General features: G+C 36.1%; 3 protein-coding genes across 3 annotated transcripts; 1 reads left to right on the plus strand and 2 right to left on the minus strand.

The window, feature by feature from the left end:
• Positions 1–13,120: 13,120 nt before the first annotated feature.
• Positions 13,121–69,953, minus strand: LOC139150510 (cap-specific mRNA (nucleoside-2'-O-)-methyltransferase 1-like). Its single transcript, XM_070722928.1, has 22 exons — positions 69,811–69,953; positions 68,226–68,345; positions 67,674–67,796; positions 67,043–67,149; positions 65,274–65,432; positions 62,442–62,534; positions 61,877–61,948; positions 56,300–56,467; positions 55,688–55,880; positions 53,776–53,894; positions 49,890–49,986; positions 48,092–48,224; positions 47,624–47,803; positions 42,485–42,599; positions 40,559–40,627; positions 40,136–40,267; positions 37,564–37,692; positions 37,343–37,434; positions 25,255–25,371; positions 21,982–22,094; positions 21,531–21,639; positions 13,121–14,134 (listed from the first exon to the last, which is right to left on the minus strand). The coding sequence occupies exons 1-22, from the start codon at positions 69,827–69,829 to the stop codon at positions 13,993–13,995; spliced, it is 2,601 nt and encodes an 866-aa protein (XP_070579029.1). The 5' UTR covers positions 69,830–69,953; the 3' UTR covers positions 13,121–13,992.
• A 538-nt stretch (positions 69,954–70,491) lies between these two features.
• LOC139150511 (transcription factor IIIB 90 kDa subunit-like) lies at positions 70,492–114,372 on the plus strand. Its single transcript, XM_070722930.1, is given in 17 exon segments — positions 70,492–70,708; positions 73,063–73,140; positions 73,743–73,916; positions 83,314–83,345; positions 83,635–83,691; positions 83,693–83,708; positions 100,668–100,817; positions 101,829–101,922; positions 103,820–103,946; positions 104,611–104,704; positions 105,174–105,536; positions 108,376–108,437; positions 110,142–110,223; positions 110,518–110,579; positions 111,337–111,627; positions 112,493–112,685; positions 113,940–114,372. Coding segments are annotated over 17 exon segments (1,971 nt in total). The 5' UTR covers positions 70,492–70,659; the 3' UTR covers positions 113,987–114,372.
• On the minus strand, positions 86,766–91,178 carry LOC139150512 (BTB/POZ domain-containing protein 3-like). The gene is made up of 2 exons (XM_070722931.1): positions 90,332–91,178; positions 86,766–88,910 (listed from the first exon to the last, which is right to left on the minus strand). Exons 1-2 carry the CDS (start codon positions 90,691–90,693, stop codon positions 87,878–87,880), a joined length of 1,395 nt encoding a protein of 464 aa, XP_070579032.1. The 5' UTR covers positions 90,694–91,178; the 3' UTR covers positions 86,766–87,877.
• Positions 114,373–115,128: the final 756 nt, after the last annotated feature.

Raw genomic sequence — 115,128 nt, forward strand, 5'->3', positions numbered from 1 at the left:
GAGTTGGGTTTGGAAAGAGTAACACATCTAGGTGTCCTCTTTTATGAAAAATGGTCAAAGAGTAGAATTTTAAGGCTTAAAGACATCTGGAATGATAACAGAAATGACTGGATTCAACAATGAGAAATAATGACAAAAATTAGAGGAGGTACAAATAGCCATGTGCAAGAGGAAATTAAGACGGAGTATGAAACACTCCTCAATGCTATTCCAGATTCCTGGAAACAAATAACCACTTCAAACATTCAAAATGACGAAAACTGTGATATTTTAGACTTACAGAATTATGGTCTGAAAAAAGCGATGTCAAAACCAAGTCACTTATTGGAAATTAGTTGATAAGAAATGGCATGCAGTCAAAGGTAAAATTGGTCAAAAATGGGCTGGGAATCTTAGTCTCACTGAGAGTTACAAAGCTACTTTATTCAGCCGTCTAAATTCAACAGGAATTGTTAACAATTCAATAAATGATTTAAATTGGAATATTTTCCATACAGGCCTAGTCACAGGAAGCTTGGTCAAAACTTTCGATATTCAATTTAAGTGGTGGGATGAATGCCATATTTGAGGCCGAGAAGAAACACTGGAACACATCTTATTTGAGTGTTAATATGTAAAAGAAATCTGGCAGAAATGTATTTCTTTCTTTGTCAGAAAACACAACTTTGATAACAATTCCAATATCAAAAGTTTGTAATTGCAGGAATCGAAAATGATAATAACGCAACATCTGACATTATACTGTATTACTTCCTTTGTAAAATACACAGTTTAGAATATTCGAAATTCGGTTACTCTTGATGGGATTAAAGTTTCCCTTCAATCCTATGTTATCTTTACTCATGGATGAATAAATTATATTTCACTTATAAGATGACGAACAAAGCTTAGGAGTTTATCACAAAGTTTTCAAGCCTTGTAAGACTCGAAGGAGAAGAATGCATCCTGAATGCATTTATATGATGATCTTTGTTGTTAAATGACTGAATTTTTTTCAGACAAGTAGCATTGTAATTTTAACGCATTCACAGATATGTAGATATGTTTTATTTGCCACTTTGTTGAAAATTTATTTATCTTTTTTCAAAAAAAAAAACCCAAAACAAACAGCAACTCGCCAAGGAGTTGTTCGTGTCAGTATCAGATTGTCGTCCAATCAATTACAGTTACCAGCTGTTGGAATATAATATTCCCACGGAGGATCGTCTGGAAGAAGTGTGTGTGTAAAATAGCTTTCCTATTGGATAGACTGTCATCGTCATATCATCAGTACGGTCTTAGAACCAGCCATTGTACGACTATATGACCGTCAGCTAAGTGAATGGACCCCAGACAACAGCCATTTGATTGTCTAGTTACACGAACTTTAGTAATATGGTGGACGAAGTTTAATTTTGCGCCTGGAAATTTGTTTCCAGTAACAATACCATCAGTTCAATCATTGTAAACCAGTGTTTTATTTTTTAGTTTCTTTATTGTTATTATTAGTAGAATTATTAGTTGCAGTGAAATAAATCTCAATACAAACTGCCACGCAAATTGTACGATAATCATTCTTTCCTTTTTCGTTATTTGGATACTGCGAACCAGGGTCCGTGTTTAGTTGGCTGGCTATACCCCCGATAGACCAGCTTTATCGAGTAATCTCATCGGTGAATAGCTTCCTGAGCAATGCAAAAACCTGAGATATTCAAATGTAGTTTCAATTTTTGCTTGTCTTTAATCTCTACACCAAAACATGCCGCTGTGTTCGACTTCAAGGGTGCTCTTGTCTGGAGGACAGTCATTTTGATATCATCCTACGCATGGCAAGATTGGAAAGAAAGCACACAATTAAGGAGGGGTCTATGACCTTCCCGTCGTGATGTGACACAGTGATAAAGATTACAGAATAGAGTAATGCAGTCTTCAAAACAGGATCTACAATTTGCAGCGCTTATGAAGCAAATTGCTCTTCTCACTTCATGAATAAAACACATAGGAAGATTTGACTGACTTTGTACAACACTTTCCTTCTCACATTGTTCATATTTGTGATGCACCAGGGAAGATAGCTGTAACTAAATAGAAGCACGCTTCTGATTCTGTTTATTAGACGCTGCAGTACACCACGGAAAGACGGTTACGGTATGCTTAAGTGTTCGAAGATACGATATGTCATCCAGACGTTTCCAAGACTTCAAATTTACAGATTTAAATTTCCAATCGCTCTGTAATTGAACGTGTTCGCAAGTTCAAAATTTATTTGATCTATGTAAAAGGTGAGACAAACGCGGTTACATGTGTATTTTTTTAAACCTGAGGGGATCCGATTAGTCGCTCTGTAAATATTCCTTATCAGCGATCTAAACGATCTCACGTTTACACGTCAATCAATAAGGTATAAATTTAGTTCGGGCCTAGCGGTATTCAATGGCCCAGAAAACAACCGGTAGTCCGTGGGCTAGAGGGGGTCTACGTGCACCCCCCCCCCCCACAGGATAACAAACCTGTATTTTTCAGGACCCTTGGGATCCCTAGAATACGAAATGGAATTTTAACAGGAAAAATATAGGGACGCAATAGCTGTTATGGTCATGTTTTGAAGGGTACCGCAAAATCACGATTTTCCAAGCCAAATGCATTTTCATCAAATCTGTCTTCTTGTAAGTGATGTGCTGAGCTCATTTTTTAACATAACCTCACTTGTTTGGTATCATTAGAAAGGGAATTTATTCGTCTTTAAGATGACATATTGCACTATGCAATATCTTCTACAGTTTTTGTCAAATATAACCAAAACTTACCCCTTACCCAAAAATTAAACATTGCAAATTACAGTAAAACTCAAATTCTACCAATTTTTTAGCTAGGCATAATAAAATATGCCTTGCTTTGTCTGAAATCTGTTTTATTTGATACAGGGACATGTCAGAAATATGAAATAGACTTTTAACAGAAAAATATTGGGAATCTACAGCTGTAACAGTCATACTTTGAAGGGTACTGCAAAATAACAGTGTTGCAGATTTGCATGCATTTTTGTTAAAACTGTCTTCTTATAAGTTATCTGCTGAGCTTGTTTTTGAATATAACCTGGCTTGTTAGGTATCATTAGAAAGATAATTCACTAGTCTTTGAAATGACATATTGTAACATGCAATATCGTGTATGGTTTTCATGATATATGACCAAAACTTACCCCATACCCCAAAGTTTACATTGAAAATTTCAGTCATAGCTAAAACCAAATTCTACCATTTTTTTACCTAGACATATAACATCTGGCCATTTTTGCTATGAAATCTATTTTATTTGGTATAGAAACATGTCAGAAATATGAAATAGACTTTTTACAGAAAGAATATTGGTATTCTATGGCTGTAACAGGCATATTTTGTGGAGTACTGCAAAATCACAGCAGTGCAGACTCATATGTGTTTTTGTTAACTTTGTCCCATTGTAGGTCATCTGCTGCGCTTATTTTATTACATAACCATGTTTATTTGGTATCATTAAAAAGCTAATTTACTACTGTTCTAAATGACATATTGTTATATGCCATATCTGATATAGTTTTCATGGAATATGACGAAAACTTACCCCATACCACAAAGTTTATATCGAAAATTACTTTCGTAGCTATCGTCAAATTCTACCAATTTTCTAGCTAGACATAACAAATAAGGCAATGCTTTATATGAAATCTTTTTATTTGGTACTGAGGAATGTCAGAAATATGAAATAGACTTTTAACAGAAAATATATTGGGACTCTACAGCTGTAACAGTCATATTTTGAAGGGTCTCGCAAAATCACAGTATTGCCAACTCGCTTGCTTTTTTGTTAAATCTGTCTTCTTATAAGTCATCTGCTGTGCTTGATTTTTGACATAACCTGGCTTGTTAGGTATCAATAGAAAGGTAATTAACTAGTCTTTAAAATGACATATCGTAATATGCAATGTCTTGTTTAGGTTTCATGAAATAGGACCAAAACTTACCCCATACCCAAAGGTTTACACAGTAAATTACTGCAAATCTGAAACTCTACCTTTTTTTACAATTTATTAACTTTATATACCAAAGGCAATGCTTGTATGCAATCTATGAAATCTGTGTTTTTGTTAAAAAGTATGTCACAAATATGAAAATAACTTTTAACAGGAACGTAATATGATTTTGTAGCCTTTTGGATCATATTTGGAAGGGTACCCAGGTATCAGGGCAAATTTGCCGAAACACATACATTTTCAATATATGGGTTCCCCCTCCGAAAATGATCCAAATGGCAACTAAATTGTATCATCTTCCCGTTAAAAGTTAATTTTATACTTGTAACATACTTTTGTAACAAATAAATCAGATTTTAAACAAGAATTGCCTTTTGTATTATGTGCAGCAAAAATGGTAGAATTTAAGAGAAGCCGTAATTTGCGATTTGAACTTTTTAAGTATGGAGTAAAGTTTGACCATATTTCAGGAAAACTATGAATGACATTGTATATTACAATATGTCATCTTAAAGAAGAATAAATTGCCCTACTAATGATACCTCACAAGCTAGGTTGTGTCACAAAATAAGTTCAGCAGATGACTTACAAGAAGAAGAATTTAACAAAAAAGATGCCAGTTTGCGGTACTGCGATTTTGCATTTCCCTTCAAAATATGGCTGTTACAACAATACAGTCCAAATATTTTTTCAGTTAAAAGTCTATTTCACATTTCTGACATGACCCAGTACCATATACAACAGATTTAATACCGAAACAGAGCTATTTTTATCACGTCTAGCTAAAAATTCACGGAATTTGATCACGTTATCTAGGACAGTACTTTCAATATAAACCTTGGGGTATGGGGTACGTTTTGGTCATATTCCATGAAAAATATACAAGATATTGCCTGTTACAATATGTCATTGTAAAGAATATTCAATTACTTTTTCAATGATACTAAACAAACCCAGTTATAATCAATAACAAGCTTAGTAGACGACTTATAAGATGACATATTTAACAAAAACGCATGCGAATCAGGAATACTGAGATTTTGCTGTACCCTTAAAAATACAGATGTTACAGCTATAGAATCCCAATATTTTTTCTGTTAAAAGTTCATTTCATATTTCTGATATGGCAAAGTACAAAATAAAACAGATTTCATACAAAAAATTGTCTAATTTTTTATGTCTGCGTAAAAAATTGCTTGAATTTGACATTAGCTATGGCAGTAGTTTTCGATGTAAATTTTGGGGTATGGGGTAAGTTTTGGTCATATTTCATAAAAATCTGTACAAGATATTGCATGTTACAATATGTCATTTTAAAGACTAGTAACTAATCTTACTAATGATACCTAACAACTTACATTATATTCTATGAGAAGCTCAGCAGATGACTTAAAAGACGATAGATTCAACAAAAATGCACACAAGTCAGGAATACTGAGATTTTCCTGTACCCTTCAAAATCTGACTGTTACAACTACAGAATTCCAATCTTTTTTCTGTTAAAAGTCTATTTTATATTTTTGACATGACCCATTACCGAATGAAATAGATTTCATACAAATAAATGCCTGATTTTATATGTCTAGGTAAAGAAAATGGTAGAATTTGATTTTAGCTATGACTGCAATTTTCAATGAAAATTTTGGGGTATGGGGTAAGTTTTGGTCATATTTCATGAAAACTATAGAAGATATTGCATGTTACAATATGTCATTCTAAAGATTAGTAAATTATCTTTCTAATGATACCTACCAAACCAGGTTATATTCAAAAACAGACTCAACAGATGACATATAAAAAGACAGACTTAACAAAAATACATGCAAATCTGCAACACTGTGATTTTGCGGTACCCTTCAAAATATGACCGCAACAGCTGTAGAGTCCTAATATTTTTTCGGTTAAAAGTCTATTTCATATTTCTGACATGTCCCTATACCAAATAAAATAGATTTCATAACAAAAACGGCCAGATTTTTTGTGTCAAGCTAAAAAAATAGTAGAATTTGGTTTTAGCTATGACTGAAATTTTCAATGTAAACTTTGGGGTATGGGGTAAGTTTTGGTCATATATCATGAAAACTACACACGATATTGCATGTTACAATATGTCATTTCAAATACTAGTAAATTATCTTTATAATGATACCTAACAAGCCAGTTTATATTCAAAAACAAGCTCAGCAGATAACTTATAGGAAAACAGTTTTTACAAAAATGCATGCAAATCTGCAACACTGTTATTTTGCGGTACCCTTCAAAATATGACTGCTACAGCTGTAGATTCCAAATATTTTTTCTGTTAAAGTCTATTTATATTTCTGACATGTCCCTGTACCAAATAAAATAGATTTCATAGCAAAAACGGCCAGATTTTTTGTGTCAAGCTAAAAAAATGGTAGAATTTGGTTTTAGCTATGACTGAAATTTTCAATGTAAACTTTGGGGTATGGGGTAAGTTTTGGTCATATATCATGAAAACTATACACGATATTGCATGTTACAATATGTCATTTCAAAGACTAGTAAATTATCTTTTTAATGATACCTAACAAGCCAGGTTATATTCAAAAACAAGCTCAGCAAATAACTTATAAGAAGACAGTTTTAACAAAAATGCATGCAAATCTGCTACACTGTTATTTTGCGATACCCTTCAAAATATGACTGTTACAGCTGTAGATTCCCAATATTTTTTCTGTTAAAAGTCTATTTCACATTTATAACATGTCCCTGTATCAAATAAAACAGATTTCAGACAAAGAAATGCATACTTTATTATGCCTAGCTAAAAAATTGGTAGAATTTGAGTTTTACTGTAATTTGCAATGTTAAATTTTGGGGTAAGGGGTAAGTTTTGGTTATATTTGACAAAAACTGTAGAAGATATTGCATAGTGCAATATGTCATCTTAAAGACGAATAAATTCCCTTTCTAATGATACCAAACAAGTGAGGTTATGTTAAAAAATGAGCTCAGCACATCACTTACAAGAAGACAGATTTGATGAAAATGCATTTGGCTTGGAGAATCGTGATTTTGCGGTACCCTTCAAAACATGACCATAACAGCTATTGCGTCCCTATATTTTTCCTGTTAAAATTCCATTTCGTATTCTAGGGATCCCAAGGGTCCTGAAAAATACAGGTTTGTTATCCTGTGGGGGGGGGGGTGCACGTAGACCCCCTCTAGCCCACGGACTATGGTAGCTCGCAATGGTGGACACAAACATCGGACCGCTGCTGTCTACGCCCTTTTTGTTTTCAATCAACCGATTGAGATGCCTTCAGCGAAGACATTTACAAGAAGAAGAGAATTTATTTTGATGGATAGAGAATCGTGTCACCCGACAGCGCATACTTTTATGGTTTCGTCAAAGGCAAAATCCTCAGATATGCTCGCACTTGCAACAACACTGACGACTTTACTAAAAAAAGTAGCATTCTTCACAAGTAAACTTCTCGACAGAGAATACAAAAACAAAGAAATCACTAAAATAACAGCAGAAATAGACCACAGAATTCGAAATACACCAACAACCCGCACAGTGACACGAAAAGAAACAAGTTGAACGAACAAATTTAGTTTAAGCACAACATACAGCCCACACCTCAAAACAAAAGGAAGTATTTTGAAACACTGGGCAGAGCTGGAAAAAGACACAACACTAAGGAATCTATATCCAGAATCACCAATCATTGCTTACAAGAGAAACAAAACTTTAAAAGACACACTAGTCAAAACAAAATTTCCAGAAGTAAATAAACAAATAACAAACTAACTTGATCCCCAAATGGATTTACAACATTTAAGCACATTTTGCGTCGTACTTGAAGAACAAGAACACTGAATTCACTTAAAAATTGCACAGACACAAACTGAGGAAAGAATTTACTCTGCCACCGATGAGAAAGCACACTTGGGTTTCGAAACGTAAGCGACAAAGGTGCACTTACGGTCGCGAGGGACCGTGGTGCACTCTATCAACTCTTGTAAGACTGTATCCGTAGGTCTGGCTGCGTCTGTCCATAAGATTTCCCTACACAAACAAAACACTATCGTACATATTATGATAAACTTTAAAAGACACACTAGTCAAAACAAAATTTCCAGAAGTAAATAAACAAATAACAAACTAACTTGATCCCCAAATGGATTTACAACATTTAAGCACATTTTGTGTCGTACTTGAAGAACAAGAACACTGAATTCACTTAAAAATTGCACAGACACAAACTGAGGAAAGAATTTACTCTGCCACTGATGAGAAAGCACACTCGGGTTTCTAGATGTAAGCGACAAAGGTGCACTTACGGTCGCGAGGGACCGTGGTGCACTCTATCAACTCTTGTAAGACTGTATCCGTAGGTCTGGCTGCTTCTGTCCATAAGATTTCCCTACACAAACAAAACACTATCGTACATATTATGATAAACTTCCCGACACATATCCAAAACGAAACAAACAATATGGTAACACAAACTTTTGGATAGTAAGGTGGGGAGCCTCTTTCACATTTTTATGCGAGTTAGAAGACAGGATATACATGTAGTTCGGCGTTTAGTTCGGTGTTCTGGTCACACATGTAAAGAGGCCATTGTTTAGTACGGAGCACCGAACCAGCCCCTTTGACACCGAATTAATTTAGTTCTTTGTTAGTTCGGTGTTGTCTGGTCACACGTCCAACTGACACAGGTTTAAATTTATTCCAGTGTCAGCTCCGGAGTAAACACGCACGTGTTCACACTCTGTGGCTATATATATAGGTGGGTTTACACGTGTAGTTTTTTAAACCGGAGGGAATCTGATTAGTCGCTCTGTAAATATTCCTTATCAGCGATCTAAGCGATCTCACGTTTACACGTCATGCACAAGGTATAAATTTAGTTCGGGTCAAGCGAAAGAAATAACGCCACCAACAATACAGTAGTCTTCATAACAACGTATAGCCCGTACATCGAAACGACAAAAATCAAGCAAGCCCTGACAGAAAACTGGAGTGAACTTGAAAAAGACGAAACACTAAAAAAAACTGTTCCAAAACCAACCAATAATCGCATATAAAAGGAACAGAAATATAGGCGACACACTTATAAGCGCCAGACTTCACAAAAACTACAATAGCTCAAACTCAGGTTCACATGAACCTATACAAACACAACAAGATCAAACAGTAGACATTCTAGCTTCCCTACCAAACGTAAGTGGAACGACATATTACCAAATAAAAGAATCAACCATTCAACACGTCTCACCAATCAAAAATGAATTTTAAGCGACTGATGAACAAAACTCTGTTTTCGAAGCGTAGCGCTTGGAGGACACCGTGACATTACACTTTTATATGATATCCGATATTTACGGCTACTAGACCATACAATGTCGAAGTTAGATTGGCTTAGCCAGATCTATAAAGGGCTGAAATCTCCGATATATATCGGATATTTACTTGCGATTTCACTGAATCTGGTAACGTCTAGTATCAAAGCTATAGTCAGTCCTTGGAAGTCGGGTTTGGCCAGAACTGTAAGGTGGTGAAATCTCCAATATATATCAGATATTTACGCGCGATTTGACTGAATCTAGTATCGTCTAGTATCGATATTAGAGTCCCAAATCGCCGATAAATATCGGGTAAATATCAGAGATTTCACAGATCTCTGTGAAATCTACGAGGCAAGTCATTCTAGTATCGTCTAGTATCGATATTAGAGTCCCAAATCGCCGAAAAATATCGGGTAAATATCGGAGATTTCACAGATCCGGCGTGCCGATCCACGAGGCAAGTCATTCTAGTATTATTATTATTATTATTAAAAATTCTTGAAAAAATGCACTACACATACGTCACAGTGCGCTGTACAGAACACACAAAAGAAAAAAGCGATTTTACAAAAAACAAGTGACAGGGATAAAACGCACCACACGAGCAGTCCTGCGGTGAAGAAATGTACCGCAAAGCATAAACAAATCACTGATAATACAGATTAAAAAGATAGGTTTTCAAACCGCGTTTAAAAGACTCAACATTTCTTGCAGTACGAATCTCTACTGGCAACATATTCCACAACGATGGCGCACACACTGAAAAGGCTCTCTGGCCGTATGCTTTACTGAATTTTCCGCGAGGTGGAATCAGACGTAACTTGTCTGCAGAACGGAGATCTCTGGTAGGAACATATTGCTCTATCAGCTCTGTCAAATACATAGGTGCAAAGCCTCTGATCAATTTAAAAGTAATTAACATAATCTTGAACTTAATTCGTGCTTCAACAGGCAGCCAATGTAAATCAACTAGTACAGGTGTAATATGATCAAATTTGCGAGAACGGCTGACTAAACGTGCTGCGGCATTTTGAAGAGATTGCAAACGGTGAAGCTGATCTTTGTTAATTCCATACAAGAGACTATTACAGTAATCTAACTGAGATGTTACAAATGCGTGGATCAATGTCTCGGTAGTGTCCTGATCGAGAAGGTTACGGATCTTGCCAATTCTATATAATGAGTAGTAGCCATTTCTACAAACGTGGTTTATATGATCAGACATAGCACCATTCCTGTTTAAAATCGTGCCAAGATTACGTACAGAGTTTGAAGGGATGACATCAGTGTCGCCGATCCTAAGGCTAGATAGTCCCGTCGTATCAGATTTCAAGCGTGACGAGAAATGGACGAGAAATGGACAACTTCAGTTTTGTCATCGTTCAGAATGAGTAGATTTGACTTCATCCAGCTAGTATCGTCTAGTATCGATATTAGAGTCTCCAAATCGCCAAAAAATATCGGGTAAATATCGGAGATTTCACAGATCCGGCGTGCCGAGGCACAGGGCAAGTCTTTCTAGTATCGTCTAGTATCGATACTAGTTCTGAGATCGTCGATATGTCAAACTTCGATACTAGATTGTAAATATCCGATATTTAAAAATTGTGCAAAGTCGCGCCTTCATGGGAAAGGATCGCAGTACAGTATCATTAGTCTCTCCGCTCCAGTGCGGATTAACACAAGACACGTAGATTACGGGTACGTCTCGCCATGGCTAAGCAACATTTTACATAGAACAACCAAACATGATATACACTTATATTATACACAATATCATACACAAAACGCAAACAACCCAAATATGAACGATGTGTGGAGTTGCTTTCCCTTTACTACCTACAACTCATCGTAAAATGGCATCGTTTTTCTAGCTCTGCCACTACGACGGTTGTTGTCGGACACGGATTTGAACTGAGCTCGCAACCGTTTGATTTTGTTGTGGCATTGTTCCGCTGTCCTCTCGAGTCCCTTCTCCCTGGCCTTGGCAGCGACGACTTCATACACTTGCCGATCCCTCGACGTGCCGTCCATCATACGGATGACGTTTTCGTCTCTCCAGATTGACATTAGTGGCCTGATCTCTTCCTGTGACCAATTGTTGCCGCGATCGCGAGAGCTTCTCACTTGAACACCGTCCATTGTGGTAATGACCGCAAGCCCGTAGACAGGATATAGTTCAGCGTTTAGTTCGGTGTTCTGGTCACACGTGTAAATAGGCCATTGTTTAGTACGGAGCACCGAACCTGGACCAGCCCTCCGACACCGAATTAATTTAGTTCTTTGTTAGTTCGGTGTTGTCTGTTCACACGTCCAACTGACGCAGGTTTTAGTTTATTCCGGTGTCAACTCCGGACTTAACTCACACGTGTAAACCCCCCTTATGATGTACATCTTGACTTCCAACTTTCTTTGTAATTATTGACCTTAGATTACGTAATTAATGTTAATGACATTACGATTTTCACCTGCTTGCTTTCTGTTCATTTACAGTTACAGTACTTTACATGTTTGGATTGTTTGGTAAGGCTTCAGTGACATGCCATCCGTTTAACACTGTCTGCGTTTAAGTTTTAATGCTGTGTTCCAATCGTTTTCTGAGTATTATTCATTTGCCGTATATAGTGACTTAGCGGTCGGTAACTCATGTGACTTGGCCTGGTCTATGGCTAGAAATTGATTTATTGCATTTGATTTCAAAGCAAATCAATGCTTTCAAAAACCCTGCATTGAAAAGTGGATGATTTAATATTCCAATTATTACTTTAAAAAAAGCCACCCAAGATACACACCCATTCTCTAAAAATTAATGAAACTAGAATTAACACTTGTTAGCTTCCTTTATCAAACGTAACTATAGGAAGCGTTCAAAATTCCAAAGGACCACCATTCCAGTATTCAGGATGAGTATGTATGGCTCATGCTACCACACACGGTGAGTGAGGGGTGTAGCGCAGGCGAATGAGGCATTTAGGCCTATTGTCTCAGAAAAATCTATAAGTTCTATGATTATACAATACAAATATATTGGTGACTTGGCCTAAAACTTCAAACAAAACCAATCTTTGGTATTTCAATCAATTTTCAATCATATTTGTCTTCGTTTGACATGCTTGAATCTATATCTATTCATACTCATGTTCAGATTGGTGAAGTTTTCGACTTGATGAATCAGCTCACTGGACTGACCAAAAAGGGACTGGCAAGTTTAGAAGGCAACAAGCTGACTGTCAAGCCAGGAGCTGAATATCCTAAAGAACTTTCTTCCAGCTATGAAGTTGTTGATGGAAAACTAGTTATTATCATGAATGTGGGCAATGTGACCACAAAACGTATATTTAGCAAAGTGTAATATTTTAATCAACTGAACCACTTAAGCTGGTTTTTAAAATTTCCAAAAATAAATCGTTCAATGTATTTTTTGAGTTTTGTGATATAATTGTACTGTTGCATTACAAACCATTTAACTTTGAAAACTTTATAACAATGAAAAGTAAGCCTGTTCTGTAATTATAGCATACTTCTTTCTTGGCAAAGTTTTTTGTACTCATTAAATTTGAATTGTGCTGTTACTTGATAATCTTTCTGACAAAATCAATCTTGTTTTTTTAAGTGAACTTCAAAGGGAAAACAATGAAAACAAGGCAATGCTTGAACAATATTGACAGCTGCAGAGATTGGGGTAATGCTGAATGTGAAAGCTAACAAAGGCAACACAGGCTGACATGATACAGCATTCATCTTGTGTTTACAATGCTACAAGTGCCGATTCAGCATTCCAGTTAAAATTACCATGGTAACCTCTTAATGATAATGCCATTAATAAGGTTTTAATTTTTCTTAAAAATAGCCAAGATCCTATTGCAGTGAATTTGAAGGTGAAATATTAGAAAATGGCAGCTCATTAAATCTGCATAACACATGTGTTTTTGTCTTAGTACTGACATAGTAAAGACTTATATACTCATTAGTTGCTTTGCATGCACAAACTTATTTTGCCCCTTTCTTTGTGATTTCCACTTGATAAAGACACTGTATTCTCTAACACTACCTTGGCTTGTTGTGCTATACTGGTATTAAGATTTCTTTAATTGGAAATTGGATGTATTTGTCTACGAATACTGGCAGTAAATAGGTCTATCTCCTTACAAATACATGTATTGTTCTGTACACCCTCTTACACTAGCTGTGGTGTTGTTGGTTTGTTTGTATATTGCTATCACACAATGTTACTGTTGTGTACACTATTAACATCAAGTTGTATTAACTGACAAAAGCTATGAAACAGTTGAGTGTAACGTAAGGCTTGCAATTGAAAAGTCTTTATCCACGTGATCAGTGCAATTGGACTACATCTGGCCAATTGTGTTCATCTTAAATATAACTTGACATCAGTTCTCGACTGTTGTTGTAGAAGATTCAATTTTGAATAAAACAATATATGACACATTTTATGACACTGTAAAGCTATTACAAAACCAACTATGAGTGATACATATTCACTATTATAAACTGTCTGCACAGTTATGAAAATATTGGAGGGCAATCTGACTTTCTGGATTTTAGATCACTTGATCAGGAAAAATCTCTTTTTGTGTTTGAAAAATATTGATGAGTAACCTTCAAGAAACATGAGTGTGAATTGTTCATGAAAGTTTGCTTTTTCAAGACAATACTCATTTATGAGTAATTTTGTTGTTGATGAAATTTAAAATGAAATCCTTGGAAATTTTATTAGAATCTGTACTTGTCGACTGCCCTTCATGGACCTTGACACCTTCCTCCCAAATCCAGTGATATCGATTCTGTTGACAAAACCTGAAATCAAAAGACAAACCATGTTAAAATAGGCTATCATTATTAAATAATTTAGGTGGTCATCACATCTACAAGTCATACAACATTTACTGCAGTACTCTCAATGTCATATCAGGAAACACATGGATAGAGACATTGTCACACATTATCAACACATGTTACAATTGTGCGACATCACTTATAATCAGTTTTCCTGGATTTGATGTTGACAGGAAGCTCACAAAATTGTAAAAAAATATTGATTTATCGAAGTGATCTCTATCTGCGACTAGATATGAACTGAAAATGCTCTTTTTTTCTGCATATGTTGCCATTGTCTGAAATTGACATTTCTCTAGATTGTTACAATTGCTACGAGTTTGTATTCTCATTAGAGTTGTCGTAATCAACATCACATGCAATATTCATCATGCATAATTTCAATCAAAAATCTTCTTAATAGGAAATTAGACGAGACGAAAAGATAAATTTCTTTCAATGCTGTCGTATCATTGCATCATCACTTTTTGCAGTAAGTTTGATTGCCTTTGGTCGAGTCATTAAAGATTATATTCAAAATCGTACAGCTCATTATATCTCAAAATTAAAGATAAGCTGAAAATACAGAATGTCTTTCAATATACATAGTAATTTTCCTCAACTTTGGCAAAGTCCTTCCGGATAGATTTGACTGATCAAGGTCATGGAATGTGTAAAATAGTAATAAGCTGATGTGAAAACATAGGGCCAATATCTCTGAAGCTACTATAGACATGGATATAAAATTAACTATTTCCTGACTGTATGAAATAATCTCACTAAGGTTAAAGGGACCTGTATACCAAATATCAAAGCTGCCTGACCAGCTGTTTTAAAGATAAAGAGACCAATAGCTCCACTATTTTATGTAGAGAACTATTTGTAACGCGTATTGATGAAGAAGGTGGGTATCTTTGATAGCTCTTTTCAGGATGGCCTGACCAGAAATGAAAAAAATAGTTGCAAAAATACAAAATTGAAGATTTCATCATAATTTCAATAAATCAAATTAAGATAAACCCTAGGAACCTGTATACAAAGTATCAAAGCTGTCAGATGAGTAACTTTTGAGAAACAAATTATTTGACCAAAAATGGCAAAAATTGCCCAAAAAATAAAGAATTGAAAATTTCATCAAATTTTCACAACATCACATTAAGTTCATCCATAGAAACCCATATACCAAATATCAAAGCTATAAGATAAGTAGTTTTTGAAAAACAAAGTTTTTAACCAAAAATGGCAAAAATTGCACCCAAAAATACAAAATTGTAGATTTCATCATAATTTGAATATACCACATTTTGATATTTCCTATGTAGGTGTATACCAAATATCAAAGCTATGAGATAAGTGGTTTTTGTGAAAAAAATGTTTGACCAAAAGTGACAAAAATTGCCTTAATAATACAAATTTGCATATTTCTACACAATTTGCATAAATTTGAAAAAGGTCATCCCTAGGGACCAATATCCCAAATATAAAAGCTGTCTGACTAGCAGTTGTGAAAAAGGAGATTTTTAAAGATTTTTTGACCAAAAATGACAATAATTGCCACAAAAATACAAATTTGCATAGAATGCTGGTTAGTAATGAGCTTATGTAAAAATTCAAAATGACTCTCATTACCGTTATGTCACAGTATCTTTAACATATGTAGCAAGTTTCATCAACTTTGGTCAAATTGATCCAGATATATATCTCTAATTTGGAAAACTTCTTAAACCCTGGCTCGAAAAGGCCCAGGATCCCTATTAACTAAGGTGTTAAGAAGATTATGAGGTGTTTTTGTCTTTTGTTCTCCTTTGAAACTGCAATTGTTATATAAATATGTTGCTAGATTTTTGGATTAAGTCCTCACCGGGCTTTAAACATGCTAGGTAGAAATAAGCTGATGTAAAAAATGCAAAAATGACTTTCATTACTGTAATATCACTATTAGTTAGGTGGCTTAACAAAAATATCCTTACACGAATGACAAAAGTGCCAAATTTGCTACAGATGTTCGCATATATGTGTAGATCAATATTAGCTATTGCTCCAAAAATTTTGGCCACCGGAAAGGCTCGATGACGTCATAAATTCAAAATGGCCGCCATTATAAAGCTTAAAAATGGTAAAATACGTCTAATTCAGGCAGTTTTCAATATTTTTTGAATAAACCAACACAAACATCCCAAATTACAAATACAACATAAAATTGATGCAAATCAATTATTATGATGACGTCATAAAGGCAAAATGGCTGACCACATTCAAAATATCCCCCATATTATCGTCTGATAATGTTCAAATACTGTTAATTAAGCTTGTTTCCAGCATTTTAAACCCTGTACTGAAATTAACACCCAAAATTATAGACAAAACATATAATTGATACAAATTCATTATTGTGATGACGTCATAAAAGCAAAATGGACCGAAAATTACAAAATGACGTATTATGAAGTTCACCGTGCTTAGTAAAATAGCCAATTTACGTGACAAAATAATACTTTAAAGGTAATCTACAATTTGTCTTGATAATCCATAAACTCAAAATAAATGATAAATGTACTAAAACTTAGCCAATAAGCCGAACACAAATTACAAACTATTACGAAATTATTTATTTTTAACAATGACCTCTGTCTGAAAAACTGAACCAATATCAAGGAAATAAAGGTATCTTTACCCATAGGTTCTACCTTTGAAAGTGTTACGTTATAGTGAGTACATCAATAGTGATGTGATTTTATGATAACGAAAAACATGGCGAGAAACCGGTGAATAAATCATGCCTTGACCCTGGTCATGTGACTTTGGTCCCTGAAAAAAAGGTTTTATGTTTGTGATTTTGGTCTTTTGCTTCCTTTGTTTCAGAAGCCTTTTTCGTTTGAATTTTCTTGGATTTTTATGTCTTGATGTGTGGTGACATAGTTTTGTGCTACAGTTACTGTAGTTCTCCTTTTGGAGGATGTGCCGGCCTGAAAAAGATCATTTGGTCAGGGTTTTATGAACAAAAAGAAGACTAATGTTTGCTTTTTGAATCTAGCTTAGCTTACTTTTTTGCAGCTTTCGTGAATTTTATGAAAAGCGTCTTTGCCTTTCGTTGTTCACTTACCAGACTGGTTAGGAATTCAAAGATGAAGGAAACTGCAAAAAACGTGACCAGACGAGTTTTGCTGTTTGGAAACCCAAAACATAAAAAACACCAGAAAGAACATAAGCAGAAATGGAAGGTTAAACAAAGATAAGAACTCATAAAGATCCTCAGATTCATCAACAATCTCGTAAATCAAACCTTAATCAAAGCATTTTAAGTAAAGGCTTGAAATTTATTCCCACTCCGGAGTGTCTAGAAAAATTGTCGTATGAGATATCAACAAATTTATTCGCATCATAAGATTATGCAATATCATGAGAAACAATCAATCAATCAATCAGACATCTGTTCTTAGATAAGTACATGTTCAACACTAGTAACCGCGGAAAACCCAAAAATTGTAAAACTGTCTCGAAGTAACTTAGATCGATAGAGGAAATTTCATTCACAACCCACTTCAGAAAGAATATGACTCTGGCAGAAAAGAATGCCCTGAACAATCTGTCTAAAAAACAAACAAATCTTAATGAAACCCATCAATAAAGGATGAGGCATAGCAATTGTGAATAAGATAAATGACATTAAAGAAAGTTATAGACAGCTGCGAATTGAAAAATGTTCACTAATACATTTGGCGACATTGACTATACAGTGGATATTGTATACGAAATCATTTATCTGCGACATGAAGATCATTGGCGAGGTGATTTACAATTTCCCAATTTCCATAAGTAGAATAATTTGTACACCACGATGGTATCTCCTGCCAAAAATACACAAAACCAAAGCAGAGGAAACAACCATCACCCAACGTCTCAATAGAAATGGCTGCTCGAGCCCAATAAAACAAATGTCGGAATTTCTCGACCTTGTCATAAAACCAATCGTCCAAAACGACTTATAAATGCCAGGGACACAAAAAAACTTTATTCTCTAGTTAGAACCAATTAAAAAAACAAGCAAACTCTATTCTGGTAACATTAGACGTGGTATCAATGTAGTAAAACATGTCAAAAATGAAGCCAGAAATGCAGCGATCGTAGCATTGGACTCTGAAACAGAACTGCCAACTGGTATGATACAAAAACCAACCATCAATGTACATGAAAGACTTAACTGTCGATTATTCTGAAACGCAACATATTTTAATTCAACAGAAAAATACAAACGAATCTATGGATGCAGTATGGGCTCACCAGAAATAGCTGATATCATATACCATGAAACGGAGAAAGTTATATTAAATCCCAAATCCGCTGAAATATTCGTATGGAAATTTAAAAGGTGACATGTTCATGGTTTACACACGAATCAAACATCAACTTTTAACATTCAGAACATTTGTTGAGGAGTGCAACACCCTGTACTCTACGTTCAACTTGGGAATTAATAATTGAACATTCTATCGACAAAATCTCATACCTTGACGCAATTGAGAGAGATGCCTCGATTTTAAAACCCACACAAAACCATCTGACGATATTTATCTGCCACTGACTTTCAAATGCTTCATTGAAAGTGAATTACTCAGATATGTACATGCAACAACAATATGGACTTCATAAAAAGGTCAATTTCTCAACGCAAAATCTTCAACACAGAGATTACAAAAAGAAAGACATAGCTTGTATAAAAAAGAATGTAACAAAACGTCAGCCATCCTTCATCAACAAAAGTAAGAGTAATGATGTAACAAAATACTAGTCTTTACAACCTCATCAAAACCAGCCTAATCAAACAATGTGATAAGAATCTGGAAAATTATGAAGGGCGATTAAACGCTGGCCATGGTTTTCCAGAAAACCTATAATAACGTATAAAAGGAAGAAAAACATACAATATATCCTCCTTCAAGCAAAATTCAAACACAAGGAGAGTAAAAATGAACGGTCTGAGCAACAATTCACGCAAAATTCTGACCAAAATATAATGATTTTAGCATCTCTCTTTGATGCATTACGGGAAACCTCCATTAACTTAGGAATACCCGACTTCCCTAGAATATCAATTTCACAGACCTGCCTTTCCTACAATGGCACTACAATGGCACCAGCTGGATTAGATAAACATATAACAATGGAACATTCACACCTAGGGGATTAAAAGTCTTCTGTTTGTCACCCGAGTTGGTCAGGCAAGAACTCGGGTTTCAGGTACCATGCAAGTTAATGCAGCCTTCCCCTAATGGAACAATGGCTACCATTAAAGTGAGCATGCGGGAATACAAAACCATTCAAGTGACTGAAGAAGGGACCCCACTTTGGCCCGAAACGCCGCTAGGAGGAATAACCAACATAAAACCTTATTTCTGGGACCAAGGTCACATTTCGAGGGTCAAAGCACTATCGATTCACTGGTTTCTCACCATTTTCCCTTATCACCAAACCACATTGATCTACTCACTATACCGTATCACAAGCAAAGGTAGAACCAGTGTGTGAAGTTGCCTTCATTTCCTTTATATCGATTCGATTTTTCAAACACAAACCAATTTTAGTAATCAATAATCTCATAAGAGTTTTAACTTGTGTTGAACTTATTGGCTGAGTTTTGATACATTTATCTTTTATTTTAAGTTTATGGAATATTAATACAAATTGTACATTACTTTTATACTATCATTTTGTCACGTAAATGGGCTATTGTACCAAGCATAGTAAACATCATAATCGTCCATTTTGTAACTTTCGGTTGCCATTTTGGTTTTATGACATCATCTTAATAATTAATTTGCATCAATTATCTGTTTTGTCTGTAATTTGGGGTGTTCATTTCAGTTCAGGTGATAAAATGCTGAAAACAGGCTTCATTAACAGTGTTTTAACATTTTTAGACAATGTTATGGCGGACATTTTGAATTTGGTCGGCCATTTCGCCTTTATGACGTCATCATAATAATTAATAAATACAATATCTCTCTTCGACAAATGATCGCTGATGGCATCGGTGACATTGGGCCTTAGTTAGTGACCACTACCTATCTGACTTATAGATTGATATATGGCGGGTGCCACATGTGGGGCAGGATGCGCTTACTATTTTAGAAACACCTGACATCACTTCTTGGTCTTCTGGCCAGAGGTCCATATATCTTTCTTTCATGAATATGACTTTGTTTGTGTACCGTCTATTTACTGTCTGTTCTGTGCTGTTTTGTGTCTATGTTTACAACTATTGTCTTGCGAATTCCGACCTACTGTCATTGGATTATGGATTGGTATGATTGCGATTATTTTGCATCAATTCAATGTTTTATTTATAATTGAGAATGTTTGAGTCAGTTTATTTACAAGAATAGTGAAAACTGGCTGAATAAACTATTTTACCATTTTTAAGCGTTATAATGGCAGCCATTTTGAATTTATGACGTCATCGAGCCTTTCCGGTGGTCAACATTTTTGGAGCAATAGCTAATTTAGATCTACACACATATGTGAACCTCTGTAGCAAATTTGGCACTTTTGTCATCCATGTAACGATCTTGCTGTTTTTTGTTGCTAAGCCACCTGACTATATATCTTCAATGTACATAGCAAGTTTCATTAACTTCGTTTTGTTAATCCCAGACATAATCCCTAATTAATATTTATGCAAAACAACAAAACCATCATCATAAAACTTCTACATGACCTTAGCATCTGTCACATAGTTAATTTAGTAATGTCTGTTGGAAGATTCAGATCACACGATATGATACATTCTGAGAAAATTTGATTATTGAACAGATAGTTAGACAAATTAGTGTTAATTATGCAAGCCACACCTATCAAAAACTAATCTGCTGTTCTTGAGATATGTGTACTATATCATTTATCTGGAGACATCGGTATGACATTAGCTGAGATTTCAGACACACACGCTGAAAATGATTAGCCTTTCCTATTGGCAGTACACTGAGCAAAGTAATTGACTGGTTTAAGTCATAATTAAAAAGTAAGAAATAACAAGGACTGTGAACTTCAGAAACAGCTTACCTATAAAGCTACCATCAAAAAAATTTTCTTTCTTTCATAAAATATAGTTTTGTAAATGGAACTCACAGATAATCAGACACCATATCACAGCATTAGACACACATTCTGCTGAAAGCCATAGACTCAAATGTCATAGGTTTGTTTAGATTTCTATAAATACAGGAAATATGATTTCCACTCTCTGATGATAAGGATCTGTAGTATTAATCCAAACTGTGAAATCTTAATCAGAGTCTAAGATGACAAAGATGGCGCCATCACACATTTTTATTCATGGAACAAAAACTTAAATAGAAATTATGAGAAATGAGTTACTCACTTGAAAGTACCGATTGAAGACTTAGGAATTTCAAAAAGAGACTCATGTGTAATGGTGTTGTAGAAATACTTCCTATTCTGTGATCTACTCAGTGCAATAATCCAAGGATCTTACAAAAACACAAAAGATGAGAACAATGGATAATGCAGAGAAAGCTACAGGCTTTAATTCATACTAATCATGAACATCATAGGCATTCCATCTCTGCAAATTTTATGTACCACACATTGGTAAATAGCAACAATCCATAATCTATATAACTTTCAAACTTTAACATCTGCTTTTCAGGATGTTTGTCAACAGCATAAATGAAGTTAGAGCATTATATGTATGAAGTCAGCTGATTGGCTGGTCCAGTTGCTCCACATAATACAAGTCACAAACAATTAACATGTTGTAATTGACCTATTATTAAGATAGTTTTACAAAAACAGAAATTCACCACATTTACCTTGAGTTGTTTTGATGAAATAGACACCACTTGGTATCAAGTGTCTATTCTCTTTGCCTGCATAACACAACCTTGGCATTTTGCCAGATCCTTTCACAATTTTCATCGCAAGGCTACAAAGCAAAAACATTCAACAATCAGTGTGATGATGTCAAAATATCAATATTAAGAGTCAAAAAACTGACTGGCTGAAAATTAATGACTGATTTGCTTGGACCAATGTATTTGAAATTCAAGAAATCTGACAGATCAGTGAATTCTAAATAGAATTGCATGCAGGACTATGTATCTGAAGAGTTATGGAGTCACATTAATACTGGTCACAGGGACTGTCAAATGGATTTGTTTACTTCTGATTAGACTCTGAAGATGATAAATATGAGTGGGCTATTACGGTAACCCTTTCACCACAATGGTTTGGCCCAAACTGTTTGATTTCAATGGTGAGTGTGGCCCTGTGTGCTTGAAAATGGGGATGTAAAGGTTAAGGTAATACAAAAACATTCAGGTTGCCAAGGGAATGAGTAATATCCTGGAAAACACAGAGTTTGTGATTACATTTATCTGCTATACATGATAACGTAACCAAGCATGAAATCATCAAGGTTTATCTTGAAATCCAGACAGACTTTTCACAGTCAAAGTGTTGTCTGGGAATTAACAGGATCTCAGAAAGGATCAAAATTTACTGATATTGTAATTTTAAACTTTTGTGAATAGCATTTGTATAAAAAAATACGAGAAAAATTGCTAAATGTACAAATGTTTCTGTACATGACTGCCATTTTGGAAAATTACCAGATTTGATCATCAAATGCATGCTGACTTCATCAGTATTGTCTGCAGTTAAAAAAAGCATCAATGACACCCTACTCCTATTTGATGATATTACACACTATATGTAGAATGAAGCATATTGTATCAGGTATCTCTTTCTGACACTGATCAATTTGTGACACAAAGAAAGGTCTGCCAAGAAGTCTGCTATTTGATGTGGACATAATTAATAAGGTTATAGCACCTAAAATTCAGATGAACTCATGAAACAGCTGTTCTATAATTTTAGGGTCACAAGTGTCAATAGCACTTTGTACAATTTTGGTTACATTTTATACAAAGGTATGTGACACATACTGTATCATGCATCATCCTCTATTTCTACTGATCAATGTGCAACACCAATACAAGCCCTGCTAACTGGCCCATTACCATAGTAATAACAAATTTTATAAATTCCAATGGAGCACATTCCTAGCAATATGAAAACTAAATCTCTGAGCAAGTAAACACACTTGCCATACTTTATAAGATTTGTGAATGGATTATCAAGGTTTTCTAAACACAAACTGAAGTTTCTAATTTCACAAAACGTTGAACAAATTGGAACAAGACAGGAAGCCTAAACATGACATTTACAAACCATCAGACATTGTTTCACAGAAGACTTCTGACAAAATGGTTACAGTTTAAAGGTTCCAAGACAAGAAATTTGACATTTTTAAACTAACAATTCTCTAGTGGTTAATAACCTCAGAACCCCTGTAAATTACATATTTTCGGAAAACCTAGATATAGGGGAACATTTTGGTTACCATAGTGTCACAATTGTTTACATAACTATCACGTGACAGGTAATTTGCATAACCTTTCAAAGATCGGTTTTCCGTATGTTTGGTTCAATGCTTTGAGATACGTGGCTGAAATTTGTGTGAGTGCAAGCTGTCCTACGGATCTTCCAAACTGTGTCTCAGATTTTTTTAAACCTTCTTAAACAATTTTTATGCCAGACAAACTTCCAGAGTAGTGAATTTAACCGTAGTTGATTTCTTCAAAATTGGGCTCAAAAAAAACTATACAAGATATAAAAAATCTGAGACACACTTTGGAAGAGCGCTGTGACAGCTTGCATTCAATGAAATTTGAATCAGATATTTTGAAGTATTGAGACAAAACAAAGGGGATTTATGAAAGGTTATGCAAATTACCTGTCATGTGATAGTTATGTAAACAATGGTGACACTGGCTACCAAATCTAGTCTTTCCGAAAATATATACTGTACGGGGGTTCTGAGCTTATTAATCATTAGAGAATTGTTAGATTAAACAGGTCAATTTCTTGTCTTGGAACCTTAAACACACAGCTTTGCTTGCATTTTAAATGGAGGAGTCATTTAGGTGTTGAAGTAACCAAAGTTCTTGTGCAAAATCCACAAAGATACTTGTTTTATTGAAGAGAGTGTGATAAAATGTTTGTTTTCTTTTTCAGATTTTATCATGACATCAGCTGGCCATGAGGTACATATATAAATGATATACAGTTGTTGTGATTTATTTTCCTTATTTTGAAGTCCTCACGAAATCTGCATAAATTCATCAAATGCTATATTTCTAGGTTTACAGTATTCAGTAATAACATTCAAGGGACTCTACAACTCTACATTTCAAATTTCAAAGTGAATGGAAGAGCTCTATGACTGCCCTAAAATAAACTGACATTCTTTATTCTTTCCAATTGAAAACCATGTCAAAATATCACAAACATTCAGGAGAAATTACATAAATTTTCACTTTTTTCCAAACATACAGAGATTTGCTAATAGAACATTGTGACAGTAATAGTAGTAGAGCCATTAATTAGTTTATGAGGCTGTGCTGTTAGTCCATCTATTTTACTCATTTGCATATCAGTCATTCTATCAAGGTTGTTCAAACTTGTAGATTACGGACATCTTTAGCATAGCAGAATTTAGCAACATCACTGAGTTTTAAGTAAAATAATTTTGAGGATTCTTATCTTAGCAAATAAACATTTGCACACAGAGTGAAGGAGCACAGGATGGATAATTGGTGACTTATTTAAATACTGAAAGTTAAAAAATACAACTTTCAATAACTTCATGGATGTAAACATGCTGTGTTAATCACATGGATATATGTTTACTCACAAAATTTCATTACGGTTTTTTTTTGTATTGTATACTTCTAATAATACTGAATGTGGAAAGTATTTGATCATTAGGTCACTAAGGGTGATTTTCTAAATACGGCAATAAGGACTTTGCAAGGGCCCTTTTAGGCAGACATTTTGATGTGCAAGTGTTTATGATATGAAAAAAAGAGTATCATAAAATCAATTTAAACATATGCAGATGGATGATCAGAATAGGTTGCTATAAATTCTGTCCACAATAAATTCAGTATTTGTAAAATTAGAGAGAGTTTCAATGATTGTGCTTTTAAATCAATAGATTTGAGTACAAAATACAACATTACCAGTCAAAGATCTGATGAAGTTCTTCCAGTTTGTAGATTTGTTTTGTTCGTAGAGGTGCTAAGTCTGGTCGACTGGGTTTGTGGACGGCTTTCACAAACATCTCTGCTCTCATCATTCTACAAAACAAATTTTTAGAAATTTTAGTGATTGCACATAATGTGTATGTCATATAAGGGCCTACTACCACTATCAATACTACTATTAACATCATGTTACCGAGGTTCCCCAGTCATGTTACCGAGGTACCCCAGTCATGTCACTGAGATTCCCCAGTCATGTTACCGAGGTTCCCCAGTCATGTTACCAAGGTTCCCCAGTCATGTTACCGAGGTTCCCCAGTCATGTTACAGAGATTCCCCAGTCATGTTACAGACGTTCCCCAGTCATGTTACAGAGATTCCCCAGTCATGTTACCAAGGTTCCCCAGTCATGTTACAGAGGTACTCCAGTCATGTTACCGAGGTTCCCCAGTCATGTTACCGAGGTACCCCAGTCATGTTATCGAGGTTCCCAAGTCATGTTATCGAGGTTCCCCGTTACATTAATGCAATCCTATTAAAGGACAGCAGAAATGATGCTAGGGGTTGTCAAACCCTATACCAACAGTATCTTCCGAAACCTTTGCAAAAACCTGGATAATGAATCTGATTAATCTAATCACTATAAAAGATACTCTTATTATGTTTTTTATTCTAGTAATCATAACCTACTTTGGCTTGACGACAAATAAATACTGTACATTGTGGATGAGCTGTGCAGAAACAAATTCAATGTGGACACATCACAAAAATATGACATCCAATTGACCAAACTTTGTGTAATAAGCCCTTTATCGTACATGCATAGTTTGGTTACAATAGATTTCCTAGCCATGTTCTGAAAGTAACAATGACGTAGACAGAAATTGACCTTGCTTGCTCCTTGCTGTACTCATAGAAAGTTGTTTGCTAAAGGGTGATGGAAGCCGTATCACTTGTTGATATTACTTTGTTGTTGGGCCATTCTACTTCACTTTAGGGGTTGTGGTACACTTTCAGAGCAAATAATTTACATATTAAGATGTCAGCACAGAATTTCACAATTTGAAGGATGTTTGAGTGGAGTACAATGTAGATGTAAAACATAGGTTGGAGTGTGTATGAGCATTTTCCTGTTTTGAAAAAATAGCGTCAATGATGACACTGTGCTCCTCAGTGCATTTAGCGGTAGGGATGCAAGGAGAGAGGTTTGGGGAATGTTGCTGAGAAAGATGCAAAGAAAGGGTTGAAATGTGAAACTATAATAAAAACCTATTGTTTTTTTAGCAGTGAGCGTCCAGCTTGGTAAACATGCCATCTTGTACATGAAGGCAAAAAACATAATTTTCACATGTCCACCAAACTTGGAATTTGCATAGATGTACATAGATCATCCAAATTGATTTATCTGTAAGATTTTGTATGTTCCTTGCTACAAAATTCTGACCCAATTGAATTATAACAGGAAAACCTGTACGCATGATTGGACAGTGTGGACTGTGTATTGCATGCACTACATCTGCCGTGATGATGGATTGCCAGACGACCACACTGCATCAAAGAACTGTAGTTTAAAACGAAAATATAATTCTAAACAAGTCATTGACAATGACATAGCAATAGGAGTATTAGTCTTGATGGATTGATATGTTGAGATCTATGGGCACATAGGTCTATGTCGTTGTTCCCATTTTGAAACACATGAGGCATGTCTAAGTTATGGTTCTAAATTGGGAAAAAAGATCAGACCTGTAGCTGTATTGGCCAGCCAAGAAATACATATGCGCATAATAAATGAGGTACAAGATGTGACATCTTAAGGTCTAATATCCTATTAAAATTGAAGGGTATAGAACTTGTGGTTACTGAGATATGCATATATATGTATAATCAAGGTCAAAGGTCATTGAGGTCACGTGACATTTTGAAAAAAAAAAGTATTGCTAATAAACCCCTATATGCCAAAAATCAGACCTCTACCTCTATTCGCTTGCCCAGAATTAGATATGTGCATAATAAATGAGGTAAAGCGTGTGTTGTCATAAGGTCTCCCATCCTACTAAATATAAAGGACATAGCACTTGTGGTACTTATTTATTGACATAAACGTATATTTTAGGTAAAAAATCAAGTTCACATGACATTTTGTCAAAAAATTTCTATCCTATAGTTATCCCTATATACGAAAAATCAGACATCCAGCTCTATTGGCTTGCTCAGAATTAGATATGCACATAATTAATGAGGTGCAGTATGTGGCGTCATAAGGTCTCCCATCATACCAGATATGAAGGGTGTGGCACTTGTGGTTACTGAGTTATGGACAAATATGTATATTTGAGGTCAAAGGTCATTGAGGTCACGTGACATTTTGTCAAAAAAAACTGTATTGCTAAGTTATCCCTATATACCAAAATCAGACCTCTAGCTCTATTGGCTCGCTCAAAATTAGATATGTGCATAAATAATGAGGTATAATATGTGGCGTCATCCCATCATACCATATTCCCTCTTTGAAGAAGTTGCCTCACTGAAAAATGATCTACGGTCTATCTGTGATCATTTTCAGAGCCAGTTGTTACAGACACAGAAGGCCGTTGAATTGCAGTGTCAAGATCGTGTTATTGCCGAGGTACGTGAATTGAAAAAACAATTGTCATCGTTGCGGAATTCTCTTGAGAACAAAGTGGCGGAGATCGAGGGCAAATATGCTTCAACTGTATATTCAGTCGGTGATATCATGGACAAACTTTCTTTTATTGATGATAAAATAACAACGGCTGATACTAAGTTAGGAAAGGTAAACTTGGTGAATTCGTTTGCTGAATCTTTGAACTCCGTGTCACGTTCACGGAGAAACACCTCTGCTTCTGCGACCGCTGTGACGTCATCAATAGAGGTTGGTGTAGGTGCAACTCGTGATTGTGAGCGTGTTGTCTCCAGTGTCGCACCTCCCGCAGATCTTCATCGTCACAATGTAGTTGGTAATATCACTCCCCAGTCGCAAACATCTCATTCAACAACACCAGAACCAATCCTGTCGAATACTCCTCGGTCTGATCCTCTACCGCCGTCTTCCGCGGTAAACCAGAGCCCAGCGAAATTCTCACGATCGACTGAGCGTTCGCCTACCATTCCAACTCCCAGTACTCCAAACGCGTACGCTAACCGGTATCAGAGTCGTCCAGATGAATCGCGTCGTAGCAGCGTTGATGAAGCTGATAGTCGGACGAGTTCTACATATCGCCGGACACAGTCTCGCATATAGGGTCCGCATCGTCCACGATTCATAAGAGATGACGGTCGTAACGTGAACTGTAATGTCCTTGTATTAGGTGATTCAATTACTAAGTACATCAACACGAGTTTGTTATATAAGAATAAGCGTTCTGTTAAGCTTAGAGCTTCAAATATTGATGAAGCTTTTTCAAGTTTGAGAAATGTCAATAATATTGATGCAGAGATTGTAATCTTGCATATAGGGTCGAATGATGTTGGTTATTTACGTGATGATGTAATCATTGATGGAATAATTTCATTATGTAATGAAGTTAAATATGTCTGTCCTAAAGCAATGATTGTTGTGTCGGGTATCTTACCTTTCCATGGTGAATACTCCATTCTAAATAATCAAATCCAGTATATCAATGAGAAGGTTAAGAATGCATGTTCTGACACAAATCACTGCGTCTTTGTAGATCATTATAGATTAGGTAACAATAGCTACCTGTATCACAGTGACGGAATTCATATAAATTCACGAGGCACAAGTTTATTGGTGAGTGATATTAAATGGGGTGTCAGAGCAACAAAGAGAAACGATGTAACCACTCATTCTCGTACATATAGATCCCCGTCAAATTTTAGACGGGTGGATAGTAGAGATTCTTTCCAAGGAAATAGGCCCTACAGTAGAAGGCCATACTATAATTATGGCAATGGTTTATACGCTAGATATGATCAGGGTGATCGCAACCAGTTTTAGATTGTGACCAGCACAGCAGATATGTTAATGCAAGTTACCTGTATCACAGTGACGGAATTCATATAAATTCAGGTGGCACAGGTTTTTTGATGAGTGATATTAAATGGGGTGACAGAGCATCAAAGAGAAGCATTGTTTCCTTTCATGTTGTTTGTTTTTAATGTCCTGGGACTGTCTAGATACAGCCACTAATGGCTACAATGTTACACTGTGCTCCAAAAGAGTTGTTGTGTGTCCATTAACTTTTGTCAACCTGGTGCTAAATTTAGCACACCTGTTATTCTGGCTACTTTTTTCTATTTCTATTTGTAGTCAGCTGTTCATAAAGTTTTCCTTCAATTTATCCAGTTCTGTTATTCAGCTTTTACACTGACATGTGTTTTGCCTCGCAGAGACAGAGTACTGCTGTTTTAAGAAGGAATTTTAAGCGTTCTTTTTTACGTGTTGGAAGTTGGAACATCCAAGGTGGTTTATCAAAAAAATGTGGTGATGAAGATTTTCTATCAATTGTTAATCTATTTGATATAATGTGTATTCAAGAAACGTGGCTTTCAAAGTCAAACACTGTTGCTTTTGATAGTTATAGTTATTTTAGATCTGATAGAAATTTACAACATAAACGCAGTAAACGTGTTGCTGGGGGATCTGTTGTTGTATTTAAGTCATGCTTTAAGTCAGGTATCCATAAGATGAATTCAAAAATTTCTGACTTGCTCTGGGTAAAACTTGATAAGGATTTTTTCTCATTTAATAGTGATGTTTTTATGTGTTGTGTATATTTGCCTCCACAAGGGTCTGTAATGCATGTAAATAATGATTATTTTGAAGCTCTTCATTCTGAGATTCTTGAATTTTCGAGTTTGGGAGACATAATTTTAGTAGGAGACTTTAATGCTAGGACAGGTAATTTGCAAGATTATATTCAACATGATGACATAAATCACTGTCCTACACCTAATGATTATATTCCTGACTCCGTACATCATAGAATTTCAATGGATAATGGTAATTGTAGTATCAATCCCTTTGGGAGACAACTTATCGATCTTTGCATTCAAAACAGCTTACAGATTTTAAATGGTAGAACTGCAGGGGATCTTTATGGAAAACCAACTTGTTACAAGAGAAATGGATTTAGTACAGTAGATTATGGTATTGTTACAAAGAATTTAGTGGACCGGATAGATTATTTCAAAGTATATGCTTTTACACATTTCTCTGATCATTGTCCAATAGGTTTTTCTATGAATATAAATAATATTGTGAAGCGGTCAGTTGATGTACAGTGTAAACCATGTCCAAGTAAATATTTGTGGAATGATAATGCTCAACAAGATTTCTTAAATACTCTACAAAGTTCATCTATTCAAGAAGACTTTAGAATTTTTAACATTGACTGTCATAGTTCCCATTCTTGTGATGATATTGTAAAAGTATTTGAAGGTATTATTCACAAAGTTTAAGATCGCTGTTTACGTAAGGTTACGCCGAAATTGAAAAAGAAGAAATCAAAACGTGTTATCCAGCCTTGGTTTGATAAGTCTTGTTTTTCACTTCGTAAAGATCTGAAAGATTGCTGTAAACTGTTGAATCGCTACCCAAATGATCCACATATTAGAGGGAGATGTTTCACTCTGAAAAGAGAATACAAAAAATTGTTAAAATATAAACGGTCTTCTTTCAGAGAGAGTCAATTGAGGAAGTTAGAAAAGGTTTATTCCGAAGACCGTAATGATTACTGGAAATTGTGGAAGGATATTTCAGGGAGTCATGTCAGTAAGAAAATAGACTCGTCTATTTCTCCTAGTGAATGGTTTTCTCACTTTAAGCAGTTGGGTAATTTTTCTTGTGAAGAAACTGATAATGTTGCTAAACGTATTCTTTCTGAATTAACAAAAATGGAAGCCGCCAATGAATATGATGTGAATTTTATTCTTAATTCCACATTTACAGTATCAGAAATTTTAAAAGCTTTGCGTAAATTAAAATCGGGGAAATCCCCAGGTGTCAATTGTATTTTGAACGAAATGCTAAAATATGGTGGTTCTTCCATACTTACTCCATTGTGTTCATTATTCAATGTCATCCTCAGCTCAGGAACGTTTCCAAATGCTTGGAAAAAAGCATATTTGGTCCCTGTGTTCAAATCAGGTGATACATGTGATCCGTCAAATTACAGAGGGATTTCTATAAATAGTTGCCTTGCAAAACTGTTTACCTCTGTGTTGAATAATAGGCTTATAAACTTTCTTAATAGCAATGGTATTCTTTCGCCATTTCAGTCTGGTTTCAGAGCAAAGAGGAGAACTGCAGATAATCTTTTAGTTTTGCGTTCAGCTATTGATCAGCATGTCTATGCGAAATTTTCTCAGTCAAGCTATAGTCCCAGTCGTAGGTACCTTTATTGTTGTTTTGTAGATTTTCAGAAAGCATTTGACAGGGTTTGGCGTACAGGTTTATTTTGGAAATTACAGAAATATGGCATTAATGGTAATTTTTATAGCTTAATTAAGTCCATGTACAACAAAATTAAGTATTGTGTAAAAAGTAACTGTTACAATTGCTTTACTGAAGAATTTGACTCCAATTTAGGAGTTAAGCAAGGGTGTAACTTAAGTCCAACTTTGTTAATATTTTTATAAATGATCTTCCAAGTACATTTGGTTCCAGTGAGGACTGTCCTATCAAACTTGGTAAACTCCTTTTCAATTGTCTAATGTATGCTGATGATCTTTTATTGATTTCAGGATCTGAAACAGGCTTACAAAGCTGCTTAGATAAACTTCATAGTTTTTGTCGTGAATGGAAATTATCTATTAACATAAAGAAAACGAAAGTTATTGTGTTCAACAAAAGTAATCATCTTGTAAAAGGAGTTACACTCACTTACAATGGAGTGACTCTTGACTTAGTGAAAGAGTACTGTTACCTTGGTTTTGTCATTACCCCAAATGGTAAATTCAAAGGTAATTTTCACAATCTTAAATTGAAGGCAATGAAAGCTCTTTTCAGCCTTCGTAAGGGCCTTCAAAATGGTTCACTTTCTGTAAAAGTTGCATTATCACTCTTTGATAGTTTAATTGTTCCTATTATCACATATGGCTGTGAAATATGGGGACATGAAATTAATGACAAGTGTAACTTTCTCAATTATGTTAGTATATCTTATTATAGATTTATCCTAGGAGTCTCTAAATATGCACCATCTGATGGTGTTGTTGGAGAGCTGGGTAGATATCCAATTCACTTTATGGTGATAAAACACATGCTCAAATACTGGCATCGATTGGTTTTATCAGATGACATCTTATTGAGATCTGCTTATACATCCAGGTTGAATTCAGATTGGTATAATTATATACAAAGCATATTGAACTCTCACAGTGGGTGCGATATATGGTCTTGTGTTTGCAATATTAATTCCACAGTTAATAATGTATATGATAGTTTATGTGAAACTTATGAACAAACATGGCTGAAAAACATTCATAATGATAAAAGGAAGTGTGGAATGCAGAGGAATAAGCTCCGAACTTACAGACTTTTTAAGACAAAATTTGAATTTGAAAGTTACTTGCTAGATATAAGATCTTTTACCTATAGGAGGTGGCTGACAAAACTAAGAATTTCGGATCACAACCTACAAATAGAACTGGGTAGAAGGTCAATTCCAAAAGTTCCTGCAAATGAAAGATTCTGCAAGTTTTGTAAGTCTTTAGTTGAGGATGAATTTCACTTTGTTATAGAATGTCCAAAATACAGAACGTATCGAGATGGTCTATTTTCATCCACAAGTTTGTATAATCCAGGCTTTCTTGATTTGAATGACAGAGAAAAGTTCATGTATATCTTTACTCACAAAGATAAACTACCTCTTGCCAAATTTATTTCTTGTACTTTAGTTCCTCCCCCAGCAGCAGCTTCATCCAGTGTTTGCTGAGTTTTGTAATTTTTGCCTTACCGCACTCCTTGAGTGTGTTGTTGAGCAATAAAGTATTGATATTGTATGAAGGGTGTAGCACTTGTGGTTACTGAGTTATGGACAAATACGTATATTTGAGGTCAAAGGTCACCAGGTCACGTGACATTTTGTCAAAATGTCTGAGATATCTGTACGAACGGATGGACGAACGGACACAATGACCCGGACACCATGACCCAATCTATAAGCCCCCTGGACTTCATCCGTGGGGACTAAAAACTGTGTCACTGCATCCTTTTTGCACTAAAATACGATGAGAAACTAAATTTTTATTTTTCTTGGCCTTATACATGGGCGTCTACTGAGAACTGACTTATACATGGGAGTCTATGGAGAACTGCCTTTACATGGGAGTCTATGGAGAACTGCCTTATACATGGGAGTCTATGGAGAACTGCCTTATACATGGGAGTCTATGGAGGTGTAAACTAAAAAGTCCTCCAAGTCTAACACGGCCAAATTTGATCGCATTGTGAAACAAATCGACGTGCATCTGTATGGGGTAGGGTACTATCCTTGTGCAAAGTTTGAAAGAAATTGACCAGGGCATGTCTGCGTGAACGGACGGACGGACGTACGCACGCACGCACGGACAGACGGACATGACCCAATCTATAAGTCCCCCAGACTTCGTCCGTGGGGACTGACAAACTTTCTTCGTGTCATTGATAGCCTTGACTTTCTTTGGATATTGAATGGACACATTTATTAAAGACGTCACTTTAGCTTGTCATTGACAGTGAAATGATTTTTTGCAGAAACTTGATCGGTCCAGCCAAGTACACATGCTTACTCATAACAGCTGGACTGTGATGATCACAACATCGTTTTGTGATATTCCGATACAAAATTAAAATAATTTTATTAATATGTCGCATTGACTATAAAGTTACAAATGTTTCCTTGGGTGTTGAAACGTGTTAGCATAGTGTACGTGTTACAAATCAACACACCAAACAGCAATGTTCATGTAAGAACAACCTACTTGATTTCCATGGACTTTCTGGTCCGCCCATCACACTGTTATGTCTGTTTCCCCTCTAGCTTCCGAAAATTCTTAGTAAATTTACAAATTCAGTCTCAAAAGTTTTGAGTAAATTTCAAAATTGATTGTATTAATTAAATTGTCAGTTATTAACAAATCCCTTTCGATGCCAATACAGCTCATCTCAGAACCGGACATACTTATATACACACAAGATTTGGCATCACCCTGACAATTAAATAATCTTCAACAGCACTGATTTACATTTACAAATTATTCTATGTGAAGTAATTCTCCAATTGCAGATACTATGACAGAATTTAGAGTTCAGCACTGCCAAGATATGAGTATAGAACACTGAATTTTGAACCAGATTTATGAAAATGACTGAACTGTGTCACAATAAGTTTCTTTTTATTAAATTAAATCAATCGTTTCATTTTTTTCTAAGATTGTAGAGACTAAGGGTTAAGGATAAAATACCAATAAGTGGAAAGGATAAAAAGAAATCAACTTATTTATTTCTTTACATATTACAAAACCAGAAAGTAACACATAATTCTAATTTAAGTGATTTAAGGCTACTTTTACAAGCTTACTTGTCAATGTTTGATGATGGAAAGAAACACAAAATAAAATAAACTTAAACAATAATTATAAAAAACCACGAATAAACCTCAAAAGCAACAAAATTCCAAGCATAACATTACACGATGGTTCAGAAAAGTTCATTCAAAATGTACTTTGAAAACGATAGTATTTTGACAGCTGTTACCGCGGCTATTTACTATAAAAAGTCTGTTGAAAAAGAGTACTAAATATCGTTGTTTTTCAGGTCAACAAGTGATTGAATCAAAAACATGTGTCATGAAACAGTAAAACAACAGCTGATAAATAAGTAACTTTTCTCAAGAGTAACTTGAAACGCCTCCCCTGAAAGAAAATTTCATCCCGTTTCACAGAAACTGATTGCGTATTCGAGCGCAACAGCAATGAACAAACGGCCAGGGAATCCCAAAGAAAATCGCTCACACTACGTACTCGTCCAACACATTGATTGTTCACTTTTTAGCTGCATGATTCACTTGCCAAAAATATTTTTATTTTGTAGATAAATAATTGAATTTCTCAGTTTTTTATTTCGTTTGTTAAGGAAAAGTCATTTTAATGTTTTTAGATGCTTTAAAAATTTCAAAACCCCCTAAAAAGTGACTATTTGGCCAAAATTCAAACGAAAAACACGAAAACTAAGCTCGAATCATGGGCTATTTCTGTATGAATACTTTCAGTCTCTCCTCTCGCCGATGCACGATTTTTGCACCGAAATTTTTCACTCATTTTCGTTGGTATGACTTTGAAACTCCAGGAAGCGATTGAGAAGAAAGGGTTACCTTGAATTATTGAGGTTTTTGCTGATAATTTGCCAAATCAAAGGAGAAAAAACGCTACGAAAATTTCCACACGCTCACACACTGAGTGTTTCAGAGGCCTTTCATGTTCGTGTGGTACAACATGTGATCATGGCGGTAGTAGGAGACTGAGGTTTCTTGCATGGTCACGCCGATGAAATGGGAAGCTGAAATTTTCCCTCGTAATTTTGCAAACGAAATCGTAAATCCACTCAAAACTTCGTATTTTTTTTAACATATTTGAAACTCATGAGGAACGTAATTCATTCTCCCCTGCACAGTAAAAAGGAGATCGAAACGACATGCATGTCAGACAAAGACCAAAGGCACGCAAGATGTCCATCCACATGCACCAATCTCGTGATTTACACTGACAGAACAAAAACAATTTGATCGAGCATGGACGTTCTAACGTAAATGCATCATTGTCTATCGCATTTTCATGTAAGCCAACACACTCACACGTAAGCTGTAAGTTCAATTATAATGTCAATTCAATACGATACTATTTTTGTTGATAGTGAGTGTGCAGCGTGAATGGTATGCTATAGTCGTTTAACACTGATCACGTTGTGTGACAACATAGTTTTATGGAAGTGGTGATCAAGTGGTGTGACAAAATAGTTTTACGGAAGTTGTTGACGGAAATGACATCAACTTTTCCTCTCCCAACTCTATAAGCTTCCTCAGTTACGTAACTTCGTCGCTAAAAAGCATCAGCCCTTCGAGAAAGTTATGAGGCCCTTCAGAAATAGTGTAAAAATCAAGCTCTTGCTAGCATTCAAGACAGCGCTCGATTAAGTGGCTGCACATCTATGAATGCCATATTGATATGGTAGTTCATACCAGTCAGTTCATCTCCTGGAATTATACATGCCCTTAGACATTGTCAATATGGTGAATTCATCATCTCAGAAAGGAATTTGTAGGTGGATGAGGGAAACTTAGAGTGAGTACAGCATGGTAATTCAGTCAATGTACATTTTGTTACAGTACAAATGAAACATTTCAAAAGTATCTTTTTTGTCTGCTCGTATATTTGTGTTACTGGTGTGCCTCAATGAATATACAAATGCATATGCCTAGCTGTAAGTATAGTTCCGGTTAGAGTGGAAATATGATTCTTATTTTAACATAGTAAAATACTGGTTCATATCAGTACTCTCTGATCAATAGGTGAGTGGCATTACAGGCATAGCATGTATGATAATGTATGACAGTACTTAACCATATCTCCTAGAAAATGTCATATACTTGTATGTACTCTTCTGTTTGCCCTGATAATTTTCATAGCCAGTTTTATCTAACATCATTTAAAGAAGCGATATTAACAATTATATCATACCAGTATATTGATTGCCCAAATACAGTGATCTGATTGGTCGAGACACGAAAAGAACTGTGGTATATTGGCGATATACCACGGTTGGTATACGCGTGAGCCCTTAGCTTGAGCAAAAATCCGTTCTTGACGGAATTCCATGCCAGAATTTCAATATACTGTTATGATACAATAGCAATAAATCACGCCCAGTGACGGTATACCACTCGATTTTGACCAGTTCACTTCATATATGCACTTGCTATCGCTCGTGCATATATGTCATGAACAGGTCAAAATCTTGTGGCATACCGTCGCTGGGTGTGCTTTATTGCTTAAATAATTCCATGGAAATCACTCCCCAAGCAATAACAGCATCTTTACTGACCTTGTGGTGTAATGTTCATTTCGTAGATCAATTCCACCCAACCACATCACATCAACAATATGAACACTCTCAATCTTTCGTTGACCTTTGCCCTGCAGTAATGAAAAAATTATGTTTGCACTTCATCAAAGTGTGATGTGATGTCATATTTGAAATACTGGTTCAATAAATATTAAACAATAATTACATTAGTGGCAAAGGAAAGTTACATGCAGGCTTACCTCTCCCTTCAACTCTTGTACAATTTCAGCTTCCACCAAAGTATCCTTTGGAAGCTCAAGGCTAATGATGTCAATGACTTTTTTCCATTTACTGTGACTTTTACCATCCCATTTGTATACGTGACTTCTCTATGCAGAAATAAAGCAAGTTATTACAGCTTGATCAGAATGAAATTCATTTCAAAATCCATCACATTCATAGAGGTATTGTTATAGTATGTATTTGAAGTTCATATCTTATTCATGTTACAGGAATATACGTCTGACTACATCAGACAGTGGAGGTACAAGTATTGTCCAAGGTGTTTGCAGCATGGAGGACACTCTGTAGCATACAATATATTTCTGAATTCTGCAATTATTGTGAAAATTTTCATGATGATTATAATTTACAGAACATACAGTTTGATGGTTAAAGATTAATTCAAATGATTGGTATATTTTAACTTCGGTAGGAGTCAGAATTAGTGTCTTGAGATATCTTATGGTGCTAACAAAGATTTGAAGAGTGAAAACATGCATCCATGAAATGGCCCAAATTTGGTCAGAATTGACAAACTTGCAAATAATTGAAATGTGCACATATTCTGAAATGACCATACATAATCCATTAAACCTAAGACTACATGTAGTTAAAATTGGGTCATGGTTACACATAAGATATGGTAATCCTGGACCAGTTATTCCAAGTGTGACATCCACGTAGTAATGACATTTACAGGCTTTCTATGATATCCTTGTCCTTCTGATGTTGGGCAGTAGGGGAATTCACTTGAAACTGTTTTTAACACTCAAAAACACTATATTTTTGGCAAAGTTCTTGCGTTGAGACCAACAGGGTGGGTTCTGAATCAACACTTTGTGACAGACAGATGATGGATACTAAAAATAGATATGACAATGTACAAATATGGATGATGATATGTGACAATTTTTTCTTTGTTTCTTGATGGTGCAACAATAAAGGCATTGTCACCTGTGAGTGATGACCCTTAAAAGAGTTATGAAGTGCTATTAATGAACAAAACTGTTGAAAAATTTAACTGCAATACATCAAGTCAAGCACCTGGCATTAATGTAATTCTGCAGCTGATACCTATCACTATCATGGTCAATAGGTGCTGTCAGTATCATGGCCAACAGATACAATCAATATCACGGCCAATAGGTACTATCAATATCACTGCAAATAGGTACTGTCAATATCATGGCCAATAGGTGCTGTCAATATAATGGCCAACAGATAGAATCAATATCACAGCCAATAGGTACTATCAATATCACTGCAAATAGGTGCTGTCAATGTCATGGCCAACAGGTACTGTCCATATCATGACGAATAGATACTGTCAATATCACAGCCAATAGGTACTATCAATATCACTGCAAATAGGTGCTGTCAATATCATGGCCAACAGGTACTGTCCATATCATGACGAATAGATACTGTCAATATCACTGCCGATAGGTATTGTCAATATCATGGACAACAGGCACTGCCAATAGGTACTGTCAATATCATGGTCAATAGGTACTGTCAATATCATGGACAACAGGCACTGCCAATAGGTACTGTCAATATCATGGTCAATAGGTACTGTCAATATCATGGCCAACAGGTACTGTCAATATCACTGCTAATTGGTACTGTCAATGTCATGTTGAATAGGTACTGTAAATATCGTGGCCAATAGGAACTCTCAACATAATGGCCAATATAGGTACTGTCAATATCATGGCCAATAGGTAATGTCACTATCACTGCCAATAGGTACTGTCAATATCAACACCAATAGGTACTGTCAATATCATGGCCAATAGGTACTGTCAATATCACTGCCAATAAGTACTGTCAATATCATGGTCAATAGGTACTGTCAGTATCACTGCCAATAGGTACTGTCAATATCAAGACCAATAGGTACTTTCAATACCATGGTCAATAGGTACTATCAATATCACTGCTAATAGGTACTCTCAACATCATGGCCAATAGGTACTGTCAATATCATGGTCAATAGGTACTGTCAATATCACTGCCAATATGTACTGTGAATATCATGGCCAATAACTGCTAGACTAATTGGCTTAGAGTCATATCAACTTTGTTGATGAAGGGGATTTATATGTATGACAGTGCATGCACCACAGGTGATAGCTTGAAGATATTGACATTGAATTGAAATTATTCTTGTAAGTATGTCACAATTTGTTTGCTCTGTACAGGTTTTCTTGTTCCATTCATGATCACCAATCAGATGTATATGTAATTCCCCTCAACTTCACTCAGGGTTGTTGTATGCCACAAACACCCCTCTTTCAATGTTGACAAACACAACTGTTATATCATTTCAAGTTTTCACTCTTTACTGTATTATTGTTCATTTGCCTTTCCCATAATGAAAGCTACATCCAAAATTCAAAAATTTGCCAGAGTGATGTTGACAGAATATGACTTCATGGAATATTCACTGACACAGTATTTTTGTAAACTGTATCCTCTCTTTTTGATTTGTGAAATGTTGATTCAATGTCAAGAAAGCTGAAAGCATGGACTAAACTGCAAACTTACCCCAAGACTTAATATGAAACACCTCTCTCCATTTGATATCATACATCGGTAATCAAAGACACTTTTGATTTTCTGAAGAGACTCCACATCAAGAATTGGAATTTTCACCTGGAAGTAATCACTATCATTTTCCTGAAAAGAAACATAATAGCATTAAACAGGACACATATATCAATTCCATGTTGCTAGCCAAAGGTGTTCATTAGGGCATGGACCCTCCTTGAAAACAATACTCAATAGAATGGGCATATCAATTGTGTCATTGGTAGTGGCCGTAAACAGCCAATCACATCAAATGTAACTGTCTGAGGATATAGGTATTACATTTATTAGGTTAACTCATTCTGAATCAGCAATCACATGATTTTTGCAAAATTCCTGTTCGCTCCTATAAAACCACAGCAAAAGAAATTGAAGACAAACTTTTATCAGCTCTTGAAATTTAGTTGATGGATCAGGTATCTTTGGTGCTGATCTTGTGTCTCCAGGGATCTGTAACAAACAGAAATCAGAAAAGAAAATCAGCAAAATTCCTTACAAAATGACTGCAATTGTTAGACAAGATGATTCATTTCCATGTAACTGTTAATTTCTTTATTGATCACATTTTGTCACTGAGTATTAAAGAAAGATGCAGATAAAGCTATGTTGGACAATGTCAGTTATTTTAGCTGCTGGCAGTCAGTAGTTGAGATGTGCATATCTTACAGAGAAAGATTAAAATTCTTATGAAAGAGTTATTTTGCATTTCACTTTAATACAAAAGTGACTTCTGTAATGTGGTTTTAGGTTGTTCATGGTTCTATGTTCTCACTTGAATTTTAAATAGATCAAGTGATCTCAAATAAAGTAAAGCGAAGGAAAAACACAGGGTCAATCACACTGTTGTCCAAATATAGTTTACAACAAAGGCATAAAATGCGATTAAAATGGTTAAAATTCTAAAACATACATATACAGACAACAGATTTTTTTAGGCAATAAGAATAGCTTCCATTGCCATGTATGTATACATATGGCACATGAGCACTAATCATAATTTAAAAATGAATTGAGTATTGTTGCCTACAGTAACATTTATTATAGAAATAACGGACGGCGCGCTGACCATTAACGTTTATTTATGGGTAAGGGCGAGCGGAAAGCCAAAAATTAACGGGCGAGGCTCGCCAAGCCAGTTAATTTGGCTTTCCTCTCACCCGCCCCCATAAATAAATGTTAATGGTCAGCGCGGAGTCTTATTTCAAATATATTATCAACAAACCCTGAAAAACCGTCAAAATTTTCCATGTGAACGACAACAGGGCCCAAACCTCACACTGGGTATATGATAGGTCATGATAGTGTTATTAGAAACATCAAGAACGATGTAGATACTCAAAGTTCTTGATAGAAAATGATCATCTTTCTGTTGCAGAATTAGAAGCATCATTGATATATAGTGGTGTCGCTCAAATTTGATCAGAATTGGTACATACCAAAGATCAACAATAAGTGTTTTTTCTATCTGTTCAGTGCAGGAAAATTCTACGTTGATGTTATGACAATGAATTCTACACAGTACAACCAGAAACACAACAACAAATATTTAAACCAGAAAAACAAGAATGACATAAGTAAATAAGGTCTGAAACTTTAGGCACTGGAGGTCAACTTTAGCAACATGCATAGCAGAAACAGCTAGTCCCTCTTAGTTTGAGCATAGACAGTCTTCCCCCCCCCCTCTATGTCTATGGTTTGAGCAGGTCTACTAATATGTTAAAGTTCATAAACAATGACAGGAAATGACTAATTAGCTGTTTAGGTTACTGCCACCACTCCCACAAATAATAGGTACCCTGTATACAAATAGGTTAAAGGTCAAAAATCTCTGACTCAGATGTGTGGGCTGTTTCAGTTACTGCCACCACTCCTGCGCATTTGCCTGATTTCCCCCTTTTCTTTCCACATTTGCATATTTTTGACACTGACATGTTCATTTGAGCATAGTCACATCTCAATCCCTGCATCTACCTGTACACCAAATACTGAGATGGTAGCTTCGGCGGTATGGGAGCCTTTGCGTGTGACGGACCTACGGTACATGCGCACATACATACTCACATACATACATACAGACATACAGACACCATCAACTCACCATATAAGCTCTTTTTGGTATGTATATAAATACCAAATATGAGCTAATAATATATTCAGCTGCATCAAGGTTAAGATTTTTTTTTCTAAAATTATTTAGGGTGTTCTTGAAACATAACATGTCATTATTTATACTGAATAGAACTCTCATTTTCTGAATATCAACTGATGATTTGACTAAACCAAGTGTTAAACTAATGTTATACTCACTCCCCACAATCTGAGGCATTCTTTCCTCATATCAGCTTGTTTTCCTTCAAATAAAGTAGTGTTCTGGGCGTATGCTTGAATTTTCTTCAAAGCTTTGGCTTGTACAATGGCAAGACTGAAAAGACAATATGTGGTGATTAGATCAATTGTTAACAAATCACTGTCTCATGGCCATGTATATCTCTGGATATAATCTCAATAGAGTCTATGTATGACATTATTTTCTCCTCATTATCTTCAAGGGGAGATGCATGCTCTACATTATTAGAGTGGCCTTGATATTTACCATCCTTTGTGATTTGCACAATTTCAATTTTCTTTTGAACATTCATAACACACTAACTTTAAATTTACATGTTTATGATAGCTGCTCATTTAGACAACATATCAATAAATGACATTTTGTTGAATTGTAGACTTAATTTACCTATGTGTATACCTTGGTTTGGTTTCTCTAAATAACTAAGGAACAAGTCTGTAACACAAACTCTGATAGGAACATTTTGACAGGATGTAGACTGTAGATATGTTCTCATTTTAAAGCAAACATTACATAGCTATGTCCTGGATTTAAACACAATGGTATGGTATTTACCATGATTATTGCAAGTGGACTGCCATACAAATGATGACAACAAGATTTTAACACGTGTGCTATCAAAACAATTGCCAGTTCAGATACATGTAGAAATACACTTTGTACTCTTTCTATTTTTCCTGTGAAATCCTTCCCAAAGTAGGCTACAGATAATATACCCAATAGCTTATATTTTTCACACAATTTTCATTTTTTTGTTCAAGATTCCCAACATTGTTTAGTCCGCTTTTGTTATAGTTACAATTACTGCACATGCCGTTCATTGAGATATAATCTTACTTATCATGTAAGTCAAACTTTGACACAACAAAATCAACATCCCTGTCATTCAAGTTGATTGGTAATTGTCAGTAAAAAGCAAAGAAAAGTAATGTAACTGTTTATAGTTTTTCATGTGGTTTCCTTTTTCAAAGTCACTACTGCAATGTCAGTATTCAGGTTTGAGTACCATAGTCATTTTCCTTGTAATGTGTCATGAATCTCAACTTTTATTCCACAGACTTTGTTTGCAAAAACTAAACTTGTTTCAAACCAGATTTGTGTGTAGCGTCAACTGACTTGTGTTTCCTGTTGATTGTTCTGACAGCACACATGTAAATATGCAAGCTGATATTGTCAGTTTCAAAAGAGTTTTTGTGTTGACTTTTATTGGACCCTCCTGACAGTGAAAACTGATTAGTGCAGGCAGTTTAAATCTCCTTCATACCTCCATACCAAACAAATGCACGTGGCTATCCCGGTTAAATCGGGGAGCTTTTGTAAACATTGTGGACACATTTGTTTCTTCATTTGCATAATCCCCCTTGAGTGACACAACGGTGCGTGGCACTAGCTAATTTACATAATGACGTGCTGTGACTTCTCCAAACACAAGGATTACTTCCGTCTGTAAACAATAAACCGTAATTAAATGTTTGTCGAAGCCTAGTCCAATAAACAAGTATTCGTACAGTTCCAGACATATCTACACCTGACAGCAATTCCTTTTTCTTAGTGTGGTCAAGAAATCGTATCAACGACGATTTCTCAGCAGTGCGACGTTTTATCACTCTTTGCTTAGGGTTGGTCGGAGCCTGCACACGCCGCTTTACGCTGGTTGACATCTTTTTTGCCATGTTAGATAAACAATTAACAGTGTTCATTCTAGGATTTAAAAACAAGGAGCCACTGAGGGCCCCAACTCCTGTCCCAAGGGGGCCATTTTAGAAAATCGGGGGCCATCATGAAAAAACCTTGAATTTTTTTGCAGAAAATACTATAGGTAATAGTCTATCAAGTCAAGAAAGGGGAGAATACTGGAGATCGGACGCCCCGTAACCAACCAAGCCTACTGCAAAGTTCAACTTCCCTTGTACGTACGCAACAGGCCCAACAATGGCAACAGCAAACCGTTTGGTTTGATTAAATTGTTTACGTAACTTATGTGAGGAATTATTGATATGTCGGACTTGAACAACTGTACAAATTGCTAAGGACTGTGATTTTGACTGTGGAAACGATCATGATCAAAGCTTAGCGCACCGGTAGGATTTCTCCGAGAGTGGCCCTCAATTTGTACGCATCGACAATAACTCATACACGGATACAGCACGAGAGTGTAACCCGTACGACCTAAATAAAGTGATCGATACATCAACTTTTAGACATAACTCGTATGTATTAGCAAATTTACGATCATTTGTTCTGGCCAAAGGGTTTTACACAGTGGTGTTGTTCTATGCAAAGACCTGGCTACTCTGGAAAATGAGATGTGTCTATTAACACCTAAAATGTGTTGCTCTTCAAAACGATCATGGATGTTTGCAGTGTTCAACGTTTCGTTTGTACGGTCGGTAGACGTTGCAAACGCTTAAATTTAATGGACTGCCCGATCATCCTGGGTTCATCAACTATATCGGCGTTAAAAATCCGAGTGGCGACTAGCTTTTCACCATTACGCAGCAGCCAGTGCCGTTGTTTTACATTCCTAGGCCATGCCACGTGCTTACGGCTCCAATACACCGTTGCCCCTACACCAGTCCTTTTTACCCAGCTTCCTCTGTACCTCCATATATACTGTCGTGGGTATTTAATTACAAAGATTGATGGGTAACTGAATCGTTTTACATGTCACACTATGACTGAGGTAATGACCTTCAGGGAGCTACGTGAATTTATGAACTACATGAACTCTGCGTGATCGACCCATTTATATAATGTTGCACCCTTAGTGGCGCATCAAACGTAGAAATTAGGGCCATTCGAGATTTAATTGCGCGAATTGCGCGATGGCGCGTCCTAGAATTAACTCTGTCAATTAGTGCGATAGTATCAAGTCCACGGTTCTGCTATGTCTATATAGCGTGTGAGGGGAGTGTGATCTAGGGAACGCAAACAAGCTTATTTACATATGAATTTAGGACACGCCTGCTATCAGTAATGACTGCTGACGTCATTGTTTTTCCCACTGAAGCCATTCGCTGTGGCGATGTGTCCACACGCAAGGCTCCAAAAATTGGTAGTTTTCTGCGATTTATTTTATTTTCCTGGGACTTTTTCTCTGAATAACTGTCATTCCCGGCCGACATCATCACTAGGTGACAAAGTATGCCCGTGTTTAGACTCATGCACATTTAATTGTCAAATGCCGTGGCGTAGAAGTATCAAAACATGTTTTTTGCGTTTTTCTCAAATTCAATGTTTGAATGAAGTACCCTTCTTTGGCACCTCGTCAATTCGCGCTCACAAACACTAGCTGCTTGAAATTCACACTGTCCATTGGAAACATAATGAACTCAAAATCCGTGTCTGGGATTTCCTTTATATGCCTTTGTTTTTTTTAATGCGCTCTTAAAGGTGTTGGACAAAGGTGCTTATCAGGGAATTTTAATTATCACGCCATATAATTTGAATGGAGCCTCCGACAAAAAATTGCAGACACAGTTTTGAAGGATGTTGTCAAGGCTTGTTAATGAAGAAATTCCAACCGGAAATCTTGCAGCGTGTTTGCATAAGGCGGGAAAAACCGGTTTTTGGAAGGTTCAGCAAAACGCTTGTCACGATTTTTTATGCAAATAATGACCGTGTACTGTGCTTGGTCGGATAGCTCTATATCAGGGCTTTCAGAAAATGTATACTTTATTGGGGTTTGGGACGTGTTCAATTGAGAAAAAAATAAAAATCTGAAAGTGTCTAAAAGGTATTTATCTACCTTAAGTACTAATTGATTCATTTTAATGACCTTTTGTAATTAGTATGGCGGCTTACATGGGTTTTATGTTTTCACCACCATGGAACTCATTTTTGGCCACTAAGCCCCATCTGTATCGCAGTAATTTTAATCACAGACATAATCAATGAAGAGGACTCTTTCCTCTCAGAGGACTTGTAATTAAAGTACCCATTAACAAGTGGGGACTGTGTCATTGTCAATGACTTGTTGTATTGCATCATGTACACAGATCAGAGAAAGTGTAACATTGTTTCCTTCTGAGACACAGGTGGATTTATCAGAATTAGCCGAGGAAAAGATCAAAAAAGAAAAAGAACTTTACACAACATTTTACTCCATATTTGTTACTGTATGAGCTTCAACTCAAACATACGCTCTTGTTGGTTGTTGGTTACTCTACCAAATTAATGTTCTGGATGTTTATTAAGCTCCAGGAGTGGCCCTTACAATTTACCCAATTTTTGAAGAAACGCCCGGCACAGTACTGAAGATTTCCAATAATTCATCATGAAATCTACTGTGTCTCCTATGTGTAGACAAATTCACAGACTAGTTTTTTAAATTCTGAAATCGTCCTTTTGAGGACACCATTCTTCTCAATTCCCATTTTAAATGATTTAGAAAAGTATGCTTGATTGAGAGAGGAGCATTTTTGTGAAATTTTCCACTGATTGTGTCTTCAGCCATACAGAACAATGTAATGAAAAGTAGGGAGACTAGTTGCACCCCTTTAATGAAACAAACGGATATTGATTTTTTCCAAACAGAACGACAAAAGAAATTTGCATGCTAAGTTTCCTCAGAGAATGACCCCTTCACTTTGTCATAACTTGCTGCCTAAAAGTATGGCATTTGTAGTTCCTCAAGAATGTGACTTTTATGGTTATTTAATGGTTTCTTTGAAATTTATACTAAAAAATCTAATCATACTTTCAATAGATATAATTAATCAGGTATCTAGAGGTTTTATATTATTGCTTTCAGGCAGTACTGAAAAAATTATAAAAATTTTAATGTCATGTGTACAAATCAAACTGAATTGTGGGTAATTTATTGTTATACTGTGCCCTGGGCCCATTATCAGAAAACTCTGCTATCAATCATCTGGCGGTCCAATTGCAATAATTTTTGTAAATGTATGCATTAAATATAAGATCAATATACATAAGAGACACTTTTCACACAAATTTATTTATGATCAGAAAAGCTGCTACCTTGAGATAAGCTCATAGAGCTGAGTGATTAGACTTGAAAACTACATTGTACAATACGCAATTATGAAAACACAGTACGTTAACAGGAAACAATGACAGGTTATGTGGATGCTTACCTTTCATTGGATTCTTTCATGTAATTTATAAACTGTGTATCAGACTGGATGATATGCAGTGGTACAACTTCATTCACATCTTGATCGGTGTTTTTCAATTCCCATATTTTATCATTGATGGAAAAGAGGTAATCACGGACATGCATGCTTTCAGCTTTCAGCCCTTTACAGACAATGTACCTGTCAGGAAATTAAAAGTACATGAACTCATGTCATGATCTGAACTTGGTGCACGAAAGACCATATCTTTTACTTCAAATTGCATATAAAGAAGATGGTATCATACAGAGTTTTATATTCTTATTGATAATATGAGTGTAGTTTTTTTGGTGTGATACTCTTGATTGTTGTTGAACTTGTTGCTGATATCACAGTAGCCAGCAAATGCTTACACAGCATAGCATTAGATGCAATCTTGATTGAAATGGTGAGATGAAGGTTATATCTTCAGGTCTAGTTGATACATACCTTTCAGAATTGGCAGGTCTACTAGTAACTGGCTTGAACAAAGTCACATGATCAAACACCCTGTACAGCAAGTATATCAGACCAACACTGAATGGTGTGAATAGGTCAAAGGTTTTGCATACGAAGTTACCACCTGCAATCATGAAATCAAAATTTTGTTTAGGTTCGTTTGTTTGATATGAAACAATATTCATTGAGGTATCATATGCATGCATTTATGTAAATGTTCCCACAGCTAATAGAATTTAGCAGATTGTTTCTCCTGAAAGGTCACTTATTGTGACAAACTTCCTAAAAGGGTTTTACTTTAGAGTCACCGCTTATAAGCAAATACATGTATCATACATACACGTCAAGGATTTGACAAAAACATTGATTAAAATTGATCAAGCAGTACCACGGTGAAATTTGGCTCAAATTTAATCATGTTGTGTTTTGACCACTACACGGTATCCATTCCCTTTTCTTGCGAAAACCAACATAGAACACAACACGACCCTTGCCAGAAGTGCACACTCTGAACAGTATAAATAAAAGATACTTGTCATTACATGCATATATCAAATGTCTCAAACTTCGTTGTTTACTATGGAACTTTGTTTATAAGATGGTGGACCACAAAACAATCACTTGTCCACACATCAGGATCTGAAGTATCATTTGCCCAACACATTTACATCCAAAAGAAATTAAACTGAATGCGCTGTCAATGTATTAATGGTCAAATATTATTTATATTTGAAAATTCAGGAATATAAAGCATGAAAATGTCTTTTAAAATATTTGTAATATTTAACAATGAACCTGATTGAGAAATGAGGACTGTGTAGTTGAGCTATTGTGCAGACAACAGAACTGTGAATGCTCAAGCTCCTTCAAGCTTCTACAAATGAAATTCATTATTCTCTTTGTCAAAACTAAGCCGAAAACAATTTTCTAGTTTTTTAGTAAATGATTTATTTGCACCTAATCCTGCACAACTATAGTACAATGGTTTGTTGATTCCTGAATGCACCATTGTTCTTTTATACACGAACACACTGCAGTACCTGTACATATACTAATATGCACAACTTGCAGTGAAAACATTGCAATTCCTTTTACCGTGTGTCAGCATTCTGTTATGAAAGTTCAAATTGCATAATTACTGAAACAATTTTTGTTGGTAGAGAGGAATGTAATTACATAATTATGGCCTGAACATGAAATTTCTTTGCCTTGAGGCAAGAGACTACTTACAATTCTGACATCAGGCAAATGGTCACCTGCCCTCAGCAAATAAATTCCAATGCTTGTTCTATAATCTACAATATCTACCATAGTATGTGTTGACTTTTTGGCTACTTCATCAGTTCAAGGGCAAGATTCTTACTAGCATGTGAAGTTTCAGAAGAGACAAGTTACCCTAATAAATTCATTGGATGTTGGACACTAGTTATTGTTATTGTTGTGTCAAACAATGCTACATTTACATAACATGTTGCAACTACCAATGTGAGTTGTTGTTGGAGAAGTGGCCTTTCACTTTAAACTATGCCTGAACAAATGCCAGCTGACTAGCTAGAGTCTATGGTTTTGTTTTTAGTTTACAAAACTTGTCATAATCTATGGAACATACAGACACACTGTACGTGTAAAGTAGAAACAAGAAATCAAATGGGTGAAATGCACCTTAACACACCTTGCTTTGACAGTGCCTGCTTTAATTACCAAACTGTGAAAGCACTTTCCCTCAAATGGTGTAACAAGAATCCTTTCCGATCATATTAAAGAAATTATTTTAAAAAGCTAAACTTGCCTTCTCTGAGAACATTCAATGCACAGAGAAACTGACACAGCAGTAGTTGCTTGGTGAGGATTTCTTGAATGTTTTCCTGACCTGCCACAGAAAATCCCTGAAAGATGATGTAAACTATGAGATTCTAATACCGCTATCATTCCAATAAAAAATGTACCTATTTATAATATTTGTCTCTGTTCATGTGAGGAAAATACAAGTGTCACAATAAACAACTGTCAAGACATGGGCCCTCAGAAGGAGGTACTTTGGTTCAGTCACACAAGTCATGACACTGTCACAGTCATTTGTTACACATGAGACAGTGCTTAATGGTATGCCTGGTAGTCTGCTAATGGTGTACAGTACTGATTAGTGAGTTTGTGCTTCATATGAAATTTGTTATCTTGTAGAGTGGATTAGAAACTGATCATAGGCAAGGTGTGAAGTTAACATAAATCGATAATAAAGTGAGGTCCAGTGTATCATGATTGCATTTGACATATTCTATTCAATGCTCACTCATGATAGTCTAGAGCTCCCTCATTTTATCATGATACTCTAGACCTAATTATAACATGCCACATGCTCATTCTGTCTTGCAATTTGCCAGAATCTTCACGTGACGGGAAAAAAATACATCTTGTCTCCAAAGAATTGACAAAAGTGACGTCGGAGGGTATTTTTTTTGAAATACTATTTCCCTAGGGAAACAGTTTTTGACCAAATTTGGAAAAGTGCTAGTCACATTACCACAGTTTGATCTGCAGCTTTGAAACAATGACGGGTGATGAGCGCCTGGGATAAGCAACAGCCTCTCTCTCTAACAGCAAGATATTCCATTCCAACAGATTGAGGTGCAATCAAGGATGTTGCTAGGTATGCTTAGAACATTTTTTTGGAAGTAAAATGGTACTATTGTTACCACTGTGGAGAAATCGTCGAGTAAACTTGCCACAATGGATTGTTGATATGCATAATATCAAAACACATTAAAGCCTGGCTCGAAATGGACCGGGATCAGGATTAGTGCCAAGTTTGGGTGGGCGTTTTGGGGCATGGCTCTGCATAATGAGTCTGTTGGCAACGGTTGCGATCGTTCGCATTATCTGCGTAATCTGTTTGCTCTCAGATCACACTCAGGCTAGGGCTAATATAGATACGTACAGCCTTCGTTTCCCGGTTCGTTTCAGTTTTGCCATGGCAATACTCGAAAGAAAAAAGAGAGAAAGAAAAACTATCAACTTCATCAAACAGGAGTTTGCTTGAGTGAATTTACTGAAGTTTTCAGGCCATGTCAACGTTCATTATGTGAATGATTCGGCTAATGACCGTCATTTACATAAGCTTAGGGAATATTAGCGCCATTCATAGTGGGAGTAATAATTTAAAAAGTAATAAACTTATAGTAGAAAAATTACAAATAACCCGAAATTGGCAATTTCGTATAGTGAATTACCCATAAACTGTATTCATCTATACATGGACGGAGGAACACGTCAGGAAAATGGTAGGAAATAGGTAAACGGCGACGTCATGACCGATCGCAAAAAATAAAGGAAGTTCACGTAAGGGTCGAGACTTCCTTGAATCTCGTGTATCACGATATCTGTAATAGCGATCTCGGTCAGCTGCTCGGTTGCTTGGCGGTGGGCTGATATCGAAAAATTATCACGAGTTATGTTTATTTTCGGAGAAATTGCAAGTTTTGCTCGAAACGTTTGTTAACCTTCGATTGGAATCAATGACAGCACAGTCACTCGTGATCAGTCTATTCCGCTCAGCGTCTATGCCCCATAGACATGTGTACATATGCCTGGTTTTTCTCAGACATGTACACATGTCTATGGGGGCATAGACGCCAAGGGAATAGACTGATCACGAATGACTGTGATGACAGACTGGGTTCCTCTCCGTCTTTCTTTCTACCTCCATGGTTATTGAAGGAATTAAAGTCCAGCTTTTGCCGAAATATTATTACGATGTAGCGCGGAATCAATGAGCTGTCCTCAGACACGCGTATCCTAAAGCGTTTACAAGATTGGGTGATGGCGCTTACTTGCTCATCTTGAACTGAAAGATAGAATGTTTCAACTGTTCAGATATCTTACAATTTTTATTAAATTCTCATCACAGAAGTCCAAATGTAACTGGGACAATCGGTATGTCAAAACCTTACCAGCCCTCCGAACACGACATGTCATTTCCACGTGTAAAAACACGTGCACATACGGCCGTTTTCGGGGCCAGGGTATACCGGTATATCCAAAACAACTGTTCGGTACTATCACGTTCGGCCGTAGATTTGGAAGGGGGAAGTTGTTAAAAACGTGGATCTTTTCGACTGACAATAATTAAATTGATCATGGAGGCTACCGCCATGTTCTGATGGTTATTTTCGATGCCATTCTCAGTGCAAAATACGGAATCTGCTTACAGTTTTGTTAAAAAAATATTACGTGCTTTTCGCTAGAAAACATCGTACTACGGGTAAGCTTACTGACTAGTCCTCTTGCTAAGTCGCGTCTGAAAATGGTTCACTTTCGTGATGTCATTGCACCATAGACGCTAGCAAAAGAGTTGATGACAATTTACACAAAATTTTCATCCTTTGCCCGCTGATGTAACTCTAAGCGTACACATGGTTTGTTTACATCGTAATTGTTCTCGTATGCACAGCAAATGTTTGACCAGTTTACGCCTCTGCGCGTCACCGAATGATTGACAATTGTTTGAATCATGGAACGACTGTCTCCTGAGGGCCATTCCCTTTGTTCAGAAAGCGATTTTTCCCCTAATCGTCGTACTTTTAAAAAACTTTGTGAAACTTTGCAGATACCTGTATGGCCTAGGTGTTTATGAAACAGTCTATGTTCATGGTATGCCAATACTCTTTGAGAATCGTTTCGGCTGATTTTCATGGAGCGGTCTACCTAGCTATTGCCAGTTGTCACTCAAGCGCCATTATGAATTTTCAATAAGTTAGAGGCCTTTTATACCCCGCACACAACATAATACAACATGAGCATGTGGCAAGTTATACAACACCTATAACCTGGTCTTCACATATGTATTCAGGCTATAGCTCCCCTTTATTATTACAGCTTCGGGAATAGCAATGTGTATCCAGTTACACACTGCCCCTTGGGGTAATAAACAGGTGTTATAGCCCTTATGACCAGGTAATAGGTGTTTACTATATCATGATACTCTAGACCTTATTTTATCATGACACATGACCTCACTCTATCATGATCATCTACAGCTCCCTGTCTTTATCATGAAACCCTAGACCTCACTTTATTATAATACTCTCGACCTCACTTTATCAATTAGAATTGTCTCAGATTCTGATAACCACAATTGAATTTTTCAAATTCTTCATGTTAGATTTTCAATTGTGAGAGATACTGATGATCATTTTGTTTGACAAACTCAATAGCAAATGAAAAGGAAAAAGGTTTAATACATTACGGTTTTACACAACACAATTGACGACAAATGCACGGGTCGTTATGATCACTAGCGTATAAACCTGTAGTTTTCATTAAGAGACGACAAACCTAACTAATGCATGTGCTTATTCCATATTGCCATTAATTACCATACCCTGAAAACAAAATTAGATATTATCTACAGATGTACATTTTTTTGTCTCAGAATCTGAAAATATTAGCTCACAAATTGAAGCATTGATTCTTTCTTCTCACATTCTAAATGTTAATTACAAAATTATTATCAATTTCAATTGTTTTAAGAGATGTGAACACAATCTGCTATATCTGGAATAGAGACAACTTCCCTGATAATAGGCGTTGTTCATCAAAATAACACAAGTATAAAGCACAGTATTTAAAAATCATTTCAATGCTACATGATTGGTAACAACTATTATAGTAATACTTACACCATCACCCATGACAAAGTGCACACCTTTACCATCAGTATTATCAAATACAAACTTTCTAAATGCTTCTAAATTATCCCTGCGCATTATGTCACCATCTCCCTGAATACCATCAACACCTGTATTGAAAACATAATAAAATGCACATTGTCAGGGGATGGAAAATACAGCAAGTAAAATCCTTTGAGTCAGTAGGATTCCTATTTCAACGGTACTATTTGTGGGGTGCAACAAATGAGTAAGAAGAAATAATATCTTAGATGATGAGATTTTTGAATTGAATAGAATAATTAGAATTCAGCTGGTGGACAGAATTGTCCAAAAGGCTGCCTTTCACTTAGTAAAGCGATGTATTCATTGCTTTGATAAACGTTTGTGAGTGATGCATGATAGCAAGTGTGTGTTTGGGTGCTTCATGAACGCAACAGCGTGTACAAGGGTCACAGTCGGAAAAATGTAACGACTACAGCTCATTTATGGAGTGAGGATTTAGCTGAGCAGTTTTGATTGTGATGTCTTAGTTAAGTGACTAGGTGCCGTACGTTGTGAGTTTGAATCCCAGCCAGAATTTACTGAATTGAAAATTTGGAGAGACTGAGATGTGTTCATCAAGTGAGGTACTCAAGTTAAGTAAGTTGATGAATTCCTGGGAATCAAAACTTCTAGCAATCAAAAATTTGAATAAGTCATTGTAAATGACAGTCTCCACCTGTAATTTACATGTTTCGATAACATATCACTGAACTGTAGTCAAGATAATACACCAATTAAAATGTGTGACTGGTAAGAAAAGGTATTTATTACACCTCACCTATAGTACTGATCTAGTGATTGGCTAAAAGTTTGTCACGTGACATTTCAAAAACAGTGATATAACATCGTTCGATTTGCTATTGCCCTCAACTCTTGCCTGCTACTAGGCGTTCAAACACAAGTTCAAAACACGCACATGCATTGTAGCGTACAGGCGCCGCGCAAGGAACTCTTGTACGAGATATATCTTGAAAATGCGTCATTTGAAAATTTGCGCATCATTTCCACATGTCATTTGATGAGCACAGTACACTGAATATTGTGATGATTTCAAATTTTGGTGTGTTAAAATTAATCACACATGAAGATCGGGCAATATCATGATTTGTGGCATGCCCTCGGGCTGGTGATCCTGACCGAAATATTGATGATACCCTCACCTGCAGCTCGGGCATCATCAATATTTCGGTCAGGATCACCAACCATCCCTTGGGCAGGCAACAAATCATGATATTGCCCTCACTGTCATGGGTTATTATTTAAATATAGTCAAAGCACCCTGTCTGCCAAGGTTAAATGAAATTGGTCTTGGTATGTTTAAGTAATGGCTCTAGCCTAACAAAATTGAAAAACCACCAGGTGGCTATATTGGATTTTATTTTGAGATAAATTGACATGCTTCTGATCGTCATGGTACTATGTCCTCCACTAAGTACGATTGAAATCATCCAGTCATATAAGGATACACAACAAAATTTAAACAAAATGGCCATCAATTACCTATACTGGACCGTGTCACAAAACAAATGGAATGCATTAAGTCATAGGGTACTTACTGTCTTTGTGTCAACATTGAATGAAATCAGTCAGGAGGTATGTATATTGTCATGGAAAGAGGTGTTTCAGCCAACAAATAGCAAAATTGAGATGTGAGCTGTTAGACAATGTCATTTTGAAGATCTGGTCAATGTGTTGATACCCTTCCATTGAGTATTGTTTGAAAACTTATCAAACTACAAAATGCATTTAGTACACAGTACCAATAAATGGACAAAAAGAAATATCTTCAAAAACAATATTTTTAGTTAAGACATTGACATAAGAGTAAAACATTTTCATTTCAGTGAAACCGAGAGGAGATTTGACCATTGATATTTACCATAATGAGGTTCAAATAGTTCAGGTGAGGCAGCAAAGAAATCTTCCAACTTAAAATCATTAGCTCCTTTTAATGTAAAGCCAAAACCTTTAGCATTCCACTTTTTCTTCCACAGAACATACTCTGAAAATCCTCCTGGTCCAGCACAGACATCAGCAAAGTATAACAGTTCATTATTTCCAATGGCTGGCTCCTATATAATAAATAAACAATGTCAGAGACACTGGGCTCTCACTTTGATCACAATCAATTGATGGAGATGCGACTCAAACATACATCAAGTGCATCCAGTCTGATATCATCAGTATTGTTGGGAAAACCTGGAGTTCTACAAAAAGGTAAGCTTTGGTTATTTTGTAGAGCATGGTCAAACTATGGTAACTTTGTAATATTTGGATAAATAAAATAGCGCTAATTACAATGAACATACAAGTAACATGTTGATTAAATATGTTGCAATATTTGGCAGTTGGTATGCTGTATAATTATGGCTAATATTAACTCAAATGGCTTCCTTATGTACTGTCTTACTTCGGAGCTAAAATTTAAAAATAATTAATTATAATAAATTACAATTATTATCATTGATTATTACCAAATGTTGACACTTACTCCATTAGGTTTCTTTGGTTCAGTGAAGAGACGCTGAAAAACAAAGTCCATATTGGCCATTTTCATGGCTGCTCTGTTTAAGAATATACCTCCTCGAATTGTTTCATAGGGATTCGACCTAGTTCTTGCTTGTCGCATTTCTTCTGGGTCAAGTTCATCAAATTTGCTCTGATAAACAAGAATAAACAAAATATCTGCTATTAAAACAACAATCTATGGTAATATGCACATAAAAATACCGCAATTATACGGTGTCGCTCACATTTTATCAGAACTGGTACATACCAGTATGGGTACCAAAGATCAACCAGAAAAACAAGAATGACAAAAGCAAGTAAGGTCTGCAACTTCGGTAAGGGGGAGGTCATCTTTAGGAACATGCATATCAACTTCTATAGCAATGGGACAAGCAGATCCTACATACATAAGCAAATGTCAACAAAAAATTAGCCAGAGAAGCTTGACAAAAAAAGAAAAGGTGGGAGAGTGGGGAAAAAAGAGTAGGAAAAAATATAAAAGGGATCTTTTAAAAAGGAATGCTACCTCATCAATCTTCTATCCCCTACCCCCTCCTGAATATCAAATGTTCCACCCCTTGGTTGACCATGTTTACATAAGACCAGCTGGCAGTATATTTACAACTTTGGGATGTTTTAATTAATGCTATGAGTGCTATCATTTGAATGTAAACAGCACTTAAATCAGTTACAGATAGTGAAATGCCTTCCACTGTGGGGGGATTATGACATCTGGAATTATCCTGGATCCAAATTTCTCATCAGTTCTATTGTGTCTTACATGCGAAAGTTGCAAAAATTGGTTCAAAATGAAAAAATTTACCTCAGCTCTATTTTCAGGATCAAATTTTACTACAAATTGATATTAAACAAGACAAAATTATGTTCACAGCCTTCGAAACTGTCTCACAACAAATCCTTGGTTGGTGTACATGTAGGTCATTTAAGGTCACAAAAGAAAATTACCTAAAATATAAATATTTGGGGGTTTCCCAACACTTTGAGCAGAAAATTTATCTAATAACATCCCTCGGGACTATTGTACCAAATTACAAAGCTATCAGACAAGTAATTTTGAGAACAAGGTTTCTTGACCAAATATGACAAAATTGTCTTAAAAATACAAATTTGAACATTTCAGGACAATTTCCACATATCTAACTATTGTCATCCCTAGACATCTGTACACCAAATGTAAAAGCCGTCTGTCCAGGGGCTTTAAAATGAAAATATTTTTTATGATTTTTTGACCAAAAATAACAAAAATTGCCCCAAAACAGTAATATTTCCAATTTTGTCGTAATTTCAACAATTAGAAGGGTAACACCCTTGCAAACATCCAATCCAAATTTGAGAGCAATTGGGCTAGCGGTTTCAGAGAAGAAGAAATTTTACTCAAAATGAGAAAAATAACCAAAAAATTCAGCAAAAATATAAAATTCAAGATATCTTCACGATATTCATCAAACTGATTTGGATCAATTTTTAGTAATCTGTATACAAAATATCAAAGCTATCAGATTAGTTATTCTTGAATAAAAAAAGTTTTGACCAAAAATTTGGACAATTGCCCCAAAATTACATATATAAAAATTTAAATTCAATTTGTATACACTTGACTGATGTCATCCTGAGGAACATGTATACCAACTTTCAGAGCAATCAGATGAGTGGTGTCAGAGTTAAACATTTTTTGACTAAAAACTGAAAAAATTACCTGAACAAGACAAGTCATCGTTGATGACCCAGTCCCCGCTTGCTAATGGGTACTTTGATTACAGGTTCTGTGATAAAAATACTTTGATACAGATGGCACTCAATGGCCAAGAATGAGTTCCATGGTGATGAAAAACATAAAACCAATGTAGGCCACTATCCTAAAGGTCATTAAATGAGTCAACTGGGAATTAGTTGACAGGATGTTGCAAAACATTTTTTCATTCTATCCTAACACTAATAGATAACCGGTACCATATTTCATAAAGTTTAATGTAGTATTTACAACACTATGAGATCAACATCTGTATCAAGTTTCATCAAATTTGACGTTGTATTTGTGGATATATCACTCTAATTAGGAAAGTTCATTACATATGCAATTACAAATTAATTAAAATGACACTGATATGTCTTTTTCACTGTTAAAGCAATGTGAGCTTAACATCTGTACAAAGTTTCATGAAATTTGATGCAGTATTTCTGACATATCAACCTAATTATGAAACTTCAATAATTGACATGATACTGCTACATGATGAGAAACAACTGACGAGCATGTATGAAATAGGTCAATGTCCTTGTACCAACTTTGAATGATACTGGTGGAAATACCGGTATGTCTGAGTTATGGCTCAGTACATGAGAAAATCGTAACAAATTTGCCGCCACGCAGCGATATTTGATCTTACTGTTAAAAAATCAACACGTATATGTATTACATAAGTCAATGTCCAGGTACAAACTAATAAAATCAGTTGAGACTTGCTAGAGTTATGGCTCTCGACATGAAAAAAACCATAACAAAATTGCTACCATGTGGCCATATCAGACAATATCGAGAAACAAATCAATGTACTTATGTATACTATAAGTCAATGTCCTTGTACCAACTTTGAATAAATTTGCTTGATACATGTCTGAGTTATTGTTCAGGACATGGAAAGTCGTAAAAAAAATGGCCACAAGGCGGCCATATTGGATCGTATCACAAAACAATTCAATGTGCATAAGTATAACATAGGTCAATGTCCTTGTACCAACTTTGAATAAAATCAGTTGAGATATGCCTGAATTATGGCTTTGTACACGAAAAAATCATAACAAAATGGCCGCCTGGCGGCCATATTGGATCATATCACAAAACAAATCCACACGCATATATATAGACATTGGTCAATGTCCTTGTACCAACTTTGAATAAAATCTGTTGAAACATGTCTGAGTTATGGCGCTGTACATGAAAAAATCGTAATAAAATGGCCGCCTGGCGGCCATATTGGATCGTATCACAAAACAAATCGACATGCATATATATGACATAGGTCAATGTCCTTGTACCAAGTTTGAATAAAATCGGTTGAAACATGCCTGAGTTATGGCTCTGTACATGAAAAAATCGTAATAAAATGGCCGCCTGGCGGCCATATTGGATCATATCACAAAACAAATTGACATGCATATCTATGACATTGGTCAATGGCCTTGTACCAACTTTGAATAAAATCGGTTGAAACATGTCTGAGTTATGGCTCCGTACATGAAAAAATTGTAATAATATGGCCGCCTGGCGGCCATATTGGATCGTATTGCAAAATAAATTGATGTGCATCTGTAGGTCATAGTGCTATGCCTTTGTGCCAAGTTTGAACAAAATTGGTTTGGCAGTGTCTGAGAAACTGTTGATGACGGACGGACGGACGGACGGACACACGGACGGGACCCAATCTATAAGTCCCCGCCGGACTTCGTCCGCGGGGACTAAAAATAGAAACATGCAAATTTCATCCTAAATTTTACACATCTGCTTTAGAATACCTAAAGGAACCTGCACAACAAGTTTCAACCCTATCTGACCAACAATTACAGAGTTTTAGCAATTTGCAGGGTTTTTCCTTTTTTCCCCCTCATTTGCATATTTTTGACACTGACAAGTTCATTTGAACAAATTCACATCTCCACCCCTAGGTGCACCTGTACACCAAATACTAAGACAGTAGGTTCTGCCGTTTAGCTGTTTTTGATGTGGACGGACATACATACATACATACATACATACATACATACATACATACATACATACATACATACGTACATACATACAGACATGCAAATGGCATGCAAATGAACTGATTCAGCTTATACAATTACCTCACATTGGTATACCAAATGTGAGCTAAAAAATGTATTGGTGCATAGACAGTATGCATGTATTGGTACACAGACAGTATGCATGTATTGGTGCATAGACAGTATGTATGTATTGGTGCATAGACAGTATGCATGTATTGGTGCACAGACAGTATGCATGTATTGGTGCATAGACAGTATGTATATATTGGTGCATAGACAGTATGCATGTATTGGTGCATACACAGTATGCATGTGTTGGTGCATAGACAGTATGTATGTATTGGCGCATAGACAGTATGCATGTATTGGTGCACAGACAGTATGCATGTATTGGTGCATAGACAGTATGTATATATTGGTGCATACACAGTATGCATGTGTTGGTGCATAGACAGTATGTATGTATTGGTGCATACACAGTATGTATGTATTGGTGCATACACAGTATGTATGTATTGGTGCATACACAGTATGCATGTATTGGTGCATACATAGTATGTATGTATTGGTGCATAGACAGTATGTATTTTACATTTTGAGATGCAATGTGATCCAGTAACCCTGCCCATTGCTTCTAATGGCCATATTGAATACCAAAGTTTCTTGTTTACTGAGTTATCAGGGCAGGAAGTATTACTGCAAAGTTTTGACAGACACTTCACAGAATCTAAATCTTGAAATGTCTGAATCTATGCGGTAATACATTAATTCCTGACAAATTTGATCTATCCAAACACTGCATAATTGATCCATTCACATATTACATAGTTGATTATGATAACACTGTTATTGATCTATTAAAGACTCCTCTATTTCTCCACTTGCCCTTTTTTCTTGTGAACTCATCAATGATATCATCATTTATGAGTTGCTAATGCAATGTAGTTCTCTGAATTTAGGTAAACATATTTTATCTATAATTACATTTCCAGTTATATAAAATTTTATTAAAATTGTTATATTATTACAATGATTTGAAAGCAGCTAACACTTCTACATATTTTCAATGATTATGAGTGAAAAATCAACCGTCATGATTGGCTTGTAACTACTAGTATGCTACAACATGTCTGATGAAATGGACATTTCCCCATACTCTGTAGCAGCTATTTCCCCATACTCTGTAGCAGCTATTTCCCCATACTCTGTAGCAGCTATTTCCCCATACTCTGTAGCAGCTATTTCCCCATACTCTGTAGCAGCTATTTCCCCATACTCTGTAGCAGCTACTTCCCCATACTCTGTAGCCGCTATTTCCCCATACTCTGTAGCAGCTATTTCCCCATAGTCTGTAGCCGCTATTTCCCCATACTCTGTAGCAGCTATTTCCCCATACTGAGACTGTAGCCGCTATTTCCCCATGCTCTGTAGCAGCTATTTCCCCATACTCTGTAGCAGCTATTTCCCCATACTCTGTAGTGAAGCTATTTCCCCATACTCTGTAGCCGCTATTTCCCCATACTCTGTAGTGAAGCTATTTCCCCATACTCTGTAGCAGCTATTTCCCCATACTCTGTAGCAGCTATTTCCCCATACTCTGTAGCAGCTATTTCCCCATACTCTGTAGCAGCTATTTCCTCATACTCTGTAGCAGCTATTTCCTCATACTCTGTAGCCGCTATTTCCCCATACTCTGTAGCAGCTATTTCCCCATACTCTGTAGTGAAGCTATTTCCCCATACTCTGTAGCAGCTATTTTCCCATACTGTACCTTGCAAGCTAGTAAACGAAGGAGAGTCTCTTGGCTGCAGAACTGTATCTCATCATCAATTCTAAGCTTTCTCTGAAATAGAAAATAATGTCAATCACTTTAATTCACAAATGTAAATGTCAAGTACATGGATTACTTTGGTTTAGAAGGGACATGGTCAAGCAATGTCTATATCACAGATACCTGGGACAGGAACTTGGTCTTTGACCTGTCTGTGTAGACAGGTTGAAATTTTCACACTGTAATCAATATTACTAATACCCTCCTTGCACTTGACAATACATGTAAAAATATCAATCAATGTAACTTTTAACTATGTTTGGTTTCATCATTGTTGATGTTTCCAATGGACGGGCAAGGCAAATTTCCTATGACCAATAAATACACACAATCAGATACCAACAAATACACATATACCGGTAAATGTGCTTACTAAATAGCAAAGTTTCATAATGCACATACACTAAGGATATAAGCAACACATAGTGAACTCTTCTGCAACTTTCATGATAATTACAGAAAAAGAGTTTAATGTAAGAACAGGTCTCTGTGTATATGCTCTTACCACTCCTATTCCCATCCACTGATTGAGATCTTCATATTCTGGTATAGGATCTTCACATTGCTGCATCCAATCCACAGTCTCATATGCTGAAGGCTAACAATATGATGTAGTGAATTATGCTGACACTACAAAAGTACTGTGCAAGCTAGTAAACGAAGGAGTATGATAGTCTGGTTGTTGTATGAGTTCTACCAATCATAGAGAAAGCCATGCAGGGATAGAGATTTATCTTACTATGATATCACTGATTTATGTATTTCATTGTGACAGAGTGAAGCAAAGTTATGTTTCAAGAGATAATGAGGATGAATTGGTGAAAAGTGGTGATGCACTGAGTGGTGATGTACTATGCTGGTACACAAAGTGATGATGTACATTATAGTCATGTACACGGTTGTAATAGACAGACTGGCAATGTACAGAGGGGTAGTGATGTACACAGTGATAAAAGACAGACTGGCAATGTACAGAGGGGTAGTGATGTACACAGTGATAAAAGACAGACTGGTAATGTACAGAGGGGCAGTGATGTACACAGTGATAAAAGACAGACTGGCAATGTACAGAGGGGTAGTGATGTACACAGTGGTAATAGACAGACTGGCAATGTACAGAGGGGTAGTCATGTACATGGTTGTAATAGACAGACTGGCAATGTACAGAGGGGTAATCATGTACATGGTTGTAATAGACAGACTGGCAATGTACAGAGGGGTAGTCATGTACACAGTGGTAAGGGACTGGTCAGTTTCTTCGGCCTGGGGGGGCCGGTGGATTATTTTTTGCCAACGTCAAAAAGTGGCTGACCCCCTATTCCAAATTTTGAAAACAGGGTGACCCCCCCATTCCAAATTTCGAAAACAGGGTGACCCCCCCCCCCCCCCCGCACGCGACAACTGTAATATGTTATAATATAATACTGTAATATATATATATATATATATATATGTGTGTGTTATATTTTACATACATTTATATTTTAAGTCATTCTGTGTTTTAATGAAATTGTTGGCATGTCAGTTGTAATATGTGTGTGTTATATTTTACATACATTTATATTTTAAGTCATTCTGTGTTTTAATGAAATTGTTGGCATGTCAGTTGTAAGATGGGAATTGCAAAGTGTCAATCTTAAAGTTTGAATACAGTACATTTTGAATGAGCTGTGAATGTATTTCACACTTTCTATGCTTAACCAGATGTCCTGAACTGTTGTACAGAAATGGATGTCAATCATTAATATCAAACAGGAAAAAGCAGTAAATCAAAATTTTGATGGGTGTTAAGACTTGCCAGCCATCCAATTAAATCTCCTGAGGAACAATAGAGAGGCATTTTAGCCAAATCTGATGTGTGCAGAGTCTGAGATGACCTTTTCTTGTAACATTGATATTTGTGCATGTTGCTTTCTCATACTGAATTCTCATAGAGAGAACAGAAAAGTATCAGGAATTTGTCATGCTTTTCATATGAAATGCAGATTTCATAATAGTACACTTTCACTTAGCAAACATCAAGATATCTCTGGCATATATCTCTGATTTATTAAAGTATGGCGCCCGAAGGGCGCAGAGAAAAATATGAAACATCCTGATATCTCTGATATATATGTCTTGTATATTAAAGTAATGCACAGGAAGGGTGTGCTGAAAAATGTCTGATATATTAAAGTAATGCGCTTGAAGAGCACGCTGAAAAATATTGAACATACATATATCTCTGATATATGTATGCCTGATATGTTAAAGTTGGGCGTGCTGAAAAATATGTCTCATTATTAAAGTTACGCGCCCGAAGGGCGCGCCGAAAAATGCAACTGGATGAAATTTGTGGCTGACACGATGCATTTTAGGCAATGATGAGCCTGTGTCGAAATTCAAAAACACACTGACCCCCCTATTGGGCATTTCAAAAACATGGTGACCCCCCTATCACCAAAGTCAAAAACAGGGTGACCCCCCCCATGAATCCACCGGCCCCCCCCAGGCAAGAAAACTGACAGTCCCTAATAGACAGACTGGCAATGTACAGAGGGGTAGTCATGTACATGGTTGTAATAGACGGACTGGCAATGTACAGAGGGGTAATCATGTACATGGTTGTAATAAACAGACTGGCAATGTACAGAGGGGTAATCATGTACATGGTTGTAATAGACAGACTGACAATGTACAGAGGGGTAGTCATGTACATGGATGTAATGGACAGACTGGCAATGTACAGAGGGGTAGTGATGTACACAGTGGAAATACACAGACTGGCAATGTACAGAGGGGTGATGGATATAATGGTGATTGCACAGAAAGGTGATGTTCACAGTAGTAATGTATGCACATTGTGATATATACACCAGTAGGCACAATCTGTTGGTAGAGATTCTCAATTTTCCATTGTTTACTCACAAAATACTAGACTGTCATGAAAACAAAAACTTGGTGACTGTTAAAATTTTGATGTTGATGTGAGTAGAGTGAAAAGTTTAAAGATGGCAGAAAAGTTTGCTTGAGATTTTAGTATGGTATGTCACAATATCAAAATACTGATTCTATATAATAACATATCCTTAAAGTGGTTCCCCCACTCAATTATCAGATTTATCTAATATAAATATTATTTCCTTGATAAAATATTCAATGGAAAACAAAAGAATGACAAACTGTTAATGGGCTGTTGACACATTCACTAATGCGAGAACCAGGGATTGAGAAGGGCTCCTTAAAGTGGTTACACCATAGAGATGTAGTTGCCCCTGCAAAGGTTTGCTGTAGTTGTATATCCCTTTTACTCTATGTTAAGAATTGTTTCTACATAAAAAAGGTTTATAGTATTTACCTCATCATCTTCTTCCCATGAGATATCATCACCACCTTCAAATCCTTTCACTTTTAAACCAAGACCTCTTCTTCCTCTTTGATTGGATGCTTTCACAATGTCCACTCTCCCTTCACCATGCTTTCCCAGACCTTTGCCTTTTTCATAACCCATTTTTTGCTGGAAAAAATCGTTGAGGCAGTCCACAAAAAAGTTTTTATTCATGTATACATATGTATCATACTTGTTATTGCTAAAGATGCCATTTAAAACGTTAGCATTTCATGTTAAAAAGCTACCAATTTAGAAACAAAATATGGTGACAATGAAGAGTGTGTACACTTCATTAAAAAAGTAGAACACACAATTTAGTAATTTTATAATAAATTACACTTTTGTCCACAACATACATTAATTACGTCTCATAAGTAAGCACTATCAACATAAATACTTTTTTCATGATATATGCATGTACCGGTATACACCTTGTATGAAATTGTTGAAGCTTTTTTCTGTCCATCAAGGTCATTACTTATGAATGTTATTCCTGAAAACAAAGATAAACTGTCTGCTATTTGGTGTATAAACAGTGACAAAACCATGATGTAAATATCTCCAAGGAATGGCACATTATTTCTCTAGTACAGTAAGAAAGGAAATCTCTTAGTAAAGCCCTGGCTGACCTCATTTTGAATAACATCCAAAAATATGGTTGTAACCAATATGTTGGTGTCATGCTGAGAGGGGATCTAATAAACAGTCAAATATTCTAATTTTCTCAGTAAAATACAATGTCAAAAATATCCTTGAATCACTTTGTGGAAAATGGTACACTATACTCGTCTTACTGTCTGACACAATACAGACTACTAAAGGACCATTTTTGTGAAAATAACATCAAAACTTTCATCCATTCTGTTGAAAAGAGCTTTTTAACCATTGTCATCTCAACAGTAATGCATTTGTGAAGCCATTTAGCAGTGTTGCCTGCCGCTGTTTGTGGGCGGAGACAGGCGCAGCATTGAAGTCGCAAGTAGATTTCTCGTTCTTTGCGACGCGCTAGCACGGCCAAATTTTCAGAGCATGTTACCGCTATAACTGCCATGGAAATCAATAAAAGTCCGACGCGGAAAAGTGAAGGGAGTTTACTATATTATGGTAAAGAAAGATCAGTTAAATATTTCCGCAATAGATGTCTTGACAGCCACAGACCCTTCAAACTAAGTTGGCTTGCCAAAATATAATTTGAAGATTAACACAACAAGTTTTGGTGTCTTTGACAACCATTGCAAGGGGGCAAAATATTACAGGACATTTGAAAACAATAGTTGACATTTCACTGAGCAACATCTGATTCAACAACCTAGGTGAGCAAAGGGATGGGTGGCAATTTATTTCCTTTTTGTGCATCAAACTCTCATCAGAAGAAAGTTTATTCCTGCAGCAACAATTTTGATTGACTAAAAGACATACACCTGTAGATTCAACTTTAAAAAAAAAGGTATGTAGATACACTGCTTGTATTAGAATAAAACTCCTACCATTGTACATTGCATGTACTCATTGAGAATACAATCACAAACTATCGCGATAGCCATGTCACTCTAGTCCCCTGTTACAGCTTGTAGGAATTAAAGTCTTCATTTCATTCCTGTCCTTTTTTCTGTGGAAATATCTATATAGCAGTTTTGTCCCTACAACCAACAACAGTTTATTTGGCTTGTGAGAATTATGATGTTCAACTCTATATAACTTATAAGAATAGAAAAGTGTTAAAAAATATTTCTTACCATCATTTTGTGAGCAAAGTTGGCATAATTTCCGTCAACCCCAGTTGATGGTTGTTTGGTTTGAACTTCAGAATCAATGGCTGTTCCTTCTGAGCCAGGCTTGAATTCTATCAGTGACAACATAGTGAATAATAAGTCGATAAAGTCTCACTATATTGTGATGTCACTTTTAAATCAAGCTTTAGAAGCTGCCAATGAAGTTCATGAACATTTCATCATGACAGTTTGAAAAATCCCTTGCATGAACAAATTGTCAATGGCAAGGGAGCACTGGTAAAATGACTGGAAATGCAAGTGTATTGATGTGAAGACTTCCTCAAAGAACTCTTACTATATTAGTGCAGGGTTTCTGAACCATTTCACTTATGCCTAATCCTGGCAACAACCTCTGAGAGTAAAAAAGCTTCTAAACATTGAGAAGTGTTTGATTTGGTAATACACTCTAGTTTTCCACTTTTCAGGTTCATTTCTTAATCATGAAGTTGATTTTTATGATTATTCTCCCCATGTTAAGCATTTTTATAGGGTCTTTTTGTCCTCATCTGTTATTTCTGATTGAATTGACAGAGGCATCAACAGTGTACTGTATACAATACATTAGACTAGAAAAATACATGAGAAATTAGCATACCATCATCACTACTATCACTCAAGTTTCCTGATTTGAATTTGTCTTGTGTTTCCCCAGAACCACTTGCACTACTATCCTGTTTCACAAACATCTGACCATAGCTAAATCTTTGAGCAGAACCCCCTGTGAATACACAATATAACAAGTCATGTTAAAGGATATCTACTGTAATTTAAGCAAAAACAGAAGCAACAAACTCATTTACAACAATCAGAAATAAAATTGCAAATGTCATTAAATAGTCAATCAAAATAAAATTGAAATGAAATAAAAAACAAGCAGACAATGACAAAAACATTCATGAAATCCTAGGACTACCATACCTAACTACATCTACACCAGTCAAAGATGAAATCATACAATCCATCTAAAATGACATTGACAACAGATTTTTGATAAAAAATTTAAGAATACACACAAGGATCCTATCAGAACAATTTCAACCAATATTCATGGAGCACTGGTACATAATAGATAAAGGAAAGACAGTAGAACATTACAGAATACCTATCAAAGATTTTTGTCTAAAATACAAGTTTACAAGGAACTTACCGTACTGTGAACCACCATGTAAAAAACTTTTTTTCTGTTTTGGTTCATTGTTAGTTTCTTGACCTCTGTTGAAAACATCCTGATGCCGTCTCTTTAGCACTTTTCTGGCAATTGTATCAGCTAATTATGAACAAATAAAAGTATACTTTAGATTCAATACTTTGTGTTCTAAATTATGTTGTATTGGTGTTGTTCATTTATGTAAAAAACCTCAAATCAAAGCTGTAAAATGTGACATGCAAATATGTAAGTTTTAATAAATGACAAATAGTGGAAGAGGATATGTTCACACCATCCCCAGACACTTCTCACCAAAACCATTTCGCACCATACCATCTCATCCCATATCATTTTGCACCTAAACCACTTCGCACAAAAACAACCTCGTACCAAAACCACTTCGCCCCAAACCATTTTGCCCCAAACTTCTCGCCAACCAGTAAAGCTGAAAATAACCAACTAATATTATCAAAGTTTCATCACTTTTCTATCACCCCAGGATTGAAATTTTGAAATTGTACACATTTCGAGAAAATGACATCGTGTAATTCCCCGCACGGCACCTGAGTAGCAGCACTGAGTAGTTTGCGTGTTTTTGTTTTTTTCTAATGCTACCGTTTATGGTTTCATGCAATAAATGGTTCGTGGTAGCCAAAATGTCTTGACACATTTATGCTTCCAAGTTGTAGGTAAAAACAACGTTATGATACGTCGCGGCATCGTTGTTTTAGGACGAGTTGACGGTACTATACTTTGGTGGTACTTGGGGCGAAGTGGCGTCGGACGAGGTAGTACTTGGGACGAGGTTGTTTTGGTGCGAACAGCTTTGGGACGAAGTTGTGTGGGGTGAACTGGTTTTGGTGCGAAGTGTCTGGACCCCATCCACGCAGAAAAACCTTACTGGATATCAGGTATACTGTGGACAGCTTCCTGTGACCCATAGTAATTGATAAGAAACATGGACTTCTTGTATAACTGTAAGCAAGGACTAGATTTTCTTTGTCTGTCAGGTGCACCATGATGTATGTATGACTCACCAGGTATTATATAAAAGCTTACTTAGCCTGCTTTGGTAAGCCTGATCAGCAGGTACAAGTAAATGGCAAAATTTGTGTTTTGCCCTGTATTTCTATATGCTGATATTATAACAAACAAAAATGCCACAAGCAGGGGATGCACCCACCCTCTATAGAAAGACCACCTCCATATAGTGGTCACTTTTTCTTTGTCCCTTGTGTGACACTACCCAGGTTTTACTGTGTAATTTGTAAGAGCATCAGGAAAAAAGGTTGTTGTTGCTATTGTAACCATCATCATCATCACCATCACCATTCTAATATTATCACTATTACTTGTGGATATTGCCCAACTCTGGTTAAGTTTGCTCTGAAGTAATGCAGTAGTTTCAACTAAGTTTGAAAAGAATACGGACAGTCCCTTCACGGCCACATAGAGGGACTGTGGAACACTGTCGAAGCAGCTATTATTATTACGTTGACCCATAGGACATTGTCAAAGCCAAGTCAACTTCTCAGATCAGCTCTTCCAGCTTAGAGTGACGTGATCGTATGCTTAACAGACGTACTTGTATTCCTGGCATCCATGCTGGCGTCTTATCACCGCGTGGTGTTGCACAAAGAATGTTTCGTTTCTCACCATCCAAAGAGTCCTGCCATGTTTCACTTTATTTTATTTATCCATATCTCAGCACATTTTCGGGTCACCGACTGGTGGCGCTGTGAGCTAAAATACGTCGTACATATGAAATCTAGGAAGTGGGAAAATCGGCAGATCGTCTATGTCTACAATACTATACCTTAGCACTGTAGAGTGTGATATGATGATTCACGTTTCCAGTATCTACAGACTACAGTCAGCAGGTCAGGTGTGACCGTATCTGTATCGGCAAACCCCCGGCAGAATGCAGTCCTGAAAATGTGAGCGTGCTCATGCAATATTCAAATTAGCGTCGAGTTTCTACAAATGTTTCGAACTAAATTATAGATTCTTGAGTAAAGACAGTGTCGAAGACCATGCAGGTGAACTCTTTATATAGGTCAATGGGGGAGGGAGTCAATACGGGTAATGTTGTTGAGAATCTGAGGCTATTTCGGTCTTAACCCCGATATTGACCTATGACTTTTAGTGAGGGCGCTGTACCAAAGCTAGGTGATGCAAGTTGGCTACAATCGTTCGTGATAATACATTCGGCTACCATCTACGATTACCCGAAGCCTCAAGTGTACTACCATATACCATTCCCGTTATTAGGAGTAATGTTTTCTTGTTTAGGTTGAAATGTCAAAAACCGCGTGCCCAAACTGTGGTGGGAGCGAAATAGATAGTGATCAAGCTCGTGGGAACGCAGTATGTATTGGTTGCGGCTCTGTTTTGGAAGATAATTTTATTGTTTCAGAGGTTAACTTCACGGAAAATGCACTTGGAGGCTCGTCAGTTGTTGGGACAATACGTATCTGCCGAAGGTAAATTTAACATTGTATATCACTTTTCATTTGAAATTGTGTTGAGCGATGCCTGGGGAGCGATGTCACTGTGTTACCGAGTTGTACCGGTACCTTGCTGACCTCATCCATTGCAGATCCAGGGATCAGCCATTAGATATTGAGAGGGGTGGTCGAAAACTGTTAAAGGGGGGGGTGTCTGCAGGGCAATAATTACAACTACTTGCAGCCGAGTTGCTTTTGCAAAACGGTATCAACATGACGGTCAGCCAAAAAATTAAGTTTGCATGCTATGCAAGATCATAAAAAGGTTGCAAGTCATAATTCTGATGTCCCAGGCAGCTCTTGTTAGGTTCTTGAAGTCAAATGAAATACAGGGAAAGTGATGGGGCAGGAGTTGGGGCAGGAGTAGGCTGTGGATCACAAATACATTTGCTCACCATCAATAGGGGTATTTTCTTTACAATAATTTACAGATTATTTGTTGTCGTACCAATTTATTTCAATATCACTTACACATTTCCAGTTCTATTTCTTGGGAAGAAGATATTTCATTTACAGCATGTTCAATAGTCTGTGTTGCTTAAGAATTCATTTGCGTATGATATTCTAGTATCAGAATGTTCTCTTCATTTTTGATGCATTCTTTGACCGTAATATATCCATCTTCATCTCAAAAACTGCTTGTTCTTTAATGTTTCAAATTCAAGATTTTTCATCCAACTGCCTGTACTAATTGTCCACCTTGTGTGAGAGACAAATGGCAAAAACTATAGACCTATAGATAGCAAATTTCTATACTACCTATTGTTGAATGACTGTGTATGTAGTGGGTTTGTAAGTATGAGCCATACTGAAACAATTCTTCTACCACAAGAATATTGTCAAAGGACCTCTGCACTCACTGTACGTAGTATTATGCTATACATGTCTTCTATATCATCCATATGGCCATCTGCATTATCTTTCAAATAGGGCTTACAATTGTATAAAAGTGTTATGTTGTTTGCAGGAGGGACTTTTATAGTCGCTGGTGAATATACACTCCATATAGAGACACATGTTCGCTGTGCTATAGTGCAGAATGTCAGTCAATTAATTATTCACATTTCAAGGCCCATAACTACACATAGACTTTTTTTCAAGCACTCAGTTTGAGAAAATTACTGTACTTTGTAAACATTTGATGCCAGATTTCAAGATGGTATTGGTATCATATGCATTCACCATGGATAGTGCACACCTATTCATGTATGTCATTGACTGATCAAAATCTTGAGGTATATGAATGGCTGTTGGTGCTTTCATGCCTAATTAATGTTTTCAACATAAAACTTTGATATTAATATTCTTTGCCTGTGTTATTGTTATTCAGTTTTAACTTTTTGTTTTGTTGTTATCTAGTATTACACTTTACTTCCTGTTGTTAAATAACTTTAATGGTCCTTTCTAGAAATTGATTTTTGACTGTTAGAACTAACCGTTACAAATATTGTGGAATGAAATAAGTATATAAATCTTACAATTCCAATAGATAGGTCTGTTTGGTCATGAGCACCGGTGATATTTTGCCTATGAAAAGGTAAAAACAAAATGTTGTATCAAAATATACCCTAGAAATCTGTCTAACCATTGCTTGCTTAATCATTCAGATTCATGAGTAAATACATCAGTATGCCTGACGTATAAACTCTTTCAGTGAATTTTAGAATTTCACAGAGTTTCTTTGTATAAACCCAATACTACAGCGTCTGATATGTACAATTTTCTTGCACCAGAGAGATTTCTGGAATTATTTTTACATCAGTTCAGCTCAAAGGACTCACCAATCTGCATGTACAATATGTACCATCACTGTTTACTTAATAATAGTAACCTTAGGCCAAAGAGAGAAAAGGGTTAGATTCTTTGGTCTAGAAAAGACATGCCAGCCATTTTTGCCCATTTGCTTGAAGATGGGTAATATAAAAAGAGTGATAGGCAGCAGAAAATGTCAAGATGTTTAGGATCACATATACAAGTTGTACTGTTCTGAAACATGAATTTGTCCAAGGCTGTTGTCATTTATCTTTCCTTAAATCAGAGTTGGCATTTAAACATTTCTGTTGTGTTCTTATCATTTCAAAAGGTCAATGTTGTGAGCTCAAAACAGAAAAAAATACAAAATTATAAAGCGCATGGCTGCATCATTTTATGAGAGACCAAGAATGAGAACAATGTACAATTGTTTTTGGCATTCAGTTGCTGTTTACATAGATGTAAATTTCAATATCAGTCCATGACGATGAGTCACAAGACACAAGAGAGCATGTACTTGCACAAGTCATCATGAATGTTTGTATTAATATTTCACTACATGTCTATTTTATTGGAAGGTGGAAAAGCACACTCCCTTGGCAGCAGTTTTCATCATGGATTTGGAAAAGAATCAAGAGCAGTAACACTGCAGAATGGTAATTATTTAATTATTGTTGGTTGTCACAGTCATCAATATAATGAATTCTCAATTTGAAAGAAACCAGACAAAAGCCTTAAGATATATTGGAAGTAATTGATTGATTCAGACACCATGTTTTCTTACCTCTTCAACTTCCATCCAGAACTTTCAAATACCACCCAGTACAGATATTGTGTACATATTAATGACATAAATGCTAGTTTCCTGGTATGCTTGACTTGATTCTTTGTGAAACTGGTGATAAATGCAATGTCTCATATGTGCACTTCAAATTTTACCCATGCAAGAATGTTGAACAAAGGATGTTGAACAATGATGCAGATGTAGAGGTACTTACAATGTAATGTACACGGATGTATAGATATATGGTCTATTCATTTGCCCTGCAAGTTGAAATTTAGTAAATTTTAATCATCAGTGCATAACCCTATTTCTCATAAGAAGTTGAAGCTGTGGGGTAAAAAGCAACATTTTTTACTCCTGTTTTATTTGCATGCAATCATGCCAGATATTATCACCTGGAATATACACACACTAAAATGAAGTAGCACACGCCAATTGAATAAAATTAAAATGTCATGTTACTTTCAACTGCAGGTAAGAGAAAGATACAGGCTCTTGGTGCTCAACTGAAGTTGAATCAACATTGCATTGACACTGCGTACAACTTCTTTAAAATGGCAGTCTCAAAGAGATTAACACGAGGAAGAAAAACCAGCCATGTGGTGGCGTCATGCTTGTACCTTGTATGCAGGACAGAAGGCACACCACGTATCCTTACAGATGTATGCTTACTAGAACCTTCAACTTGCCTGCCATATGAGTCTATGGCAGATGTATATACAGTAGTATCTTTTTTGACTGATTTTTAGCTCCTCAGTTTTATATACTGAGGAGCTGTTAGAATTGAAAATCAGTATGGCGGCATCAACTTTTACTTCCTTCCGTCAACTTTTACTTCCTTCTGTCAAGATTTGGCCAATGAACTTCCATCTGTGTGTCCATGTGTCATGAGATAAACTGGTGCATGTTGGGGCCAATTACAACCCTTTTCAGAATTAGAGCGCGAAGCCACTGCAGTGAACTGCAATAAAACTGCTCACACTATTTAGTTTCAGCTGTAGCCAGCTGGCAAAGTCGACAACATTGTGTGTCCCATGCAGACAGTTTGTCTGGGGAAGTTGAAATAAAAAAGATTTGTACATGGACCAGTGCATGGTAATGTTACATTGTATCTCAATCTTGAACACAGGGTGCCAATCGTAAACTCTCATTTACAACTCGAGCCTCAGACAGAGCTAGTTTTGCCTTTGTACAAGCAGACTTTTTGGTCTTTATCAAGTAGCCTTGTTCAACACCAAAGTGGCCACGGCTACAGCTGAAACTAATTAGTGTAAGCAGTTTTATTGCAGTTCACTGCAGTGGCTTCGCGCTCTAATTCTGAAAAGGGTTGTACAGTGAAATTCGATCAAGCTGCAAAACTTCATTAGCCAAGGTGTTGTTTTAATCGATGTGTATCAGCGATTTTTTGGGCCATTAACACAGCAGGGTTTGATGTGGTCTTGTTTACATCTTTAATCAGCTACATCTCTTCAGTTACACATCACACCAGGGCCACTCCACTGAACGCCAGACAGAGAAACATAAACAAGTCACCAAGCTTTGCAATGTCATCAGTGTGCGAAATTAACGTCGGTCCGACGGTCCGAGACCGACAGATTTCTCGTCGGGCCGAAAGTTTTTAGCAACATGTCGGTCCTTATGACCGACTGAAATTTGGAATACATGATGAAAATTTCTCCGTCAAGACCTGTAACAGATGCAGATGATGACTGACTCTGAATCATGTGATTCAGACTTGAATGCCATGCACCTATCAATGTTTTCCACCGTGGGAGTGCGGGGCAACAGGGGATATTGATCGCACTTCGAGTCCTGGTAGTGGGGAATTCGATCTCTATGGTACGCCAAACGGGGAGGGGGGGTTGACAATGTCGCAACGTAGTAATTTTTGTCTTGCGACTTTTTGCATGTACGAAGAGTCTAATCCTTCCGATCGACGCGCATAGCACGGTGCAGCTGATTACATTCAGGTCAGTATGAATTATGTCCGTGCATGCAGATTCTAGCGATGGAATGAATTGATTTTGGTGCAATAATGCGATACAATATTATAATAATACTCTTCTAGTGAGTGTAACCCTGGTAATGTTAGCATATCTGTGTCATAAGACAACAACACCCAGTATCACTTCACTAGTTCTACACTTTAAGTGTTTGGAATTTACATATACACAAATGTACATATACAGCCCTTCGTTTTATCAAACTGACTCCATTTTCTTTGCTTTGATTTTCCATTGAAGCGTTCAAAACATAAACGGTTCATAGAAGAGTTTAAGACAAAAACCTACTAAGAGAACAGTGCTGTTGACTAATCATATTTGGTTTTGAACATGGAGGTATTTTTTTACCTCTATGGTTTTGAACTACGCCCGATACAAGGACTAGATGTTACACGACAGCCCAATTGTGCTACTTGCAGTCGGCAATCAAGTTCACGTTTCGCTATGTTTGTTTGTGGACCGCTAGAACATCTTGCTTGCTCGTTGGTCTTTAACCAAAGTTCACAAGGCCGACTGTTTCCACGATATATCGACGTGATAATAAGTGTACATTTTATAAAACAGAGCGGCCTTATCATAACAGTTTTGTCGAGTTGCACGATCCGTCGTGTATACTCTCTGAGGCTTCAAATTGTTTCGATGTATATCGGTACCGTTTTACGACAGGCATGCAAAACTCACCGTCATCCTGGGCTGTAGGCCTAAATGTCGCAAAAAATACGTCTTTTAAGATTTTACGGTATCATTATCTGATCGTGTCGATAGTTTTCAGCAGTATCGAGTGTCTGTCAAACTTTTCAGAGTCATTTTGATAACTTTAAGCTTTCAAAGGGCGATGAGACCCAGCAATCGCTCAGGCAAAACTTTTCGATCAAAAAATATGCATTCATTTCCGCGAGTGGCGTTTGCCATTCATGTTGTCTGCAATTTCTATAATCGAGAAAAAGTTACGATACTTGTCCTTTTAATTAAAAGTATAAGTTCATCTGTTTCTTCATGAATGCAACAGAGGCCACATTTAAGCATATTTATTTTTTGAAAAATAAAAAGTAATCCATACGTCATATCAAAATACATACCAAGTATTTTCTCCCTTGTTTAAAAAAGACGTAATCAATGTTTGCATAAAAAAATTATTCATACACCTATGACTGTTTTCAAGGTACTAAGTTATTCACTCACTCTTCTACCACTCGCGTTGGCTAATTTCAGAAGTTATTTTCATCTTGCCAACCATTTTCAAATCACAATATCACATACCCTGGTGTAGTGTACATTTGTACACAGCAATGTAGAGAACACCATTCCCCATAGAAAGTCATGAAAGACAAATTTTCTCGCTTTCATCAGCCACATGTAGCCAGTGCATGAGCCAGTATTCCCCGGCCCCTGGGTGTTTGACATCATTTTATAGTCCGAGAGTGGCGGATTTTACATGGCTAGAAAAAATGTCAAATTCTCCGCTTAGTCCCATTGTCCCCCTCCCCGTGGTGGAAAACATTGATAAATGTGTGCGCATGACAATGAGGAAGATGAGGGCTGTGATCTTTTTCAGATTCCAGATCATGTAGATGAATGATTCATGATCATTCACCTACACTATTCTGCATCTATGTGAACAATAGTCCTTTTGAGTGAATACTTACTGACTCTATTGATAAAAGGACATGAAAAATTAAATATTACAACATTCAAAAGCATAGTATTGGTGGAGAAGTTGATTTTAATGGTCGTTAACAACTGCATTTATTGAGGACCGGCAGTTTTCTGTAAGGACCTGAAGCTTTGGCTTGGTGCAGGTCCTTATGACCTGAAGCTATTTTCTCTTAATTTCGCACACTGAATGTCATGTATGTTTCTTTTTTATTCCCGATGAACAAGCTTAAGTGAGCATGAAAGTTCACCAAGTTTTTGAAATTTTAGCTTGTCCAGTCTCAGTGAATCTACATGTTGAACAATTTTTGGAATTCCTGATAGGACACAATGATAAGTTTTCTGTTGCTAACAACGGTCTAATCATTGCAATCCTAGCTCTTACAAATGAATGGAATGATGAAATACTGTGAGGGAACATTCTCATCACAGTTTACCTCAAAAACAGAACGAAAGAGAAAGTACTAGTGCTGTTACAAATTTAAAAATACCTTAACCCTTTCACCACCATGGTTTAGCCCAAACCCATTGTTATCAATGGTTACTGTGGACCTGTTTACAGGGAATTGGGGGTGAACAGGTTAAAGCTAAAAATAGAAATAATAGTGAAACAATTTGTCTAAATGGTATAAAGGAAATATGCTACAAGTAATAGAACACATCATAATCATGTTTGTGAGTGTTTCAGTGAAAAGGATGCCTTGTAACAAACCGTATTTCTTTTTCTACATTTATGTAATTAGAATCGCTATGTTGAAAAGGTTCTTGCACCATTGAGGCCAATCAGGAACTCCAAGAATACATTTACAAATGTATTTTGAACATGTAAGTTTTCTATGATGCTGGTCTAGCCGGACAATTCCCAAAGCTACTGAAATTTCACGCACACTTGTTCATCACGAATAAAAAGGAAAGATACATGACATTGCAAAGCTTGGTAATTTGTTTATGTTTCTCTGTCTGACATGCATGGAGTGGCCCTGGTGTGTTGTGTAACTGAGAGCATGTACCTGATTAAAGATGTAAACAAGACCACATGAAGCCCAGTGTGTTAATGTCAAATCGCTGCTACACATCGATTAAAACAACACCTTGGTTAATGAAGTTCTGCAGCTTGATCGAATTTCACTGAAACTGGTAGAAACTGGTACATAGGGATAAATATGGGAGCAAAGTTTTTCGACAAAATGTCACATGACCAGCCACTTCCTGTACCTCATTTATTATGCATATACCTAATTCTGGGCTTAATAGTAGAGCTAGAGGTCTGATTTTTGGTATGTAGGGATAACTATGGGATACAATTTTTTTTTTTTAATATTACGTGACCTTAATGACCTTTGACCCCCAATATACATATATGTCCATAACTCAGTAACCACAAGGGCTACACCCTTCATATTTGGTATGATGGGAGACCTTATACGCCACAATCTGTACCTCATTAACTACGCACATATCTAATTCTGGGCAAACCAATAGAGCTAGAGGTCTGATTTTCAGTATATAGGGATAACTATGGGATACAAATTTTTTTGACACAATGTCACGTGACCTCAATGACCTTTGACCTAAAATATACATATTTCTCCATAACTCAGTAACCACAAGGGCTACACCCTTCATATTTGGTATGATGGGACACCTAATGATGACACATCCTGTACCTCATTAATATGCACATATCTAATTTTGGGCAAACCAATAGACATTAGGGGAACGCTCCATTAACTTAGAAGTACCCAACTAACCAGAGTTGGTTATCAGAGGATTAATCGCTATGTCAACATATGCGAACAGATTATCTTTTAGTGTAAACAAAACATTAGCACAATCGGAACTACTTTTAGCATGGCCCATGCCGGTCGCACTCAGGATTTCTGACCAGCGTTTAAAGTGCCGGCCAGCACTTGCTGTTACTTTGAGGTCATCATTTAGTTCATAAAATTGCATGAAGAGTTTACAAAAACAATGGTACTCTAGAATCCCTTTCAATAACATGCTGTCTATTAATAGAGAGGTTTAGTTACACGTAATTACGTTCGATCAGTACGCGTAGCGTCTATGTCACGTGATAACCAGACGTCGCGTACGTGTAGCACAGACGTTCCGAACGTGAAACAACACTTCCACACGTAGTCATAATTACGTGTAGTATTTTTGAGATTTTCTCAATGATTTCGACGAATTTAGACAAGCAAACTCAAAAGGTATCACTGTAAATTAGCAAACATCTTTGATATCAGAATATTTCGTAGAGTTTGCAACTGTACAAGGAGTACTTGCCATAATTTCCTTACATGAACGAAATGTTGTAGTCGCATTCGACTTTTTGTCCGACGCCTCCAAAAAAAATTCTCTAAACCACATAAATAACTGTATCAAAGAAAATCGGATGATTTAAGGTAGTTCGAGGGTACAACAAGCTACTATAAGAGCGGTCCTCACTTATCGAAATTCATGTTTCTTAAACATTAAACGAATTTTGCATGTTTCTGAGAAAAATTTGCAGCAAAATAATCGGGAACGCACAACTAAACCTCTCTATTCACACGTGAGCACGGATACGCGTACGCCACTGCGCGCCGTCAGACGTACAGGTAATTACGTGTAACTAAACCTCTCTATTGCCTACTCCCAACGTACCGCCCATCGTCTGTAACTTGCACGCGATGTTTGCACACGAACGAACGCCCAATGCCAGTCACTCAGAGTCGTCGGTTTTCTTGCTACCCAAGTTGAAAAATATATGCAATTATGAATGTCATTTTTGAAAATTCACTAATGCATGCAATACCAATTACGATGAACCCACAATTTATTGTTGTTGAGATTTTGTCAACAGTGTTATAAATATAGTGCTGCAAAGTCAGTAGTAGGGCCTACCCACGTGAAAGACGTTTTGAACTCGTTCCCGTACTTGCTATATTCAAGCTGAAATCAGTCAAGTCATTACGTGTTTATTTCGCATATTTGCTATATTTTAGCACCCATACTCAGAACCCCACTTTGACATTCTGTTTGGCATGTTTCTACGTTCATTTCGAATCCTATTTTGTCTTTTTTTTTCCACGCTCAGCTTGACGCTCACTTTGTCAATTTTGGGACCTGCATTACGTCACTCGTACTTTGAAAGTACGGCACATTACGTCACTCGTACTTCGCTCGTACGAGCTCGTAGGTCTGCTCGTAGTTCGTCCGTTTTGAGACGATTAGATAAATGGATAACTATGAGATTCAATTTTTTTGACAAAATATTTTGACCTTAATGACCTTTGACCCCAAATATACATATATGGCCATAACTCAGTAACCACAAGTGCTACACCCTTCATATTTGATATGATGGGAGACCTTATGGTGACATATCCTGTACCTTATTAATTATGCACATATCTAATTCTGGGCAAGCCAATAGAGTTAGAGGTCTGATTTTTGGTATATAGAGATAACTATGGGATACAATTTTTTTGACAAAATGTCACATGACCTTAATGACCTTTGACCTCAATTTCACAAATACTACTGTAGCCTTTCATCTTTTTTGCATATTTATTTCTCTATTGCCCCTGTGCACCGAGATGTCTCGAAACCCGGTCATCGCTGCTTTGCAGCTATATTTCATTCTGCTTTTAAAATACCAGCAAGTCAAGGTTTTCGTTATAAACCATTACACACTGACAAATTAAACACTCTACAAACAAAATATATGAATTTATCAGTTGTCATCATTGATGAACTTAGCGTGGTTGGTAAGTTTATTCACTTTTATTAATCTCCGTCTTCAAGAAATCAAAGGAAATAAGATATTTAGTGGTGTGTCAATAGTCTCTGTAGGTGATATGTTGCAACTCAAACCTGTCATGGATGGATGGATTTTTAAAGATCTATAGACCAGGGATATGGCCCTTTATCAATAAACCTCTGGAAAGAGTACTTTACAGAGTATGAACTGACAGATATTACGGTATATGACAGAAAGATGATAAACATTTTGCAGAATTACTTAATCGTCTCAGAGTTGGCCAATATACACAAGAAGATATAAACCTACTTCAGCAAAAGACTGATGAATTTTCTGGTCAAGCAGATCAATGTAAAAATGCAATTCACTTGTATACTACGATTGTAGATGTTGAAAAACACAATGAAGCAATTTTCACTAGAGTGCTGACAGAGAAATTACGGTGGCCCAACTGCATTCCAATGCAGTAAATGGTGCTTACTCACTCTACTAGTCGCCTGATAATAAACCGCCACATACTCCATTAGGACAGATTGGTGGTAATGTATGCAACTTATATTAATGAACCGAATCATGCTGTATATACAGTTAAACATATCTAACACAAATCTTGTGTATCCCATATCCCAACCCCATGCCTCCAAGTCAATTACTGCTTACCAACAACCAACTACTTCAACTGGCCTCACACTTGAGGAGCTTCAGTGTTCTTGATGCTATTTTTTATCTGCATCACAATCTTTCACAGAAATTTGTGTTATTATGATTTCCTAGCGATTTATAATATTAAATTTAATCTTACTACTATGTTTTCCTGAATCCATCACCAGCTACACTTAAAGTAATGCTACACCTAACCTCTATAAAAAGGCTGCTTCCACCTTTTGCTGTCCTTTGTGTCACCATAATGCACAGGTTTGACTGTGTGTACAAATCCATCCTTTTATTCACCATGAATATTAGTCAGTTCAATAACTGAAGTCCACATAATACTAATTTAATTCACAAGCACAGTATAACATTCGCGCATAACTACACTAGTCTACAATATAACTTGCACTGCACCTGTCAGGACAACAAAATGTTTGTTATAAACTTAAAGAGGCAGAACACTGTGATCAGTGCATACAGCAGCAAACAAAGGTAACTTAAAGAGTATGTTAATGACTGACCATGTAAAATGAGTCTGTCTCAATATTTCTCGAAGATTTTATGCAGTGAATGGGCAGAAATTTTACAAAAATCAATAGAAAGGTGTTTTTATACAGAGAAATCTCCAGATACACATCAATTTTTTCCAATTTCTTTTGTCGCTTAGATTTCCTGATGACATCTGAAAAATAATGATGTCACAAGTTGAAAGTTTACTGCCTAAAAATGGATTGGTAAGGCTAAAGTAAATAGAGTCCCTATTTGCATACACATAAGTTTTAAAAAGTTTTTGGGAAAGGCAAAAGTTTTCCAGGTAAAACTTCCCATGTTCATGATGCTCCATCATGAAATCAGGAATTTTCTCATTTAACACTCAATAGCAAGACAAGTTGAACACTGACGCTTTCACGTCAACGGTGATTCAGGACTGGAGTTGCTCTGTCATCATCACGTCTTTGTTGCTTCATGTCTAATACCCCTTTTCCTGCCAGACAGTATCACTTCCCCATCAACCAAGTCAGTAAAAGCAGTATTGAGCCAAAACATGACGTATTTTCACCCACTTGGCTTGATCTGTTAGAGCATCTTTAGTCCATAAAAATCAAGTTTACAGTATTTATGTTTTCAACAGCTTTCAAATGTACAGTATTATGTTAAAATACATCATATTGAATATGTTGTGTTTCATTAATTTGAACCATCTTGACCTGGTGGTGAAATATGGACTTGGCAGGAAAAGGGATACACAATACCCTTTGTTACTTCATTTCTCATACACAATATCGTTACTCTGACAGCAAAACATTCCTATAAAACAGATAGTCTGGTAACAAATGGTTTTTTGAACATGTTACACAAATGTACAAATTCATTTTTCAGTGTTTGCTCAATTCCCACTCAGCATGTGAATCAGATGATATAGAGGAGAGCTTTTATTCTGAAGAATTTTGATTGTAACATTGTTTGACTAATAAAAAACCCTTTTTTGGGCATTCACATCCTCAAACCATGAGGTTTTCTTGTAACATGAGAGTTAGACTTGGTTTGGTCAGTGATTTTGTAAAATAAAGTCATTTCAGCAAGTTAACATACATTACTTTTTGTGAAATTCTCAGACTTTGATGATAGCAATATCATTTTACACTCTTCACCATGTTGTATAAAAGCGTGAATCAATTCGTCTGTGTACATGTATATGTTGGGTGAAAATGACAGGGAATTTTATTTGAATCGTGCGATAACTCCACTTCATCCCAATAACTCATACATCACATTCAAAATAAATTTTATTCACTTACTTTTGCCAAGTCTGCACAAGTGTCTCTAATACATTATGAAATGATATGCTATCCTTAGAAATTGCCAAATTATCACTGGAGATTAGATGACATGTACATACATATTGTTATAATACATGACCATACAATAAAGACAAATATACATTGAGGATTTGGACATAGTTATTTCATTTACTTAACATTATGATTCTCAGATATGTTGTTAGATTTCAGTGACATCCTACAGGTATGTATTTGCTTAATCATAAGTAAAGATTTCAAAGTTTAAGATGAGAAAAGAAGCCATCTTAACTTTTTAACTATATAGTTTGAATCCATGCTTACCATGGACACATTGCATGTGGTAACTTGCAGACTAACATGTTGGAAAGATATTTCTTGATGTAATAGTGTAACATTTTGAAATTTCCAAATTCAATCGAAACTTCTTCAAATGTATTAAATAATATAATGCTGAACAATGATAACAGTGTCACTTGAAACAAACTAATTTTTTTCAATTTTTCATATTGTAGGTTAATGTTTATGTACTGGGTAAAACCTACCTCAAGTTATCAACGGAGCTTCACATTCAATCTACCAGCTATAGGTATAGTACCACTAGTATCTTACATAGTTTTTACCTATACTGTATGACTGTACTCATTTTTAGCTACTGTAGACTATAGTCTTATAGAAGCTATTGGTATGGTATCCGTCCGTCGTCAGTCTGTATGTATGTGTATGTATGTATGTATGTATGTCCGTTTGTGAGGCGTCCGTCCACTCAAATATCTTGAGAACCGCAATACTTACTGATTTGATATTTGTTGTGTAGATTAAAAATATGATTTTGAGAAACTCTTTTTTTTTATTTTTTGATATTGTTGAAAATAGGCAAATTAATGCCAAAAAAGGTGTTTTTGGTAAAAAATCTTCTTCTTCATAACCGCTGGTCAGACAGCTTTGTTATTTGGTATACAGGTCCCTAGGGATAACCCAACTTAGATTTGTTCAAATTGTGATGAAATATGCAAATGTGTATTTTTAAGGAATTTTTTTGTCATTTTTGGTCAAAATTTGTATGTAATTCTTGTACTGTGTAAACCCTATCAATTCACCAAGAAAAAAATAATTAATATGATTTTAAATAATTGAATTAACTAGGAAATCATCAAAGCCAAAATAATTTTAGTGTGCAATTATCAGAAAGTTCAACTTTTTTTGACAGTTCATAGTGAAATGCTTACCATCTTGGAGGATTAAAACATGTAAAGGCAACTTTCCTGAATCCCAACTTTGATATATTCTGAACCACCATTTATGTTATCTAAAAGAAATTGCTCATAATAGTTTGTCATGATAGGGTGGTCAAATAAATAGAGATAGAGAAAGTTCTAATTCCATTTATGGTTGACTTGGTAAGGATAAAATAAGATTACTTTTTGAGGAAAAAAATAGAGTGGTCAATTAAAAGAGTGGTCAAAGTGATAGGGTTTTTATGGTAAAGCTGGGCTGTAAGATTCCTCATGTGCTATTTATAGCAATTATGCAATCTGTGTAAACAGTGCAATGAAAGTGTAACATGATTCCTTATAATGCTTTTTATGACCTTGAACTTCTTAAGTTTCAAACATTTGTCTCTTCAGTGTGCTTTCTCTGAGTACGTACAGTCTCAACTTATTCAACAGAACTTACTTACAATGTTAATTTGAAAGTTAAAATGTGCTTGGATAATAGGATGAAAATACTGATATTAAAGATAACCAGCTTAAGATTCTTTATAACCTGACAGATATGCTGTTTTTTTCATGACGTAAATCTTGATTTAAGCAAGCCTTGTTTACTTTAATTAGAATGTAATTAACTCTCGTTTATTTGCTATTATAGACTAATATAGTCTGATGAAATATGCAAACTGTATTTTACGGAATTTTTTCCATTTTTGGTCAGGCCATCCTGAAATGAGCTATCAAAGATATCCACCTTCTTCATCAATACATGTGTCACAAAAGGTTATTCTCTACATAACACAGCAGAGCTCTGTCAACTGTTGAGTCACTTGTTTTTTAAAAGCCGCTGGTCAGACAGCTTTAATATTTGGTTTACATTTCCCTAGGATGACCTTAGTGAGATAATTTCATTCAGTCAGGAAATACTTAATTTTGTATCCATGTCTATAGTAGCTTCAGGGACTTTGGCCCTATGTTTAAGGTAACAGTTAGCTGAAAATCACATTCCCATGAATTATCTGCCTGTATTTCATTCCTAATAACCAAAAGGAAACTTTTGGAATATGAGAGTCAACTCAACCCATATGTATAGCTGCATGCTGCATTGGTGATGAATTTTTAGCTACTATAGACTACAGTCTATAGAAGCTATTGGGATGGGTATCCGTCTGGCGTCAGTCTGTGTGTATGTATGTATGTATGTCCGTTTGTGAGGATGTCCGTCCACTCAATTATCTTGAGAACCACAGTACTTACAGATTTGATATTTATGTAGATGCAAAATATGATTATTAGAAAGCACTTTTTTTGTTTTTTGATATTGTTGAAAATATGCAAATTAGCTCAAAAAAGGCGTTTTTGGTAAAAAATCTTCATAACCACTGGTCAGACAGCTTTGATATTTGGTATACAGGTCCCTAGGGATGACCTAAGTTAGATTTGTTCACATTGTGATGAAATATGCAAATTTGTACTTTTAAGGAATTTTTTGTCATTTTTGGTCAAAAAGTTATTTCATCAAAAGCGCTTGTCTGACAGCTTTGATATTTGGTATTCAGGTCCCTAGGGATGACCTAACTTAGTTAGATTTGTTCACATTGTGATGAAATATGCAAATTTGTATTTTTAAGGAATTTTTTGTCATTTTTGGTCAAAAAGTTATTTCATCAAAACAGCTTGTCTGACAGCGTTGATATGTAGTATACAGGTTTGTAGTGATGAACTGAAGTTGATATATCAAAATTATGATGAAATCTGCAATTTTGTAATTTGGGGGCAATTTTTGCCTTTTTTGATCAAAAAATTTGTCTCTCAAAAACTTCTCATCTGATAGCTTTGATATTTGGTACACAGGTTTGTAGGGGTTATCTATAATGCATCAAAATAAAGATGAAATCTGCAATTTTGTATTTTTCAGGCAATTTTTGCCATTTTTATAGGCATAGATGGCAGTTTTCTATGTTGGCTATTGATGAATGTCTGTGTTTATAGTTACAGGGGGGCTCTGTAAGTATGAGCCATACTGAAACAGTTCTCCTGCCATAAGAATACACAGTTTTGCCAAACGACCTCCTGCTCTCACTTAATCAAGTATTATGCTATGTATGTCCTCTGTACCAGCTATAGTAGCTTCAGGGACATTGACCCTATGTTTTACAAGTTCATATGTTATTCCTACCTCAAATATTAATAGTAGAATCAATAAGAAAACATGTCTACCTGATACAGTGATAGACAGCAATATAGCAAAGGATTTGCAATTGGATTGGAGTCACAATATCACTGCTGCAATGTTCTTCAAACCTTGTTAGGAGAGAATATGGCTACACACTGTCAGAATAGTATTAAAGGCTACTTGAAGTCATAAACACCAAGGCAAAGCCGGTTCAGTAAAATGATTAGATTGGGAAAACAGAGCACACTTCTGACATTACTGTGATTAATATATTTTTATTACACACATCAAGTAATGCCTTTTTTGAGATTCTTGAAACAATGATATGTCTCAAAGATGTACATGACAATACTGGCACACAGTGAGAGGACTATATTATATATCATGTCAACTACACTTCATACCCTTACAACAGCAAGTTCCTTTTCAATAATATAAAATTGATTATATCCTGTTGTGAATATTTGGCAAAAATAGCTTTATCATAGTTACTGCAAATATATTAACTCATAACATCTTAGACTTCAAAAATACTTGAAACTGCTGATTGTTAACCCTAGTTTGAAATCTGTGCAAGAATTTGGACGCTGTCACTGTGTAGGTTTATGTAACCTATTGATTAGGTCTCTGTGTTCCATATATTTGAAACAAATAATTTCCATTATTCAATTCAATATGAATATATTAACTGCTTGGCGCAAACTTGTGCAATGGCATAATCATATATAAGTGATTAGTAAAAATTTTCACAATGGAATAAAATAAAAATCCACCAGTTGCGATTAAAAAAAGATCTTTCAATAAATCTTACCTAAATTGTCCAAACAAACCAAACTATAAAGATACAATCATTGACAGCCAGGAATAGGAGAATTGAAACTACAGTAATTATATTTCAAACTGGTATAGTGTGTTACATTGCCTTGAATTTTAATGCATGATGATATTTTGGATGGGTAAACACTGGGCAGAATAATTCTCAGGTAAACGTGGTGATTTTTGACATGAAGTTATACAGTAGTCTTGGTAAAACAAGATCTACTAATTCAGTGTCTAAACAGTCGGTATTAACCCCAGCAGTTTTTTGAGACTTTCAGCAAACTGAACGAAAAAAAATTAACGTATCACTTCCTCTTTCATACATCAGTGACGGCTACGAAATGATAGATTTATGCTTTCTGATCAAGTATGTGACTGCTATCAACTGCTACATGTGAACAGATTGCAGATGGATTGGTAACTTTCTACATGACCTTGAAAAAAGTGCCGAGAAAGACATTAATGTCAACAAAATCTTTTTGTAGATACATTGCTGTGTTCCATCAAAATCAGAAATTACAGTAAGACATACTCTAAACCTATGCTGTGCAATTAGGCATAGAAGATCATTTCTGGTATCTGTCCACCCTGAACACCAGTACCATTAGTGCTCTCTGTTGAACACTGAAATTGAAAGGTTACATCACAACATGACACTTCAGTCAAACCTTCCTGACCAAAATAACTAAGTTCATTACCATCAAGGATAACACTGGCTGTGTAATATGCGTCAGGCTCTATTTGTAATGGATGTTCAAATAACACTGGAAAAGTATTGCTAGAGCCATCGGAGAAAAACTGTGTGTGTCTTTGTCCAAGAATTTTGCCAGAGCGTTTCAGTTCAATTTGCACTTTATAGTCATGTCCCCCGGAGCTAGAGCCATATAAGCCATAACCTGCAATGAATATGCGTTTGTCAACAGCAAACTGAATGCTATCAGTACGCCCACGGTATCTCCATTGATTACTTCTGTATGCAGATGACTGAAATCTGTGCACACGCCTTGGTTTAAGACCTACACGTGGTTTTGAACAGAAATCGATTTGAGGTTTAATACGAGCAGTGAAGTGTAAGAAGATTTTTGTGGTTTCTTCTAGCGTCAACAATCCAGATGTGGCAACTTCATTGGCAAAGTCATCAATTGGCATTGCTGGTATACGAACAAGATAAAGAGATTTTCCTAGCACTTTACGTTTATTGTCAGGGGTGGGTTTCAGATCCTGCCTTGAACATTCAGCTTCAGCCCAGAGAGAAGCAGCTTCAAATATAACACTTTCTTTTGCATTCAGTGTTTCTCTGGATAACACCGAAACCAATGTAGTGTGGTCGATATCACAAAAGCCATCAGATTTCAGTGCTTCCTCAGCCTGTGCATCAATGACTTCCCAACAGCGTTGAGTTAACTCTGGTTCTTCAAACAGCCTACTCTGGCTGAGAAAGATACATGCATTCCTTGCACTAAGACTGGTTTCTAGAAAACAAACACAAGCTCTAGCAAGATGTGGGACAATGTACTTCTTTGATGCATACAATGTGCTCAGTACTGAGTCTGCTGTTAGGTCGATTTCATCACAATACAAGTACCTAAGACAAAAAAAAAAGGACAGTTGAATAAAATGAAGTTTTTGCAAGATCTAACACAATGTGTACAACACCTAGAGCTTCATATTTTTCTTGTTCCAGAAGTATCCAACATATACAATTTAAAATAAGACAGAAATCAGTTGTCGAGTTTGACATTTCTATTATGCTGCGTATTAAAATACGTCTAGGTTGTACCACAAGCGGCCCAGAAACTATTACTGAGTTTTTCTCACTGTTTTCTCTATCATTTTCTCTCCTTTTCTTCATGCTCTGACTGCTCAGAGTAAATAAAATAAATGGTTATATAACCTAACCTAGCCTCTGTGACTCTGTATTTATTTTACACCCCATTACAAGGACGTATATCTCTCATACACACATCTTGTAATTAATTAGTCAACACAACTAATTATGCTAATCCTTATCAGGGATTCTACAGGTTGGTCAACATAGCGAAAGATAAGAAAGGTTACTCCTTTTTCATTTACATCTCTATCTTTCCAATGTTGACCAACCTCTGATAAGTCCAGGATTCACATCGAAAAAGAAAAGGAGAGAAAATGATAGAGAAAACAGTGAGAAAAACTCACTAATAGTTTTTGGGCCGCCTGTAGATGTACCTATTATCAGCTGTGTCAAATCAATATATAGTATACATGTAACACTATTTTCAATGTCGATTTCCTGTAAAAGCATAACTTGTTACAAGGAATACAAGAGAAGTCGGCCAGTTACGAAGTCGGCCAGTTACGAACTCGGCCAGTTGGAGAAGTCGGCCAGTGGGCGAACTCGGCCAGTACAGTATGCACCCAATTAGAATATATGCTCCATAATAGTGTTTCTTTTTTTGAAGTCTCACTAAAGTTATATGCGAAAGCGATCTAAATGTCATTCATAAGATGGGCGCAAACTTCACAGATCACAGTTCAACGCACGTATGATATACACATATTGGGCAAAATTAAAGATGGCGGTGTATCGCGATTGTGGTAGCGAGTTTTGCAGTCTTCGTCATAGCAAGCCATGAATTTTACTGAAGAAATGGCATAATGTTTGCCTGAACTTTAATACGGTACGCGTCCGATCTGCAGAAATACTGAGGCAGACCGTACATGTTTTGCAGGGTGGACGTGGGAGCTCTTCGACTTCAAGTTGTTTTCTGAATATTAAACCGACAAAATAACAAAAACTATGGTTGTAAAAAGTTAAAATTGTTTGGCATATTCAACTGTGAAGAGAATACGTATGCAATCATATTGCTTTGTTGCGAGTGGCCGACTTCTCCCACTGGCCGAGTTGGTCGGCACCGGCGCTGGCCGAGTTCACAACTGGCCGACTTCTCCGGTTACCGTTACAAGAACTACAGCGAAATAAGCTTTTTTGTTTTCAAATGCGGAAGTTTGAAATAACTCGACACTTACTTCAGTAGCGTCACAAACGCTTGTGGTTCAACGTCAGGTATCTCAATTTCCGAACGATTTTCGGCAAGTTCACCATAGAACATGGCGTAAAAGACAGAACTTCCAGTTGCAAGAACATATTTGTGAGCAGGAACTCTCTGTGCGCAATTCTTGGAGCCGACAAGGAAATGTACATCACACATCAGTTCATTTTGAAACATGTACGCATTTCGTTCACGAATTGTGGTCTTATTAGCTTGCCAGTTCTCTCTAACGGTTGCCGGTGGCGTTATTTGTGTGTCTGCCATCATTCTCCTGACAACAGTATCGTTATTGGGTAAAACAACTTGTTTGAAACGCTCATTCACTTTTGTGCAATCCATGATGACATTGATGTTGACTTGATAACGGGCGGGCGTTACCGGTTCAACGGTCTACAGTTACTAAAACTTTTAGTTTATAAATCGTATTTTCCAATATGTAAAAACGACAAGTTGAAACTCAAACGAGGCTTTGAATTTTCAGGCTTAATTTTAAAGCGAGTGTCCACTGTAGTATTACATCAGATACAAACAAGGTATGTGTGCAGCTACAACTGCACCTGTTTACTATCCAGTCGAACAGTTATCATGTACGGTTACTTTGCCTTTATCCTACCCGAAAATGTCGAGTCCACAAAGGGCTTTCGTGGTAAACTCAACATTAAATGTAGACGTCACTTTGCAAGAAAGCCGATACATTGAATTTTCACGTATTTGCTTGCGCACAGCCGGCCGTCGTGTACACTATTCGTTCGAGAGACTGTACTAAGTGCAGAGGGACTGACGCACAGTCGCCATCTTTAATACATTCCTGTTGCCCACAATGCAGTTGGGCGGAAATCAGAGCTGGAGATCCGCCCTCTTGCGCCTTGCTAGCTGCATGCAGCCGACCGATTTTGATGCATGTAAGATGTACATGTATCGAGGCACTTCCATACGGCCCCTCCGACCCTCTTCTTATATTAGATAGGGTAGACACTATTTTTCGCCCTGTTTTTATGGCCCATAGGTCATCTTAATTTGGGGATCCAAACGGGGAGGGGCATCTTTTTTCCGGTGGCGTGGGGGGGGGGGGGGGGGGGGGTGGGGGGGGGGTGGGGGGGGGGGGGGGGGAAGCACATTGCCATATTTTCAACATGTCATGGTTGAAACAAGGTAGTTTCCTTGGTCATAGACTCCCCTACATACCCCTATTTCAATTCTTATCCAACTTAATTGACAGTAACTAATTATCTGAAATTAGACTTTTTTAATCATTGTGAATAAATCCAATTGATGAAAGGTGTACAAAAACTAAGTTTTTTGTAATACTGCAATATGGGAGTGACCAACTAAATCAAAGTCTTTTATGAAGAAGTTGAGGAAAACAGTTGATTCTGTTTTTATCATAGACAGTAGAGGGGGTTTATGTAGCCAACCTTATCTTGATCAATATATATTCATCTGTTCAGTGAGGACCATAGAATTTTTGTAATAATGATATAATAATATAATAATAATCTTTATTACCCTTAATCATAATAATATTACAATTCAATAATGAATGTACATCTGAGTTGTGCTGTGATAAAGGGTAAATGGAATATATATATATATATATATATATATATTAGTATAATATATATATATATACTATATATATATATATATATATATATATATTATATAATTTTTGGGGTATATTTTAAACATTCAGTCATTTTGTGTTTTAATGACAATGTTGTCATGTCAGTTGTAAGATAGGAACTTAAAAGTGTCAATTGTAAAGTTTGAATACAGTATTTTGAATGAGCTGTATATATTCCAACTTTCTTTATGCATAACCAGATGTCCAGAACTGTTGTAAGAAAAATGTGATTGTGAAATATTAGTGCATGTTGCTCTCTAATACTGAATTCTCATAGAGAAAACAGAAAAGTGTCAGGAATTTGTCATGCTTTTCATATGTTCTGTAGATTTCATAATGATTAGTACACTTTGCAAAACAGACTTTCAATTCACAGACATCAAGATATTTCTGACATGTGAGGGCACGCCGAAAAATATTTAACATCCAGATATCTCTGATATATATATATATATATATATATATATATTATATATATATATATATATATATCTGATATAGGCAAGTCATGCAGCTGAAGGGTGTGCTGAAAAATATGTTTGATATATTTTAAAGAAATCCGCCCGAAGGGCATGCCGAAAAATTTTAGACATACAGATATCTCTGATATATATATATCTGATATATGCAAGTCATGCAGCTGAAGGGTGTGCTGAAAAATATGTTTGATATATTTTAAAGAAATGCGGCTGAAGGGCGTGCCGAAAAATTTTAGACATACAGATATCTCAGATATATATATATATGTCTGATATATTAAAGTTTTGCACTAAGACAGGGCTCTGAAAAATATGTCTTATTATTGTACTTGGGCCTCAGCCCAAGTACATTTGTTTTCATTCCGTGGGAAAAAACTCTGTAAGGTATAACCATTTCTGGCTGAGACCAGGGAGGGCAAAATGTCTTGGCTTCATCTTTCTTGGCATAATAAATGGCGTAATGATGTTAACTGAATGGAAGTGCTGCTCTCAGCCAGTCTTGAATAAGTGAGATGTGAATATTAATGCTTCTCTATCTGAGTTTTTGCCACAAAATCTTCTGAATATAATCAAAATGTGCATCGAAATGCAACAATTAATGCACCCTCCGTTTCCTAGGCGATGGCACGACCCTTGCTACACCCACTGGACGAACCAAAGTGGGAGGGGTAATTTCAGTTTGGTCGAACAGGAGGGCTCGAGACCAGAATTTAACATTTAAACTTGAAACATGTTTAATCACTGACAAGATGTGGACTAGTGTTAATCAAAGTGAAAGTGTGAAAAGGAAAGGTTTTATATCCCGGACACAATGAAAAACATTACGACTGGAAACTGTACCCCAGTTGAGAATAGTAATGCCCAGCGATGGAGAACACTTATCCTTGAGCTGAGAAAACCAGACCATCATTTCGAAATAGAGCTGCAGATTCGAGAAGCTCGTTCAAATAGCTAGGTACACCCCATAAAGGGGTGGTTTCGAGTCTTGAGGGCAAATTTCGCCTCCTTCATTTAGAAATCGTACGTTTGTTTTTCCAGGAGAACACACCATTTGACACAAAATTTGCATGTAAAGGGGTCGCCAGTAAGCACATGGTCAAATCTGGCATAAGAAACAATATGAAATGTTGGGTAAAGCCAGTCCAAAATAAACTGATTTGAACTTTTGTGTTTTGTAATTTATACCACTGCAGTAACATTACCTTTTTTTGACAACATCACACAATGTAATACGTTTGAAACTGAATACTCCGACGTATTCTGTGTCTCCTTTGCTAAAAAATACGGTATGCCGATTACCATGTAAGGAGATGATGACGTCAAGACAGATTTGTAGTGCGTTTGGTCCTGGATGGTGCACGAAGTTTTGTCGAGGTAGCTTGTGTATTTATTTCCTAAATGGGAGATATTAGGGTCGATCTAAAAGAAGGCCGAAGAATGTTATGATACTCTAAGCGAGCTGAACTCCAATGCGAATGGTTGGATAATTTGGAGGATGTCTAGAATGATCTCGTCTCATTAAGATTATTTGGCGGTCAGTATTGAATTTCAACTGCGTCACAAGTTTGCGAAATGAGTATTCCGTCGAACGGTCAACGAACGATATTTTAGAAATCTGGAGACATGGCACATTGCATTTTTATTACTATTATTAAAATATTTTATATTTTACAAAAGATGTAAGGAGCAATGATTTTGTCGAAAATTTCTCATAAAAATATGGGAAGATTTGATCGCGAACACATTTTCACTTGGGGTCAACATGGGGTCGCAGCCATGTTACCTCAAAACTTATTTCTGTCTGCACTCAAAACTCAAAAATGTCGGATACGAACCTGAAAAATCGATGTAATTTTGTCAAACTTCGGCGAAATTTCAGCCTATAGACAAGATTTCATCTAGGTAAGATAAATTTACTGAAATTTGATCGACAAATAATCCTGAGCTTGAACGTGACAGCTCGCCTTCTCCGGGAAGTCAAGCATCCAGCTGCATGGCATACACAGCTGCCCATATGGCCGGGTTTATGAGATTGTTTTCAAGCGACGGCGGCAGACCGTACGGGGCTCTGGATATGAACCTACCGCCGGTGTAGCTGTAATAACTGTTGCGTTGTTTTTAGTGCCCACGGACAAGTCCTGGGGGAGTTATAGGTTTGGTCATGTCCGTCCGTCCGTCCGTCACGCAGATATCTCAGACATGCCCTGGTCAATTTCTTTCAAACTTTGCACAAAAATAGTACCCAACCCCATACAGATGCACGTCGATTTGTTTCACAATGCAATCAAATTTGGCCGTGTTAGAGGACTTTTTAGTTTACACCTCCATAGACTCCCATGTATAAGGCAGTTCTCCATAGACTCCCATGTATAAGGCCAAGAAAAATAAAAATTTAGTTTCTCATCGTATTCATATTGCCTAAAGGATGCAGTGACACAGTTTTTTGTCCCCACGGGTAAAGTCCAGGGGGCTTATAGATTGGGTCATATCCGTCCGTGAGTCCATCGGTTCATGCAGATATCTCAGACATTTTGACAAAATATCATGTGACCTTGGTGACCTTTGACCTCAAATATACATTATTGTCCATAACTCAGTACCACAAGTGCTAACCCTTCATATTTGGTATGATGGAACACCTTATGACGCCACATGTTGTACCTCATTAATTATGCTCATATCTAATTTTAAGCGAGCCAATAGAGCTAGAAGTCTGATTTTTGGTAGATAGGGATAAGTTAACAATATAATTTGTTTGACAAAACGTCACATGACCTCAATGACCTTAGACCTCAAATATACATATTTGTCCACAACTCAGTACCACAAGAGCTACACCCTTCATATTTTGTATGATTGGACCCCTTATGACACCACATATTGTACCTCATTAATTATGTGCATATCTAATTTTAAGTGAGCCAATAGAGCTAGAGGTCTAATTTTTTTGTATACAGCAATACAATTATTTTGACAAAATGTCACGTGACCTCAATGACCTTTGACCTCAAATATACATATTTGTCCACAACTCAGTAACCACAAGTGCTACACCCTTCATATTTGGTATGATTGGACACCTTATGACGCCACATATTGTTACCTCATTAATTATGCACATATCTAATTCTGAGCAAGCCAATGAGCTGGATGTCCAATTTTGGTATATAGGGATAACTATAGGGTAGAATATTTTGACAAATGTCATGTGACCTCGATGACCTTTTACCTTAAATATACGTTTATGCCAATAATAATAACCACAAGTGCTATGTTCTTTATATTTAGTAGGATGGGAGACCTTATGACAACACACGCTTTACCTCATTAATTATGCACATATCTAATTCTGGGCAAGCGAATAGAGCTAGAGGTCTGATTTTTGGCATATAGGGATTAATTAGCAATACAATAGTTTTTTTCAAAATGTCACGTGACCTTGCACTGGGCAAAATGCTTGATATACAACAATATATACACATATACTGATTCTGTACATGTGTCAAATACATTAAGTATACAGTACGTATGCTAATAAAATGCAAAACTACAGTGTACACTTAGTGTGCAAAGATCTGCATTACGTATACTCATGATCTTCATAGAAATACGCTACGCATATCAACGTATTGGAATGTTCCATATACAAAAATATACGCTGCATATGCAATTAGTATTGTGTTCCATATACGTCAATATACGTAAATATGCTAAGCGCATATCAAGCATTTTGTCCAGTGTTGATGACCTTTGACCTTGATTATACATATATATGCATAACTCAGTAACCACAAGTTCTATACCCTTCAATTTTGATAAGATATTAGACCCTAAGATGTCACATCTTGTACCTCATTTATTATGCACATATGTATTTCTTGGCTGGCCAATACAGCTAGAGGTCTGATCTTTTTTCCCGATTTAGAACCAGAACTTAGACATGCCTGATGTTTCAAATTGGGAACAACAACATAGACCTATGTGCCCATAGATCTCAACATGTACACTTCAGTGATACTTCTTAATGACCACATTTCCCTGCCCCATCAAGACTAATACTCCTATTACAAGTGGGGACTATGTCATTGTCAATGACTCGTTTTACAACAGCTTGCATGCATGCATGCAATCACTTCAGAATCTGCGTCTGGATACACCAAATTAGTGCTAATATTAATCGATAATCCTGCAGTGTTTAACAAAGCAAGTCTACCAATTGTAAAAATGCAGTGTAATCTGTTGTGGTGACATTTTGCTAATTGTCATAAAAATAACCTTAAAAGCCAATTATGTTGTGTTTTTCACTTCCTCTAATTGTTCATATAGAATGGCAAATTAACCATGTTTCACTGACAATTTCCATTCAAACAACTATTCAACTTGTATAGATAATGAATGTTTGATAAACGTGTTCAATAGTTTCATACATGTGTAGGTTACAACTCGTTTAGTGGATAAATGTTGTATTTTTTCCAAACCCAATTGTCAAGAGAGTTACGTGTAATAAGTGCACATGTTGTTTGATAATATAGTTAATTCAGTTTTGTTTTTAATGTTACCTCAGGAAAAAACTCGCAAGTTGTGTTATTTTCAAAAAAGTTTCCAGATTGTGCTTCGATTTCTGGTGCTATGTTTGAACTTGATTAACAGTTCAAAAGTTTGTCTAGCAGTTCATAGATTAGTAGGTTATATCAAACACTCATTAAGTTGATGCAAATTTTGCACAACTTTTGAGAATATTTTTTTATTTTATTATTATATTAAAGTTAGTTCATGGAAATGTTCTGACTCTGCGATGTTTATTCAAGTATAATTATCCATTGAGTTGAACTACATGGATAGATTTCTGTAAGGCAACCAGTTCTCTTCCCGAATTCGAATATGGCCACAGTACTGCCATACAATTATGATAAACACTAAAAATGGTGCACGTGCAATCTTTCCATCTTTACAAATACAACATGGTGCAACCTACTTCAGGATGGGACAGGAATCCACTCCATTTGTACCCTTTTTTCAAATAGTATGGCAAGCTTTGGAAAATGGCAGAATTAACAAAAATCTTTTCTTTGTTTCGCCTATTCTGCCATAAGCAAAATTTATAGATAGCAATGAATATCTGCGAAAATTAAATGGTAACTTGAGGTTGGTTAAATTTTGCAGTTACCTCTCAGACCCTTTAACTGGCTCTAATAAAATCCTGTAATGTTGAGTTTGCTTCCCAATGCCAGAACAATTCACTTAGGGACGCACCATTAGACTTTGTGAGGGGGTGGTCACGATCGGATTCTGAAATCTCCACCATAATATAGTTAAACAAACACCATGTTATTTGTGCACATATTAATATTTATTAGACATCTACCATCGAGAACAAAAGAAATTTGCTGTAATTTGAATATTTAAGGAGTTTAAGCAATTTCCACTATAAATAAAGAACCCCTGCCTCAAACTCCACAAAAGTTGCTAGACATATTTTGCCGTTGCCATGCCATTGCTTCGTTTAATAACCAGTTAATCAAATGCCTAATTGACAGGAGGAAATTCGAGACCATATTTGAATACTAGTATATATTGTCCTCAAAATTACTATATCACGGCCCAAGTACTCATTGCCTTCAGCAATACTGCCTTGTTATTATTAAAGTTACGTGCCCGAAGGGTGCTCTGAAAAATGCAACTGAATGATGAAATTTGTGGCTGGCACAATGCATTTTATGCAAGTATGAGCCGGTGTCGAAATTGAAAAACACACTGACCAACCCTCCCCCCCCTATTGGGCATTTCAAAAACATGGTGACCCCCCTATCACCAAAGTAAAAAAACAGAGTGACCCCCCATGAATCCACCCCCTCCCCCCCGGCCGAAGAAACTGACCAGTCCCTTATTGGCAACATACTTGCACAGAAGAAGTACCGGTAGACACAATGTTAACTGCACTTCTTACAACAGTTCTATCTGTGAATTTATCATAATAGCAAATGCATGGTGGATTCATGTCGTGTAACATATCCTGAAACCCCTAAAATTACCCTAAATGAGGTAACATTGGTGATTAAATGAGGATGGTGAATGAAAACAGGGTTACAAACAATCAGGGCTCTGCATGGACTTGAGCTTGGCTAGTGGCATATTGGATGAGCTGCAATGCGTCACTGAGCAGGAATCCAGAAAGGGCCGTAATTTGCAAATAACCCTATAGTAATACAAAATTTTTTGAGTCAAGAGAAAGCTTGTACCCCTGTTGTACATTACACTTGCTTGGTTGAAGGTGAGGTGAAGTCAGCCTTTATCAGTAAAATAAACAATGGTTATACATTCCAGGAGTTAAACCTAGGTTTACAGAGTCGGCACCTAGCAAAGTAGAGATAGGGAAGATCTATAGGCCACCTCTCCATCCCTAATAAAAGATGGTTTGGTTACCTACTATGATGGTGGTATCTTTGCCCATGCCCACTGTACACAGCTTGAAAAACATCATATTGTCTGCTCAACGTGGGCAGAGTATAATTTCCCATGTCCACCAATACTTCAGTATCTGCACGATGATCGTTTGGAAAATAGTGTTCATCATTAACTGACAAATACTTCGCAATAATAAGTGTCTTAGTTGACATCAAACACTAAGAAAATATTTTAAAAGATACAGTAAAATTTTCAGATATATTCTTTGTTTGCTAATAATACAAACAAATTATTTGCTATTCTTGATTGTGAATATCACAGACCTGTCTGTTGTTTGTGTTCACTTTCCTGCCATGTAGATGTGAATATTGCCCTCCTTAGGTATCAGGGATGAGACTGTGTAGAAGACAAGACACCCACTTTAAGTCCCCTAGCAGGGCAGGTGGTTGTTTGCAATTGAAACCCTAAAATTATAAATACTAAAATGTTAATATCACTAATAATAATAATTTCAAGTGTATAGTTTGTCCATTTCCAAAGATATACAGGGAAAGAAATTTGCCCATATATCCAGAGCTTCTGTTAATGCAAAATTCTGCGTATTTCACGCATAATTTACTCAGAAGTACGCAAAGTAAATGGACGTCTGCTTAATCCAATACACATTGAAAAAACCGCAGTCTCCGTAACAAAGACATGAGCACAACGTTGTTTCCCTCCGTTGCATAGTTTATCAAGGACTAAAAGTCAATGTTTGCTGATAAAAAGTGTTCATTATTTTGCAATATTTTGTCCTACATCCTGTTAATTATGTCGCATCAATTGTTTCTTTCAAGGCTGTACCAATAGACATGTGACATGTCTATTGTTCGTCATTATTTCCAAAAAATGTTTTTCCCTGTTGTGCCAATGCGTACTTGTAAACCCTGAAGATCTCTGCATCGAATATCAAGAATTTAAGCCAATGCTAAGCAGACTTAGAAATAATAGTTTAATGGCCGGTCTGCACGTTTCTTTACAACGATTATCGTGAACTTTTTCAAAATATTGTAAAGTTGACTATAATTGCAGCTGTGATTCCAGTCTGATCTGTCTCATGTGATCGTGAGTTCAGTAACCAAACAGGATTAAAACATCGAAACGTGGTTGTCTGAGTGAAGATGTCACAAATGATCGGATGGTGATACCCATAGAAGGCCCAACACTTTGCGAATTTGACTTCAGAGTAGCAATGATAGAGTTCAGGCAGCAAAGATGTTGTCAGAAGTTGTAATCTAAATAATTAGTAAGAAATGACTATGTCGTCAGAGAATAGAACTGTACAGAAGAGTAGTAAAGATTGTAAAACTCGTCAAAGAAAAACATTGTCACTGCTGTTTATTGAACACTTTATTCATTGACTTTTGAACTAGTTTCCGATATCACGTTTACAGCTATTTCCTAGGTGTTTACATGTAGTTGTACACATTTTTTTTACATTTTACGCAAATAAAATACCATTTGCGTACAGCCTTACGCAGGTTTGAAAATCCTAACGGAAGCTCTGATATATCACAAGTTACTCAGTTTAGATTTTGTCTTCAAATATTTTTTACTTTTTCAGATGATGACTTTATTGATATTGGAATAAAACAAAGCCCCCCTCCCCCCCCCATGGTAAAGATGATTTGAGCCATCAAAACACATGAAAATTCATGCCATACATTTAACTATAAATGTTTTACATTTAAGTTATATACCATTTAAGAACATATCATATTTAGTTTTCTTGGAAGATTGCAATATTCTGTGTTCTTGATTTTCAGATCCATGTTTGTATATTGCACGTTTCGCACACAAATTGGAATTTCAAGAGAAAACACATGAAGTATCAATGACTGCATTACGGTTAGTGTCAAGAATGAAGAGAGATTGGATGCACATGGGAAGAAGGCCATCAGGGTTGTGTGGAGCAGGTAATTATATGCCTTTATTTGTGCACTCCTAGATAATAAAACTTGGATGTATAAATTTATAGAAAGTTCTGATGCTATGTGTGTACCTTCAGTGTTCAGTTTTATGAACCGACACTCAATCCAAATGCCAATTCCCTGATATGCTGTAGAGACAAAGTAATAATGCACTTACCATCATCTCAAATATTGTGGTTACTTGAGTCAACAAACAGTTGTGATTAATATATTTGTAAGTGATGTGTTGAATCAAATACTGAAACTGAGCAAATGTTGGACTCGGAGAACCTGGTAATGCCAGACAGAGGAATAGAAGTCTGCTGTAGTGAACATATCATTTCATTTCAAACCAGATTAAAAGCACTAAAAAATATCATAAATCATTATAAAATGACGTTTTACTCAAAGAACTCATTCATTTCCAAGAAGTAGCAGAGATCATAGTGGAGAGGAGGTATTGTTGCGAATCAGACAATGCCAAAGCGTATAATGTAGCAAGGTAAACATATAAATCTCAGCATTTTGTGAATAACTGATTATAATAAACCTTTTAAAGTCATATTAAACAAGCAAAGTAAAAAATATAGTGTTTTAAAAATGATCAATGTGTACATTGGGTTGAGCAATAATTTGCTTGCTAGTTTGCGTGGTTGTTATTCAAAACAAGCTGATTAAGTAAGGTTTATCTGATATTTTTCAAAGGTTAAAAAGCATCCAATGACACCTCATGTAATTGGACTAGACATCACTGTACTCAATATCCACAGATTCCTTGATACAGAAACTTATTGAAAGATAAATCTGTAGAGACAGGGTTATGGAAGCTGATGTATGGTGGTCGGCAATGCAATGACATGTTTTCATTACTTTTGTCTTTTGAGTCATAATACGGCTGTGTGGACTTTTCCAAGAATAGCTAAATGGCAATACAGAATGACATAGCACACCAATTACAGATGCAATATAACATGTAATTATTGTTTTCAAAAGTTTCTTGTTTCCTTTTTATTTCAGCTTTGCTTGTTGCAGCACGTCTTCATGATTTTAACAGGACACAAAAAGAGATCATTAGAGTGGTCAAAGTTTGTGATGCAACATTGAGGAAAAGGTATTTATAAAAAAATTATGCAAAGATAATTGACATTTGATGAGACAGACTTGTAGCCACACTCTGAAGACAGGACAAATGATCAAAACTTTTCACACAATTTAATGATGTTAGCTCCCCTTCTGCATCAAAAGATGAAAAAGGCTGAATCATTCTGAAAGAGAACCCTAAGATATGACAGGCCACCAGTTTGCATGTTCTGACCACAGATTTTTGTTGAAGAGCAGCATGAATGTAGTTTGATGACAGAAGAAGTATGGCCTATAATGGTATTTTACTATTAGTTCCCATTTTAATATTTATACCAGTATAGCACTTAGAGGTGTCACATATGAGTTGTATGTATGACTAACCACAACTTAAACTTGAGAACCAACACATGTATAACTATACCGTATTCGTCCGACTATAAGCCCCGGTTCGGCAACACTGAATGGTGGTAAAACTAGGGGAGGAGCTTATACAACCCCATGTTATCTGCCATTGATGCTTAATTTATGCTAATTTTATGCATGATTTTTTGAACACCACTCGACCATTCTATCGCTTTCAAAATCGACTTAAACATCCAAAGAAATTGATTACACAATCTCTAAATACAGAAGTGACATTTTGGTGAAATGTCAGCGTCGAAAAAAACCCAAACTTGAAACAAAGACGTCATGTATGCTGCTGATCAACAGTAATGTGAACAGGCATGCATTGCCTACACGGAAAGGCAACTCAATATTCCAGTATCAAACTGTCTGCATCTTTTGTAAACAACAACATAGCAGTGAAAATTGTAATAGTCACCAGGAAAAGTCTTCACAAATGAAAGGATAATTGCTTCAAACAAAAGAAACTGCATGTTTAGAGGATGAAAACATCGCGTTCGTGAATGAAATAAACAATGGCAGACGTGAATGAGACTATTCTATTTAGGCGACGGGGTGAGCAGGGTCAAAGAATCAAGAAAGTACTGGAAAGACGTGTCACTTTCCTTACGATGCTGTTAAGGGAACTCCAGTTTCCCATTGTTTTAACATTTTTAATAGTTTCTTTATTATCTTAAAGTAATGTTACCAAGTTTCATGATCAAATATCCTCTCTTAACCTTTCTGTCTTTGAGTTACACTAGGGTAGGAGCTTATACAAGGATGTAATGCATTTTCAAAAATCCTCTGAAATCAGTAGGGGGCTTATACACAAGCAGGGGCTTATACCAGGACGAGTACGGTAGTACCATACTTAGTGTGAAGATATATACTGACATATATTTAGTTATGTTCAAGTGAATGTGTTAATTACAAAATATGCAAATGACTTGAGAAATTTGAATATGGTCGAAATTCAAAAAATCCAGAACTACCAATCTACTTGCTAGATGATATTTGGTTTATTAGTATCTTAAGTAAATATGATGTTCATTTGTTAATGTTGCCTTGCAATACATGCTATATGCTATTTTTAGTGAAATTTTTCATTTTCCCTCTTCAGGTCAAAAACTTTCTTCTCAAAAACTCTTTGCCAGATTGTGTTGAAATTTGCTTTTCAGCTTACAAGGATGGTTATATACATGTGTTGAAAACACTGGTTATATATCTGGAAGGAAAAATTCTGTTGCAACGGCTTTGATGGAAAATTACATCAATCTGTGTTGTTTGGTTTACTCTTCAAAACTGTGAACTCATTGTGTGTTTTCTTGTAGAGCTTTCACTTTCTGCAGTACAATGGCACTTTCCAATTCAGTGTCTTTTATATTTTAAAGTGAACGTGAAAAAAAACTTTACATATGCTGATCTGGATCAATACGTACAAGGATGAGAAAGACACTTATTTCATATTTCGGACTATTATTAGTGTTAGAATTCTCATAGAAATCAACTGGTATATTTGCATACCTCATTTCATCTAGATTAACTGAATTTGAAGAAACACCATCAAGTCAACTTACAATTGATGAATTCCAGAAGATTGACTTAGAAGAAGAACAAGATCCCCCTTCATTTACACAGTCTAGAAGAAAAGCAAAACTGGCTCAGGTAGATGGTAATTCAAATACACTTTGAAATTTTGAGGCTGATGTGCAGCATTTTGGAAGCTTGTAGCGTATGAGTTGGCTGAATATGATTCACTTATTCCTCAATCATTTCAAAACAGCCAATCAACTACGACCTTCCATACTGCTGCACACGTTTGGTCCATTCAGACAAAGTTCAAGAGAACTAACTAATTGATAGGGTTCCATTCGTACGTCTGTCTGTTCATTCCTTTTGTCCATCCATCCATCCCCACCCATGCCTACACCATCAATCTGTGCTTCAATCCATCCCTAGTCATCACTCACACATGCTCAGACTGATTTCATTCAAACTTAGTTCATGCACAATGTACTAACAGATGTATAAGTATGTCAATTGATTTTGTAATATGATTCTTTATTATAGCTGACAGGTGGCAATTTTGTTATGATTTTTCTAAATATATATAAACTGAAGCCAGAAAACTTTCATGTAGTGTTCAATGACATTGCAGATACTTGCTTCTCCTTTAGCAAACGGGATTAATGTTAACATATAAAAATAACAGAGTGAAATAGATACAAGAGAGACACACAACCATTTCTGGGCCATATTCTTACAAATACCATATGCGTTTTATAGTTTGTAGTGTTCTGAAGTAAAGGTGGTTTGCTTCGTCTTACAGCTTGAAGAAATGAACAAACTTCCTGAACTTGAAGAAGAAGTTTCATCAGTGCAAGCAGAAATTGAAAAAGCACTCTGTAAGAAGTCAAGCAAAGGTATGTAGTAAGGAAGTTGAAAACACTGGGATCCAGTGGAGTGTAAATTGAATTGCAGAGATGACAAGTGTGGCTAATTCTAGTCTCCACAATGAAGTAACAGTTGAAGATCACATAGGAATCTTCATCTTGACAACAAGAAGAAAATCTTTGCATAGGAAAATGAAATTTCATCGTCCTGCTGTCAAACATATCAGCTAAAAAACAAATAAGGTCAATCAAAGTAACTCTGAGCCGTGTACTCCATCACCTCTGCGTCATTCTGTAAGAGATATTTACCATTACACCGTAGTCGTATGCTATAGAAGAGTTGAGCATAAATTGTTACATAGGAGAGAGTAAGACCTACACCATGGGTATTGGAAGAGAGAGTTGCACATAAATGTTGACTGTTAGAGAAAAAGACATTACCATAAAACTTGGTATTGAACAAAAATTACATGTAACAAAATGTTCTATCTATTTACAGATAACCCTGAAATCCCTTCAGTGTCTTCAGCAAATGAAACCCAAGAATTGCAGGAAGCCCAGAAATTCATAGATGGTGAAATTCTGCAAGAGAACACACAGAGTGACTCTTCTGTGTCTTTATTGAATATCAAGAGCAATCCTGATAACAGTTCAAAGACTTTAGCAGCTGAAAGTGATACAAACACTGCCAAAACTGTATCAGACAGTAAACATAATACTGAGCAAATGAAAGACCCAGATTTAGAATTTTTGATAGATGGAACCTTTGAGAATACGTATTTTTCTGGTCCTAGACCATCAGCTTTTAGTCTTGGATTGAAAGAAACCATTGAGCAATGCATGATGTTACCTGAAGACAAGCGTAAGTTTTTAATTTTCTTGGTTTGAAAATGTTTCAATACCTTACAATCTTACAAGCAACTTTCATAAATGCAAGCGATAGCGACAGCAGTGTGTTGTGAATATACGGCTAGTTTTCAATCGGGTTCGAACCCACAACATACAGCATCAGTCGCCTAGCGGAGAGGCAGCAGACAGAACCGCACGGCTAAATCCCCACTCTCAAAAAGAGCGGTTCAATAGCCGGCTAAGTTGTTACATTTTTCTGACTGCGAACGCTCCCATATATGCATATTTATATATGCAAATGGGAGGTATTCGTATAAGGTGGAAAAATGGCGTCTGTGTGTATGTATGTAAGTATGTATGTATGTCTGTTAGTCCGTCCGGATCAAAAACTCCTAAACCGTAGCTTCTACTGTCCTAGTATTTGGTGTACAGGTGCACCAAGGGGTGGAGATGTGAATTTGTTCAAATGAACATGTCAGTGCCAAAAATATGCAAATGAGGGGAAAAAAGGAAAAATCCTACAAATGGCTAAAACTCAGTAAGCATTGGTCAGATTTGGTTGAAACTGGGTATGCAGATTTCTTTAGGTATTCTAAATTATGTGTGCAAAAATTGGGATGAATTTGCATGTTTGTATTTTTAGGGTATTTTTTCTATTTTTAGTCAAAAAATCTTGTTCTCTGAAATCGCTCGTCTGAATGCTATGAAACCTAATATTCATGTTCCTCAAATGACCTCAGTCATGCTTATACAAATTGTATTGATATTGTCATATTTGTAATTTTGGGGCAATTTTCCCAATTTTTGATAAAAAATTTTTTAATCCAAAAACTGCTGATTTGATAGCTTTGATACATGTATTTGGTATACAGGTATTTAAGATTAATCTTAATATAATGTATTGAAGGTATATTGAAACTGGCAATTTTTTTTTTTATTTTGGGGGCAATTTTTGCCTTTTTTGGTCAAAAAATTTTTCTCCAAAAACTTCTGATCTGGTAGCTTTGATATCTAGTGTACAGGTTCCTAGGGTTTATGTTGATTAGATATATTTAAAATTAGGATGAAATCTGCAATTTTGTATTTTGGGGGCAATTTTTCTCAATTTTGGTCAAAAATTTGTTTCTCAAAATTTACCAGTCTGATTGCTTTGATATTTAGTAAACGTTCTTAGGGTTTTTGTTAATAAGATATATTGAAATTAAGTTGAAATCCGGAATTTTGAATTTTTGGACAACTTTGCGAACTTTCAGTTTTACTGGGATATCTTTCATTTTGTATTTTTAAGATTTTTTTTGGTAATTTTATACCTACTGGAACTAAGAGTATATAATGTGGTGATTTAGTAAGCATTTGATAAGTAAACTGTATTGGTGTTGAAATGCAGTAAAAAATTCTGGCAGATTTTGAAAAAATTCCAAACAAATGCCAATAAAAAAATTCAGCCAGAGAAGGTTTGACAAAATAGAAAAGGTGAGAAAGTGGGGAAAAAAGAATGTACAATGGATCGGATAAAAAAGATAATGTACCTCATCGATCTTCCAGACACCATCCCTTATCAAATGGTCCATCCCGATGTATTTTTGTGCACAATTAACCATGCAGTGTATTTTAGTTTACAATGTAAGATGTCAAGTTAGGTAAGGATTTGAAAGGAATAGTCAAGTTCACCACAGTTTAACTTTATCTCTTGTGTCATCATCCTTGTGTAATTGGTTTGTAAGTTGTTCCAGATGTGGATGTACCAGCTGTTCTGGAAGAAAACAATGTTTATTTTTTCCTGTAGGGTTTCTGAGTTGATGATTGTATGTTGAAATTTCTCCATGTATCTGGTGTATGGGCAAAGTGTAAACATTGGTTGCATCTCATGTATTTCAGTCTATGTCAAATATTGTAAATGAAAAATCAAGAACAGTTTACTGTGTGCTTGTAAAAGATAACATATTTGTCAATACATAAACTGCCTTGCAGATTGATTGTCTTAAAAATTATCACAGAAGTAGAAAAGGAAAAGAAACTAATCAAATTGCTGTAACATATTCACTCTCAGTGCCTGTATAGGCCTATACTTAACTATTTTATCATTACATTCAGCTGTTTGTTATATCTTTATCACTCTCCATGGGCCAAGGCATACTTGGGGTCAATGTCATCACTCTGTGCCAGTCTGTGTATGTCAGTCTGTCTGTATATGTATGTCCATGTTTCATACAATTGTTGACTTGTTTTGATAACTATATGGGAGCGAACAGTGATGTTGTCACATTTTTCTGACTGCGATCGCTCCACACGTTGTAGAGTTCGTGAAGCACTCACGCACGTACGCTCACTATCACACATCGCATACACAAACTTTATCAAAGCGAAGCAATGAATACAACACTATATGTTGCTTGAAGAGTTGATTTTTGCCTAGTCATTTCCGACAAATGTTTGTGTATTTCTTAATATATTATAATAGTTTACTGAAATTCTGGTATCAAATGTTCAAAAAGTGATTTTTGATTGAGTGAAAGCTTGAATAAAATTTGTGTAATATCTCGGCTTTGAAATATGAATAATTACAGTGTACAATCATTCTGCATAGCTGATGTGTTTCTGTACACATTCACCAGTGCCTGTAAGACAACAATACAGATAGCATAACAATAAATGAAAATTTGAATGTGCCCTTTTAAAAAATTAAAAAGTGATCCAAGTCTTCCAAATTAGAAACAAATTAGAAAGGATGGTATACTTGCAAAATGACCTGAATGCCATACCCTGCAATACTGCTCTTCATAGTCACCATTTATGACCTCTACTTATTGAAAAACTGGTAATTGATGAATTTTTATCATTTTTCTCTTCAGCTCAGGAAGAAGAAAGTGGTGAACTTGATCTTACTGGCATTGATGATTCTGAGCTGGACAGGGTAGGTTAACATAACACCTTCCAGAAGAAATATAACTCCAAATAATGACATTATTTCTTGATTAGCACCATCATTGCCAGAAAAAGGTTTTTAAAGTCAATTCACTTTATACACTACCTGTGTTTTCTCCATTTTCTGCATCTTGCTGATCAAGATAGATATTTGCTGGAAAGCCTTCTCCATGAAGAAATTTTTCTAGCAGCTCTTTCATGTAATAGGCTTCCTTATCATATACTCATGCCCATATCACCCCCCTCATCCTGGTGACATTTACCATAAAATATCAGCCGCGATATTTCACGGTAAACGTCAAGATATGCACAATGAACGTCATCGGTTTTGGAGTTTCCCCGAACTATATTTCCAATTTGATGGTAAACAACATAAACAAACAAAACAACTGCCGCTGTCCGCCTGCAAAGCGATTTCACCAAAGTAAAAATTTGAAGGGCTTTGAGGAACACGGATATTTCGGGTTGCTAAATACGGGAATAATATGTTGAGTCTTTTAATGTTTTCCAATGGTTTTTCTGTTAAAAGTCCTTGTGTTTTTTTGGACAAGCTCTAGCAAACATTCTGCAGTTCGCACGGCACGGTCTACCTCCGAACAGGTAGCGAGCGCATGGCATGACAGCGATATCGTGCGTGCGACACCTGTTGACATGGCAACTTTCAGAGTAAACAAACAAAATGACGGCCCATCTCCGTGCCATACGATGATCGAGCGGGATCGAAATTAGGAGAGATTCAAAAACAAAGGACAGTTTTTGATGGGTTACAATTATAACAGCATATTGCACCTTAAAAGTCCCCTCTGTACGACAACTGTTGAATCCTGGTGTCTTTCCTCTTGAGATATGGAGGACTTGCACCGATGCCACGCATGATGTTGACTTCTTGGTTTAGTTTATAAATGAAACCAGTTCACACAAATATGTCGATATTTATGCGCAAGGCGTAATAAAGTAAAGCCTCACAATTTAAGGTTTTTCATAAGTATTAGTGAAATTCTAGGCATGGGTGTATGATAAATTGGTTATTACCCAATATCGCCTGTTCCTTACGCCGTATCAGCATTCGTGTCATTTGTGCTGCGTCAGACACTCGACTTTGTCTTGTGTCTGATGCAGCACAAATGACACTCATGCTGATATGACAAAGGAATAGGCAATATTGGGTAATAACCTCTAATTGTCCTTGATAGCCTTGTGTTCTATGTTATCAGTGCTACATTCAGCATTGCTCATTATCTTACACTGGTCATTTTTCCTTTTCTGGTGTCCATGGTCTGCCCCTCCATCACCTTTGCTGTCATTGAAAATGTCGATGAATTGTTGTTGGAGTAGGCAAGACTTGTGTAGATGATGAGGGCATTTGTAAACATTGATAAAAAAAGCAAACTTGGAAAGCAAACCATTTACACTGATGCTCACTTGCCTATGATAAGGTTTATAATTGCTTTGATCTCCAACATACTGAGTGAATTTCATTTAGCTTGGTTTTGATACATGAAAATTAGTACAACAAGTCAATTACAGAGTTTTTAATGTCCAAATAGTTGCTGTACCTTCTTTGTAAACATCAGTGTATATTCAGTTCATATTTGGGAGCATATACTCTTGAGAGTGTGAAAACAAAGAGGAGTGTGGGAATTTACAGACTTTGAAGAAATCTGATGTTTAATGAATATTGCTTTTTCTACAGTTTATTTTAAGTGATGAAGAAGTTAAGGTGAAAACTGAAATATGGACAAAAGAAAACGCAGAATACTTAAAGCTTCAAAAAGGTAAATATCAATTGTCATTAGTTGCTGACTAAATCAAAGACTACTACACAGATGGCAGGGTATATGAAATTGAATGAATGTGTATAATGATGCAACGAGTAGATTGTACATAGATGAATACTTAAAAAAAGGATGTGGATTTGGTTGTTCTTTGATAGATGATCATTATGCTTTTCTATCAAAGTTCATTGGTGTTGGAGTACAGGCTACAACATTTCTGTTCAGTGAAGAAATTTGCTGGCAGATAATTATAACAAAGATACTTGATTTTTTATTTTGTTATTGTAATTACAGAAAAGGAAGAAAAAGAAATTAGAGACAGAGAGTTGGGAATAACAAAACCTGAACCTAAGAAGGTTGGTGGATAATTTATTCTGTTATTGACTAGAACTCTCATCAAGTGCAAACTATATCTGTCTATAATGTCTCTTATGATCAGCAGAGAAATGTGTATTATAAAGCAACTACAAGTTTCGTGTTTAAGTCAAGCAGGAGATCCTTCTTTTTACTGGAACCAAATGAGTATATGACAAGTTGTACCGAGTAAATGAGATTCTGTTACAGCCACTGGCAGTAGTAGACATTCATGAAATCAGATCAAATTGTCCATGCCTCTGATACAAACACAGTTGGTTATACCAATGACAATATCCATCTGTGGAAAATGCAAATCAAATCAACAAAATTGCTGTAAATTTTAAAAGTCACAGAGAACAAAAACACATGGTTCCATGAGGTAAAATTTACAATCCATAGTTTAGTTTGTTGTTGAGTTAAAATAATCTGTTTTAATTGTTGAGTTTTGAAAACACTGAGTTTAATCAAAACTGGGTCCAATCCTGTAGAAGACTGAGTCCAATATTCCACTAACCAAGATACTTTAGAACCATGATGTAGCCCAATTCTTCATTCATATATTTTCATTGCAAAAAGTTTTAAAATTTTGTGCCAGATGCTGTTTTTTAGGGTGTATGAGTTTACATGATACACTCATTACCTAATTGCCACCAAACAGTAGGTAACATGACGTTCTTGGTGGATGTGTTGATTATCAGGATTTCTCTTCATTTATTGAACAGTCTTCATGTTGAATACTGTGTTTTTCCTGAACAGAAACGCAAGTACAAGAAGAAAGCAGCAATTCAGGCAAATACTGCTGGTGAAGCCATTGAAAAAATGCTTCAAGAAAAGAAAATATCAAGCAAAATTAACTATGATGTATTGCGAGATTTAAACAGGGAAGGTAGTAGTTCTAAGGATTCTAAAGAAGAGAATCTAACACAAGGAATTCAGCAGAGTGTCAAGCCTATCACTTTAACTTCTCTATTGAGCTCACAAAGGAATAAATCAAGGATTTCACATGAAAGTAAAATAAGATCTCAGACAACAAAGCAGAGTGAAGAGGTAAGACAATATATAGATTGTATATTTTATGTCCAATCTTGTCAATGGTACAATATGCTTATGTTTACTGTGATTATTTTAGGAATAAATCTGTACATTGTGTGCAACATGTAGAAGTCTGTTTAAAGGTTTTAATGAAGAGTAAGACTGAAATTTTTATTGCTTGTTTACTTTGACGAATAAAATGCTCAAAAAATATTTGCATTGGAATTTGAATTGAATGAATATTTGCAAAAGAAGTGATTTTGAGCAAAATATGCTGTGTTGGGTGCAGCGCCCCGTAAGTTTCTTTCAAAAGTTTTGGCCGTGTAAATAAGTGTACTGCCTACCTTGCAGTTTGATGGTTTTTGGGTGCTTACAAAGAAAATGGTATCAGTACTACTGGTATATCCCTCAACATTATGTTTCTGGTGTACTGTATGTGGGAAGTCAGCTCAAACTCAATGTATGATTAAAATCACACCATAGGACAATGGTTATAGAAATATTTGAAATTGATGCAGCCTCATACTTTGCATCAATGAAATAAAATATTCTAGTTTGAATACAAGCCACATAAAATGATTATGACTTAGAGAACTACATGTATACACAACATGTTGCTAGGAAATTGCGATTCAAGTACAAGCAGTAGCATTATACTAGTACTCTGACTATGCATGAAGAGTCTCTGAAACTGAACTTGGCACAAGTCACATCTATCAATGTCCATGATGCTTGTCTTCTCAAACTATGCATAAAGTAGCACAACCCGATGTAATAACATTTCATCTATTGATTTCTAAATCTGTTAATTTAGACATTGTTGACAGTTGCAGTTACAGTGTATAGTAATCTGTAACTATAATGTTATTTGATTCATAAGGCTGGGACAGCAAAGCGAGCTCGTTTGGATTCTGAATCAGCACCCAGTGCTATCAGAGTTGAAGATGTAGTCATTGAAAGTGGTCCAGTTGATTTTGAAGATACTAGGACAGTGGAGGATGAAGATGAATTAAACGCAGAATATTATGAAGAAGAAGAGCCTGTGAGTGCTGTACAATTAATGGCACATGCTGGTAAGATTCTTCAAGACTAAACTACAGTATTTTGCATACAATATTTATCCATGGTTTTATGTGTCGACCATAAGTGCATTCTTCTTTATGTATATCTACAAAGTTTTAGTGAATGCAGATTCTGACAAAATGCGAAACTTTCACTATCGCTAATGTCAGGGCTGTAGCAGTCTGTCCTTAGTTTGATTGCACTAGACAATTACTCTATGAAATGCTCTCTCTTGTAAGTGTCTGTCAATTCATGTGTAGAGAATTCCATACTAGCTGTATCCTTATAATTGTGTCATGATACTGCCAAGGCAATGTGGCTGCCTATTGCTCCAGAGACAATGCTGAATACACGTCATTCATTGAATAAAAGCAGACATTGTTAGAACAATATTAGACAGTGAAGACAGTAATTTGAAATCATTCAAGTGGAAAACAGTGATGATAATAACACACAGAATTGCACATTTACTCTCTCACTGAACTGGTTCAGCATTTTTATACAAATAACTACTGTACTTAGAATAGCTATATTCTCATCACACTTTATCTATCCACATTTCCTATCTACTTCATCTTCAACTCTTTTAGACAAGATATTGTATTTCCAGCCCCAACGTTTCATTATCATCAAAGTTACTAGCAAAGTAACAGATAAAAATGAAAGAAAACACTACAAAAGTGAAAATGCAAAATGACAATTCTCAAGGTGAAATATAATCTTGTGACTCACTGCAATGGGGAGAGATCTCTAAGTTGGAAATTTCTTATTAGCACATGGTGTTACTGAAAAACTTGACAAATGTAAGACAAACTTCAGTGTGCACATTGTTTTGTAATTCTCTGTGTTAGCTGACAGTCATATTTGTTTTGTAATTCTCTGTGTTAGCTGACAGTCATATTTGTCCAACTGGGTCAAATGATCTTTTTGCCACTGTGTGTAGATATCAGCAAATACATTATAGATTTGACTTTCCTTACCAAGTACTAGTATATAGAATTAAAAAGTGTAATGTTGGTACATCACAAAAATTGTGAACTAGTGTTTTATAAATATGTTTGTCATATTTTGATTGAAGTATTTGCTTATTCAACATTGACATCATCTCTTGCATATCGTTTGCTATTAAGCTCTTGATTAAATTCTAAATTCTCATTTTTACTTGATTATCATTCTATTGAGTTAGGCATGTTTGCTTGCCGCGCACTTGTGCAATACAAAATCATTCTGTTCATTAATTTGGATTTACTGGCATGTATTAACAGGTTTGGACCATTTTCAAGAGGATTATGATATAGACAAGCTGGTGTAATTGGATCATCTCATCTCAATGATGTCAACTTTCAGAAAAATGGCAGGAGATTTCCATGAAGGCATTCTTTCAGCACAGACAAATGGCAGGAGATTTCAATGAAGGCATTCTTTCAGCACAGACAAATGGCAAGAGATTTCCATGAAGGCATTCTTTCAGCATGGACAAACGGCAAGAGATTTCCATGAAGGCATTCTTTCAGCACGGACAAATGGCAAGAAATTTCCATGAAGGCATTCTTTCAGCACGGACAAATGGCAGGAGATTTCCATGAAGGCATTCTTTCAGCATGGACAAATGGCAAGAAATTTCCATGAAGGCATTCTTTCAGCATGGACAAATGGCAAGGAGATTTCCATGAAGGCATTCTTTCAGCATGGACAAATGGCAAGAAATTTCCATGAAGGCATTCTTTCAGCACGGACAAATGGCAGGAGATTTCCATGAAGGCATTCTTTCAGCATGGACAAATGGCAAGAGATTTCTATGAAGGCATACTTTCAGCACGGACAAATGGCAAGAGATTTCCATGAAGGCATTCTTTCAAGGTTTGACTAACAAGTGCAAGTGCTAGCAAAAAACAATCATGTACATTTCTCCATATTGATACATAGGGTCTGGCGAAAATGTCCATCCCAAGGGATGGAGCATGGGATAGGGATGTCTTTGTCTCAGCACAGGTTTCTAGTGGCTGTTGTTTATTTTATTCTAATATGTGGGACTATGATATTGCCAATAAAGAATTATACTACCAACCTTGGGTGTCTTCATCTACAAATCTTTATTGAAAATATCATTATAATCCAACGTATTTAAATAAAATAAATTACAGTAAGAAGAAACCTGTGCTGAGACAAAGACACACCTAACCCTGCCCCAACCCTTTGGGACAGACATTATCACCAGACCCTATGATTGAACTGCTGTCATAGATTTCATTCCAAAACTTCATATAGCTGTTTCAAAACCAAAAACATCCCCCCTGAAATGGGCTGTGCATGAGTTGTGTCAGCAATGGTGACTCAGTAATGTAACAAAGCTTGGAAATAGATCTGTTTCAGCTACTTACACCAACAAGGAAATTTTTATTTCTAGTATTTTGTACACATGGCTGTTATAGGGGCTAAACTTTCTACCATTGA

Source organism: Ptychodera flava, chromosome 14 (assembly GCF_041260155.1).
Source record: "Ptychodera flava strain L36383 chromosome 14, AS_Pfla_20210202, whole genome shotgun sequence".
NCBI classification, from domain to species: domain Eukaryota; kingdom Metazoa; phylum Hemichordata; class Enteropneusta; family Ptychoderidae; genus Ptychodera; species Ptychodera flava.

Bases quoted from the DNA above. Each gene is read 5' to 3' on its own strand.
- LOC139150510 (XM_070722928.1), bottom strand. The intron at 61,949-62,441 runs GTAAGAGCATAT...TTTCTATTTCAG, and splicing joins AGTGGATGGGAATAGGAGTG to AGAAAGCTTAGAATTGATGA. The intron at 49,987-53,775 runs GTAAGTATTACT...ATCATCTTTCAG, and splicing joins ACTTTGTCATGGGTGATGGT to GGATTTTCTGTGGCAGGTCA.
- LOC139150512 (XM_070722931.1), bottom strand. From the start codon at position 90,693: ATGGATTGCACAAAAGTGAATGAGCGTTTCAAACAAGTTGTTTTACCC. The intron at 88,911-90,331 runs GTAAGTGTCGAG...TTTTTGTCTTAG, and splicing joins GCGTTTGTGACGCTACTGAA to GTACTTGTATTGTGATGAAA.